Source organism: Phoxinus phoxinus (assembly GCF_949152265.1).
Source record: "Phoxinus phoxinus genome assembly, chromosome: 10".
Taxonomy (NCBI): domain Eukaryota; kingdom Metazoa; phylum Chordata; class Actinopteri; order Cypriniformes; family Leuciscidae; genus Phoxinus; species Phoxinus phoxinus.
This window is the reverse complement of record NC_136885.1, coordinates 19,062,525-19,184,840: the sequence shown is the minus strand read 5'-3', so window position 1 is coordinate 19,184,840 and position 122,316 is coordinate 19,062,525. Positions and strand designations below refer to the sequence as shown.

Here is a 122,316-nt window from a genome sequence, read left to right as displayed (position 1 = left end):
TCAAACGAAGCTTCGTATTTGCAGTAAACAGAGACACACTTATCCTCTCTAAATCTAGTCTTCAGACATCAAAGAATGCCTGATATTTGCAAAATGGTCATTTTTAAAGGAGATACTTTATCCGCAGTACACAGAAACGCTAACAATAATGAAGCCATCTGCAGACAACAACGCATGCAATGGTGCACAAAACCATACTAGACAATGACTGCTCATCTTTATGCTCGGTTGTGAAGCAACAGGATTTTTCAGTATTTCCCTTAAGCCTACAGACACTGACTCATCATCCAGTGTTGTAATATAGTCAACTTCTTGGAGACCGAATAAGTAAACAGCCAGATAAACAGACACACCCTTTCTAATTGACTTAACCAAACATATTTATCATATTTCTTTTATTATTGATCATCACAGAATCTTTTTTATATACATTTGCTGTACATAACCAAGATGGTAACACTAACAGCAAAGTAAATGTCGGTGAATGTAAACCCTGTAGACCCAAGTCTTTGCCTCTAACCTCTGAGAAAGACCTTTAGGCTGTGGAGTATTAAAAAGAAGGGTGTGTGCTTTTAAGTCTGCTCTATTTAATTATCTTTTGTTCAGTGCAGGTTCTTCTACATTGTAAGGCAAGCATAACCTCAGGTGTTTATATTGCACAAACACGCCTAAGCAAATATGCACACAAAAAGGGAGCATTATAGGAGCCATTAAATATGTGTAGGTGCCATGGCCACAAGGATTTGACTCGAGAGATCATGAGCTCTACAGAAAAACTAGGTCACTCTTTATTGTAGTGACCATGTGTAAGTGCGACATTGTTACATGTAGCCTAGTGTAATAACAGTAAATGATGCATACATGAATAACATTAACGTAACATAAACTAACATTTTTATTCCTAACCCTTATAAGTTTAATTACACTGTAACACGTATTAAAAAAGTGTAACCAAAAATTATAATATACTATAGGGGCCTAATAAAGTAAAAAAAAAAGAAAATAACACAAATAAATTGCAAAATTATAATTGGTGTCACTTTATCTGACATAAAAATGTTGGAACAAATGTGTGTATGTTAGCATGTCAGTTTTAAAATAATTCATCAAAGACATTCAGCAAAACAGCGGTCTAAATTTAACCTACAGACATGTTTGATTTTATCTGTGGAGAAAAAAAAGAATTGTTGGGTTACTTGTCTACGAGACAGTGAAATAATAAAGTAGGAGAGAAGAGGAAGAGCGAGGTGATGGAAGAACTCATGCCGTGTGGAATACTGCTGACATCTAGTGATCACAATCCTGAACTATAACTATAGATATTAATAACTGGTGACATGTGACATTTAATTTGACAACATTTTAAGGATGTGTAGTGCAAATATCTTTATATTATATAATTATACTTCCATTTTAGTTAACTTTCTTTCCAGTGCAAAACAATAGTAGGCTACATAAAAAAACAGCTAATAAAGAAAATATAAAATATATATTTTATATATATTACCTGTTTTTTTATGTATTGTTGTTTTGCACTGGAAAGGAAATATTGCACTCAAATAATGCATTCAAGCAATACAACACCTGTATATATGCACAAGGAAAATGGCTAATGTAGTTTTCACCACAAATTCTGCTGTTAAACACAATTAAGTTGAAATGATGCAGGTTGAAGGGTTCAAGAGAAGCAAATATTATATATGCACAAGGAAAATCTCACAGAAACAAATAAACCTCCAGACTAAGCACATTGTGCAGCTATTTCCCATTCAATTCTATATTTTTGTGCTCTTTTTCGCCGGCTGCTTGGAAGTATACTTCGTTATAACGTTAGTCATTTTCACATTTCCCGCTGTTGTCACTTGTCATCATCGTTGCTACGATACATGACTCACAATGACTGAAACGACCAATTAAAAGGGCATTCTCTGATGATGTTCCAAGATGTTAAAAACGCGACGCTGATAGACAAACGGGGAGAAATTAGTATCTACCGCACGCACCGTCTGTTTTTTTTTCTTATCATAGCCTACAAATGTCTTCGTTCATAGTCTGACATATATTAGAAGCTATGTGTGTGTCTGTCACGGATTTGCACTGAATTGATTCTCAAAAATACGGAACAAAGTGCGTTCCGGATCAGTTCAATACGGAACAAGACTTTTATGTGTCAAATACGGGACGATTCCGTATAATGGTAATAATAATTTAAATTGTATTGATATACTGATTATAATTATGTTCTAGATCTAAGGTAGGGAAAAAAATACTTATATAATTATATTCTAGATCTAAAAAAAAATATTTATTTTAAGTATAGACAAATCATACGCAGTAGGGAAAAAACACACAGCAAAAAAAAAAAAAAACATGTTAGCACCGTCTATGCTTAGCACTGGCTCTCATGACCTGATGTGTCTGACACACCCTAGAGTCATTATGGTTGCAAGGCAACGCGACTGTTTACACGGATTTCAAACACGCCCAGACACTGTTCGTGGTTCACAGGTCTATGGTGGTTTCTGTGGGCCAAATGGGGGAGGGGGTACATTTTAAAACCACCAAAATAGTTTGAATCAAAATATCCTAAAAGTATATTTTTTTATGTAAAATTAATTCAGGTACGTGTATCTACAATAAGCTTGCAAGCAACCTGCATGATGTCGAGTAGTAACGTAACGTAACGTAAAAAAAAAAAAAAGCCGAGTAAAGTTAGCCTATTCGCCTTATTCACCTCGAACGTTCCACCGAGCCTGAGGGGTACACTTACCACTTCCGGGAGTTCTCACAACGCGATTTCTCTCAGTGCAATGGCTCCTCACTGCATTTTCATTTTAAAACACAACCTGAACGTATAACACACACACACACACACACACACTACTCCGGAGTTTTCGACCCTCGTAAAGATATTTACACAATATCTAGTCGGTCTTCCAACTGAAATAAACATTTAGGGGGGATGGGGGGAGCCCTTGTCCTTTAATAAAACAAAATGCATTTGATTATAATTAACATGACAATGTGTAAAAAACTAAAGTAGCCTAAATTAACGTTTATTTTTACGTTTTTGTCAGTCTGAGGTGTCGTTGCCATAACGCGTTGCTATGGGTTGCGTCATTGCCGTTTATATACTGTCTATGGTCATTGCGTGTGACTGTCTTGCTTCGGATTTGACTGAACCGAATGATAAAACCTTCGATCCAGTTATATCCCTTAATTAACACAGCCCGGGGGATGTTGCAGTCGGTACTGGTCCACTGCTCCACATTTTGTGTCGTTAATTCGGGCAGACAGGAAAGATTGGTGGTCCACACTGGAGTTTCCATTGCTGGTGCTGCTGAATCGTATGTGTCAGAGTCAAACTTCCGGGTTTGTGTACCCCTCAACGGTGTTCGAGTTTTCAAAATGGCCGCCAGGTGAATAAGGCAAATAATGCTCCACAGATCACACAATAATGATAGACTCAAGGAAAATGAGATTCAGTAATGTCATTACAGGGTTGGATTAAATATTGATATACCTGTGGTTCAAAGTTAAATCTGTGTTTGGTGTTTACTGAATGTGATGTGTACGTTAAACAGAGGATTAAGTGAGGGCCGGGATGATATTCAAAATAGAAAGCATTCAGAAACATTTAATTTTTCCATATTCATATAAAAACTAATTTCAGGGTAATAAAATGTGTTTATTTAAATAGGCTATATCTATATTTTAAAAGTTTATACTTGGCAATGATGTAGGCTATATCATCTGATTGATGTATCAGACTGATGTATCATACTGTAGGCGCAAGTGGATTGGTAGATACCTTTGTGATATCACAAATATCTAGATATTGTTACTGTTAGACAATGAGAATCCCATAATTTATGGGATTTTTAAAGGAAGCGTGGATAGATAATAAAGGCAGTCTGTGAATTGGCTTCTCTTGGAACATTCACAAAGTCACCATTGAAGTCTGTGATTGACCCGTTTATAAAAATGATGTTTCCTCCAGTCTGGTTGCTCTTAAGGATGGACATTTCTGTGTTGTGTTGTTGTTGCTGTTATCATGCCATTTGTGTGTCTATTAGAGTTTCAGTCATTTCTGGGAAAGGAGAAGGTTGTTTTGTAGCTCTTTTGTCACCATGTTAAGCCATCAGAAAACAGAATGCAAAACAGAAACAAAAAACTATAAAAATTTTGAAAAATTATTTCTGGTAGCCTATATAATGTGTTAATAAATTGCATTATCATCTCAAGTTGAATAAATATGCTGTATGTTGGGACATAATAATACAGAAAGGATAACAGAGCTGACAAGTAATTTAATATAACAAGGCTTGTGCTTCTGTAAATATGATTTAATGCTGATATATCTAAGCAAATGTTTAAAATCATGGGGAAATTTGGATATGAAGGACAACAATTTTACAGTAAATATTAATTTAAGCAAAAGTTCTCAGAGGCTTAGTTCTGGAAAATACTCCATGTATTGTATTTGATACTCTCAAACTCAATCTAAGATGCTTTTTGCATTTTCTTTTGAAAATGTCTCCAAGAGTCTCATCAGAATAACGTCTGATATGATATCTTAATAATTTTGCAAAGTATTTTGGAATCCAGCCCTGAACAGTATGGAGGCAATGGAAAAAGAAAAAAACAATCTGGAAAATCATTGAGTGTTTATTTCCATGGTGGATTTTACAGGACTTTTGAAAATATATTTTGTGCCCATTGCTGACACTTATAAAAAACTTAAATGTGAACATCACTGGACAAAAATGACAAAACATCATCTTTTACAAAAACATACATACAGTGTAACTGTAGTAACAACTTCAAGGCATGTGGCTGAAAGTGAAAAACATTAACAAAATGACGAAACAGAAAAACAGACATTCTTTTTTGCCCTCATGTTTGGCTATTTAATTCTTTTTGACAGCAGGAACCTGCGCATGCTTCTGGTAGATCTGTTCGCAGGCAATGGAGAGGCCCACCACAAGAGACACAAACTCTTCAAAATTCACCTCTCCATCTCCATTAGAGTCCAGATCCTTCATAATCCTGTCAACGGCAGCAGGGTCCTTCTGAGTCTGGGAGAAACAAAAGATACATGTTTGCAATATAATAAAATTGGAGGTTTCCACAGATTATGGAAAAATAGTTAAATATGAAGAAGATCTGAATGATTCGGTATGAATTTCAGAGGCCATTGCTCAGGGCCCTCCTCAAGGGCAGTACGACCGCACCAGGCCCCCCACTTAAGGGGAACGGACCAGAGGGGCGCTTCCACTACCTTGCACTGGGTCCCGCCCCATGCTTGGTACGGCCCTGCCCGTGCTATAGCCTACCATTAGAGGGCCATGATCATTACAGGGCCCAGGCCAATGTTTAAAGTTATCACGTCTCGGGTGTATAATATATGGAAATCTGTACCTTCAGAAAGCTAGACAGCTCTTTCTCCATCAGCATTTTGAGCTCTTTGCGACTCAGGGATGCTTTGCTACCCTCTGTGTCGGCATAACGGTGAAACACCACGATCAGAGTCTCCATTGCTCTCTCCAGATCAGACGGCATTTTGACTGTTTACAGTGAGAGATAATGTATTAATTTTTCTGTCTCATCCCTTAATCAAACTTGTTATTATGCAAACAGCCATTATTCTCCTCCCATTGGGCAGATTGGGAAACAGAAGTGGATTTTTCCATTTGGAAATAAGCCAAAGTGTGAGTAATGCCCACCAGATGTCATGCCAAATAGATGCATTAAAAAAGAGGCATATATAAAATATAATAGAAGGCATATATCATGATGAAACTGTTTAAAGTATTTCAGAATTAATAAGTTATTTTGAACTTTTAATCTCTCTATTAAAACGTTAGATTAAGTTAGTGACACTGACGGCCATAAAATCTGTGCATATAGGCTACACACACACACCATTTAAAAAGTGCAGTTCTTATTTCAAAGTTATTTACTATCACTTAACAAGTAGAAACCTTACAATACTAAGGTACAAACTTTTAAAAAGCGCTCTCAGTCGGTAACGTAAACCTATGTTGTAGGCTATATGCCTTTATTTAATTGGCAATTTGTTCCAGAATAGTAAAAGTTTGCTTACTTACGTTGATAAAAGGCAGAGCGTCACTTGAAGATGAAAGAATGTACTGAATGTCCCGTGCAAGAGTTGGTCAAGCAGAGCAGGAATTTATACCGGGGCTCCGCCCGAATGAAGAGTGTGAGGTTGGGTGGGAACTGTAAATGTTAACTGTTTAGGGCTTAAAGTTACAGAAAACGCTGACGGGTTTACAGAACAAACGCGAATGAATGTTAGGATGTGTATGTAAATGAATTTAACAGTGCTCCTGTTACAGATTTATGAACGAGGAATTCCACCCCAATCAAAACACACCTTAAATCAGTCACGCGTGAAACCAGATAGACCATCGTAAACCAGCTACCAGCAAACCACCCTTGTGAAAAAGAAGTGTGCTTACTTGTAGTGTAGCCTATACTTCAAATCATATATTTAAAAAAAGTACTTGAAGATAATATTATATTATTAAAACAAAAGGCCACTTAAATGTACTTAAAGAGAGTAGACTTTCATGACTGTGTACAGTGCACTTTGAAATAATTGAAAATTAAACGTTTTTTTTTAAGGTAACTAGCCTACAGTTTAATTTACTGTTGTAAATCTTTTTTTTTTTTTTTGTAGTGCTTTAAAGAAGTATTCTTAGTTTGATGTGCTGACACCCAGCCCTTTCATTCCTATCCACCATTTCCTAAGTGTGTGACTCAAAACTTTCACAATGCTTCTCGCCTGACACAACACAACATGTCAGACTTTCCACTTTGAACAAATGTTAGGAGAGGAGACTTGGCAGGGCATTATTTTTAAGGGAAGGGCTGGCGTAAGATAAGATTTGGCCTGTTTTAATCTGCACAGTAGACATGATGAAGGGATGGCTCTACCCAGCACACAGGAATTGCCTTTAAAGGGGTAGTTCACCCAAAAAAGAAAATGCAGTCATCATGTACACACCCTTAAGTTGTTCCAAGCCTGTATGAATTTATTTATTCTGCTGAACACAAAAGATATTTTGAAAAATGTCTGCAACCAAACAGTTGATGAGGCCCATTGACTTCCATCATATTGTTTCCCATGGAAGTCACTGGGGTCCATCAACTGTGTGGTAACCCATATTCTTCTAAATATCTTCTTTTGTGTTCAGCAGAAGAAAGAAATTCATACAGGTTTGGAACAAATTGAGGGTGAGTAAATGATGACAGAATTGTCATCTTTTGGGTGAACTATCAGACCCTGTTATCATTTGTATCACTTTGGAAACTAAATGGAATCTTTATTATAGGACACGAGAAAAGGGGAAGAGACAGAACGGTCATGGGTGGATGACACATGGTGTTTTGAGTAAGTGTGATTGTTTTTGTCATAGTAACCATGTTGAATTCTTAGCACATCTCTGGAGGTTTTTGCCACTACAATTCTCTCATTACATTCTTTCAAGCTAGGACATGACGTTTTTTTAAGTGGTCTAACTGGCAGTTTGTTTCCACAAAGGGCTAAAACAGATAAACATCTATGCATTCATGCTATAAAGCAGCAACATGAAGGGGAGAAAACATTAACTTTAACAACTACAGCATTGGTCCATCCAGAAAATGGACGATATGGAAAATAACTATACAGAACAAATGGGCTTCCGCTAGTTTTTTGTCCTTCTGAATATTCAATGCTTATGTTCATATATAGCCTGGGATAACCATTTTGGCAGAGCACAGCAGTTTCACAACTATCTGGATTTAATTTGAAATGCATTACAAATACTTGGGTGAGCTTCAACTGTGGTAAAGTCACATAATTTTAATTCCATGCTAATTTGAAGCTTATCTGCTTATCAACTTTAAGGACTGAGTAGGTTCAATAAAGTCGAAAGATGACAATGATTGAGTTTTTTGTGCGGGGTCAGTAGCAGGACTGACTGAGTCAGCTGAGAGTCCCAGGATGCAATGTGAGGCCTGAGGCAGGAATCCAGCACTGTTTAGCATACCTAAAGGGTGGAGGACACTGAAATCACTTGGCAGGTTAGTCATGTTAAAGCTGGAGTCTAACAACACTGCAATAATAATTATTCCTAAACCAACTGCAGTTTTCATATTGCCTGTTACAGAAAATTCATATTAAAAAGTCACAATGAAACTTTTCTTTCAAATTGGAAATAGGTTTGATCCTTCAGATGTTGATTGAATTAACTGAATGTGAGCTTGACAACAAATTTAAGAAAACGGACGGTTTAAGTGGACTAGATGACCTGAGAAGTCCAGCATACGTCGAAGTCTGCCATTTCACCGGAAAAGAATACAAGTTACATATGCATGAATGAATCGTACAAAATAAGATCAATAAGATGCTTTTAGAAAATAGAAAGAGTGAATTTTCATTTTGTGCCGACTATAACAGGAAAACAAGAGTAGCTCTCTGAAGGGCCATTGATTCTTTTATCAACTTTTAATAACAAACCCCTTAAACAAAAACAATTTTGTAAACAGAACCAAAAACCACACATCTATGGCTGGTATGACAATGCGTTTAGTTATTTGTCAGTGTGGTTGGAATGGATAAAAAAAAAAAGTCTGCTGTTGGCAAACACATCAGATTTTGTAGCTTTAGCATCCTGGTGGCTGATGCCATAAGGGCTTCAGTTCTTCCTTTTGCCCTTGCTGGTGAGTTTGGCAGGAGCTGGAGCAGGTGCTGCCTGGTAAAGAGCAGCTGACACTTTGTTGATGTAGTACAGTGCGATGACAGAGAAGATAAGGCTATATTGGAGAGAACAGAGAAAGAAAGAAAGAACAAATTAACAGTGTTGAATGAGGTATATTTGACCAATTCGACAGGTAGCCTATAAAAGTCAAGAGGGTGGTTAAGTTTTTGGTTTGTTTTTAAAAACTGTGGGATGAGTCTGGTTTTTTATGTGGTAAACGATTACCACAACAACAAGAGGAGCTCGCACACATAATAGTCGAAGACTTCTTACAAAAAATACTTTATTTAGAGGCCAAATGCAAAGTCCAAACGTTTTAGATTCACATGAATGAATGAATGAATGAATGAATGAGGCATTTATATAGCGCTCTCATATGTACTACTGTACACCCAAAGCGCTTTACAATCATATCAGGGGATCACTCCTCAACCACCAGTGTGTAGCATCCACTTGGATGATGCGACGGCAGCCACAGTACAACAGCACCAGTGTGCTCACACACACACACCAGATACAGGTTGAGAGAGAGAGAGAGTGATAGAGCCAATTCAGTGGATGGGGATTATTAGGAGGCCATGAGGCCACATCATCAGTGGCATAATGGACAATAGTGCACTTGATATATATATATATATATATCAGGTGTATTCAATATTCAGTATTCAATCCCCTTCATTTTTTTTTTTATATTTTGTTGTTGTCGACTTGTTAAACTACTTTAAATTACTTTTTTTCACATGAATCTACACACCATATACCATAATGACAAGGCAAAAAAATGATTTGTGTCAACTTTAGTAAAAATAAACAGATAATTACATTGCATAAGTGTTCATACCCTTTTCTGGGACACTTGAAATTTAGCTCAGGAGCATTCCAATTGCGCTTGCAGATGTTAACCTATGGCAAATTTAATTGCATGGGTATGATTTGGAAAGGCACACACCTTTCAAATAAAGGTCTAACAGCTGAAAATGCATATCGGAACAAAAACCGACCCATGAGGTCAAAAGAACTGCCTGTAGAGCTCAGAGACAGGATTGTGTCAAAACATAGATCTGGGGAAGGAAGACTAAAAAAAAATCTGCTCCATTGAAGGTTCACAAAAGCATGTAACCTCCATAATCCTTAATAGAAGAACTTAGCTGGCCTCTTTGCCAAACTGAGCGATTAATGAATAAGGGCCTTGGTAAGAGTGGTGACCATAGCTTCATGATCATATATGGAGATGGGAGAAATTTACAAAAGGACAAACATCACTGCAACACTCCACCGATCATGAGAAAACACCTTTTTCTCAGACTGTGAGAAACAATATTCTCTGGTCTAATGAACCTCAGTTTCAGGCCTCATTTATGGAGGAAAACAGGCACTGCTCATCAACTGCACAATACCATCCCAACCATAAAGTGTGGTGGTAGCAGCATCATGATGTGTTTTTTTTTTTCAGTGACAAGGACTGAAAACCTGAAAATGTCTGTCCCCCAACAGCCACCATCCTACCTGACAGAGCTTGAGAGGATCTGAATGGCAGAACATTGCCAAATGCAGTAGTGAAAAGCTTGTCACATCTTACCCAAAAAGACTTGAGGCTGTAAAGGTGCTTTAAGTACTGAGTTAGGGTTTAAGTACGTATGCAATGTACTTATTTTCAGTTTAAATTATGCAGAAATTATACAAAGAAAATTATATAATTATATAAATATATAAACAAAGACATGATTCAATTAATTAAAAAAAAAATTTATTACACGAAATAATAATACAATAGTTTTCATAATCATCAATAATATAGTGCTACATTATCCAAAACAACATATCAAACATCATATGATTATCATATTTATGAGGAATAAACCCAGCAAAAGAGAAAAAGAAAACCGAAGGAGAAAATCTAAAACTTTAAAAACGTTTTAAAAGTAACTCACCACGTTGTCACGCACACACGATGCACCAAACCAGACGCAAACAGAGAGAGGCACAGGCACACGAGAACTAAGACAGAGATTCAATATTTTTCAGGTCAGTACATATATTAGATCTTCATTAAAATCATTCAGATTTTAATTCAATCTGATTACATTTGTCTACCAAAATGTGTATTTGTACATTATTAAGTTTGAGATTTAGATTTTTTTTCCCATTTATTTGATCGTAAAAGCAGTAATATTGCTAAAAATTATTAGCCTACAGTTTCAAAATAACTGTTTTGTTAATTTCATATATTTTAAGATGTAATTTATTCCTGTGATGGCAAAGCAGGAATCATTACTCCAGTTTTCAGTGTCACAAGATCCTTCAGAAATCATTCTAATATACTGATTTGCTTCTCAATACAAATTTCTTATTATTATCAATGTTGATAGGAGTTGTGCTTTTGTATTTTTGTGGTAACCGTGACTTTTCAGTATTCTTTGATGAATAGAAAGTTAAAAAAAAAGAAGTATTTACGGTCTTTACTGTAAATAAGTATTTACTGTCACTTTTAAATAATGTAATGCATCCTTACTTTTTAATGGTTAGTGTTTCTTCATTCATTTGAACTTTTTGCAAACAAGGAGGAGGATACACCAGACAATAGCAGTATTTAACATAAGGTTTACTTCAGTCATTCACTTACTCTCTGGGAAGATTTTGGCTTGGAAGCCTTTCCCGAAAACAAGGTTCTCCAGGTTATTGAAAGCCTGTAATTGCAGGTTAAGAACTAACACCGAAAACAGATAAGCCAACTGAGCAAAAACTTATTAACTACTAATACAATACAAAAAATACAATAATACAAACTACTACTGTATGCATGACAAAGCAGAAGAAGGATACTGTAAGAGAGCAGAGAAACAGCACAGACCCCAGGAAGCCCCCCAGGATGGTCAGCCACTCTGAAGAGCCCAGCTGCCGACTGAACATCTGCATTCCTGCAAACACCAGCACGGACAGCAGACTGGACAACACCAGGGATGTACTTGTGTTCGCCGCTATAGCAACAGAGAGAGAGAGAGAGAGAGAGAGAGAGAGAGAGAGAGAGAGAGAGAGAGAGAGAGAGAGAGAGAGAGAGAGAGAGAGAGAGAGAGAGAGAGAGAGAGAGAGAGAGAGAGAGAGAGAGAGAGAGAGAGAGAGAGAGAGAGAGAGAGAGAGAGAGAGAGAGAGAGAGAGAGAAAATGACAAAGTGTGAGTGTGTGGACACATCGGTCTAAAAATCAAGGAATATGACCAGTAATAGTACTAATACTATTACTTTATTACTTGTATTCTGTATTATACTGATAAATAATATTTAAATACTATTTAAAATTGTGTAATATTTAAAAAAAAGCTTTCAAATTCACGCAAGCGAAAATAATCCTTCTCTGAAATGAATTTTAATTGAATATATTAAGAAAGAATTAAGAACATGTAAGCCTACAGTTCTTGATAGATTAGTCTATTTGGTTCCGCGACGGGCTAGTGTTCATTACGGAAGAATTAATTTGGGAACGAGGGAAGACTCAGATTAATAAACATTTAGTCATCTACTGATTTGCATACAAGAAACGTTAAATTGCGTAGAGAAAGTCAAAAAAGCATAAACGTAAAGGAAAAGCGTACTAGGCCTCTATTATGAAGCAGGTAAATGTGCAAGAATTTGGACACGTCAGTGTACGCTCTTTAAAACGTTCCGTGTGGAAACAATCAGAGAGGCTACAATTTCCATCTAACGTTACTGTTTTGCTTTTTAAAAATAGTAAGCGCAGACTGAATTAAGTTATTGTTCTTCTTACGTATTTTCTAAGAATACTATGCCAATGACAAATGAAAAAGTATGAGATGTTTAGCAATGGTTAGCGGTGAGCTAAGTTAAACACCATTCATACTGTACATTTTTTTCGAAACACAAAGGGATGAAACAACCCAATTCAACATATTGTCAATGTTTACAAAGTGATTTAACGTTAAATGAGGAGCTGCAGTAGGCTCCTATTTTGCGTTTAAAGCCTAACAACGTTTAACGAGACCACCCGTTGTAACTTACTATCTGTCCCTTTTTATGATCATGCGTGCAAAATAACAGACAGAACAGCTCAAATCTCAACGTTTTAAATAGTTAATGTAAAAGCTAAGCTCACCCATATTGAACAGCAATAAGGTAAAGACACAGGTTGAACTCCTCTCTGTTCAGACTCTCGGGGCCAGCAGAGCAAAGATGACGCGCTGCTAACGTCTAAAACCTGTGCCAAGTGCAAATTCCCCTGCACTAACCCTACAGCTCCATCTAGTGGACAGAAGCGTGCAGCACATTCACCAGCATATTTTATATATATATATATATATATATATATATATATATATATATATATATATATATATATATATATATATATATATATATATTTTGTACTTTTTTAAATTATTATATTATTATATTATATCGATTAATTGTATTTATACCATAGACTGTAAGCCACCCAAGCGGCTCTCATGCATGTTCAGCTCAGCATCCATGCGCATGCTCTTTGATGATCTCCCCCTAAACACCTCATAACATCCATCGGATGGCTCAACATCCGTCAGAATAGACCTCAGCAAGCACTGTTGGAACCCCCCTAAATCAACATGGATTGCGTTAAATTGGACCTCTCTCTTAGAATAATATTATAACGTAAAGGTTTAACAGCCGTCACTTTCAGTTGCATGTTCAACCATTTTGTTTTATTTCGCGGAGTTCTGATCGTATAAACCGTTAGTTGTTTTAATTATTCTATGTAGAAAAAAATCGCTCGATAATAGCGTTTATTTCATTTGCTATTAATCTAACAATCGGCATAGTTTAGCAATGGCAGATGCGGAGTTGCAAACCTTTACATCCATTATGGACGCCCTCGTGCGCATAAGCGTAAGTACATTTGCATGATTAAAACCCACATATTTACACGTTAGCTGTCATTTGCACGCGGCTGTTATTTAACACACGACTGCAATGTTTACGGTCAACTTTAGGCTAAATTGGACATTTGAGTGTTTTCCATGACCGAATCTAACACATATATAAAATAAAACAGTTAAAATAGATAAACCACATTCCTTACTAAGAGCATATTATTTACTAGATTATGAATAACACCTGTAAGCAGAAACCGAGTATATTTGTCATCCTCTTCTGCTAAAGCGCGTGTAGGCCACGGCTGCTTTTCCTCTGTCATGAATGATGTATTTGCTCTTAAGCGTGTAGTAGGCCTATATAATATCAGAATATTTATTTTCCCGTTAATACACGAACGATTGAACAGACTGACGCATTCCGTCTACCATAGAATCATGATTGATGCAGATCAGACGCTGGTGCAACATATTCATGATTACATTGTTAGAGAAGAAGAGGTAAAGGAAAAATAAAGGAGCCTTTAAAATCTATAAGAATCGGAAAGGCCTTATCACTGAGCTGCTGTCGCGCGACTGGAGGTTGCCATAGAGACGGGATGCAAGAGGGCTGAGGTCGCGAGCTGTGGGAAACGTCTGGAAAAAAATAGAGTCAGTGTACAAAAGAGGAACAGAAGACAGCTAGGAGAATTTAATTATCTCAATGGCTTATTGACAGAATAAAATGTATATGCTGTCAGCTCTGGGGAAAATAATTGCTAGACACTGAACATAAAACAGCTTCAAATAGCTTAAATTGATTTGGTCAGGCTTTTAGATTATCCTGCTAACCAGCCAAACAAGCTGAGCACATGCCTGACTGGGACAGCTGTAAAGGTCAGCATTTTCTGTTTCAGTAGGGAAACACTTTTTTTTATTAAATGACGGAGACTAATGGAGTGCAAAAATGGCAGTTTTTGGCAGTCTGATTTTAGAAATATTTTTCACATTTATTTTTCCCATAGAGATTTTTTAAAAAGTTTTTGTTGAGTTATAAGCCATGGACCATACTGATCACAAGCTGAATAACAACATTACAAAGTTGAATGTAAAGCAAATATTTTTTAAAAGCAAATATGCGAAAGACATAATTTATTTAAAACACTGGCGAAATATAAAACTATTGGTTTAATATAATATATAATATAATTTAGATATAATGTGGATGTACAGTATTGTCTGATGTATTATTATTTTTTAATGCCAGTGTTAAAGATGAATTTCTGTCCAGGAAATCTGAACAGATAATAAAGTCAAACAAACAACACACAGATGTTGATTATGTATAGAAACATAATTTAAGTTTAAGTTAGTTTGAGAGTGTAAGACTAAATTCATTCGCAGTGCTTCGTGGGATTTGTGATTTATGTAGATTTCTCTGCGAGATCAAGAGTAATGTAGTTTTTCAGCAGGAATTCCACTGTTAAACATGATTATTTAAAGAATAAGTTGAAATAATATGGACTAACCGGTTTGTCAAAAGCATATCAATTAACAACCTCAAAGATCACAGTAGGTCTGTCTTGAAAGATGTATAAGATAGCCTATCCTTTAAAATCAATTTCCCTGTGTAGAAAATTAATGGGATTTTTACTTCTGGAAACCGACTTAAATTTAGATTCCAGTGGTGTAGAATGAACGGTTGTTTATGAGTATGATCAAATACAAAAAAAGCTATTAAAATGTTAACTTCCTTATGTCAGATATTAAACTTGGGTGGCAGGAATGTAAATAAACAAGATGTCCGTGAACTTAGTCTGTATTACAGAAGCCAACATCAAGTTTTTCGAGTTTGAGAAATTATTTTCTTGTACTTCCAGCCAAGTTAATCGTTCGAGTTGCATTTATGCACTCCTTTTGGGAAGATCAAAGATGACTAACACATTTGAACAGATTTGTAACACAGAAACAAGTTCAACTCCTAATCTCAATTCTCGATAAAATGTAGCTACTACCGATATCAGTCATTTGTGTGAATACATGGCAGACTTCATGATTTGAATGTTGCATAAAAGTATTTCCATTACTGGGGAAGTTTGTAAGCAGAACTAGAAAGAAGGGAGTATTGACTACACTTTTGATAAACAACATGACTGTTTGTTTGTGTTGTTTTTGGCATTTACATAAATGTCCTGATATGCAAATATTCTGACTTTTATTACACGTTCATACTGACCAACCTATGCCCATAATGTTTACCTTAGAAAAAAACTCAGTCCATAGCACAATCCATAATCAATTTCAGTCATTGAAATGAATAAAAAATAATAATAATGAAAAAACACGCCAAATACACTTAAGAAAAAAACTGGTGTAAAAATGTCTGGTAAATTTCACAAACACTTACAAAGAAACTGCAAGTAACACATTGAATTAAACATAAAATTATAAAGTAGAAAAACTGAAATAGTATTTTCCTGTGAATTATTATATATTTTTCTGTTATTATTTTTACAGTGTCTAGGCTAAAATAAAAATAAAGCCTACAGTTTTGCTTCAAAAATGAAACTGCACATGTAACATCAGGAATGATGTATATTATATTATATTATATTATATTATATTATATTATGTTATGTTATGTTATGTTATGTTGTTATGTTATGTTATGTTATGTTATATTATATTATATTGTATATTATATTATATAGGCCATGTTAAAGCCTGTACCTCTGAAACAGGATATATGGTTATGATCTGTCTAGGGCTAGGCTATATCAACATAATCTATAATGTATAGAGACTGTGTTGTCTGTGCTTGCATGTCTGATCGCGTGTTTTAAATATTGTTAAAACTGTCCCTTTCTCTGTCTAGTCTAATATGAAGAGTATAGAGAGAGAGCTGCACTGTCCCGTGTGTGAGGAGATGGTGAAGCAGCCGATAGTGTTGCCATGTATGCACAGCGTGTGTGTGCTGTGTGCGGCAGAAGTCTTGGTTCAGAGAGGATACCCTCCCCCCGAGCTCCCCCCAGAGCCCAACACACCCACCTCAAGCCCCAACACACGCTCTCCCCGACAGACACGCCGACCTCCACCCAAAACAGACCGCCTAGACCGGGTGATCAGAACAGGTTTGTGTGTTCCTTAATAGACAGCGAGATCAAAATTGTGCTGTCATCTTATCACACGGCTCTCTGAGATGCTCGATTCTGGTTTGTCAATCATTCGGTCAGTTCTGCAGTCAAGTATTTTTTTATACTGTAAAATGTAAAAGTTTGGGGTTGGTGTTATTTTTTTATGTATTGCTCACCAGGCTACATTTATTTGATTCAAAATACAGTAAAAACTGCAATATTGTGAAATATTATAGACATTTCCAATAACTGTTTTCTATTTTAATATATGTAAAATGTAATTTGTCCCTGTGATGGTAAAGCTGAATTTTCAGCATCATTGCTCCAGTCTTCAGGGTCACATGATCCGTCAGAAATCATTCTAATATGCTGATTTGCTGCTCAACAAACATTTCTTATTATTATCAATGTTAAAAACAGTTGTTGAAAGATATTTATGAAAGCAGTCACATTGTTTCAGGATTCTTAAAATAGAAATCTTTGTAATATTATAAAACTGTCACTTTTGATCAATTTAATGCATCCTTCCTAAACAAAACTATTAATTTCTTTAAAAAAATATCTTACTTACCCAAACTTTTGGATTTTAGTTTATATTACCATTTTACCTTATAGCCTAACTGATATTACATGTATATTTTTCTGGTTGTGTATTTCATTTTTAATCCCATAATTAAGTAATTTCAGCTTAATTCAATGAATCATTGATTATTTATTTGATTATCATTTAATAATTATAATTTATTCGTTATTTTAGGCATTTAAATTAATTATATAGAATATTATTAATGAATATTATTATTAATATTATTTAAATTAATTTAAATAAAATAAGGCATGCCAGTTTAATCATTTATTTGGTTGTATTTTCATAAAATTTATTTTTAATTAATTAATTCAATTCAATTACTTATTTAAAATGCATTTATTTATTTAATTTCCCCTGGTTTTACAGACAAGGTTTAAATCTAGTCCCAGACTAAAATGCATATTTGAGCTGTTTTAACTGAAATCAACTTGTGACATATATGAAAATATGTCAGTGCCATTGTTTTGTCTCAAGATGCACACCAGTAATATTTTTTTTTATAAGGCACATTTATAAAAGCTACTTAAATGTCTTAATTGATCTAAAGACTAATCCTAGTTCAATCTAAGACCTGTCTGTGAAACCAGGCCCAGATTGAATAACATTGACATCATGATGTGACTTTAGCATAGTTAGCAACATTTTTATAGATGCTACTGTATCATTCAGATGTATTGCGTCTTTGCAGCACTTTGCAGGTGTGTGTGTGTTTAAATGTAGCAGCCGTCGTGATGGGCTGATTCTGAATGTGTCAGCACACACAGGGCCTCTGGATTCTGTTCTCCTTCTGGATTGATTAGCTTTTCCTTTCTTCTTCCTGCCTTAGATTTATAGTGGCTTAAAGAAGCTTTAATGTGGAAGCAGCTTTTTCTATCAGCATCTCTCCCTCTTTTTGTGCAGTGTGTGGAACACATCCAGGACGGAGGCGTAAAGACACCCCTCCTGTGATCATGCTGTTCCCCTGTCCCACCTGCGGAAAAGATGTGGAGCTGGGAGAGAGAGGACTTGCAGATTGTCTGAGAAACCTCACGCTGGAGCGCATAGTGGAGAGGTCTCACACACACACACACACACACACACACACACGCACGCACGCACGCACGCACACACACACACACACACACACACGCACACACACACACACACACACACACACACACACACACGCGCACACACACACACACACACACACACACACACACACACACACACACACACACACACACACACACTCACACACACACACACACACACACACACACACACACACACACACACACACACACACACACACACACACACACACACACTCACACACACACACACACACACACACACACACACACACACACACACACACAGAATTCCTGCTTTTATTAACTTGAGCTACATTGAAATTTAATTTTAGTAACTGTACTGTAATGTTGTTCTACTGGTTTAGAACAATACATCAGGTGTTCTGAACTTGACAGATCACCATAGGGGTTGATGATAGTTGTTGAAATATTCTCACGCAGTCTCACTACGTGGACCAATCAAATCACCTTACTGGCATAGCAAAATGAGGTCAGGAAAAGGCGGAGACAGAAAATATGTAGTTTCTTCCTTCCAGTAAACAGCTTGCATGGCTCCATTCCATATAGTAAGAATGTGCACCAGCAAATCTGGCCCTAAAACACCGCAAGACTCAATTATAACTTAAGAGAAGCAAGAGAAGAAATATTTGACTCAAAATTAAAAAAGGTTATTTAAAACCTAAATGACTTTCTCACAAAAGGAGAAGAATGTTCTAGCCACTAATCCATATAATGAAAGGGAATTAATAATGTTGAGCATGCATATTAGGATATTTGCTGTTTATTAGTACTTATAAAGCACACATTAATGCCTTATTCTGCATCCCTTAATCCTACCCACTACATAAACGTAACTACCTTACTAACTATTAATAATCAGTAATTAGGAGTTTATTGAGATAAAAGTCATAGTTACTGTAATAGTTAGGTAATAGTGAGAATTAGACCTTAATCTAAAGTTTGACCATGAATTCGTACAATATCGCCACTATTTAAATAAAATGAGGGTGCTAAATTGTACAACATGGAAACAAGTTCTTAATATTTTTTTGACATGAGATCCATTTTTCCTTCCGCATGTCATGTGCAGTTTGACAAACATCTTGGGGCACAATGTAGTGGCACAATGTAAAAAAAAAAAACATTAAAAAGACATTTAAAATAGATATGTTAAATCATATATATACAGTATATATATATATATATATATATATATATATATATATATATATATATATATATATATATATATATATATATATATATATATAAACATTAAGATAAAAAAAATGTAAATCAACATATTAAATTAGTAAAATAATGTTGTTTAAATTTATGTTTAAACATTAAACATGATGTTCTTTTTAACATCTATAATAAAATAAAAGATTTAATTCTAAAGGTAATACAACATTCTCTCTTAGGTGTGTAGTAAAAAAGACAGTGAGGGTGAACATTTGCTGGTTGAACTTTACCTTTAAAAGAAAAGTTGTGAGAGGGAGCTGAATGTAAGTGAAGTGCTGATGCTTTGTTTTTATGCAGTCTTTGGACAGCTGAGCTACATTTACACCACGCAAACAAACACACACTATAATTGATGTACATGTGGCGAGCAGGACGAGGCCGAGGGCCGTGGGAGAACGAGACCGGTGCGTCGGTGCAAATTCTTATCTCTCACGGAGGTGCGGAAGCATAAAAGGAGGAGCGACGACAGTGCAGATCGAGAGAGGACCAGGCCTGGACAGTTTTATTTGATGTTATTTGATGATCACGCCTCGTCCTGTTCGCCACAGTACACATATATAATGCAATTAAACAATCATGCGTAGATGTTACCCAAGCCACACGTGTGAACTTTTCAGATTAGCCTCAATGCACAATAGATGACCGATGTCTCTCTTTCTCCATGTGTGTAGGTACAGGCGGACAGTAAGTCTTGGCAGCATGGCAGTCATGTGCCAGTTCTGTAAACCTCCTCAGGCTCTGGACGCCACCAAAGGCTGCGCTGACTGCAGGTCCAACTTCTGTAACGAGTGCTTCAAACTGTACCACCCCTGGGGCACACCACGAGCCCAACACGAACACATCATGCCCACACACAGCTTCAGACCCAAGGTAAGAGCACACAGGACCCTGAGACAGGATCACCACAAACACAACGAAAGGAGAGTCATTGAGTCAAACATTTAACCCCAGGTCGGACCGTTTACATCCAGGGTCCAAAATATATATATAATTTTTTTCAGTGTTTTGAAGAAACCATACAGCAATCAACTCTGAGTCAACATGCACCACTAACAAATGTTCTATATATTGTAATCATTATGTTCACAACTTGTAATAATTACTCTGAGTTTATAGTTTCTGCCTAAAATTAATACATGATGTTAGCTAACTGCGTGATTTGTATTATATTATAACTGTACATTTCTGAAATATGGACATTAATTGGACACAGTCACCTCTGATAACAGATCACTCTAAAATGTAATGTAGATGCATGTTTTTTCTAGAAAGCTGAAAAATTTGAAAAATGTTATATAAATAAATGTGAATTGAATTGAACAGAATATATACCATTCAAAATCAATATATACCATTTTGTTGTTGTTGTTGTAAGACATTAATACTTTGATTTAGCTAGGATGCTTTAAATTGATCAAAAGTGACAGTAAAGATATTTTTAATGTTACAAAAGATTTATATTCCAAAGAAATGCCGTTCTTTTGAACTTTCTATTCATCAAAGAATCCTGGGGGAAAAAAAGTATGTGTCTGCTTAAAATATTAAGCAGCACATTTGGTTTCAACATTGAGAAGAAATGTTTCTTGAGCAGCAAATCAGAATATTAGAATGATTTCTGAAGGATCATGTGACACTGAAGACTGGATTAATGGTGCTAAAAATTCCAGATTTGCCATCAAAGGAATAAATTACATTTGAAAATATATTAAAATAAAACAATATAACAATAAATGAAACACATTTTATTATTACAAAACAATAAAACAATATTTTGCATTATTCATATTTATGTAGACCATATATTTTTGTCCATTATATAGGCCTAGTCTGTCACAAAAACATGAAGACATACAAGTTTGTTTTGACATAAATGTCCACTAAATAGCGCAAAACACTGAATAACATATTGACCTTACACTTTGTAGAAAAGAAATCAACAACATGCAAATATTATTCAAATATTGTCCTTTTCCACAGCAGTCGACACAGAGGATTTTTGACAAATATATTAGTCACAAAAGTTCCCCTTAATCTCATTCCCCCCCTCTCGGGCTTTTCCCCTGTCCATGTATCTTCTCTCTCTCTCTCACTCACTTGCAGGTATTAGTTTGTGTGGAACATGAGCAGGAGAGGTTGCAGTTTTACTGCAGGTCATGTCAGCATCTGTTGTGTCCGCTTTGTAAACTCCGTCGGGCCCACAGTGGACACAAGATCATTCCTATTGCGTTGGCTTTCCAAACTCTAAAGGTATCCGTTCCTTGTATGCTCTATAGAGCTGAATCTTTAGACTATAAACAAACGTATTAATGCCCAACATGCCCTTCTTTCCTGTACAAAATGGTTATTTGGGCTAATCTTTCTAAGCTCTAGCCCTGCACATCTCTAAGTGATCAAGGGTAGAAGGGAAAGGATTTCCTCAATGACTAGGCAGCTAGCAGAAGCTCTACAGTGTTGTCGGTGTTTAACGCTACTCATCTTTCTCCATGTTGTGAAATCACAGGAGAAGATCACCAAGGAAATGAACTACGTCTTGGGCAATCAGGATTCTATACAGGCACAGATCACCCAAGTAGAAAGTGGCATTGCTCAGACTGAGGTACACAGCATTGGTGTTTTAATTATACTTTCAATGTTTATGAGACAAATACTTCACCATAGAGTATATGAATGGTGTGAAACCGGAAAATATGATACATTTTATATTTAATTAAAATGTAATTATTATTATTTATATTAATACTTTATTTTTAACTATTATTTATGTAAATGTAATATTTTAAATATAAAATATAAATTAAATATTTAGATATTATTAAAATATTTCTTACATTTAATAAGACATAGGCTGCGTCCGAAATCACATACTCTCTTGAGTAGGTACTTATTTTGATTAATAATTACTTCACTATCGCTAAAAAAGTGTGTTCTATATAGTATGAATGTGTATAGTATGAATATACTCTGGACGTACTACATTCGCCATGTTGTCATTATCATGTGACCTACCAGCGTCAGTTACGTCGCTTCACTGCGATGTAATCCTTTCCCGTGGCCTCATGGGATAGTAAAGTGTCCACCGTATGCACACTTGAGAATCCCGCCAGAAGTAGTAGGTGATCCGGGTGCTTTTTGCCTACTCTTTTATGAGTACTGTGAATTCTGACATACTTCTTTTGTCACATACAGTTTTTCACCTACTATATATTCACGAGTTCACACTTACATATAATTTGAGGGGGTAAAGTTTAATGCGTATTTGGCGTGCTGTCCGGAGGGAGGGCTCCGAGCTCGGAGTTCGGCCCGAACCCAGAGTACTCCCCCCTATGTAAGTGCTTAGGACTAGAAGTGTGGAGAAGGGGTGGTGGAGGGATGCTGCAAAACTGTCAATGGGATGAGGTGAGACTGCTGAGTGTATATATACCTCTTACCATTGATTGCTGAGTGCTCTCGACTTGCGTTAATTATCTGAACGTGCTCCTACCGAACTTTGTTAATAAAACATCATTTAGGGAAGTATACGATTTCGGATGCAGCTTTCATGTTTCTTTTATATATGGAAATTAAATGTAAATATGGATAATAGATCACTGTCTGTCCAGTTTTTTCAGTCGTGTTATAGTGTACATTTTTTTTGTGAAAAATGATGACCAAATGTGATAGTGGGACGATCAAGATTCATTGTGAAAAATAAGAAAAGGTTTAAAATATCTAAATTAAATTGATAATAATTTATTAAAATTAAATTATTTGATGTTATATTTATATTATTTTATGTAAACATTTAAAAATATAATATATTAATTATAAAATAAATGTATATTTTTATATATATATTTATGATGTTTAAAAAGATATGTCAAGCTTCGCTCTTCGCTTTTTCTGTCCTGCTCAATCTCTTTCCTTCTGTGCTCAGGTGAACAGCGTAGTGGCTAAGGAGCAGTTGAATCAGTGTGTGAGTGAGTTGCGTGGTGTGCTGGCGGAGCGTCAGGGGGCTTTGTCCATGTTGATGGAGGGGGCTCGTGTGCAGCGGGCAGGGGCTCTGAATGCACAACTCTCCGAAAAACAGAGTCTTTTGGAAAATGCAGGGCTGCTCACATACACTCAGGAGCTTCTTAAAGAAACCGACCAGCCGTGCTTTGTGCAGGCCGCCAGAGTCACGCACAACAGGTTAGACTGTGTTTGTTGCTGGGATTGCGTGAATCTGTTCATTTATGAAATACGAAACCCACAATAGCCTATTGTGTGTTTCCATTGAAGGCACACAAACGTTTGATGATTATGTTACACATAGTCAATTGGTTTACAGAGAGCTTCTTTATATTCATTTCAGTTTTACTTGATTTTTTATCTTTCTTCTTCTCAGACTGGTAAAAGCAATAGAACATCTTCAGCATTTCTCTCTATCTGCTGATCCCTCGTTTCGACACTTTCAAATAGACGTCTCTAGAGAACTCACAGCACTCAGCAGCATGGACTTTATACAAGGTTTTCATTAAACTCCATTTTCAAAATCCGTAAATACCTCGAGTTGGTTTTCTAGGTTAATAAGGTAACCATTTGAATTCACATACTTACATGACCCCGTGTTTTCCTTCTGCAGCCCCATTGGCTCCTGTGATTGACACTCAAAAGACCCTGGCCTATAACGAGCTCTATTTGTGCTGGCGCCTCCCACAGGACTCCGCCCCCGCCTGGCACTACTCAGTGGAGTATCAGAGGAAAGTGGGCGGAGCTGGAGCATTATGGGGCAGAGTCTGGTCTGACGGAAGCTCAGGAAGTAATGGCACACACGGTCCATGGCAGCGTCTTGATGATGTGGGCGGGACCAGTGCAGTGATTGACAAGCTAGAGATGGACAGTGTGTATGTCCTGAGAGTTCGAGGCTGTAATAAGGCAGGGTTTGGAGAGTACAGTGAGGAGGTGTATCTACACACACCTCCTGCACCCGGTAAGACACATCCACTCACAAATATACAAACACACTTGCATTTGAGCCACTTCAAAATATCAGTTACCGTATACAGAGACATTTATTTTTCTTCAAGCTCCCCAGTTGCTCACATATTGGATGCTTCGTTTCTGTTTAGCATCTTTTCCAGTCATTCTACTTCGTTGACTTGGAATTTACATCCTGTATTTATCCATCCATTTATTAATTCTTCCATTTATTCATCTACTTTCGTTTTTTTTGTTTATCTCTCTATTCATTGAATTATTCAATAATTGACTGATTGATTAATTTATATCAATTCATCCATCCTCCATTTATCTATCCATCCATTCATTCACTGATTAATTTATTCATCTATCTATCTATCTATCTATCTATCTATCTATCTATCTATCTATCTATCTATCTATCTATCATTAATTGATCCATTCATATCACAGTTCTATTACATCAAACTGAACCTGTTCTTGTTTTGTGGTATTTTATGCATATCATATTCTCTCTTTTGTTCTCTCATAGTTAATTCTGTTGCTTATCACTAGTATATTTCTCCGTGCTTATCCACAACTCTTTGACACATCTTTTTTTTGCTCTTCTCTCTGTATTATTTCTCCTTGTGCTTCCTGTTATTCTCCACCTTCCTTTGTTCCTATTATCTCTGCTGTTTCTTTGACTCGTATTCCTATTTAACTGGAATATCAGCTGCTCAATCTCCTCTGAATCCTAGAGTCCTGGAATATGTACAATGTTCCTGCTATCCTCTCTGTTTCCCCTCTTTTCTCCAAATTTCATATCCCATTTCTTCCTTTTTATGCTTATCCATATATATCCTCCTCTCTGTTTCTTTCTATCTTCTATTTATATGTTGTTTCATTCCCTCATCCTCTTTTCGCTTTGTGTTCTGCCCTAACCTATGACCTGACCTTTCCAACCCTATCCTCCACTCCTCTCCTCCTAAATACCTCAATCTCAGTGTTGTCGTTCTGCCTGGATTCGCGCTGGGGTCTGCATGCAGAGCGGGTGGCGCTGGGGAAAGGGCAGACGTATGCCCGGAGTGTTCCTGGGATGACCCTGTTGCAGGCAGCTGATCGGGCCCTTACCTCATGTCACCTCACCTCTGACCTCCTTGTGGCTGACGTTTCTATCACACAGGGACGACACTACTGGGCATGCTCAGTGGAGCCTGGATCCTACCTGGTTAAGGTGAACATACACTACCATTCAGCAGTTTGCAGTCTAAAAACATTCTATTTCAAATCAATTCTTTCTATTTATCAAAGAATCCCGAAATGTATCACATCACAAAAATATTAAGCAGCACAAGTGTTTTTAACATTGATAATAAGAACCATTTTTCTTGAGAGGCAAATCAGCATATTATAATTATTTCTAAAGGATCATGTGACACTGAGTAATAAGTAGTGTACTGGAGTAATGATGCAAAAAAAAATAAAGCTTTCCCATCACAGGAATACATTACTTTTTATAACAGTAATTTACTGTCTATGACTGTTTTACTGTATTTCTTTAGCAAATAAATGCAGCTTTGGTGAGCATAAAAGACTTTAACAACCATTAACATTCTTACCAACCCCAAATGTTTGAGCAGTGTACAGCTAATTTTGCAAACAGTTGTAATATTTAAATATTAAATTAGTTTTTGTTATGTGAAATAATAAGATTTACTAACTTTTTTTTCAAGAATCAAGTTTTTAATGAGGCATTTTTTTCCATTATATCACCTTTGAAAATCATCATAGATGTGTATTCATATATTAGTATAATAAAATATTGTCATTGTCGGATGGAAACCTAGAAACTCCATATTTTGTCTTTTTTATTTTTTATAAATCATTACTATTGGTCACCCTTTACACCTGTCTGTGTTTTGTGCAAATATTTAACTAATGAAAATCATTAAAAAAAGAACTTGCGACCAAACCTCGTATATGTCTGACCATACATAAGTCCACAATATCAACTCTGACAACACAGTGTTTTATTAATTTAAGAAAATACAGTGTTTTTATTTTCATTTGCTGAAAAGTTTTTGGAGATACAAGGTATCCACCCGACAGTGGCATATATATATATATATTCATACAAAAAAATTAAAATAAAAAACTTTAAAATGTCTATTGCTTAAGGGTTATTTCACCCAAAAATGAAAATTATCCCATAATTTATTCACCTTCAAGCCATCCTAGGTGTACGTATGTGAAAAATAACGGGCGTACACGAGTCAAATTCTGGTGGAAGAGTGAAGACAACAATGTACACCTAGGATGGCTTGAGGGTGAGGAAATTGTGGGAGAATATTTATTTTTGGGTGAACTAACCCTTTAAAGTATTGTTGTCTATGTGTGTAGGTGGGAGTGGGTGTTGAAGCAAAACTGCAGGAGTGGTTCCATCTTCCACAAGACATGGCAAGTCCACGGTGAGGAGAAACAGATCATTTTTAAACGTTTTAGAGCTGACTGCGGTCTGCGGAAGGCAATGTTATTGATGTTTATTGATTTTTATCCCCCCCCACCCCATTTCACTTTAGGTACGATCCAGACAGTGGTCATGACAGCGGTGCAGAGGACGCCCAGGACTGCCCTCATCCATTCTGTTTCCTCACAATGGGCATGGGCAAGATTTTACTACCCAAGTCATCTAACACCTCTACTGGCCCCCTCACTGCCCCCCTACCACCTCGCCTCGGACTGTGTCTGGACTTTGAGAAGGGGCGGCTCACTTTCTACGACGCACACTCTCTGCGAGTGTTGTGGGAGGGGACTGTCGATTGCTCCGCCCCTGTTTGCCCAGCCTTCTGTTTCATTGGCGGAGGGGCTCTGCAGCTACAGGAGCTAATAGCCAATCGCAGTACAGAGCAGAACCCGCCAAGAAGAGTGACCATCCAAACACGTGCCACCGACGCCGGTCACTGAAACATCTGATTGCTTTAAAACTAGTCAAATCAGCACCTTTAGGCAAATATTCTTTTATCGTTTTCTATCGACTTTGTTTACGAGCTTATTTCATAGCTAATGATGAGGATATTTTATATTAAGATTTAATTTAATTTCAAAGTATACACATTAAAAAAAGGTTATGGATGCTAACAACATGTAGCATGCTAACAACATGTGGGTCAGCATTAAATAATGAGGAATCATTCATTTTTATGGCTACAAAATAAAAAAACAATGGAAATATAGTCCATGTATGATTCAGGTTCACTCATGACAGAACGTTCTTATGAAAACAAATGATTCCTTGCTATTTACAAACTCCTTTTCCAGCATTGTTAGCATGCAAACCGCCCAAAATGGGTGTGCTAATAGTTAGTAATACACCTTGATTTATTCATTAACAATGTATGTGCTCTTTACAGGAATGTTAAAACGTCTCTTGACATGTGATCATGTTGCAGTTCTTATCCATTTGAGACTGTGTCATGTTTCTTAGTAGTTCCCGATGTCTTTGAATTGTGTTGCTACTTTGAGGCTCAACCAAGATGTCAAACCTTGGTTGGACATGTTGTATTGGTATCAGTCCACGTTCTGTGCATAGAGACCTTGTCTGTTTGGTTTGTTTGGGCCAAAACAGGGTTGACAGTTAAAGTGAAATGAAAAGAACCTGCTTTTGTGAGATCCCTACAGGTGCCTGCTCAAATGTTATACAACCGACTCCCATTTGAATGTCCTAAATAATAATATTCAAACACAACAGTCTTGACACATCTCATACTTTTTTTTAGGCTTTTTTCATAATCTTTTTTTTTTTTTTTTTTTTGCAGAATGGGTATGGCAACAACGATTTAGCGGGTAAAGTTACTTTTCAGAAGTGTGTGCTGCTTATGACCGTGCAACTGTCAGTTGTGAGTCAGTGTGTGTCGATGTGAGAGGGCATTTTTTGAATTGTATGCTGGACGTCAAATGTATTTATTGCGCGTGTGTGTGAGTGCGTGATATGTTATTGCAATAAAGAAAGACAGTTGCTGAAAGCTCTGGTTTTGGCCATGTTTTCCACTACTTGAGTGCATTGTTGCAGATTCAGGTCTCGTTGTGTGAATTTATATTGATGTTGATGATATTATGTAGCATTTCTTAAAATGGCCCTTTGAAAACAGGCAAAATGTTTGTAAAATACACTAATGGCAGAAGTGAAATAAAGCATCAATGTTTCTCACTTGTATTATTTTCATGCCCCCTGATTTTTATTCTGAATAAGGGGACGTTCACACAGAACACATTTCTGCATTCCACTGTGCTGCTTTTCCATAGTCTTTCTAAGCAAACAAGCTAGATTTATTGTGTTTGACTGTTGCGCTTGCATATGACAAAGTTTAGCAAAAAAAAAAAAAAAAAAAAAACACGTCTAGAGATCTTGCCTTTTCCCCATTCCATGCATGTTTTTAAATGCAAAAAATGCATTCTGTGTGAATCTGTCCTATAGAAGTTTACAGCAAAATTGAATTATATATAGCCTATATATATATACTGTATGTATAAATATATAGTTTAAAGTTAAAATTGCTTAACCTATTTATTGATGAGTTACATCAATGTCAAAACATATGTTGTCAACTTATTGATAAATAGTTTTTCCTCACCTAAAACTGTGATCTTTACAACCCATTGCACACAAACCTGACAAATATTTCAAATTGTTCTCAGATATTCAGTCATACTCAGGTCCAGTCAATTGTGTGCTATATATCTGGGCAATTGCAAACTGTAAAACAAATTAAATAGTGGTAAAATCACTAAATGAACACATTTCTGTAGTTTCTCATTTATTAATAGGTTGTTTCGTATGATGTGAATTTTTGACACCCAGAAAGTCCCACATAGACAGTGGCTGTTGTCAGTTATTAAAGTGAAAGTAAAAGAATGCTTCTTACAACAACAACAACAAAAAGCTGCTTGTTAGTCCAGTTTTTGTTTAATCCACAGGCGTTCAAAAGCTACATGCACAACTCACCCATTTTAATGCACTACAGTAGTGGAAACTTACATGTGAGAGTGTGTCTGCCAGTATGAGAACATAAAACATACAGCATACAATAACATTATTTATGAATGTTGTAGTTCTCAAACATTGCCTTCACACTGGCACCAAATGTGAATATATATATAGCATTATATTGCATGACATTCAGCAGGAACAAACAAGAACATATCAACAAACCGGTAAGTCACACCTCCATAACTTGTTTTTTTTTTTCTTCCCTCCCACTCAGGCTATTTTTTTCTATATGAAATGTGGAGAAAAAGGTGGTCATATGTAAATCACACATGCCTAGTTTTTTATAACTTCCTTGTTCAGAGAGCTGGCAGTATCTCTTCAGACTTGGTACAGGTAAGAAGCGCCTGCACTCTTCTACTTTTCTCTACACCAACTGTTGCTTTACTTTCTCTCTTTCCATTTTCAGCGATCAGATTGTTGTCTGCAAGCCATAACTTTTAACAATCTCCTGAAAGAATTTAAATCAGAAATTTACCAAATTATTTTTTATTTATCGTAAGCTTATTATCTCATGCTTGTCGTTTTTGAAAATTATTTGTGACGTTATTGCTTTTTTTTTTTTCAACTCTAACATAAAATATATTTACTCTTTAACATTTACATTCTGGTTTAAGATATTAATAACATATCACTGCACAATATCATAATATTAGATCAGTTTGCAGATATAGAATCACAACATACCAGGTATTGTGTTAAACTGTAACACTTTCTAAGAATTTGTCATCGGCGTTGTTTTATAAATAAACAACAATGAACATCATCATCACTGACTAGTTTAAGATTTCTTTTTTTAAATAAGTAAATTTATGAATATCTACATATTGACAGGTGATGAACTTTAAAAAAATAAACATTCAACCCCAAAATGTTATAATTTACTCGCCTTCATGCGGTTTCAGACATGTATGACTTTTCTTCTTCTGTGGAACACAAAGGATGTTAGGAAGAATGACAGAATCTTTTTCCATACAGAAAGAGAATGGAGACTGAGATTGTCATTCTGCCAAACTTCTCCTTTCATGTTCCACTGAAGAAAGAAATTCACATGGGTTAGAAACGATAAGTGATGACAGAAATTGTACTTTTGAGGTGAACTATTTTTTTTAATGTTCAACTTCCCCACTATTTACATACAAACACAAGCTCCGTCAATGCGGTCTGCATTTTTAGTTTAACAAAAGCTTACACAACCGGATCGACAGCTTCAGTAACTCACTTCGGGGAGAGTTTAAAAGAAATCACATTGCATTCTTTTCAAAATGATCGCATTACACTGATGGAAAGATTAGTGGAATGAGTCACTGATAACCAATGAGAAAGCAAGAATGTTTTCCTGACGTGTATCTTTTTAATTAAATTGTCATATTAAATTCTGCCAATATTCAGGGCTATTTAACTTTCTTAACTTAAAATTTGGTTTTATTTACTAAAATATAAAGCTAGCTGTAGCCTATATTTTCATGACTATAAGACCCATTTATACTATGTGAAATAAATTCACATAAAGGCATTAGGTGTTACAAATGGTGAATTTCTGTAAAGCTGCTTTGAAACAATGTGTATTGTGAAAAGCACTATGATAAAAAAAATAGACATGAATTAAAGACCCCAAATTAGTACAATATTGTCTGGACTGGAGAACATTTAATTTTATGTAGGCCTATCTTTTTTCTACACACTTTTAAAGTTAGATGTATATGATGCAAAAAACAAAAAAAATCAGTTAAATTTATTTATTTATTTACAAATTATTTATTTAGAAAGCAGAATTACACTGCAATATCAAATTAATAAATAAAACAAGGGATTATTTAACTAATACCGTAAATTAACAGATTTGGCAGCCATAGGCTACAATAAATGTTTCATAAAATTCTCTAAAATTTGTCATGGACCAATGTACTAGCAATAGTAATGTACTAACATTTTCACATATAATGACTTGCTGGTCTCAATTATTCCTCATTTTCTTTTACTGCCTCTCTTCATCTGACAGACTTGTTCTTGTAAAACATCTGAAGCAATGGCAAATTTTGTCCAGCTGGTGGCAGTGTTGAGCCTGTGTGTGCTGGCTGTTGTGGTCCACGCTCAGGGTGAGTATCACAGTTTTTCTCTCATAGTTGATCATACTGAACTAGTACTTTCTAGTCTTAATCACAATTATCAGCATCATGTGTGTTTTTTTTTTTTTTCAGTGCTTTGCCTTGTCATTTAGTCATGTTATCTCTTTTTCCTATGGATCTAAAACATTTTTATTTGCTTTCTCTTTCTGATATAGGAGGCAACGGAGACGCACCTCCTCCACCTCCTGCTAGCATTGGAAATGAGATCTGCACATTCTACACTCAGGGTGGGACCCTCCTTCTGGACGGGCCGAAGGTCTTTGAAATGATGCTGATCGAGTTTGGAAGGGCAATCCAGGTCTGTATACGTTTTCTCAAATCATAGATAAATAAGCAGACATTATTATGATGTTTATGTAAATAGGGAGAGCTAAGGGGTTCATAGAAAATTCTCTCTCACTCTCTTGGTAGACCTTGACCCCAATGGTGACTCAGCAATGGATGGACGATGTAGATGAGGATCATGACAAACGTCTCAACCTGGCCGAGTGTGCCAAACTCGTCCAGAGAATCTCTGACTCCATTCAGAGGCCTCCTCAGCAGTAAACAAGCAACATCGACTGATTGAAGTTGCTTATACATGTACAGAAGTATATGTAATAATAATAAAAAAAGAAGTTCTCACTTATTTAGTATGTAGGCTAATCTTTAATAAACGCTGTGACGTAACACTCAACATTTAAATAATGCAATTTATTGTTTAAGGAATAACTTTAAAACCAGGAATAAATGCATCTTTGGAAAATTAAGAAATAAAATCTGGTCAGAAACACTGTTGTGATCTATGACGTTCAACTGGTAAAGACATTTTTTACTTTTTTACACAGGTTTGGCTTTTGATAGCAATGAAAACAGGCAAAATAATGAATTAATTTGCCATTGAGATTTCTGAGTTTTATGTAACTTACACTGATACTAGTAAATAGGCTAAGTGAATAATTAATTCACTTACCGGCCCAATGAAAAAACAAGCAACTTGGGCATCAGTTGCTCTTCCCATCACCAATCAACACTACGCTACTAGTGTATCTACAGAGGCGGGAGCCAATGAGTGCGAAGATTCTCTCTTGAATGCTCAGTGAAACATCGGGGCCAAATTCCACATACAACGGCTCACCACTTGGTGGCAGTAGGAGGATGCACTAGTGTCCACTGTAGCGGTTGATGTGCAACTATGCAATCAGCACCCATGCATACGCAAGAAAATGGCTTTTTGAATAACTGTACCCTGTAGTGACCTCTATGCGTGAAAGGGTTAAAACACTAAAACAAACAAACAAAAAACATTATGACAAGGGCCTACTGTCTTCAGTGGGGAAATGTTCATTCGCAAGAGATCGCAGGGATTCCTATTGAAATTACTGCATTTGACCTGCAGAATTTCGCTATACAAAGGTGTAAAACCCTTAACGTGTACAACTTTTAAAATTAGAACCAAACTACTGAATTCACGCTTAAAGGCTCCAATGAAGGCCGAAGTGGGGAGGTTTGGCTGGTTAACGTAACCTAAATCAGGCCCTGGATGTCATAACACCATCTGGCTGCAAAATGCATCCATTCTCCATTCAAATGTAGGCCCATCTGTAAAAGACAGAATATTTTTTTTCTGCAAGCAACATATACCCTAAATCATAATATAGTAGATATGTTACTGGTGCCCAATTATTTTTGGAGAGGACGCTAACTCTTTCCCAGCCAGCATTTTTCTAAAAAAGTTGCCAGCCGCACCAGCTCCAACATTTTCACAAAATTTTCATGGCCCCCCAAATATTTTGCTGTAAGAATATCCAAACATGCAATACATCAAAAGAAAGAGGGAAGCCTCTGCTTAATATAAATAAATAATAATAGCCTATATATATATATTTATTTTTTTATTTTTTTAAGCAGACTTAATTATATATATATACACACACACACATATATATAGCCTATATATATATATTCCAGAAATCTAGATAATGCATTTTTATCAACACTTGAATATGGGTATGTTTCATAATAATAATAAAAATTAGCAAAAAGCTGAAAATCGCGTTTTTGTCAAGGACTAGGCCTAGGCTACATCCAAATCGGATTCAGTACGATGATCAAAACATACCGTAGATATATGGAGTAGATCGAGTCCATCAACACTCCCGAAGCTTGCACAGTCCTATAGCTCGTCCTGGGTCCACATTTCATTCGGTAACATTAGGCAGTTTTGATTTATGCTGTTTAATGTTGAATCTCGCATTATGCATCTGCAGAACTCGGCAACTCTAGTAATTTCTTCGCTGATTTTCACTTTTGTTGTCGCATGTTTTCCCCACGAGCTCCCCCTACAGCTGTGGGGCGTATATTTCACAACACTTCCGTAAAAAACTACCTTGCGGCACCCTACTCCCGCTTTCAACCGCTGCTCATGTGCATTTGTTAGGATCGGATTCGGAGCAAGCCAATTTTATGTGTGGAGCTATACCGAGGTGTGGGTAGGCTAATACATCATACATATCATAGAGAACATGTACATTTTGTATTCTGTTATTATCAACCATAAAGCAGTTTGTGTTTCTCATATCGTTCTCGTTTCTCACAAGACTTCCAATTTCAATCTTGCCGGGACTACTAGTTGTAGTCCCCAAGTTGCAAGGTTGGTTTTCCACCTGGGAACACTGGGGGGAGCGGGGAAAGACACCAATATCACCAAAACAGGTTGTTTAACCATTCAAATAATTTCTAGACAGTTTTAAGTTAAAAGTTGCCAAGTTCTCCTTTAAGATCGCTCGTTTCTGCTTCTTCTTTACCTGTGTTTTGATGATCTAGGTATACTGTAGGCTACTCTTTCAGAAGATGTGTAATAGCGCCCCCTACCGTATAACAGTGGAAACATGGAAAGCAGGAAATTTCAGTCAATGGCGAGTTAAAAGTGTATTTTCACTCCGTTTCCTACTTTTAGACATCACAGCTCACAACAGTGGCTAATAAAGGACAAGTTGAGCAACTGCCGTTGAAATGAATGGGAATGCTATATTAAGTAGGCTATATAGGCCTAGACATTCTTGGTCTCAGAAACCAAATGAAGCATTGGGAGAAACACCTCAAACGATCTGAAGTGAGGTTGGATGAGAGAGATGAGTCGGTTTGAGAGGGAAATTCAGGCGATGGAGTGCTAAAGCTTGAAATAGCAGCTTGAATGCCTTGAGTCTGCATCCTGTTGATCATAAATGCCAGCCTAAAGCAACTGCACATGAAACAGAGAGACAGAGAAGATGGTGAGACAGTTGGACAAGAGAAAAACAAGGTCACCATTACAGTCTGTGACCTTTGACCTAACCTGTTTTACTAGCAGACTTTCAGTTTAAGCTGAAATCTGTGACAGAGGTCAGCAGGTGCCCGGAGGGGTGTTGCCTGTCTGTGCCTGTGTCTTCTGCTCTCTGTCTCATGTTTATTAAGATTTGATGAATTGAGTCTATCTATTAAAAACATGTTGGTACAACTTGTGGTGCTTTTGGCATCTTTGTTAACTCAGTGCAGGATTAAAGACAGAAGCAGACAAATGCAAACAAGCACGAGGAGACAAATAATTAAGGCTGTTAGGAAAAAAAGATGTGAATGAGATGAAACAACAGGGCTGAAGGAAAAAAGGGGTGAGCAGCACATTCCTCTTCCTCTGTCTCTGCTTCCCTTGTTCAGGCTCTTCAAAACAACAGCTGGAGCTCTCACAGGTGTGTCTTACTTGCTGAAAGCTGAAACATATGAGCTGACTTTGCGCGCACACACACACACACACACACGCTGATGCAGCAAACACACACTACTGTTTTTCAAGAGTTCAGCAAACAAAAGTGGAAAGTGCTCCTTCTGCACATTTATAACATTTATTTGTATCATCACTGAGATGCACAGACGACAAGACGTATCTTAAGTCACACTTCAAAACGTTTTACAAAATTCTGCAAACACATGATGCTGGAACTATCTTCACTTCTCTGAGCCTTTTCTTTTTGTTGCAATGCAATGTGATGTAATATAATATGATTAAAAATAATGCCAAAATAATATTACTCAAGAAAATGTGATTAAATGCAACTCTTTCAAAAGGTTTAATCTGTTTTTGGTTTACACCATCATTTTTTTCTGAAAACATTGGTTAATTTAGTATCAAATTCATTCAGCCTTTTATCACAAGCTCAGCAAGATCACATAGTTTTATCATTATTATTAAATATTTATTTAATAATTGTAATTATATTGTCTGCATTACTGCCATGATTCCTCGAATCCATCCAAATTGTAAAAAAAAAATGTTTTGAGAATCTTAATCATTTTATACTACCTATTTTTAAGACCTTTAAAATTACATTTAATATTTATATTATAATATATTACTAATATTTTAAATTTAATAAAATAATATTTTCAATATAATTTATTATGACTAAACCTAAAAATGTCCCGTTTATGGTTATAGATCAAGTAGACGCATGCTTAAGGTAACAGTGTTGAAACACCAGGAAAATCAAATAGTTTGGATCTTTTTGTAGTTCTATAGTCTCTGTTGAGAATCAGACAGTCTCCAACAAAACAAAGACATTCATGAGCAGAATTTATGATGCATAAAAGCAAAAAACTAATAATTGATCATGTGTTCATTTGAATGACTGAAAAAGTCAGAGAAAATGCATAGTTAGCAAACTGGACAGGTTTAAAGTGATGTGTATGTTTGTGTGTGTATCCCAGAGACAGTCTCTGCTGCAGGAAACAGTGGTATCCTGTTTTGCAGTAGACTCCCATTGTTGCGCTGATTAAACATACACTAATACACACTCCCACACGTACACACCACACCACACCACAGCTACTGCGCTGAGAACAGAGCGAAGTGTCCGAGATCAATCAGATGTGATTCATAATAAACACATTTGCCCGGATGCCTTCACACAAGTGTCCCATCAAGAAACACTGGACAACACACACACACACACACACACACAATCTTGAGCATTGTGAGTGTTGTCTAGTCTTTCTGTCTCCACATGGCCATCCATTACTCCTGACCGTCCAGCCCCCGTCTGTTTATTTATCTGTCTATTGTGTAACAGAGCCGGTTTACACTGTAATTACACTAAATGGCTTCCTAGTTTCAGTCCGAGGAGCTTGTCATGGTGTGGGAGCCATTTTTCATATAGGGAAATGACAACGGTCTCTGGCCAAATCATTGTAAATTATTTTTATGATATTTATTTTCTTGCTAATTATGGACTTCTCCTTTATAAATTAACTTCTTGATATAAGGAAATGTATTATTTCAACAGGTTCTTGCATGAAAGTTGCTTTCTGTTTTTAACTCAAGTAAGATTTTATTTTTATTTTCAAGTTTGTTTCAATTATTGGTATAATTAAAAAAATATTTTTTTGATGTGCACACACACACGGTTTTGCTTCAGGACCCATATTACATTAGAGCATCAAAAACGTAAAGAAGAAAACAAAAATGCCCCTTAAATCAATAGTTTAATCTGTATAGGCCACATAATATGCAGCAATTTTAACATGTCATCGGTTGAATAGAAAAAATTATCATACCATTCAAAAGGTCAGTAAGATCTTTTTAAACGGTTCACCCAAAAATGAAAATGAATTCACTCACCCTCAAGTTGTTCCAAACATATATCATATTCATATAAATATAAGTTTCTGCGGAAAGAAGATATTATGAAGAATGTTTGTAACCTAACAGTTTCCAGTCCCCAATGACTTCCATAGTTTTTTTTTTCATACAATGGAAGTCAATACATGTTTAGAAGAGGGTAATGAAGACAGAATATTAATTTTTGGGTGAACTATCCCTTTAAAGTCAAGTCTCTTATCATAACCCGGTCTATTTATTTATTTTGAAACAAATAAATACAGTAAAAACAGTAATCATGTGAAATATGATTATATAAAACTCAGTTGTAATGGTTTTAAAAAATGCAACTTCTCCATTCCTAAAATATATACATTATATACTATATACAGTAACCTACCAGTCAAAAGTTTGGACACATTAAGTTTTTTTTTTTTTTTTTTTGTGAGCAATTTTTTTTAAATTTAGTTTCATACTAACAAACAGAAAATAGAACTAGAATGTACATTTCCAGAAGAAAATGTGAATGGTGCTTGCAGTGGCAAAACTCGACACTCGGATGCTAGAGTGTGGTACATGATTGCATACGAGCCAACAACCATGTCTGTACGATGTTCTGCTGCTGAGATATGGCTTATTCATGTTGTTCGGGTGGTTGCTAGTGTGTTCTGGGTGGTTGCTAGGGTGTTCTGAGTGGTTGTTAGGCAGTTGCTAGGGTGTTTTGGGTGGTTGCTAGGCGGTTGCTAGGCAGTTGCTAGGGTGTTCTGGGTGGTTGCTAGGGTTGTGCTAGGCGGTTGCTAGGGTGTTCTGGGAGGTTGCTAGGCGGTTGCTAGGGTATTCTGAATGGTTGCTAGGCGGTTGCTAGGGTCTTCTGGGCGGTTGCTAGGGTGTTGCTAGGCAGTTGCTAGGGTCTTCTGGGCGGTTGCTAGTGTGTTGCTAGGCGGTTGCTAGAGTCTTCTGGGTGGTTGCTAGGGTGTTGCTAGGCAGTTGCTAGGGTGTTCTGGGTGGTTGCTAGGTGGTTGCTAGGGTGTTCTGGGTGGTTGCTAGGCGGTTGCTAGGGTGTTCTGGGTGGTTGCTAGGCGGTTGCTAGGTGGTTGCTAGGCGGTTGCTAGGGTGTTCTGGGTGGTTGCTAGGCGGTTGCTAGGTGGTTGCTAGGGTGTTCTGGGTGGTTGCTAGGCGGTTGTTAGGTGGTTGCTAGGGTGTTCTGGGTGGTTGCTAGGTGGTTGCTAGGGTGTTCTGGGTGGTTGCTAGGCGGTTGCTAGGGTGTTCTGGGTGGTTGCTAGGCGGTTGCTAGGTGGTTGCTAGGCGGTTGCTAGGGTGTTCTGGGTGGTTGCTAGGGTGTTGCTAGGCGGTTGCTATGGTGTTCTGGGTGGTTGCTAGGGTGTTATGGATGGTTGAAATAAAATATAGGGTGTTATGGATGGTTGCTATGGTGTTGCTAGGGAGTTCTTAGGTATTTTGGGTGTTTGCTAAGGTGTTGCTAGGGAGTTCTAAGGTATTTTGGGTGGTTGCTAGGGTGTTATGTGTGGTTCCTAGGGTGTTCTAAGGTGTTTTGGGTGGTTGCTATGGTGTTGCTAGGGAGTTCTAAGGTATTTTGGGTGGTTGCTAGGGTGTTGCTAGGGAGTTCTAAGGTATTTTGAGTGGTTGCTATGGTGTTGCTAGGGAGTTCTGAGGTATTTTGGGTGGTTGTTAGGGTGTTATGGGTGTTTGCTAGGGTGTTCTAAGGTGTTTTGGGTGGTTGCTATGGTGTTGCTAGGGAGTTCTAAGGTGTTTTGGGTGGTTCCTATGGTGTTGCTAGGGAGTTCTAAGGTATTTTGGGTGGTTGCTAGGGAGTTCTAAGGTATTCTGGGTGGTTGCTATGGTGTTTCTAGGGTGTTCTGGGTGGTTTCTAGGCAATTGCTAAGGTATTCTGGGTTGTTGTTAGGGTATTTGGGTGATTGCTAGGGCATTTCTAGGCGGTTGCTAGGGTGTTCAGGGCGGTTGCTAAGGTATTTTTAGTGGTTGCTATGGTGTTACTAGGTGGTTGGTAGTTTTCACAGATGGTTACTATGGGGTTAGGGCTAAGTTAACGAGTGCATTATAATGAGTGCCTATAGCTTATGGTTGCTAGGGTGCTGTAACTGGTTGCTATGGTGTGGCTATGAAGATTTTAGGCCATTCTGGGTGGTTGCTAGGCAGTTGCTAGGGTGTTCTGGGTGGTTTCTAGGGTGTTCTGGGTGGTTGCTAGGGTGTTCTGGGTGGTTGCTAGGGCACCACAGATGGTTACTATGGGGTTAGGGCTAAGGTTAGGCACGAGGCCTGCGGCCTCGTGCCTATGAGTGAGTTTTTATAGAGTATTTAAAATCTCTATTAAACGAGTGCATTATAATGAGTGCACGAGGCCTGCGGCCTCGTGCCTATAGCCTATGGTTGCTAGGGTGCTGTAACTGGTTGCTATGGTGTGGCTATGAAGATTTTAGGCCATTACTTATTGGCTGCTGGATAATATAAATCCTCTGAGGGAGAGAGAGGGGGAGACATGCAGGGGTGTCAGGCCCTTTGTGTCTGTGTGTGTGAAAAATGACAGTTGGGATTTGAATTTCTGAAAATTCCGCAATGTTAAGTCAATGGGACTTTTTTGGCCGCTTTTTCGTCCGCTGCGCGAACATCGTACACCCGATCGCTTAGAAAAGATATAGCACACCTCTCCTCAATGGGCCGGTCGATTTGACACCTCACTCAGGGGTCTGTGACAAACGGTGCGGGGCAAGTTTCGCGCCAAACTTTTGTCCAGAATTATAAAAAGAAGAATAATAAGTATGCAAGAGAACACTAATGTTGCTTTGCCTATAGGCAAGCACCATTAATAAACAAGGCATATACATGTACAAAAAATACATTATACACACCCTCATTCCCTCACTCGCTCAACCCAAAATCTACGAACGCACACCCACCCACACATACATACACAAACAATACAACAAAACTAACATAATTCTACATTTACCGACCCCCCCCCCCCTCCCCCCCTGAGTGATCTACCATGTCTCCCTCCCCCTCCCAGCAAGAGATTTAGTAACTCGAAGACTTTCTGACCAAGATCTTATGGTCTTTTCCTTAGCACCGTGAGACCGTGCCACAGAGAGCTCTAAAGTGAGAATATAACAGCAAGTTCCACCAATGATGTAGTGAAAGAGTATGTGGTGGTTTCCACCGTATAACCAGAATATAGCCTATTAATTTAATAAATGCCTTTACTGTATTTTTGAACCAATTTAAATTGCCTTTGCTAAATATAAAAGTATTAATTTATTTCCCCCCCTTTCTTACTCCTAACTTTTGAATGATAAAAAAAGCAGCTAAAACTGTTTTTAACATTGATAATAAGAGATGTAGCCTGACAAGCCAGACCCAAGATCTTGAAATTACATTTGCTGCCGCTAGGGTGTGCGCGTATAGATTTCTAGGATAAACAATGATCTTAGAATGATTTCTGAAGGATCATGTGACACTGAAGACTAAAAATGCTGACAATTCATGCTTTGATAACAAGAATAAATTGCCTTTTACATATATTACAACAGAAACCAATGGACTTTATGCATAGCTTCACTTCTTCCTGAACTTTAGCCAGCTCCGTTGTTTTCTGTCTGCCATTACTGGACAAACTGATTAATCCAGGTGTGTCTGATTATTGTTGTTGGTCAGGCACACCTGGATTAATCAGTTTGTCTAATAATGGCAGACAGCAAACAAAGGAGCTGGCTAAAGTTCAGGAAATATGCCGCTGTGCATAAAGTCCATTAAATTAAATTGTAATATTTCACAGTATTACCGTACCATTCTTACTGTATTTTTGATCAAATAAATGCAGCCTTGGTGAAATTAAGAGACTGCTTTCAAAAACATTAAAAACCTTTTGACCGGTAGACCTACTTTAAAGTTTGACAAACTTATTTATATTTACAATCAAAACTATGCATGATTACATGGTTTGTTGCTTTTTCGCTGCTGTCTGTGACCCTCTCACTGTCACAGCAGAATGGACCTGTGACCCATTTTGGTTTGAGAACCACTAATCTTCTTACATGTTTACATTTACACAAAAAGCATTAAGACAAACATGGCTGAAGACTAAAAAGTGCTTTTGTCTTCATGCGCGAGACTGCCATAGTCATCATTGTTTCTCTCACAAAAGAGGTTTTGCCAATCACTAATTCTTTCAAAAACACACTCTCCTGATGAACAATCGCCAGCCACAATCCTTTCCCCCTTTCATGTCTTTCTCTGGGAGGCAGGCAGGAAAAGCATGTAAAGACTCCATAGGCACTGAGAAACAGCAAACACATGGTTCCCACTCGCTCACGTTAACCAAAGCAAACAACAAACAAGCAAACAACACACACACACACACGCAAACAACACACACTCAAAAACACAGAGAGCTCTACAAAATCAAACACCTAATAGCGGGAGATAAAAGTGCTGTTATTTCCCACAGAAATTAAAATGTCTGTCAGTACGTGTTACGCCTCGGCTTTTCAGCGTATTTTAGTTTTCATTGCTCACAATCAGTGCTGATCCTCTTTGAGACCAGAACAAAATCCTCTCACATTCCCCCGCTAAGCTCTCATAACTTCTTCTCTCAGTCTCAGCCAAACATTGAAGGCTATGTTATATAAAAATTTATTTGAGCCATTTTTCCCCCCAGAAACTCCAGAAAGAACATCCCCCTAAATCCCCTCTGATATAATATACACTGTTGCATAGGATATAAAATAGTACAAAGAAACAAAGACATTTAAGCTTAATGTAAAACACAAAACATAATCAATCATAAACAATACAACCATAAAACAAAGTTTAAATGTTTTAAATCTACATAATGACCATTTTTATTCACAAAGCGGTTTTGAAGTCTTGGAGACTTGAAAAGACTTCTGTGAATAAAGTACCGAATGACAGTAAGACCCAGAGTTATTGCCAGTCACAGATCAAATCTGTTTAGCATACGCAAAACAACATTAACAGCCAACGACTGCTTAAGATTTTCATATCACCATCTTATGGGTCATGAATATGTAATTTGGTGAATTTGACAATTCTTCTTCTCCATATCCTGCATGTCACCGCAACTCACATGATTAAAGCCATCAGATTTTGTGCGACTTTGGTGTTCTCTGAGGGAGGGGAATGTGTTAAAGTTATTGTTTATTTAAATACTTATTTTCATCGGCTTCTTGTGTAGTATATGGTGTTCTGACAGTGAGAACGATTGGAGCTTTCAACTACAAAATAAGAACTGTGAACAGATGTGCGCAAGATTTCCCATTTCCTGTAATCTCAGAGACAGATATTCTTAATCCAACGACATTCAGTCAAACTAATTTTCTGTTTCTACACATAAAAGTTTCATTTGGAGTTGGACGCAATTAAATAGCTGCCAAACTGCCATTTGGACACCATTAAGAATGATATTATAATAAGGTAGTCTATGATTAATGAGCGATTCTGTAAACACTACATAAGTAACAGAATGTGACACTTTCCTAAAGGCCACTCAGAACTGAATGTAGCCTACCCAAGATAAAAAAACACCTGCTTATTAATATTACACATCGTTTCAAAAGAAAGGGCAGTAACAGGAAATGTTTGAGCTCTTGGTTTGGGGAGTGTCATGTTTGCAGATTTCAACACTTATTAACTAATAAATACCTGCCAAACATACTTAGAGAATACTCATCCCAATAAGGATCAACCAAGAGGAAAAAAAAAATGAGTATTTAAATGAGTATTTAAAAATGTACCAGAAATGAATGTACTGCATGTCATTATTTACTCATTATCATGTTGTTCCAAACCTATATGACTTTTTTTCTTTCTTTCAAAGTCTGAGGACTCTTCCACTCTTTTCCATGTAACTACAAAGCATAGGTACAGGAACTTTCAAGCCATAAAAGTATCATAAAATAGATCTAAAATACATAAGATAGTCTGATAATCTTCCCCTCCAGTGAGCTCAAGAACAAGATCCATCATATTTGAGGATGACTCGTTCAGACGATTCATTAAAAGTTCACTCAAAAGAACATTCTGTTCAAGAAACAGGTCCAAAAAAGAGCTAAGATTAATATTTTTTAGGTAACAATGTCTTAAAATGTCACACAAAACGTATTGCTTCAGAAAACCTTGAACATAGTGTGTGATCATATGATGACTAATATAGTATGATCCTTAGATGGTGCTTTTTAAAAACTAAAAGCTCCAGTCCCAATTCTTTGAAATTGCATGGGAAAAACATTGTCCTCTTTTGTGAGCAGAAATAAAGTCATACAGGATTGGGATAATAGATACATTCAGATTTTTGTTTTGGGGTGGGGAGTAACATTCCTTTAATTAAAGAGATATTTCACTTTATATATCATTTAAAAAAATAAAGTTCTCATCATCATTTACTTACTTACTTAATTTCATCAGTGGAACACAAAAGAATATATTCTGAAGAATGTTGGTAGCCAGACAGTTTTGGTTACCATTGACTTCCAATGTCTATATCTTCTTTTATGTTCCACTAATGAAAGAAAGATTTGGAACAACATGAGAGTAAATGGTAACAGCAATATCATTTTTGGGCAAACTATCCCCTTTAAAGACAAAGATAAAGTGAAAATAGTCTGACTTCACAGAATTTACAGAGGCAGTTTCACTAGATGTTTGAGTTCAGAAGGTATGATAGTCTGATGCCAAAAACAACAAGAAGCTGTTCTGGCTTGGGTAACAGAAATTGGCCAAGGCACTTAATTAGATTCAATGTAAATCCCCTCTCAGATTTGGATGAGTTTATAGGAGGGCTTGTTTGGAATGACAGCTCCGGACCACCAGAAAAGGAAGAAGCGGATGAGGCTAGTGAAGATGCCAGGGGTGTTGGGTACCTGAAAAACAAACACAAAATATGACACTTTTTTCTTTACCTCAAACCACTGTCTCAGGGCAGTCTCTTCATCGTCTTACCATGATATAATAGTCTTGGAGCTGAAGGCCATACAGCGTCCATGATGTCGATGTGAAGAACGTAGCGACAGTCAGGGAAAAAGACAAGCGCTCCACAGACCTCGTTCGCACGATATCCATCTAGTGGAAATGAAGAACACAAATGTTTTTTTTGTTTTTTTTTTACATTGAGAGGAAAAAGATGCTTTTGCTACTTCTTATTGATAGAAAGTACAGAGAATTGAAACATGATGCAGGCAGGACTCAAACTGGTGTCTTCCACTTCAGCACCAAGGATCAGTAAATCTGGAGCACATGTGCTCACCACTGCGTCACAGCTCCAACTAGAGCTTGTTATTTACACTCACGCATTGTCTCTACTATAACAAGCTGCTATTGACACTCGCAGACAGGAGGGAATGATGGAGGGGAAAAACAGGAAGCAACAAAAGGAGGTACGAGAATGACAGGAAATACACCACAGGGCACAGGACAGATAGACAGAGCTGGACTGATAAATATGGAAGAGGGAAAGATCCAAAACAGGAAGATGGAGACTGCGAGAGGGCACAGAAAAGAAGGATGGATGGAGTGATAAACAAAAGATGGAATGCTGGAATGTTACTACAAGATTTCAAACCATTTTACTGAAAAAAAAAGAAAAGAAAAAAAGATACCGGTTAGGACAAATGTACAATTATTTTAGAGTTGATGTATGCTTTATGCAATATGTAATGGTGTCACAGATAACTTTTAATATGTAATATTTGTTGATGCATGCAATTAAATAAGTTTAAAAATGTTTTATTATTCGCCATTATCACAATGCTGTGTGGATTGTGGGATGGTGGGGGACGACGTGCATATATTCTGGGAATGCCCCATAGTACAAGTGTATTGGCAGGGGATTAAAAAGGAAATTAGTAAAGGTTTAGGAAGAGATATCTCAATGCACCCAATATTTTTTTTGCTTGATGGTTTCCCCTTGGATCAGTTTAGTAAATCCCTCTTATTTGTATTACATATATTATTAATGGCAGCCAGGAAGATAATCACTGTGAACTGGATGAAGGTGCATGAATGGACACAAAGACTGAAACAGATATAGATATATATTTGAGAAAATGACTGCATTTGCATTTGAAATCAGAGGTTTTTCGACAGAAGTGGGCACTTATTGAAACATATTTGCTTGAAGGAAGATAATGTACTGGTATGTGGTGTGTTTATTTACTGGAGTGCTGTCAGGGACTTTTGTATTTATTTTAACTTTGGTATTTTCTTTAATTTTCTTATTCATTGTTGTTTTTGTTTTGTATTTTTTATTAACTTTTTTGTTTCTTTCTTTCTTTTACTTTTCATTATTAAAGGGGAACTTGGCAACTATTTCAACTTAATACAACCGTTTAGAAAACATTTGGATGGTTAAATAACCTGTTCTGGTTGAAAATGGTGGGTTCCCCTTTAATATTATAAGTAAATGTTATGTAACAGTATTTTGTTTAAAAAAAAAGTTCAATAAATACACAGTAAAAAAAGAAAAAGAAAGTGCTTTACGACAATGTATTTCTACGTGCACTGGACATTTTATATTTTTTATCTTTCATCTTGCACTGTCCCTGTTTGCACTGTTTTGCCCTGAATGTCTCTTTGGCTCTGACTTCTGTACCACTGCACTACGTACCGTTTCATGTGTAAATCCAAAATTATGTTTAAAGTTTTATGTAAAGTATAAAGTATAGTCAGTACATACATTGTAAATACAGAAAATAAATACATTGACAGACAGGTAGGACATCCTATTATTGCCGAACATGTTTGGGTCCTGAGACTTCCTCAGAAAATAGATGTAATTTTTTAAATATTTAGACCACTTCTATTATTGAATACAATCAGGATGTGAAGAAGGTTTCAACCAGTTTACTAAAAAGTACAGTGCTATGCATAAGTTTAGACACCCATGCTAAAGTTGACTAAAAAGAGGAATAAAAAATCATCTTTTGGAAATTGAACTTAATGCCTTAATTTAAAAAAATAGGAAAAATCCAACCTTTAAGGACACCAATTTTCTTTGTGAATGAATAATGTATCGTAAATAAATAAATGTTCTTCCTTAAAATACAGGGTGCATAAGTTTGGACACCCCTATGTTAAATTCCCATAGAGGCAGGCAGATTTTTATTTTTAAAGGCCAGTTACTTCATGGATCCAGGATACTATGCATCCTGATAAAGTTCCCTTGGCCTTTGGGATTAAAATATCCCCACCTCATCACACACTCTTCACCGTACCTAGAGATTGGCATGGTTTTATTTCAGTTAGCCTAACAGCTGGTTTGATTTGCATTGAGAGATGATCTTATGAAAAGTACTCCATGCCAATCTCCAGGTATGGTGAAGGGTGTGTGATGATGTGGGGCTATTTTAATTCCAAAGGCCAAGGGAACTTTATCAGGATGCATAGTATCCTGGATCCATGAAGTAACTGGCCTTTAAAAATAAAAATCTGCCTGCCTCTATGGGAATTTAACATAGGGGTGTCCAAACTTATGCACCCTGTATTTTAAGGAAGAACATTTATTTATTTACGATACATTATTCATTCACAAAGAAAATTGGTGTCCTTAAAGGTTGGATTTTTCCTATTTTTTTTAATTAAGGCATTAAGTTCAATTTCCAAAAGATGATTTTTTATTCCTCTTTTTAGTCAACTTTAGCATGGGTGTCTAAACTTATGCATAGCACTGTATATATAAAAAAACATTCCCTACCCTATCTTTAAATGCATGCAGGTACATGCTGACTGTGGTTTAAACATGATTAATGCTGGTTATAGGTATAGGTGTGTGTGTGTGTGTGTGTGTGTGTGTGTGTGTGTGTGTGTGTGTGTGTGTGTGTGTGTGTGTGTGTGTGTGTGTGTGTGTGTGTGTACTCACAAGATCAGTGAGCGGAGACAGGTACATGCTGATGGTGAACACACTGCAGGCGAGGCCCAGCTGAGAGAGTTGAGCTTCTCCAGGAGGAATCACCATAGTAAAATACACCCAGCCCACACACAGCACTATCACCATCACCAGCATCTGTGGGAACACTCGCCTCTGAAACACACACAGGTACAGCACACCTTTGAAAAATATTCAGCATATTTGTTGCATATACATTGGGTTTCAAACATCTGGGTCCTAATAAAATAAAAAAAAAAAAAAAAAATTAAACCTGAAAATAGACTATGAAGATACTTTACATAATTGTTATGCGGATAATGTAACCTGTACCGGTAATTAAATTTTATTATTTTATTAATCATTATTTTGATTTTTATAAAATTTTCAATGTTTTACATTTTTTAACAGATTGGTATTCTAATAACATAACTTGTAATTAAAAATACTGAATTCACTTTTAAATTAAACTTTGCACTCAAGTTGTTAAATTGACGATATCATGTGCAATTAAAAATATGAAATAAAGTCAAACCATTACTCTGCTAATGTAATAGACGATACAAATATTGTATTTATGTTTTCCATTTCACCTTTTTATTCAAACTGTTATGCTGGTAATTTAATTTGTAATTAAAATATTGTATTAAATTAGAAAAAAACTAAAAAGCAGCTAGAGGTTTTAAATTCCAGACCCCACTGTATAATCCATGACAATGACAAACCTTCTCTTTGGTATAATGACAGTAGGTGATGATGTATAAGGTCTGTAAAGCTGCCCCAATGACGTTTACAATAATCAACGTTCCATCTCCCTTCAGTAATCCATAGTAAAGCCAACCTAGATTACTAAACACACACAAAACGATCATTCAGACTGAATGGACTTGCATATGGATTTCAATGCATGATGACTAACTTATGCAATAACTAGCAAGAACTGCAGGTGACAGGTGTCAAATAGCAAATACATACTTTAAGCATGTGGTAAGGAAGGGCAGAAACTGAACGTTATCTGAACACTGGGTGGCCTTCATTTTCTTCAAGTCTGTCCTGCAAACACAGAAACGGTATGGGAGAAATATTTCCTTGCATAACTTACTGGCATAGCAGATACAACAGGTTATGCAAATGCAATTCAAATCATTCATATTTTACACTGTCATTTTATACAGATAGTAAAATTCATTAGCCCCGCACAGCATCCAAATGTTTATGCTCAACTTACTAACATATACAGAATAAAGATGTTAAAAATGCACTATAGTTTCAGACAAAATACTATAATTTCTAGTTATTGTTAATATTGTGAGCTCTTCTTGCTAACAGTATTGGCTAATATAAAGGTTTGCTGTTGTACCAATAATTATAGTATGTTCGCAGAATATTTTTAAGGGCGTTTATTGAACTTGAGTGAAGCTGCAACCACTACAGTTGATAAATTAAAGTTAAATATAGAACTTTGTTTATTCAAAGTATTTTAATTAATTTACAGAAAACTCAAGGAAGGCACGAAATGCCACTAGACACGAACATTATTAAATCTGTATACGTGCAAATTTTCGCTCAGCTACATGGTAACTGTCAAATATGATTTGTCATATCAGGTAACTTAGCAGCTAACGTTAGTAGAAATTGAACTTACAATCCCGTCGTGAACATCCCGACGGTGAATATGATACACGCACATGATAGCAGCTGCAGAAAATCCATAGACTGAAAAATCGAAAATTGAGTTGTGCTTCTGTACCGCTGTGGAATCAAGCCAAAAAATGTATATTTACAAAACCTATAATCCAGCACTCATGCAACGCTGACGTCCACTTTCTCTGTTTCCGTGTTTGTAACCAGTGTGAACAACTTCCTTCACTCTGATTGGTTATTCACAGAAGGATGCTCCTATCGTCATTTTGTAGTCCGGTTGTGTAGTTTTTTATTTTTATTTTATTTTTTTATTATTATTATTAAACAGAATTTATGGCATACATTTATTGCATACTTCAATGATCATATGTTTTTCGTGTTGATACAAAATTCTGAAGAAAAAACAGAACAGAACAACACACACACACACACACAAGGTAAGGGTAAGGGTAAGGGCATTTTCGTCTGTCATCCATTGAAGAGATTTTTCAAATAGCTTCAAATCATTCTTCCAGAGTCCGGTTGTGTTGTAAAATGAGAGTCATTTTAAGATGGTTGCCACCTATTGTAATCATATTGAGATTTAGAACTCTGTAGTTTTTAAAAGTAGGCTATGCGAGCTCTATCCAAAGCACAACCGCTTTGTGAAATAAATTAGTTTCAGCTCTCCTGGGCTTCGAAAAGTGTTGTAGCAGTAGGTAGTTTAGTTGCCTGCGGTTGATTTGAATTAAAATGGATTTCAAAGGTTCCATTTTGTTGTAGCCTACCGTATGCTAAATGTATCAATATAGGCTACTGTCTTGGAAACCATGCACATTATGAAAATAAATATAAAATATTATAGGAACTATATAATTATTGCATATTTATGATAACCCATACAAAGTGATCTAAACATAAACAAATTTCATATCATTTTTAATAATAAAATAATGATTTAGGCTATATCACAATTTCATCCCCTATGAAAATGTTTTGTCAGCAAAGAGCATACTTGAGATTAAATGAGACATACTGTATATAAAGTCAAATAAATAAAAAATATTTTTTATGTATTAGCTATGTAATTTATTCAAAATGTGCAAAAAGTGTGAAAATATGAATTGTATTTAGGATGACAAACTATGAAAAAGACCAAAGAGTAATACAAAACAAGACAAAGAAGACTGTTCTTTTATTTCAGACAAAATTCTCCTCTCAAAATTATAAAAAAGTGTTGCATCAGGGGTGCAAAAAATGGCCAAAGCTGAGAAAGACCTAGCGAGTCCAATGTATCTTGTGTTGAATGTTCTTAAATGTCAAAAAAAAAGAGTTGAGAGTGCCAAGAAAAATGCGCAAGTTACGTCCTGGCACCCAAGTGCCACTTTTCTTTCATTCATCTCAACCCCATCTGAATGTTTGGTTTAAAGCTGTGAAGTCCTGGCCAAGAAAAAAAGAGACGAAAAGGGAATGAAAGAGGACAGGAAGAAAGTTTGATGGTGGTGTTTTGACAGTGTTAAACTTTACTCTGAGGCCTCAACAAATTGCACAGAAAATATGTCTGTGCTGCTCCAAAACTTTGTTTTCTTTGAATCAATTGAACAATATTTATTTTTAAAAAAACATTCCACACAATTGCATAATTAACAAATGTCTTTATTTTATATAACTCTTAATATGTACATTTTTTACACAGCTATTTACAAGTTTATAAACCAATACAGTACAAAATAACTTTTTACAAAAGAAATTGTTCTTTTAACTTATTTGAAAGAATTCATTGAACCGTTTTAAATTGTTTGTGCATGTCGTGCTCTCTGTCAGAAGGCCAGCTTCTCTCTCTCTCTCTCTCTCTCGCTCACTCACAAACAGCACAACCGATCATTCCTGATCAAAACCAAATGTTGTGTTATGAAAAAAAACAAATCTGATCTCATCTATAACATAATTCCAGTACATTTTGTAGGGTGTGTTCACATTACGTCACAGAAACCAACTGAAACTACAGCAACACGAGATCCAAAACACAGTTCGATAGCTGTTCTAGATTTTCAAACACTGTTATATGCACGAACATCAATTCTTTATAAGGTGCAAGGTCAGGGTCAGCTTTAAGATAAATCCTGTGATCTTTGGCTCAAATCAGTACAGTAGAGCAAAGGTCTCTATCAAACACAATATCTAGCCTATTGTTCTCCCTTGTGATCACAATTCCAGTTCTGCAACTGATAGTTACAAGACAAGTTCTCCTGACTTTAAGGTTTGTTCTGAATCACATTGGTAAATAGATTTGTGAAGAATTTTCAGGAAAAATGAGCACATACGGTCTACAAAAGTAAAATGAAAAGAGCTGATGGGGGAACAGAATTATAGAACGGTAAATACTCTTAAAAAAAAAGAAGGTTCTTCAAAAACACCTTTCTCTGGTCACATCACTCTCACGAACACAAATGCAAACACGTCACTCAGCAACTTGCACGCCAGCACCAAAACTTCAGTTTGTATAAAAATTCTTCATAGAAAATCTATTTTCAGAGCCGGTAACCAGCACCGGCATTAAAGTCTGTTGTGTCCCAGCGGACCAGCGTCCATAAAGTCTTCTTATATCAGGCTCAGTGGAGGAGCAGAAAGAGGAGTATAGAGATCAACGTGACGAAACTCGAGACGGGAGACACACGAACACCCGAACTGCCCACGCTCCTCTGCACGACTGGGATCATGGCAATAGGGTCATCTGAAAGTAGAGGAGAAGCATGATGAGTACATTTCGTGGCCGTGTAACTTGCGTAAAGTCACTCTAACACCTCGGCTTGAAAAGTCTAAAAATTCCACATCTTTTTCTAAAGCAAATGGACACGCTGCCAAAAGCGAGGAAAAGAAGTTCTCACCTGCTGGAAGCCTGTTTGATGGGTTGTGTACTCCTCCAGCAGCCTTTACTTCCATTTCATCATCCTTCTCAATGATCTTTTTCTTGTTCTTGGAACCTAGAACATTAAATGATATAGTTGGACTGTTAGTAAGGCTTTGGTTGTCCTTGTAATTCAGTAATTGCAGAAATGTCTAGTTAGTAATGCGAAGAACTGATTTGACTTACCATGAGGTCCAACAACATCCACCTTCAGTCTCAAACACTCCTGTCCATGATGGTGAAGAGGTTTGGCTGTGGAAAACAGAGTGGACATTTAGAATTGGAATCTGTAGCACTATAATTGAAATAATAATAAATAATTGAATGTGTTATTGAATGCTAAAACATTCATTTTGTATTTACGTTGGTTTTAAAATGAATTTTCAAGGAAAAGTTCAAATTGAATGAAAAGTAATAGCTTATATAATAAATATTTTAAAAAATGTAAATAATAAAATCGAATAATTGAAATATGTTTTAAAAAAGTTACAAATATTGTTTCCCAAATATCCTGAATTATTCATGCATAAATATCTTTTAGTTTTTGGGGAGTCACACCACATGACATGATGATGAAGGTCTTCCTGTTTTTTTTGTTTTTTGTTTTTTCAGCACATTATGTATTTTTAATATTATTTCCGACTTGTTGGTCAAGTAAAGTAAAATTTACTTTGTGTGTGTTGATACACAGCATTTTTATTGTTTAATTTTAACACACAAACTTCAAATTTTTAGTTTTGCATACTCTCACAAATACAAACGAAGATACTTACAAATATAGTAGTAACTCTCTCCCAGGCGGAACTCCTTGCCCAGAGTGAAGGGAGTGAAGCGCTGGAACTTCTCCGAGAACTTCTCCGGAGCGTGAGGAGCGAAAGGTCTGGAGCACTCCCAGCGCAGCTGGTCGAAGGACTGCGGCTTGCAGTTCTCATAGTCCTCCAGCTCCACCATATAGAGCACGTACCGCTCGGCCTCCTGGGATGGGATCTCGCCCCGTGCGTAGTGAGGGCAGATGATGTCTAGGTAGTCATTAATGCGGACATCCACGGTGTAATCATCCCATAGGAAGCTGGAAGAAATAAGAAAAAAAAATCCATGAATGGCTGTCAACCTTCAAAACACAGACACACCTCAGGAATAAAATGGCTCAAAAAAGAAACTTGATGTTCACAAACAAACAGAAACAGTGACACGAAACGAGAGCTACACCCTGATGCACGTGTGCGAGTGACGTGTGCTCACCCTTCACCTGCTGCTTTTATTTGGGTGAAACACCCTGTGCAATCCCTCTTTTCTTTTTCTTTTCTTTCCACTCTGCATTTTTGTGTCATGTTGGGTAAAGGAGTGTTAAGGGAAATTGCCCAACTGTGTTTTTCTAAAAGTCCTCAATGAAAAGATTTCCCTTTAATCAATTCGTCTTATTTGATTTCCATATACATTTTGCTTTGTTTTGAAGTATTTGACTTTACATTTTAGAATGAACTTAAATCTCCCTTTTTCATTGTGTCACCAAAATATGATTGAGAGGGTTATATATATATATAAATATATATATTTTTCCAACATATTTTATGATCACATGTTTATTTTGACAGTTTTTTTTGTTGGTGAAAATCTTGAAATCCCTTGACTTTGTGTGATCCATCACAACCTCTTCCTTGTTCTCTTGGTAACAGAGATGGAGCCGCTAAGACTGACTGGCTCTTTGAGTTGGCTCTACATGTTTTCACAGCCTCCTCTCTGTCTGTCTCTCCTTTTATTGTCGTCTCATTTGCTTTTCTCATTTTCGTCTGATCTGAGCTTCCCTGCTGCTGTTACCAGATGTACAAATGACAAATCCACAGGCCTTTCAGTATGTTGTGCTTTCCGTGTCTCTGCTTTCATGTTGTCATTGATTTATTATTGTGAATTTTGTCTCACATTTCTGAATAATGCAACATATCTGAATAAATCACAATGTTCTCCCCTTAATACACTCACCCCCGCTTTGACCATACAATGCCCCTGTTCAAACCACATAAAGTATCTGATTGGCTGCTTAGCTTTGTGACTGTTATAAATGATACGACTTCACATTTCCATATACCCAATATCATCAAACCCAATCACATTACCATAACATTTACTCACACGGCCCTCACGTGAACCGCCATCAAAACACAAGGCGGCCTCTTTCCCCCAGCTTGCCCTTTGCTCTATTACTTTCTCCCTTTTGGCACATGTATTTGTTGTTGTTGCCATCGGGAGCCGTGGTTAAATGACGGACAGACACACAGGCTCCTGACGGGCCCCCTGTTGTCCACTTCAACCCCCTTCATCTCTCTCTCTTTCCCACTGTGCCTCTGCAGTAAGCATTAGCCGACCTGTCTAAACAGCCTGGCGGTCTATTCAGACGTGGGGTAAACATACACATCACTGCGCTCATTAGCCCCGCTTAATGCAGAGATTAGAGTCAGTCTCGCACGGCTTCTAATCAGCAGTGTGTTCAAAAGACAGGGTGTACGCCTTGCTAAGCCAGCTGACTTTTCTGCGTGTGGGAAAGCTGTGTTTTTTTTATGTGTATTCAATATGCCAATCAACACATCAGAGCTGATGAGACCAAGGGTGGATGAGATGCTAAATGGTCAAAGTGATTCTAAAACAGGAATCAGTGTGAACGGTTTTGGCGGTTTTAGTTTCGGGAACTTGGGAACTAGACTGTGTGGTTGATTGCCCCGTCTCACTTCCTCTGAAGTCCCTTTGAAGCAGCTGATCTGGAGCTGTTTGAAACCTGGTGGCAAGATCAAGACGACACCACAAATTGGGTGTCATTAACTCATCCCCCATACATCAGCTTAAGGCACGAGTCTAATCTCTTTTTTTTTGGGTCACCAAGGTGTTTGCCTTGAGATGCACAATATATTGGTACCATATCGGTTATTGGCTATTATAAAACATTGATATATTGGCTAATAAACATAAATATTCCTGATGAATGAAACATCATTATATTTATGTATGGGGAAAATAATTAAATTACTAAACAAGGTCTATTATTGTTACATTTTATTATGACAATTATAGAAAGGTTAAATGTAATATTTAACAAATTCAGCTAATTTTATATACTGTACGCCATATATTTTCTTTAAATATAAATTACTTTAGTTTGTAGTGTTTTATTTTTAATTTATTTTGACAAAATAGTATAGAACATTAATTGGCCATTTATCAGAATATAATTGGATTATCTGTACATCTCTAAATTTGATTTCATATTGAAAGGGTCTGGTGGGCCCTCACTATGATTCCCGTTCCTGTCTAATCTCTCTGAGCTGATCCAAGGCCAGCCGCCGATAGCTCTGCAATCTCAGAGCAGCTCTGTGATGGGCCGAGCGTGAGAGTGACGCTGTTGTAAGAGGGCCACGGATCCATGTAAACAGCACACATTTCAGGGGACTGTCTGTACCTGCGGCCCCTGGGGGCCACATTACTCATCTGTTTATCACAAGACACAGAGGAGCCTGTGTTTAAATGTTTGCGTGTGGGCTTAAAGAGTTTGAGTTTAAAGTTGCACTCGGTAATTTGTTTACGCAGACTAATTACGTTGGTCGAATGAGCCGACCTCCACTATGTAGAGCATGTTTAGGCTACTAATGACTAATATGAGTCTTCATCTTACACAAGTGTCAGACTTTAAAAAAAAAAAACAGTAAAGACTTTTACACTATTACACAAAAAAAATCTGTTTCAAATAAATTATGTTCTTTTGAACTTCACTTAAAAGAATCCTGTGAAAATGCAAGAGTTCCACAAAAATATTAAGCAGCACAACTGTTTCCTATATTGATAATAATACGATTTTTTTCTTGTTCACCAAATCCGCATATTAGAATGATTTCTGAAGGGTCATGGGACTCTGAAGACTTGAGTAATGATGCAGAAAATATATTAAAATTGAAAACAGTTCTTTTAAAATGTAATTACTCACAACATTGCTGTTGTACTGCATTTGTGGTCAAATAAATGCAGCCATGATGAGCAAAATAGACATTCAAATACATTAAAAAAACTACTTTATATGTAAAACTAAAGCTTAACTTGCTCTCAGATACGTGTTTGTCCCCTTTCCCCTCAATAGTTTGTCTGCGCTCCCCCTCTTTCACTTTTGGCTGAATGTTTCAAGCTGTCAGGCGGGTCAGTAATGTCAAAGTTCAGGGTCATATTTTTCAGACACACCCTTACACAGTCAGCAGGACGGACACACACACACACACACACACACACACACTGAGAGACGGTCAGAGATGTGTGCTTCTGAGCAGATGTACTCGCTTCCAACTGCACAATGCTCGCTGTCAACAGTTGACACACACACACACACACACACACACACACACACACACACACACACACACACACACACACACACACACACACACACACACACACACACACACACACACACACACACACACACACACACACACACACACACACACACACACACACACACACACACACACACAGAGTTGAGGGCTCGGTTACTGAAAACCTTTAAGACCTGCTGCTTGTCATGACAAGTATTATGATCCTATTTTAGTGGCTTGTTCTCACACTATCAAGTAATAAAACCTGTCTGTTCAAGCGCGTACACGAAGCTTTCACGCTATTTTTGTCTGTCTGGCTTTCTTTCTCCACTACAAGTACAGAGACGTCTCAGTCTTACGCCTTCGTCCCGTTAAAGTCTGACAGGTTCAAGGTGCTAAGTCACCACTAAGTCCTTCTAACCTCACCGGTCTCTCACTTTCTTTCCGAGCAGTATGTTCTCGTATTGTCCTTCTCGTCGATTACATGCTGGTAATTACCCCAGCCGTAGCGGAACGGGTTGGAATGCCAGCCAGCTAATCCGCTCTTCCAAACCAGGGATTATCACACTGAGCACACGGATCACACCGCTGCTATTCAAAAGCACCAGACTTATCCAATACGGCCCGTTTGCAGGGGTTAAAGTGGGGCTAGGGGGGTTACAGATACATGTTTCAAATCAAGATGGAGAAGGTGTAGGGCTGCACAATATATTTATTGAAATATCGCAAATGTGCAAATCATGGTATGCATATGACAAAGTCTTGAGTTTACAATGTTTTCATACTTAGAGGAGTTATGAAAAAATAAAGTTTTAGGTCAACAGAGAATAATGATGGTCTCACATACACTCGAAGTCTTAGGGTCCATTTGATTGTGTTAATAATATGAAGGAATTGTCCATACTGTTTTATCACAGTTGTATTTTGAATTACGCTCTGCTGTTGTGTTTTAGGATTAAAGGAAATGTCTGTAAATTTAACAGATAACGTCCAAATTACCAGTACTTTTTCCATTTTCTAGTGATTTTTTAAATGATTCTACCCACATCGCATTATTTTTTAAGTTATTGCATTTCACATTTTTCTTCAGTATCATTCATGCAGAAGTGAAGGTTGTGTGATTATACGGATATGAGCCTATTTCAGTGAAATTTTGTGTGAGTTTAGAGCAGACAACCAAAATTTCACCCTATCCATCACTGTCCTTTTGCTCCACCCCTATCTTTTTATATTTAATATATATCTTTCTACCTCCCCCTTCCTCCGTCTTCTCCACCCTCTTTCTTTTCCTATTCTGTTTAAAAACGCATTATAAACCTGGGCCTCTTCATTCAGGCTAATTTTTGGGAGAAACAACCCTTTCTTTCTATCTGACCTCTAACCTGTCACCCATCCCCCGTCCTATCTTTCTCAGTCCGTTCCTTACAAATGCCTGATTTCCCCCTCCTCCCTTTGTCTTTCACTTTTAAATTGATGCTAATTGCCTGTTGATACACTAGCTTGTTGTTTGGTAGCATACTGTGAGTTTTATTCAAAGTCAGCACCTTTATCACAAAAAAGTACCTGTGAAGTAATAAACTGAAAGCAATATAGAGAAATATACATATATAGAGAGAAATACAAATGATCATCAAGTGATGGAAGCATTCTGTAGGTGGCGACAGTGAGCTGCTGAAGACGCTGAAGGCAAACGCTTGACTTGAGGTAAATAAGTAACACCAGGAAACAAGTTTCTGGTTCTTTTGTTTACATTTGTGAGGTCACACACTTTACTACACCGACAATTACACAATCTAGCACACTACAGACAGAAAAACAGGAAAGCTCCAACTCAACAGGGCAGTGAGAATCAAAATAGTAATCAGGGACTGAAGAAAATAGACAAAGGGGGCAGTGTGGGAAAAAAAGTGGACGGAAAGATGGAGCAGGGAGGGTATAAGGACATATAAAGAGAAATAGTAAGGAAGTCTGGGCTGGAGATAAGGAGAAGAGAGGAAGAGCTCAGAATAAGGGGCTTTAAGGGTTAAAATGATTGGAAAACACAGCAAGAAATGTAAAAACAGGCCCAGGGTCATTTATATACATAAAAACTTTAACTGGAACATCAGATTATTTCTGCCGATTATTAATCATCATTACTTAACCAGTTGAAAACCCTAAAATGGAACTCTAATCTGTGAAAAAACACAACAGATATGAGCCGGAAAGAGCTGCGGTTTCGTAATCAATCAACCCCGTCGATGGTAGAACATTCTATAATGCTTTGTGGAATTATGGATTATATTTCCATACACATCCATTTCTGTGTAAATCGGGATTATACAGCACTGGATTACACTGGTGTCTATAAATATATACAGTGATTTCTGTGTGAATGGGTCATTCAGCCAGATTACCAACATCTACGTATAATCTGAGGCTGAACCGTCCGTTTTACAGATTACAGCCCTGCCTACGTAGCCGGCTGTTTTTGCGTGCATCTATGAGCCAGAAACAAAGAACAGGGGTGTGTGTGTGTGTGTGTGTGTGTGTGTGTGTGTGTGTGTGTGTGTGTGTGTGTGTGTGTGTGTGTGTAGAAGATAGATTTACAGCCTGTCTGTGGAATCTGTCTGGATATGAATGCTGATCTGTCTGCTCCCCTCCTCCTCCTCAAGACAACACAGCACTAAATGCTCAGATACATGTAAAAGATCAAACAAAGTGAATCTGGCGAGGAAGGGATGGACAAAGAGGAAATGGAGTGGACAATGAGTGGACAGCTGAAAGTTCAAGTATAGCAACATGTTTGTTGGAAGGAATCCCAGTCTACTAAATATACCCTAATCGCACATTCCCCCTGCATGCGAGCCAGCAAAACTTTGACGAGGGAACACAAATGCATATGACAACACGTTTGCGAAAATGAACAAATGATTCAGGTCGAGAGTAATGATTTGATGATGCTAACATGACGAGACTGTACACTTCCCCTTCAGCGCGCAAGCGTAGGCATGCGTCGAGCACAAAAACAGATCGTCGAAAACAACATCCATATGTCAATCCGGACCTGAAAATCCAGTCTCCTCTGGGCGCAGACTCACGCACATACCCGTCAAACCAGAGCATCAGCTCGCCAAAGGCCATGTGCAGAAGATTAAATCATTACTGTTCACTCACACCCATTCAGGTACAAAAACAGTCTAGTGTGCGTTTGTGTTTGTTTGCAACAGTCAACAGGCAGATCTAGATGATCACGCCAATTAATATTTAACACCTATCTGGCATTGATTAGTCGAGCCTGACTAGTGTACTTACATACTAACTGATTGAGTTTCACAGACTGATTGAACAATCACTGGCTTTGATGGAAGTCGTTCAAAGGAAAGAAAAGCAAAAGGAGAAACCCGAAAACCTGATTAATGGCAATTGTTTCTTTTTTCTTAGAATGTAAGATTAATGAGAAAGATTTAACTTGGAGAAAGACGTAGTGAAAACACAGTTCCCACCACACCTGCCAGATTATGACTAGATCAAGAAGGGATTGTATTTACAATTCTAGTTTTGATGTGTGGGTGTTTGTTTCTAACATTTTCAATGTTAGTAGAGCAAACATTGCCATGGTCTCTTGTGTGCAAGAATGAGAGCTTTAAAAGTAGGGATCCGCACAGATTTTTAATGTAGAGATTTTCTGAGGGCTTAGCGTTTCGTTATTACAAATTTTCTTGTTGTGCTTACGCAACCCTTTCCGTGGATGTGGTCCATGTCGGGATTAGGGGCCGGACAACGCACCAGACTGCTGCCACATAATCCCCTCCACCTCTTTTTCTCCATCTCCATAGAAGCCTCTAACTCAAATTACCAATCCTTCTTTTTTATACCCAGATCCAAGCAGCTCCTATTACTCCATCCCTGTCTCTTCCACCTCATTCTTTTCACAGCAGGTCCTAAAAAGAGTTTGGTCTCTATTACATGATTTCTTGAAGCTATCCCTCCTTGTGTCTGTCTTTAGGAACAGCTGCTGCTTCTCTCTCGATCTCTCTCTCTCTGCTGGCTGATATTGAGCCAGGCTCTTCTGAGACCGTGTCTGGTTAAGGCTGGTACACTCATGTTGCGCAACTACGACATAACTCACTGAAACCCGACTGAATCACAACAGACGGTGTGAATCACCTGTGACATCATGAAAGCTTCCAATCGGGTCATGACCATGAGCACGGATTCAGTCCAGTTATCACCAGTTAACTTTTATGACAACAGGCTTATCATGGTGTACGTGAAAAATCCAGGTGAAACAAGTCAATGTTAATGAGAAGCGGGAAAAAAAAATGCCAGCACACGGTCAAAGGTTCTGTTTTACGGTCAACAAGCTTCTGATTTTCTTCACCAAAAAACCCATTTTCTTGTTCTTGAGTTCTTGCTAAAAGCCTAATAAATCGCTCTGATTGCTGTCATTCGTATTGATCTCTGGAAAGTGCCTGATGAACTGTCCTTCCTCACTACGAGGAGAGATTACAAATGCAATCATTTGATGAAACACACATCAAAGTGCTGTAACGGTGTAATCTGTAACAGTAACATATTAATATCATACTAAGAGTAACAAGATACCTCCCATAAAAAGTGCAAGCTACTACTATATATTAGTCCAGTGTGCTCATGCCTGTTTGTTTACATGCTTTGTGTATGTGTCTGTACAAATTTGGCTAGATTTGCTAAAAAAAAAAAATGTTTTGCTGTACATTACAGTTTTGTGTGAAGGATAAAGTATGGTAAATATCATCTAGTAAGACACCCTGTCAATAAAACGCCCCCACACAAATAGTAAAACTAACATGTGTGCATGTATATTTAGGCTGATCTGTCTGTCCATCTGTCTGGTTTCTTTCCATGTAGGCTATACTTCTGTGCCCAGCTGCTGTCTCTTATACAGTAATTATCATGTCATTCACTAACGCATGTTAAAGGTTAGACTAGAGGCAGAGATAATAATCAAAGCAATGAAGTGTGTGATAACTAACCTGAAAGCGTAAACAACTTGAGCTAACATAACCTGCAAGCCAGGGTGTAATGATTTGCCAAGTTAAAAGTTAGTTATGCGTTTCATTAATCTAAACACAGAATGAAAACCGTAGGAACGAGAAACTGCAACAAAACATTCATTGCATACACCACATAGCCTATAAACCGCTAACGGCTCGTGGATTTAGACTGTTAATTCAGTATATAACGTTATAGCCTACGTAATTAATTTAATAATACTGCGTACTTTATGGCTATAGTTTACATAGGCTCCAAGCTTTTACAACTTGTGATAGCTGAGATTTTAGATATCACAGAAGAATACTAACAAGAGCTACATCATATAAAGAGGAAAATTATTTACATAAAGGTGGAAAACAACGCAGAGGTTTCAAACAAATAAAGGAGCATGCAGTAAAATACTTACTTTGCGTTCGAGCTGTTCCAGTAAACACTGTGTCGCTCCGCAGACGCGTACCAGGCGCTGACGCTCACCGCAACACACACCAGACACAGAAAATCCATTGGGTCCGGGATTTAATGCTCTTCAAAGGAATATGCAAAGGATTGTTTTGCACGCTGAAGATGAAAATAAATGTGCAAGAATAGTTGAAACACTAGTGATTCGGTTTACTTGAATAACAGGTTTGTATACGAGTCTCTAGTAGCAACCACTGTCGCGGTAAAGCCTGAAGAAATGTGCGCTCAGTCCTCTTTATCAACAAGCTACGTAAGCCACGCCTTCAAGCCAATGAAAACAAGGTCGACACGCCTCTACGCACAGACTGTCAATTGAAGTGAACAGATTATGACAATTACTGTAAATCAGTGCTATTTTAGTATTATTTATACACTATAGTTTTTATAGACAGACTATTTTGATTAAATTTTTAGTCATAGTGCTTTGTCTTTTTCGTTATTTTTGTATTACCAGTTTTGTAGTTAATTTATTTCCAGTTAGTAATTTTGAGCTTTGAATGATTGCCAAGGAAACATTATATAGCCTATATATATATATATGTGTGTGTGTGTGTTGTGTATTATTTCAGCTTTATTTAAGTTGACCAAAATGTTTCTAATAATAATATTAATGATAACTGTATAATAACAATAATAACCCTGAAATAAATCTATTTTAGATTATAAGTAAATATAAAATATTTGTTTTTATTATAAAGTAACCCAATTTCTTATTTTGTTCATTGTTTTATAATTGGTAATTTTACATTTATTTATGTTTTAATAATAAGATTTTTAATATGCCTTTTTCAGGTTTTCCTGAATACAAGACTGACATGGCTATAGTGTACCTGTTTACTGGTTCATGTTACCCTGTTACGCAATCAGTATGACAGCAAGTTGAGTAATTTACCGTGGGCAGTCTTTTTCAGTTATGAAATATTACATTTGGAAACATTGCAGTGCATTGTGTAGAATAAAAAACAAAGCAGGCTTTTCCTGGGTAGGCTATCAATCAAAAAAACTGTAATCCCCAAAAAATCCCCTTTTGCACCTGATAACCTTAATATGACATCAGCACTACAGTCATCAGGGCTTTCCCCCCTCGTCCCACCTCAAGAGGGTCCCTCTAATCCAGGCCTTGATACTCATCCTAGGGTCACAGTGGAAAGCAATTATCCTCTCTTTTGTCCAGGTCTTTTTGACTTGAGGGTATAAGGTGAGCCGAGTGGAAAGCGTGTCTACCTGCCGACTATTTTGGGCTGGGCTAGGCAGGGCTGGGCAGGCTCATACATGCTCCATGTTGTTGAAGCCTTCAGTTTGGGACGATTAGTCAAAGCTGTATTTCTGAGTGAGGGTGCTTTTCCGTCTGCTTTGAGAGCAATGCGTCACCTTCGCCCAGGTGAACAGGGACATATCCCATTTTTATTCAGTCTGAGCGTTACAGAATAAAGTATGCTTATGAGCTCCATCGGCGTAGGAGGTAGAGCTCGGAGCAAATGTTCAGGAACAGATCTACCCACAGCAGGCTTTCCTTTACAGTCGGGCTTGGCATCGAGCACTGAGCCCTATCACAGTCTAGGACACAAGCTGAAATTCCTCTCAGTCTTATTCTCTCTTTTCTTTGCTCTAGTACACACTGTCTTTTTTGTTCTCTCACTTACCTCCTACACAGTAGCCGATGTTGTCTATAAAGTGTGGATAGATCTGTGTAAGACTGTTTAGCATTTGTTGGGCCATACTGTCCACTTGTGTGTGTGTGTGTGTATGAATATGAATGGGCAGTTGTCCAGCGTTCAGAGCGTTGGCTGAACAAAGGCTGCATTTGAATAACAGACCGCAGCTTTACAAAGCGACCAAGGTGTAAACGACTTCACCATTCAGCCTGGAAACCCTGCATCCACAACACAAATTCTCTAATGTCCTGTTAATGTTATAGTATGTAAAAGTGCTCCTTCATTGTTATTGCAGCATTCAGCCAAAGTGACCATTTCAATGGCCCTCGGGGTGATTTAGCGAGGGCAACTTTGAGATAACTGCTTGCAGGATATCCCAACAAAGCATTCATGATGAAAAACGAGAAGGAGGATAATTTAATAACAACACGTATGAAGTGCTGTTTAGAGTTAATTTAGCGTTTAAGCTGTCAAGTTGCTAATGCATATCCTCATGGGCTCAGGAGATCTCGGCTGCGCAACGAAGACATTTATTCCCAGCTTTGATTAGCTTCTAACTTCAGATGGGAATGATGAAATATCTCATGAAAAATGGATTTATTCCTCATTGTGAAACAAGCCCATAGCTGTTATCCTGAGCTGAATGTGTCTCCATGGAACAATTACTTTGTTTGTTAGTTGCCTGACATGCAAAGTTACCTCCATAATTATGCAACAAAAGAACATTAATACAACAATAACATTGACAAACTTTGGTCAACCTTTACATGCTTCAAGCGGTGTCTGCCCTTTGGGCACCAGCAGAAACTATTTATATGTATAATGTTTCGGTTTTTATGCCTCACCGTCAATAATTACTAAGATATAATTACTTGTTTTTGTTAATAGCATGTAACACTTGCTCCTAAAATGGAGAAATGGTTGGAAGTGGGTGGGTTAATGATCAAATATGGAAAAGATGGTCATGTGGTTAATATGATAAAAGGTGAATGGGTGTAAAAGCCGTTTAGGGTTTGGTTGGAAATGGGAGTGTATCTCTGTTTCGTTGCGTTAAGATACACCCAGAGGCATACAGAGAACCTGCTATTGCGAAACACTGAGAGGGAGAGATGGAAAGATGGAAAGAGAAAGACAGAGAGAGATGGAGAGAAAAATAGATTTACTTTGGAAGTTGCATAATATAAATGAACAAAAGTGATGGATGACCTGGAGAACGGAGTAGGTGTTCATGTAGGAGAAAATCAACAGAGAACTAAATAATCCGAGAGCAAAAATAGAGAAAAGGGAAAAGCCTGGCACTCTCCATAGGGTCATCAAGCAATACTAACAGTACTATATTAAATATTATTACAATTTCAAATATTTTCATTTATTGTAAAGTGTGACTTATTCTGTAATTGCAAAGCAGAATTTTCAGCATCATTACTGTCTTCAGTGTCACATGATCCTTCAGAAATCATTCTAATATGTTTTGGTGCTCAACAAACTTTCCTTATTGTTATTTATCATTGTTGAAAACAGTAGTGCTGCTAAATATTTTTGTGATAACCGACATTTTTAAGGATTTTTTTAATGAATATAAACAGAACAGAATCTATTTCAAATCTTAACTGTCACTTTTGATCAATTTAGACTTACTGAATCTTTAAGAACACTTTTGAATATATTCCTTTTTTGAATAAAAAAAATCTAATTAAATACTTTTGCATTTTAATTTAACATATTAATTTTGTACAATTGCATATATATATTCTCTCTATTTCTGTCTTTGTATTTACATTTTGCATTTGTATTAATCCTGCAATTAAATCATTTTGCACTTTATTTTCTAGAATTTTCTATTTTTTTTTAATCCAACAAATTTTCAACGTTATCTCAGACTTTTGGTCTTTACTGAATGTATGATAATATTTCTTCATTGTTTCATGCATGTGGACACATGTACTGAGAAACTATTTTAAAATGAATCTGGCAAGCTGTATTGAAATCAAAGCCTGTTTTCTATGACCTTCATCTGAGGTCATCAATTAGAAACGCAGCAGTCTGACCCCATGGCACACACACACACTTCTGTCGCCCTATTTAACTCCCTGCTTGGTCTCATTGCGGCACACTCCAACAAGCTGTTCTCTTTTTGCGGAGACAATGGGATGATCCCTCATTAACATACAGGTGGTCTGCATTGTGGACCCGGCTCTGGTTGAAGGCACACTCCTACACAATGGAGCTCCTGTTACTCCACAGGGGGCAAATGAAGGACCACGAATGCGTTCAAAAGCTGATGTTCACACATACTCGCACACTTCTGTTTCAACTCTTAAACACAGGCCAATTATTAACTGAACTATTCTCTGCACAGACGTTCAGTCATTTTCTCTGCCTCTTCCTAATCATTTCTCTCTGTCTTTTCTCCATGTGTCCATTCTTTGGTTCTTGAAGCACTCTTAATGTTTTCCACCTCATTCCTTTCATGACCCTTACTGTCCTCAAGCTTGTTTAAGCTATTGCTCATCTTCTTTTTGACCATATCATTTTATCTCACTTGAACCTTTCTTCTCTTCTAATGAAAATAAAGTTTTGTTTTTGATCTAATTTTACCCTTTTCATTTTATATACTTATTTATTTATATAAAGTTGCACAATTATTGTAGGTAAAAGTGTTTTACATTTACAGACTTTCACATCCACCTTTATGTCATTTGCAACTCATATGAAGAAATGCATGGAGATTACAAAAATGATCTGGAGCCATCACATTTTACATTTATATCATGAACCGTTCGTGTCATATTTGATCTTATTTTGAAAAAAAGTGCCATGTGACATTTTTTAAGGGGGCAACAATGGCAGTCCTGCCTCACATGGTGCCCGATCAAAAAAGGCACAACACAATTTGCTTATTAATTCAAAGCCTGCTTTGGTGTTTTAACACCTGATCTCTATTTTTCTGGCACATTCTTGTCTAGTTAAGCATGTTTCTCTTGCTCACTCTCAGTTTGCACAAAGCCTCTCTAAATTTAGAGGTGGTCAGTAGGCTTAGTGTTATGATTATGAATTTTCTTGTTTTGGTTATGCAAGCTCAAGCTTTATCATGAATGTGGACCATGTCAGGATTAAAAGCAGCAGATAAAAGACTGGTCTATATGCAAGACGGCTGCCACAGTTTCTCTTTATTTCGCTCTCTTTCTTCTTCAGAACCTCCTCCTCCAACACACACACACACACACACACACACACACACACACACACACGTACACACACACACACACACGTACACACACACGTACACACACACGTACACACACACACACGCACACGCACACGCACGCACACACACACACACACACACACACACACACACACACACACACACACACACACACACACACACACACACACACACACACACACACACACACACACACACACACACACACACACACACACACACACACACACACACACACACACACACACAACCAATTATCATCCATATAATCTCTGTTGTTTTCCCCCCCTTGCTTCATCAGGTGTCATCTGTCTTTCCTCATTCTGTTCTTGTGAGCAGTTATTTTGCTTCTGTTTCCTGTATTTCTTCAATTACACTTGTTTTTGTTTTTTTTAAAGCTGAAGAGTTGATTCGTAAATGTTAGACTGTAAAGTTGTAAAAAAACAAACAAAAACAAAAAACACCCCAACTGTTTAAACAAGAATATTCCATGTCCAGTCTCTACATTTCTTCCCAGCAAAAGTCTGAACAACAACAACTTACACAGTTTTAGGAGCCAATACAATGATAAGAATAAAAAAAGCAATGTTCAAAAAAGGACAATTCATTGTAAATGTTCTAAATTTAAGCTATAACACTTTATAAGGAATAACATCTCCTTAATAGACAAAATACTCATTGACTGCTGCTCTGTTCAGTATTGCAGCACATAGTAAAAATCTTTCTCTGACTGACCGATTTGTGAAACTGGGTGACTAGAGAAACACAGATCACTGGCTGTGCTGTTGTCATGACATTCTTGTTTCTGTCGGCTGCGCATGAGAATAAACAAGCGGCAGATACACTGAACTGAGTATTGTTCATGTGGTTGTGATTCCTGTCTAAACAGATGGTGTATATATATATATATATATATATATATATATATATATATATATATATATATATATATATATATATATATATATATATATATATATCCCTCTCCTCTTCATTTGTTTACACAACTGAACTAACCATGACACTTTTTTCAGGATTCTTTTATGAACAGAAGGTTCAGTAGAACAGCATTTATATAAAAAAAATAACATTGTAAATGTAGTCAATGTAACTTTTGAAAAGAAACCTTTTGAACAGCGGTGTATAGGCCTGTCCTTTCAAAGCTTAAAGGGTTAGTTCATCCCAAAATTAATTCATGTCATTTACTACTCATCCTCATGTCCTTCCAAACCCGTAAGACCTACAACGTTAGACAGCAACGTTATTGCCACTTTCAAGGCCCATGAAGAGAGTAGACATCGCTAAAGTCCATGTGATTACTTTGGTTCAACCTTAATGTTATGAAGCGACGAGAATACTTTTTGTGTGAAAAAAAAAACTTTATTTTACAATTTCTCTTCTCTTCTGCATCAGTCTCTGTTCACGTAAGCACCACGACGCATGTGGAACCTGGAAGCGCTGCACTGTTCATTCAAAATCCATTCAGGAAATGCAATCAGGTGGCCAGATACGTGAAAATGTCTGCTACATTACACCACCAAGACTCACTAAAACTCAACATTTCCTTTCAGTCTTCTGTCCTCAGGTCTCTTTGTCTCAGCAACTCAACAGGTGTTTGCGCTCAATTCATCAGCAGCGAAAGACACATATTCAAGGATCCCAGATGGGCTGATTTTATTGTGGAGGCGAGACACGACGGGTGACAATTTACACACACTCATGATCACACATCACTGTATGTGTATATTTGGCTTTCTGAGATGTTCAAACACAAGAACAGAGGATATAACAGGAACAAAAAGGCAGACAGAGGGATGCTGGATCATCCTCGGAGCTGAACTGTAGTCATTGTTTAGAGAATCGTCACCATGACACAACTGCACACACTGACACACTTTTTTTTTTTAAAACCATAAATGCTTTTTATTGTGTATCTGCATTAAAATAGAAGTAGCACTGTCATACGGTCAGCATTACTGGAAAGCATGCTGAATAGAAATGTGAATCAGAAATGATCATGTTTTGTTTTTCATGGCACAACTGATGCTTAGTAGCTTTGTGTATTCAGGCATCACAAATCTTCCTTAAAACTTGAATTAATAATTATTTACATTACATTTATGCATTTAGCAGATGGCTTTAAGCGACATTAAGGATACATTGGTATCACATGGAGCTTGCATCACCAATGCCGAAAGTTTCATTCTCACAATACAATTACTTTTAAATACACTAAGCATCTGCCAAATGCAAACATCTCAATGTACTTCCTGCTTTAAGTGCAGTTGCAGATGCTGAACTGTAAGCGAGGTGTTAAATGACGAAGGATGATTTAAATTCATGAGGTCGTGACCTGGTGGAGCTTTACACTTCAAACATGCTGTAGTGGCTTACATGTCTGTGTGACTGGTGTGTTCATGCACATGTGATCATAAAAATACACACATCCCTTAACAGTTGTAACATGAGAGTATATTCTGTAAATACATGCTCCAGAATGTTTGTGCGTATGCTGCACAAATCATTCCACTTTAATCCGTTGAATTTAAAAAGACCTATAGGCTTATTTAGGACTGGCAAAATGTTGAATCGCGATTAGTCATTTTAAAAGGAAAACATTCAGTTCCTTTTAAATAAAAGAAAACAAAATAATGGGCCTTTGCGTAATTATTAGGTTCGGGAATTTGTGTGGGTGAAAAAATTATGCGTGAATTTATGCAGTGCTCTGATCTCACAACATTCTCTGCATTTGTCAAAGCCCAACTTTATGCCCTTTTAGGCGTTTTAGGGCACATTTTACAGGAACGCTTAAGGGTTAATGATATGTAGGTGAAATTTTACAAGTAGAACTATGACAATTCATGTTCATTATTCAAGAATGCAAACTTTTTGAATGGTGCCATTTACATGGATCACAGTGACCCCCCCCCCCCCCACACACACACACACACACACACACCCACCCACCAGCAATATCAAGAAACACTTCTCTTTTTTTTTTAAAGCAGAACTTATTTCTAAATAAGTGCAGCATGACCGAAATGCTGCAAAAAGACGCTGTTCAAACACCGACTAGGGCTCTCGAGATCCAATTTCCTGAGAGCTTAGTTCCAACCCTGATCAAACTCACCTGCCTGAAGCTTTCTAGTAATCCTGAAGACCTTGATTAGCTTGTTCAGATGTGTTTGATTAGAGTTGGAGCAAAACTTTGCAAGAAAATGGATCTCAAGGGTCAGAGTTGCCCACCCCTAGGGCAAAAGCAGTGCAGTGTGTTCTGTGTGAACAGCCAAAGGTTTTGATCCGTTTTGAATACGCCTATGCACAGAACAGAAAGTTAAGGTGAAAGTTAGGTGAGTAAGCAGTTAACCCTATGGTGCTTTTTGCATGTCGGTCAAAAATGATAATTTCAATGAAATTATTCTACTATTTAGTTCGATAATAATTTATTTTATATTTTTAGGTTTTTATGGTACTAAATTATATTTATGCAGTAGTTATAATTCATTTATTCACTTTTTGAGCATTATTAAATTTGAACAAAATTAAATTAGCAACTTAAACTGTCATAGATATTGAATGCTTTGGAGCACAGACACAGAAGTTTGTTCTCCTTTTAAAGACGACACTTGGCAGATTAATGCTGAAGTGAAAAAAGTTTAAAAAAAAAGTGAACATGAAAAAAGTTATAGAATTTTACATTTATTGTTATAAAAATATTTACATTTTTTATATGAAATATATATTTTCCAAAACACCTTTTACTTTAAAACTGATAAGCCATAAATGAGGTTGAAATCTCAAAAAAAGAGCTTTCAGTAAGAATTTGCTTGTGCGCAGTACCAAGCGTTTACCAATAGATAAAATTCCTCTCCCATTCATTTCCAATGTGAACAGTACAAGTGTGACTATTTTTTTCAGAACCATTAGACCCTTTGAATCATGAACTTTAATTTTTTTGTGTTCACACAGCAAGTGCCAAAACCTTTACCAAGTTTCGTACCATTCCGATAATGTAAAGAATTCTTACAAAATAAATAAATACTGGGTTAATCGAAATCGAAAGTCTGCACAAAATGCACAAAAACCTGAAAAGAATGATACAGTCTAAGTGCAAAAGAATTTGGCAAATTTCTAATCATTTTTTTTTTGCACTGTAGGAATTGAATGCCATGTGTCGTTCCAAACACAAGCGATATTAATCCCTTCAGCTCATGCAATAATGTAACTATGCTGCATATATGAGTATGGGAGAATTGAATGCAGAAATAATCAGATTTTTTTATATAGGCTATATATATATTACATGAATTTTCTTTATGTATGAAAATATGTAGGCTATACATTATAAGGGCGAATTCCAAATGGCGGTTTTGCAGGTCAGGAAGGGGATGCCGTTTGTAGGGGCGTTCCAAACGAAATGTTCTGTTTACACCTGGTCACTTAATGCGTTTTTTCTGATCCGATAGCTAACCGATCGTGAAAAGACCAGGTGTAAATGCCCTCTGAAACGCATTCAAAAGCGGATATAAATCTGATCAATCAAACCACTTAAAGAGTTGTTCTGAGACGTATTCCAGGTGAAACTAGACAAGTTTAAATGCATGTGGTTGTTGAAGCCACATTTGTAAATTTCACTCCTCCCAAAATGGTAAAAAAATAAACACATGAGAGCATTATATAGACTTATGGTAGTCAAATATGACAGTGCTACTGAAACTTGCATCGCCACAAATGAGTAGCTGAGCATCTCTTTAGCAAAATGCTGCAAATGAAGCTGAAAGTTTGGCGTCGCATCCTGAAGCTCAACGCATAATCTTTTAAAGTAGTGAGACTAAATGATCTTACCAGTGCTCATGCCGCTCTCTCACATATTGCAGTCTTGATATAAGCTTATGATGAATACAATTTAACTCATATCTGTTGCTTTTGTTGATGTGAATATTCGTTTTGTGGAGACACATATATGTAAACATGTAAATGGACCAGTTTTAACAAATCGTATAGCTATTTGATCGGCAAAAGTGAAGTGCACACAATTAAGTGACCAGGTGTAAACAGGCCCAAAGTGAACACCTGAATCCCTTCACGAAGCGCCCTTCCACAAGTTTGTTAACGAAGGGTACATGTGATGTTTACTATAAAGTAATGGCCATGTGACCTAGGGTGGAAAGTGCCGCCATTTATTTTGAAGCTAGATGGCAAGAGAGTTTGAATTAACGTATAAATAGAATAATTAATATTGTTTGTTATGTATATTACACATATATTACATGATTTATTACACATGCACTTCATATTAAGTTTTGATATTACGAATGCTACTCGGCTGACAAAGTAAAGTTTTCAAACTATTCATTTTTATAATATCAAATTGAATAAATTCATTATTAAAAAAAATACATCTGTAAACATATTTATTTGACCGTATGCGTTGACATTGAAAACCATTTTTTCTTTGCACTTTCACACTCACTTTTTCCTTCATGTTCAAAAAAGTACACAAAATGTATATTTTAATCCAAGGTGTATAAGTAACTGTCAGAGTAATTGATTCACTCTGTGTGTGTGTGTGTGTGTGTGTATGTATGTATGTGTGGAAGAGAGGTAAAGAATAAGTGTGTATTGCACACCAGGCTCTGACCACACTATTCTCTGTGGTCATGATTTCTCATGTCCTCTCTCCCTCCTTCTCTTTCACCTTTTCACCCGTGTCTCTCTCTCTCCTCTGGCCTTTTCTTCATTTCAGAGTATTTCAATGTCTCATTGTGTACAGTAATTGTTAGATACCGTTGTTGCAACACAGCATTTTCTCTTTTTTTATTCTTTGGTGTGATTTATGCAGTTTCCTTGAATGTGAATCAGTCTGTGATTCTACATGGGAAAAAAAAAGCAGTAGCACTCTACAATAAGATTCAATCTGCAGATTAACATTAGTTAATGCATTAAAGGCGGCATGAAACGGAAGTTGCGATAGTGTTTTCTTGCCAATTGTGACATATATCTGAGTGAGACGGCTTCCCGAACAAAATATTAAATTCCAAGCGGTGGTTTTGCACTTTGGGAAGAGGACGCCATTTGTAGAGGCGTTCCAAACGAAAGGGCCTGTTTACACCTGGTCACTTAATGCGTTTTCTCTGATCCGATAGCTATCCAATCGTGAAACGAAAAGACCAGGAGTAAAATGTGAAAATGTAGGGCGGGACTTGATTTTGTCCATCAGGAATTGATTGGATTGTTGGATCGTTGTCATTTGCTCTTGCTGTAATCTCAGTACACTCTAAAAAATGCTGGGTTGTTTCAACCCAATTTTGGGTAAAATATGGACAAATCCAGCCTTTGGGTTAAATTTTTACATTACATTTTTAACCCAACGTTTGGGTTTGTCCATATTTTACCCAAAATTGGGTTGAAACAACCCAGCATTTTTTAGAGTGTAAACACATCATCAGTGAAGAGATGTCGCTGCAAGAGTAAGGCGAGGGGAAGTTACTTTGATTAAAGATTATGAGGGCACATGAATTAAAATAATAATATGCACAGATAAATCATGTACAATAAACACCACATAATACCATTAAAAAAAACATTGTCAATTTTGATTTCAAGGTGACATTAACTATCGTGATGAACTAAGATTTTTATTGTATGGTTGTGCAGTTATTGTGCTAGGATGTGCTATGTGATTGTGTCGTGTTGTTTGTTTGGCGGGGTGTTAGGGACAGCCTGTGTTATTGGCAGCAAGAAGTGTGTGAAACTTGTTGCATAAGTGACACATAATTAACAAGAACTCAGCGTCTAACACTTACTCTGCCCGTGAAGGGCTCTCCCTCTGGCCATAAACACACACACATGCACCTGGTGCTGGATATTTGGGACGGTCTGTTCTGTATTATGGATCTTCCCACAGGACATAAACCAGAAACACAGACGATTGATATTATGAGCTCATGTAAGAGTGTGTGTGTTGCTGCAAATATGAGTACAAATATACGTGTGGTTTTGTGAGAGCAAATAGTTGCAAGGGCGTAATTAAACTAAGAGCCGACTTGATCACTTGTCAGTATTTTGTCATCTCAAGGGTATTTTTTCTAATCATAATTTACATTTTTATTAGGACTATTAAATAACGTGTTAAAGTGCCCATATTATGCTTTTCAGATATTACTTTTAATGCAGTGTTTAATATAGCAGTTTGTGAATGTAAAAAGTGCACAATAAATAGTAATTGTCTCCCAAAAGAAGGACCAATTGTGAACTGCCTGAGTCGCCAGTAATTTCAGTCATTAACTTATACGTAGGTTTGTAAAAAGGTTGTATAATGCCAGTCTATGGTCTTCATTGGCTGCCCGCAAACAACATCCACTGTGACCCACTCTCAAACACAGTAGGTGTAGCTGAGGCCTAGAAGAGTTTGGTTCATGTTGTTGAACATATGTTTTCTGCGCTGTAAAAGCAAATCCACTTTGCATGCACTCCCAAAGAATGATGATAAATAAAACCAAAGTTCACATTACTGTGTATACAAGTGCTGAGGAAGCCTCCGGAGCCGAAATTTAGATATGGTAATGAGTGTTTCATTTCCGACACGCCCTGTAAGTGGGCGACCAATCACAACAGACTGGGCTGTCTGACCAATCAGAGCAGAGTAGGCTCTCGGAAAGGAGGGGTTTATTGAGACTGAATCCTTAATCTAACCGTTTCAGACACTGTGAGAAATGAGGTGATGCTGCAGTGTATGAGGAAATAAAGTGTTCTTTTACCTTAGACTTACCAAAAGGGGTAAAAAAAACCCCATTTTTAATAAGTTTAAAGGGCATTTTAATAATCCAAGGAACCATTTTCCACTATAATCACCTTTTGTGGAATGGAAAGGTTCCATGGATCTTAAAGGTTCTTAATGGAACCATCTATGCCAATAAAGAACCATTATTTTTAAGTGTAAGATGCATGTAACTATTACTATTACTATTACTATCAACTATTACTTCCAAAACATAATTAGGAACCTTTCATTTAATTAAATTTTTTCATTGATTTTCCAAACATTGAAGCATTTCAAGTCTGAAGTTCTACTTTGTTTTTATGGCAGCAGTTAAGGCAGTGCACAACTCAATGGATCAGAATGCACATTTTCATTAAGGATATGAATTTAACATTGGATCTGGAGTCTCAACATATTCAAAGTGGAAAGTTTTTTAAATTGATGAATTGGTGCAGTGATGATTGGTGCAACTTAATGCATGAACATATTGAATGAAATTGACATATTCATTGACAGTTTATATCCCTAGGTAATGGCCGCTAATTTAAAGGACCAATTGCAACCACATACAGTCCACTCCACAGTATGAACTTGGGCAGGACTATTTTAAGCAGGATTCCAGCATGTAGTGTTCAGAACACAAAGTGCATGTGAAGAATTGTTCTGTTTAAAGGGGATTATTGTTCTAATCTGATGCTTACTGATGATTGTCATGTTTTATACAAGGAGTCACAGAACACTATGTACTAGCAAACATGTGTTACGTGGAAATAAGCATTTAAATGACAAAACATGAATCACAAAACCAGTAATAAAATCTCTTCCAAATCCGTGTTCCTTGTCTGATATTGTCAAATTAGGTGGGTGGCTCTTTTTTGAGGGTCAAAGTTCAAAGCTAGCACTGCAAAACATTTGTTTTTATTTAAAAAAATGTTATCTGGTGAAAATATATTCAACATCCTTAAAAAGTTTTATTGCAATTTTTAAACTCTTTCTTGATTCATGATGTCACACGCATCACACACATGACCAGCGTCGGACAATACGGAGCCTACGAGGTGACATGCAAAAAAGAAGCGCTGCGCTGTTACACTACGTGAAAGTCGTTATTTTTGTTTGTTTTTTGCGCACTTTAAAATATGTTTTATTTTAAAGACATAAAATAAATTGTCCATCGTTGTTTTTTACGATGACTTTAATAACTATTCTGGGCCGGCAAGTTTCAATCCCATTGAAGCCTATGGAGGAGTGAGACAGCTCTCAGATTTCATCAAAAATATCTTAATTTGTGGTCCGAAGATGAACGAAAGTCCTTCGGGGTTGGAACAACATGAGGGCGAGTAATTACTGACAGAATTTTCATTTTTGGGTGAATTAAGGTGGAACTGTCATTGGAGAAAGTGATTCGTCTTAAAATCATAAACAATTTTGCCTCTCAGTTTAAAGTCTTGTTTTCAGGATGTTATTTTCATCGGACATAACTAAAAGTACTGACTTCATATTTTCTAAGGCAATGGCTAAATTGGCCAGTGTTATGGAAGCATGTGTGCGTGTGTTTGTGGGTCGATGTGATTGAGTAGATTAGGATCTCCATTACAGAACACACGGTGTGACGTTTGCCTGGGGGGATTGCTGTTTATTTAACCCAATTAAAGGATTAGCTTGTCTACGCACTAGCCATCGATAACGCTCACACCGGAAACCAGGGAGTAATTATGGGTTTAGAACAAAGAGAATGTCCAGTGACCAGAGCCTCTCTGACTGGCCACATCAATGGCTACATATGTGTGAGCCAGTGTGATCTGGATTTGTTTATTTTTCACAATACATTTAGTTTAGTTTGTTTACAAATGTACTTTATTATCAAAATATTAAAGAATGTTTAGCTAACGTTCCCATTAAGTTATAAAAATTGTATTTATTAAAGTTCTCAGAATTTCAATATGTATGATTTTTGGATCAAAATATCCCAAAACCACTAGAACAATGTTATATATTTTGTTGATTTGTGTAATTATATTATCCCACATGTTTCCAAGAATGTATAAATCCAGAGAAATAAGCTATTTTAACCAGGACACGGACCGCGTCCTTGCGTCACCTATCAATGACACCATACCCGCGTTACCCTTGATTCGGTTTAATTATGTGAAAACCATGAAAACACCAAAGACGCTTTACTATATTCTGTGTTTTATTAGACAGGTGAGCAACTGTTTGGATACATTCATCAACAGAAAACTAATCATTGTTGTATAGCTTAACACAGTTAGTCTTATTGTTTAAATCTTGTTTTTTTGATTTCCCGCGAGTACCATGTTTCACCATACCTAATATCAATCTAGCTTACTGCAGTGTGTAACAAGTGTTTCATAGTAGCCGCATAATAGCAAACGCACATTAATGTAGCATTATAACATAACTTTCAACACACTCAAATGTATCTAAACTGTTATACCCCACATATATGACCGGAAGAAGCGGAAGAGGTCGTCTGCAGCATAATAAAAGCTCCACTGCTCTTGAGCCGAAATCACGGCGTCATCAAGCTACGCCTTTGTTTTGAATAAGCGACCTCTAGCGGCAAAAAATTACATTGTGTGCCTTTAATATAACATTCTGATTTACAATTTTGTAAATATTATGGGAATGTTATATTTGCATGTTCTGTGAACATTCTGAAATTAGTAACATTTAAACGAACGTTCAGCTAAAAATTTCTAGGAAAAAACATTCCATGAATAATGTATAAATAATGTTTTTGTGCTAACGTTTTGAGAACATTATTAAAGACCAGATAATTTTGAGCCCATATTCTATTAACATAACTGGAAAATAGTTTGTTTCTTACTTTGAGAGAACCTTGCCAGAATGTTAGCTATTAGCTATAAGTGTTCCCCGTTAGCTGGGGATAAACCTATGAGACCGGTCCTACTCGCTCCCGCTTCGGGTAGATTCAAACCAGTGCCACCGGCATGGGAGGCGGGCACGCTAACAAGGACGCTAAAGACCATAGCCTGTAACGCCGCGGTCACTAGTGCGCCTCTTGAGGGCAGGGGAGTGAGGTTTACCTGCACAGCTCTTTACTAGATGGCCTCTGTTACACTCACAAACCCCACACCCATTCGGGTCACGGCACCAATGTAACTGGTCCTACTCACACCGCTCAAAGTGGGATTTGAACCAGCGTCACTGGCATGGGAGGCGGGCGTACTAACAAGGATGCTAAGACCACAACCTTAAGCATCAGTCACTACTGTGCCCCTTGAGGCGAGGGGATTGAGGTTTACCTGCACAGCTCTTTACTAGATGGCTTCCGTTACACTCAGCACACTAAACCTCACTCCCATTGGGTTCATGGCACCAATGTAACTGGTCCTACTCACATCGGTCAAAGTAAGATTCGAACCAGACTCTAAAGACCACAAACCGTAACGTCAGTAACTAGTAAGCCTTTTCAGGACAGACGAGTTATGTTTACCTGTATAGCTCTTTACTAGCTCTGTTACACATATGGAATGTTTTTAACTTTTCAGGTTTTCAACTTTTACTTTGTAGTGATGCTCTGCAGGCCTAAAGAAAGCCAGATTGCAGTTTTCTGCTGTATCCTCCACAACCGAGCACTCAGAACTTACTTAAAAGATAGAATTGGGCTTATTTGATTTGCATAATTTTTTCTGTAAAACAGATGCCAAATTAATGCAGACAGCATGTGCAAATAAACAAGACTTTCAGTGGGCACAGTTTGTTCTTAGTAATTTCCCCCCTTAGTCTTTAAATACGGAACATGTACTGAGCAAATGTAACAAACATCTGGATGCATTTACTTGACAAACAAAGTTTCACTCTTCATATTTTGCTTGTGAGTGAACCACACGGAAAAGTAAACATAATTCGATGTAATTTTCGTATACAAAACTGAAGTGTTGTCATAAACTAATGATCCAGTTTGACTCCATTGTGTTCTTATGTCACATCATCCGGATTTTACTTGGGTAGTTTTCTATTATTCTAATATTCAACATCAAGATTTGAAATTGGTCTTTTAAATGACCACCAATTCTTTGCCCTCACTGTTTTTAAAATTGATTTGTGGTGATTTTAAAAAAAAAACTATTCCATAAAGCAAAATGCTGTTTAAAATTATTTTAGATGGACCACATGTTACATTGCAGGACATGTCAACTATCTAACTAAATTATATTAACTACCCATTTGCATGAGGAATATATTTAGTACAGTATATGGCACACAATGCAAAATATATTTTTCAAAAGTTTCTTGCTTGTTTTCCAGGTTGTAGTTTTGTGTGCTGCTGGAGATGTACTGTGACATGTTTTTGCTTTCATTTGCCTCCCTTTTCTTCATTTCCAGTGTTTCCTCTATTCTGGGATGGTCCTAATTACAGTCCTCTTATGTGTGGCTGGACTTTGTGGCAGTAGCAAGAGGCCTCTCACTCGCTCTCACTGACTCATACACTCCTTCAACCTTTCATTATGTCACTCCTCTGCATTTCTGATTTACATCCATTCACATCCTATTACTCTTCCACTACCAAGGCTGATTTCTCTCCACTTTCTCTCTTTCTATTGAGTTTGTTCAGCCCTTCCACCCACATTATATGATCATATAACACCAATTTTATCTACACTGGTTACCTATTAAGTTCCGTATCAATTACAAAGTATTGCTACTGACCTATAAAGCCCTAAATGGTTTAGCTCCTGTGTTTTTAAGGGATCTTCTATCGCCCTACAATCCATCGCGCTCTTTAAGATCGCTAAATTTTAGGCTTCTGGTCGTACCTAACTAAGTCCACTAAAGGAGGGAGGGCGTTTTCACATCTAGCTCCTAAACTCTGGAATAGCCTTCCTGATATTGTCCGAGGCTCAGACTCGCTCTCCCAGTTTAAAACTAGATTAAAGACGCATCTCTTTAGCCAAGCATTCACATAATGCATCTCATACCTTTTATACAGTTAAATCAGATCAAATACATTAATATTATAAACAGCAGCTACGCTAATTATTTCCCATCTGCCTTTTTTGTTGTTGTTATGATAACTCAAATAGAGTTCGTCAGCTCCAGTTATGTATCCAGCCTCTCATGGAGACTTCAGATGCCCCAACGCCTGTGAAGAGACGACTCGACTGAAGAGACGACTCGACGTCTGTGAAGAGACGACCCAACGCCGGCGATGTTATGCCCTAAATTTATACATGATTAACTAACTGTATTTTTCTTTGTACATTTCTGAAATGCATTTTCTGTAAAGCTGCTTTGAAACAATATGTATTGTGAAAAGCGCAATAAAATAAATTTGAATTGAATTGAACATAAACCAAGACATTAACAGGCATTTACTGCTCCTGTATCTCATGTTTATTCTGCATTACAGGAGTAAATCTGTTAATGAGAACCAGCGATCCCTGCATAACTGACCACTGGATCTGCAATGAGTTGAGCATTTTGTTACATTAATTGGTAACACTTTAGTTTAGGGTCCAATTCTCACTATTAACTAGTTGCTTATTGTCATGCATATTATTAGGATATTGGCTGTTTATTAGAACTTATAAAGCACATAATAATGTGTTATTCTGCATGACCTTATTCTACATCCCTTAATCCTACCCAATACCTAAACTTTACAACTAACTTACTAACTATTAATAAGCAGTAATTAGGAGTTTATTGAGGCAAAAGTCAGAGTTAATTGTTAGTTCATGAGAATTGGATCCTAATCTAAAGTGTGACCCATGATAATATAGCGATACATTACAAACTACACCTTAACAATCACTTAGCAATGCCCTGGCAACCATCAAAAACACCATAGCAACTTATTTGTATCTGTTAATTCTCTTTAACCTTTATTTAACTGACAAAAGTACAAAGAAAATATTTCCAATGTTTTCACTGACTTAAGTGTATTATGTAAATATAAATAAAATTTGATAGCTACAACACACTCCAAGAAAGTTGGGACAGAGACATGTTGAACACTGTCATATCACCTTTCCTTTTAATTACACTTTTTAATAATTTGGGAATTGAGGATACTAATAGTTGCAGGCAGGCAGGCACATCCCTATGGTGTAGAGTGTCTAAGAAACCACTCTGTTGTAGCACATTCAGCATGAGGCCAGGCATTGTCTTGCTTCCCATGAAAGATGTCATCTTAATGGCAGTTTATGTCTCTACAATCCCAATATACGCCTCCACATTAATGGTACCTTATATGCAAGTCCCCCATGCCGTTTGCACTGATGCATCCCCATACCATGACAGATGTTTGCTTTTGCACTTGAAAATCTGGATGGGACTGAAAACTCAAACATACTGAAACGTGAAATCTGACCACAGAACACATTTCCACTGTCTTCTTCTGAGATGAGCTCGTGTCAGAGAACTCGGCAGCATCTCTGCATTGAACAGATGTATAGCTGTCTCCTTATGTACAGAGATTCAAGTTGCATTTCTTGATGTAGTGGCAGACTGTGTTAAGTGACAATGGTTTTTCAAAGTACTCCCAAACCAATGTGGCTATTTTTTAACACAGTATAGCATGATGCTTTCTCATGCAATGCCATCTGAGGGCTCGAAGGTCACGCACATTCAATAGAGGTTTCCTGCCATGCCCTACACAGACTGAGAATTCTCTGGATTCCCTGGATATTTTACCAATATTATGTATAGTAGATGGTAAAAGATCTATACTTTGCAATCTTGCATTAGCAAAAGTAAATTTTTTGACAATTCTGTTTTTACGTCTTTATTTTGATGGTCCCTTTAACACATTCTTTTGACTATAAGTGACGTTGCAGCTACATGTCAACCAACTCTCATTAGAGTGTAAGTAGAGTATTAGTAGACTGGTAGGGTTAGGGTTAGAATAAGTTGATGACATGTAGTTGCAAAGTTACTTATAGTCAGTATAATTTCTGTTGGAGGACCATCACAATAAAGAGATATAAAGCAGAGAGTCTTCTACTTCTCTAATGAGTAAGCGGACATGTAGTTGCAAAGTTACATAGTCAACCGAATGTTAAAAAGGGACCTTCAAAATAAAGTGTTACCGACAATTCTCTCATGAAATGTGGCATAAAGGGGTGAGCTATGACCCTTCTTTGCTTGCAAAGACTGGATACTCCTTTTATACCCAAACACGATACAATCACCTATTACAAAATTCAACTGCTAATTGTGGATTGTTTCAAAAGAGTTGGATATTCTCTAATCTTTTCACTTTTATTTATCCTCTGTCCCAACTGTTTTGGAGTGTCAAAATCAAAATTTGTTTATATTTACAAAATACAATTCATTTGGTCAATAAAATGTTTTGTCGTTCAAGAGAATGAACAAATAACAGATTCTTGATTTTATTGCATTATTGCGTTTTACAAAATGTCCGAACATGTCTGGAAATGGGGTTGTAGATGACGGCATCACAGATTCATTTGTGGGTTCAGTTCAGGTCTTTGGGCTCAGTCATACATGCACACTCACAAGCCAAACTAAAGCTATGAGAGAATAATATGATAAGAACAGAATGAAATATGTTCCATGGACAGAGACCAGGGATGTTTACTCCGGTATATTTCCAGATTATGCACGGAATAAGTCATCAGAGATCACTGCTGAGTGTGACCTAGTTGAGTTGCTCCAGGCATGTTAAGCTGCAATGATTGAACCCACCACACAACTGAATCACACACATGGATAACACTTCTGTAGAAACTTAATCAAGATCACATGACCCAACTCTTTTCAGACTCACATATTGATTTTAGCTCATGGCAAATCTGTGACCACACACAGACCCAAACATACCCTCTCCTGACCGCACAGACAGACTTTATCTGTGACCACACACACATCCAAACATACCCTCTCCATGACCTGCCTGACCCTACACAGCGAACACTTAGCCGTGCCACGTTTTATCCCAAACACGCGACATGAGATTATCATTCAGAAATGCTTCGATTCTCTGTGCGTAATAATCTGTCTGGCCTGCCAAATGTCCAGCACACCCTTTTCTGGCCTGAATATACAAATCAGATCACCATCACTGGACCTGATTTCATAGTCCTGCCCAGTAATGAATCAGTGTCTCCTCCTGCCAGTCCAACCCACCCAATCCCTACAGAATTATAACTCAGTCTAAAAGCATCTTTAACACAACCACGTAGATTAGTTAGAAAAACAATATACATGAAACAATCAGCTTTAGTGCATACATTAATCAGAACCATTAGTTCCATTAAAAAAAAGTTCAGCGATGTGTGCATTCTTCAACGGATGGACTATCATACTAAAATAGTTTAATCCTGCAATACTAAATACTAAATGAGAGGTCACAATAAACTTTTCCTTTCATTCACTTCCATGCATGTGAATGCTGGAGACCGAAACGCAAGCTTGTGCAAAGAAGTTTCGGATTTCGCTGCGTTCAAGTTTGGTGAACTCTGACCTGCGAATTTGTATCATGTGAAGATGTGTTACCAATAGAATACCGGTGTATCAATCAAAAAAACACAAACGTTCAAGCTGCAGGTTTGCAATGTTGCAGGAAAGTGGAGTAGTATTTTTACATATTGGATTATTATTCTTTCTTATATGTTGAATTATTGTTCAACAAAAAAGACGACTTGGAGCATGATGTCACATCACCACCGTTACAGTGTCCGAAGAAAATTTGTCTGCTCAAAGTGATCGAGTGTGTCCTGTCCTTCCCTTAAATCTACAGCGCAAAGCACACAGTGTGACCAATGTGGGCTGATTACAGAACAAATGCTTCTTTTGAGTCAGTTCTTTTCAGTAAATTAAACACAAAACACAACCAGTGTAGTCTGACTCCTAAACGAATGATTCTTTTGAGCCGGATGTTTTTAAATCAAAAACACATAGGCCTACAGCGCAGCTATTGTAGCTTACAACTAACTAGGAGATTTAAATCAGTGTAGTTACTAACTTTTATACACAGTATGCATGAGTCAGTATAGCATCAGTAGTATTTTTATAAAAATACATGAATGAATGTGTTGTCAAAATGTTCTTTAGTTTAGTCGGTGACTCTTTGTTAACATCCTCAGAGAGAATTACGGTAGTTACATTTTTTATATTAAAATGATCCCATTTTCCCAAATATTTATTCCTTAAAAGTTATTTTCCCTCTCATTTTTGAATAATGTTTTTTGTTTTTGTTTAATTATTTTAAAACTTTCAGTATATTTCCCAGTTAGAATTTTAAATCCCCAAATTTCCTTGTAGACCGTTGGCTTCCACTGCGTTTAGCAGCAGGATTTGTGAAGATGATTTGCAGCAGGGTTTCCAAAGATCATTTGTGCGCAGAGTTCCTCATTTAAAGATTCGCATTAAAAGCTCTATCGCTCTCATTTTCGCATTCATTATTTCACTGCATGTGGAGACTGCTCAGCAGGAGAGAGAATGAAAGAGGGAACGTGCAGGTCGAGGTTCAGGCCACGGGGGTGTTGGGTATTAATTAAGTCCAGCTCGTTACCGGCTCCTGGCAGTCTGGTTTGCTGCGACAAATCTAGAACAGCTGGGTCACATTATGGAAAACCAAACCCCCTTTTATTACAAGTCAACAGGAGCACAAATGCAAATATGTAAAGGTATTCATTCATGTGTATGTGTGCACCACTGCATGCTCACTGACCACTTTCTTATTCACCCAATCAAGAAGGAGAATCCAAAGGTCATGATCAAATCCAAATGCCTACGTGCATCTAGGTGAACCTAATGTGTGTGTTTGTGAGCACGCTCTCAACTGCGATAAGGGTGGTTGACTGAGAAGAAAATACCAGTGTGATTCCTTATCTCAATCGAATGATGTATTCCATGTGTTTATGGCCTGAGGTGGGCTTCACTATTTACACAGGAAGGACTTTTACCCCACTGTAAAACACTTGAGAGCACCTGCAGAGAGCCGAGAGGCAAAACGTAACCATAAACGGCCATGTTGCATCAGATTGAGCTGGATTTGAACTTGAGTTGAGATCACGTATCAAACGTAGTTTCTTACACATGTTGGATGATGTGGCCAATAAGACAAACCTTCATGCTTCGGGTCCCCCTTTTAATCTGAAACCATAGTGCAGTCATGGCCCCTGTTCAAAGACCTGGGGTGACATTCCTGCCCTGTTGGTGCCCCTGATGTATTCAGACTTTCATTTATTAATCCAGGGATCGGCAAAGAGCACTTCAGGCATTAATGTGAAGTCGTTTCAGAAATGTTTTAGCATGTTGCCCTTTAATGATTCAGTTATACAAGAGCACAGAGTGTTACACTTCGAAAACTATAAACTCCAGGATGGGTGTTACGATGTCTCATAAATCCATGCTCATTCTTGCATAGTTCCTCTTTTCCTCAGCGGGCTACTGTTTATTGTTCTTTTTATTTTTTTGGTAAACAGTTTGCTAGCATAAATTTTTACCACAGGATAAAAGTCATTAGCGTTTGTGTGACTGTTAATGTTCACAATGTTCTCATTTATCACACATAACTTTTGTTTAGCAGCGGCATTTGGGTAAGAATGATGATTTCCAGAGAAATGATTTTTATTTGATTCAGTGTGATATTCGAAGACAAATTAGTTTCTGGAAATGTATGCAAATAGCTGCATGTGGGATTGTAAGTTACTTCACTGCATGCAAGGAAATGACTTCTGTGAAAGATTTGCCAGCCGGTGGGACTTCAGAGGGTTATGAATATCTTTTGATGGAGAATTAGAGAGAAAGTCTGAAATGATATACATGAGGAGGTGGGTGATGTGACCGTTGAACTGCTTCATAGCATCTCATTCATGGCAATTCATTATACAAATTCAAAAAGGCATACACTCGAAGTTCGTTGTTCTCTACAACAAAGATTCTGTGCAAATGTATGTTTATAGAATAAATACAGTGTTTGGTTTCGCATGTCTCTGTTTTTGCGTGTGTGTTTACATGGCCGGTGATGTCACTGAATTTGTATTGTGGGTTTTGGTCGTGGTCTTGAGCGATATAAAACAATAGGACTCTCAAATTAAAACCAGACAGAAAAAATATTAACTTCAGCATGTCATTGAGGATCAGTTAAACACAAGTGGAAAAACTGAGAGGACGTACAGAGAGATGACAAGGGCTGAAGAAATGTACAAAAAGAAAGAGGAAAGCAGTAGTTTTTTAATGCACATTTCTATATTAAAAAAATAATTTATTCAAGTAAGCTAACTAAAATAGATATATATTTTTTAAATTTTCGTCACAATTTAATTTGATTGAGTGGTATTTAATTTTGTAAAAATGGAACTGGGATAAATCATTTGTTGACCTTATTCTGGACATTCAGCAGTCCATATCCTGAATTTTTTGTTTGTTTGTTGTTATTTTGGTTTAAAAAACACATGACATAATCTGTTTTGTAATTTTATTTGTTGTATGCAAAGAAAAAAAACATCAATTCAATATTTGGTAAAAAGTTGTAACTTTTTTTCTTCATTTAATTTTCAAAAAATGTTTGCAAACATAAATATAAGTGTGAAAAGAAGAATAAACCTAAATAATTATGTCTAATATAAATAATGTTTAATATATTGAAATGATGATAAAATAATTAAACAAGTTAATCAAGACATATTGCAATGTTTATGCATAGAAAATAATCAAAATCTTCCTGCCAAGACCTCATCTTATCAAGTTTGCACACTGTAAATAATCTCCCAAAGGCAATCTTAGGAAAACACTGATGTAAGAATATCAGCTAAAGTAATGACCTCACCTGTAACATTCAACCATACAAGAAAGTCACATATTTTCTATCCATAGCTGCATAAACATTGTCACAACCTCTGTTTACCTAGTGACTAAACGCTGGAATACCCTCCATAAATAGACCATAGCAACTAAAATGCTGTCAAAGGGGAAAGCCCTGCATACAATGCAATGTTAGCAACGTGACAATTTTTTGAGCATGGGGAGCGTCATATCTCAGTCTCTGCTTAAGCAACAAGTCCATTGATTTCTACACGTCTTTTGTTTATGGGCTATTCATCGGTCACATGATGGACCTTTTAAAATCCTCTAATCATTTGTGTGTTTGAATTGTTTTTATGAGCAATATAGGGTTGCATCTCTCACATTTCCATCACGCTTTCACGCACACGCATACAAAGAGGTAAACACACATACAAAGCCTTCATGGTTTGTGGGCTGCATGTTTTGTCAAATCCCATAGTGACTCATAATTGATGTTGATTGCAAAGCTTCACAGATTTATATTAAGTAGACAATATTTTATTCTCAGACCTGAGTCAATGTTGCTTGATCATTTTATCTCCTTGCGAGAAGTCAAGTGTGTTTGCGCTTCTAAGGAATCTTGTTAAAAGCAAATAAAACTTTTATTCATGTTACACATCTCTCCGTCCACAGTAGTTCCTCTGTTTCCCAGAGTCTTTTAAAGGGTGGTGTGATGTTTGTGAACTCTTTGCGATCTGACATCACTGACATTGCAAAGGAGTGTGTGTGTGTGTGTGTGTGTGTGTGTGTGTGTGTGTGTGTGTGTGTGTGTGTGTGTGTGTGTGTGTGCTTGCGTGTGTGATTAACAATCAGACAATCAGCCCCTGTGACTGTAAGAACTCAAGGGCAAAAACACAGAGATGTATGGATGAATGAAAGGGGGCTGGTTGGGAGGAAAAACAACTGTCAGAGTGAACAAGTGTGTCTGTTCCTTTGAGGAAATGTAAAGAAAAGGAAATAACTCTGCCCTATTTTGAATATGCTGTACGAGGGGGGTCTGATGGTTGAGATTATGAAGAATGTCCCGAATGTAGCAGGGTGACTGAAACCACTTATGATGATTCCATTCACCTGTGCTTAGTTTAAGCCCCCGCCCCTTTCTTGTATGATATATGGGAGGTGTGGTTGCTACATGGTATGCGTCTTGGTATTGTCCTTGTGACGTCATCCGTGGTTGCCGCAAGCTTGGACTGTAAGCTGGCTTCCTCGTTTGCTGTGTGCTTGCTGCCCACACCTCGCAGCATGTCATTGATAGCATGTGTTCCTGACTGAGCTGCTGTATTGCAATATGATGCGCGACTGCGAACCGGTTTGCGCGCCGGGATCACCCCGTGGCTCCCCCTGCATAATTGACGGCCTCTTGGGCTATTCGTGAGAATCGAGTATCAATGCTGAACTGGGATCGCTTATAATTGCGACTGCGTCGCTGTTTTGCCTCAACGTCATCAGGATAGTAACTTTTCGTATGTTTCTGTTGCACGTACATTACTTGTAAGTATTGTGCGACTCGTCTGACTGTGTGGGCGGGCTGTCTTCTCTGGCTGCCGCCTATGGAACTCCATTGATTTATAAATCTATATGATTAATTGTTTGTTTTATTTCTTTGTTTATTTCTCTTTGTATTTTTGATCACTGAAACCGAGTGGACTTTGGTTTCATGTGGTATTTTGAGTCCTAATTTTAGGTCAAGGGTTTGAATCCTTGAGGTATTTGACATCTTATCTTCCCTGAGCTGTATTTGTTCGTTGTGTGTTTCTTATTGTTTCCTTTGTTGCAGGAGCTGGGGGTTTCTGGAGGGTGAAGGCGAAACTGCCATCTGTGTGGTGTGCTCACACCTAGTGCTGTGTCTTCTGGTATCTAACCTTCACGTGTGTGTGTGGCTGGGTATTTGTAGTGGACTATTGGGGGGGTATTTTCCAAATTGGCAGCCGGCCCTGACCTCCAGATACCTCTGCTCCTGGTTGAGTTTCTTTAAATTTAGTGTTATGTATGTGAGTGGATTCTGATCGATGGTGTTCCTTATATTTTAATGCCAGTGTAAGAGTTTTTAACTGTGAATTTCAATAATATTTATTCAACAATTATGGAGAAAATAAAGCTTTTCTACTTATATGACTCTGTCTTTTCACCCATCCAACCAAACGAACCTGTGTGCCATTAGGGCGATTTCCCTGGTTTTCCGGGGTGGCGTAGTCGATCATATTTTGCCGTTTCTGTTAAAAGTGGGGTAACCCTCACTCCATTCCTTTATACTCGCAACGCTACATTTGGCGTAGTGTCGGCAGGGTTTCCATATTTTGGTGTGTTGGGTGAGGACGTAGTTATGTATATTTAGAAAAAAAAGAAAAAAAGATTTTTGCACAATTCTGTGTGTTTGTTGGTATCTTGTGTTTTTTTTTGTTGAGGCAAAACAGCGGCGTAGCTGGTGTGAACCGGATCTCCCCTGTCAGTTGGCTTCCCCGATTGGTGAGTGCATTATTATGGAGGAAAAGATTCGGCACCGTTCGACGGTGAAAAAGGAACAAAGGGGACCCAGATAAAATTATTTCTGCATTTCGAGAGTTGTATGATTGTTCTCAATCATATAGAGTACTTGTAACCAGTATCTCTCGTGTTTCTCGTCATGTAGCCGTTATGGCAGAGAACTTGTGTATCACTCGTTTCTCGTTGTGTAGCCGTCATGGCAAGAGTATTTTTAACCAGTATCTCTCGTGTTTCTCGTCATGTAGCCGTTATGGCAGAGAACTTGTGTATCACTCGTTTCTCGTTGTGTAGCCGTCATGGCAAGAGTATTTTTAACCAGTATCTCTCGTGTTTCCCGTTGTGTAGCCGTTATGGCAGAGAACTTGTGTATCACTCGTTTCTCGTTGTATAGCCGTCATGGCCAGAGGACTAGTAATGGGGGTCTCCCTCGGTGGTTGCTAGGTCCCACAGCAGAGGTGAGTCTCTTGGGGCTCGGGACTAATCGTCGGGGCGACGATTCATAATGTGGGGGTGGAATGTAGCAGGGTGACTGAAACCACTTATGATGATTCCATTCACCTGTGCTTAGTTTAAGCCCCCGCCCCTTTCTTGTATGATATATGGGAGGTGTGGTTGCTACATGGTATGCGTCTTGGTATTGTCCTTGTGACGTCATCCGTGGTTGCCGCAAGCTTGGACTGTAAGCTGGCTTCCTCGTTTGCTGTGTGCTTGCTGCCCACACCTCGCAGCATGTCATTGATAGCATGTGTTCCTGACTGAGCTGCTGTATTGCAATATGATGCGCGACTGCGAACCGGTTTGCGCGCCGGGATCACCCCGTGGCTCCCCCTGCATAATTGACGGCCTCTTGGGCTATTCGTGAGAATCGAGTATCAATGCTGAACTGGGATCGCTTATAATTGCGACTGCGTCGCTGTTTTGCCTCAACGTCATCAGGATAGTAACTTTTCGTATGTTTCTGTTGCACGTACATTACTTGTAAGTATTGTGCGACTCGTCTGACTGTGTGGGCGGGCTGTCTTCTCTGGCTGCCGCCTATGGAACTCCATTGATTTATAAATCTATATGATTAATTGTTTGTTTTATTTCTTTGTTTATTTCTCTTTGTATTTTTGATCACTGAAACCGAGTGGACTTTGGTTTCATGTGGTATTTTGAGTCCTAATTTTAGGTCAAGGGTTTGAATCCTTGAGGTATTTGACATCTTATCTTCCCTGAGCTGTATTTGTTCGTTGTGTGTTTCTTATTGTTTCCTTTGTTGCAGGAGCTGGGGGTTTCTGGAGGGTGAAGGCGAAACTGCCATCTGTGTGGTGTGCTCACACCTAGTGCTGTGTCTTCTGGTATCTAACCTTCACGTGTGTGTGTGGCTGGGTATTTGTAGTGGACTATTGGGGGGGTATTTTCCAAATTGGCAGCCGGCCCTGACCTCCAGATACCTCTGCTCCTGGTTGAGTTTCTTTAAATTTAGTGTTATGTATGTGAGTGGATTCTGATCGATGGTGTTCCTTATATTTTAATGCCAGTGTAAGAGTTTTTAACTGTGAATTTCCAAATATTTATTCAACAATTATGGAGAAAATAAAGCTTTTCTACTTATATGACTCTGTCTTTTCACCCATCCAACCAAACGAACCTGTGTGCCATTAGGGCGATTTCCCTGGTTTTCCGGGGTGGCGTAGTCGATCATATTTTGCCGTTTCTGTTAAAAGTGGGGTAACCCTCACTCCATTCCTTTTTACTCGCAACGCTACACATATGAGCATTTTTTAAGCTGTTATCTGCTCTTCTTTATTTTGTATGCGACCCTGTTCTGTCATTTTAATATCTGTGCTATATATAAAATGCAATGCAAAAACCGACTAAGAAGTAAACTTACAAAGTAAAACAATACAAAATATTAAGAACCCTGTGATCCGAACCTTGACCTTAACTCCCTCCCCCTCTGTTTTTGTGTTCATCAGTCCATCTCTGTAACTCACTGAATGGATTGAATATGCTCTTTTAAAGCAAGGTTATATAAGTGCTGTGTTTTTTAGTCGGTTCGGCTGGTTGGGTCACGGTGAAGGATTGAACTCTTCAAACTCTTTGACCATGTAACTATATAAGTTCTAATTAAATTATGAAAGGTTTAAAATGTATATCTGTGGGATTTGCGGGGACATTTAAGGTCTTGGTTTGGAATATGTTTGTTTGTCAGTGTGTGTGTGTGAGAGAGAGAAAAAGACTGCAATTGTGTGTGTGAGTTTTTGCTTTTCATTACCTCCAGTTTCGTCAGTCTTTAAAGGGCAGAGGGGTTTTATGAGACCCCATTATGAATCCTCTGATACATGTTTTTATCATAGTAAATCCCTAATTGGCAAATCTAATGTCCACTTTCCCTTTATTCGTGGTGGAAGGAGTTCAGACTGAAGATAATTAGGTGTTTCTTCAACTATGGGAACTTCTGGCCCTGTGGACTAGAAAATAAACTAATAAAATGCACTTTTCACTCTCACTATTTAAATGGTCCATTATGTCTATAGGCTATACATGCAGATGCAGGTCATTTTTGTCAACACATTTCACCATATAAACTACAGCACGATTAAAAATGATGCGCAAAAAATATTCTGCTCACATAGCATTTATAATTTTTTTTTACTTTCCTTCACACATCACATGCCTGCTGTGTTTTTGGTAAACTAGCAACTTTTAAACTTTATAAGTGGCAAAATTGTTGTTTAATGGAAATCAGAACTGTCGGTCATAATTTGTGTAAAATGTATATACCGGTAAATGATTTTGTGGCCACACAATAAAAAAAAATGGTCTATGATAATTAAACTTTTTGATCAGCATTATTTAAAATAATTAATTCTTACTGTTAATATCGAGTGTTATTAATAGAAGAAAACACAAATAATCAACACTAATCTCTGCTTTTCTGGCTTATTTCACAGAAGCCATGTTTGGTGATTTAATTGTTATTCTAATCTTTCGATAATGCGTTGGTAGGTGTGAGACAGCGCAGTTGTTGTTCTTGTGCTGTCCTACATGACTCAGTGCTTCAGATGGAGAGTAAACAGACTCTTAATTCACACCCACTATAGGCTGGGTTTGAGCCATGAAGGCCATGTTTACTAATGTGAAGGAACGGTTTCAATCAGTCTTTAATTCCAAAGACGCATCTGAGGGTCAGCTGGGGACAAGCCTGCAATGCATGTCATCGTTGTCAATGCAGTCATGGGATTGACATTCTGCCCACAAAATGCCCAAATCTTAAAATCTCTCCGCAAAACCCTTCAGAGGGTCATTTCGGTTTGTGGCGGCTCATCCAGACCTTATTTAGCCCCAATCATGCAAACCTGCATGTGCATCACTCATCATTGGTCATTCAGTGTCACATAAGGACAGACTGACCACTACATTGAGCTGATTTACTGACCTTCAGGAGATTACTGGGCAAATCAGATACAAGAGTTTACTAAATGAATTAGCAGGGAACATTGATGGACTAAAAGTGCATAAATACACACACACACACACACACACACACACACACACACACACACACACACACACACACACACACACACACACACACACACACACACACACACACACACACACACACACACACACACACACACACACACACACACACACACACACACACACTCTCACATTCATCTGCTAAAGAGACACAAGAGATGTGCCAACTTTAAATCTGTACAAAGTTGTTCTTGTTTTGGGGCTTTAATGGTTGTGCAATGGAGTGATCTTTTATTTTCAGCAGAGCTATAGGGCATCACATTCGTCCCGAACTGACCCAAAGATATATAGTGATCGAATAAACTTTAGCCCCTGAAAACCTTAGCAATCAAAATCATACTTTACTGTTCCTTACAAAAGCTGGGTAGATCAAACGGTCATTCATTTTTTTGCGCAATGGTCTTTTTGGGGAAAAAAGTGCAATTTTGAACATGTGCATCCTTCTGAAGAAAGGGAAAATCAGGAGAAGAGAGGGCGCAGTTGGATATTTATTGTGGTCTTTTGTTGGAATCCACAGCAATCTCACAGATCTGAATAATAGACTGTGTAATTATTTCCAGATGGCCACAATGCGTCGCTTAAAGTGAAGAGAAACCTGTTGAAAAACTGTCAGGGAGGAGAAGAAATATGTTCAGCATCTTGAACACTAATCAGAGGACATGTTTCATGGCTGAAAGAACCAGAAATATGTTCCTGTAACTTGAAGCAATACAACTGATATTGAGTGTTTTTAGGCCTACTTGTTAAAAACGTTTGAAATGTGCCATAAATCCCATGTTGACAGTAGAACCAACCAATACTCTGAATCAGTATTCAGATGCAGGATTCCAAGACGCTGACGCACGCTATTGTTTTCTCGCTAGAAGAGTTGCAATACATGTTGATTGGATTACTTTTAACAGAGAAGAAACACACCTAGAAAACGATTGTTTAAGATGCTTTTGTCAACACAAGAATGAGTGGCCATGATGACTACAAATGATCTTTGGTAAATAACAAGAAAAGTGCTGCACTACGTTTTTTTTTAGTCCACATAAATGGAAGTCATGTTGAGAATTGAGATTCAGTGATAACTGTATTTCATTCCATTGAAAATGATTATATTACAGTACATTTTATATAATTCTGAAATACACACTATACCGTAATGTTTTTGAAACAAGTCTAATGCTCACCAAGTTTCCATTACTTTGATCCAAAATACAGTAAAAAACAGTAACATTGTGAAATATTATTACAATTAACCCGTTTAACAATTTACAAAATAACTTTTCTATTTTAATATCTATTTTAAAATGGAATTTATTCCTGTGATGCATGGCAAAGCTACATTGTCAGCATTCATTACTCTAGTCTTCAGTGTTAGACTTTTTCTTGACTTTTTTTGATGAACAAAAAAAATATATATATTATTGTTGGTCAATTTTATCCATAGCGTATTCAAGGGAATGCAAGACCGTTATTTAAAGAATAGAGGCATTCTCATGGGCACCACGGCTCGACACATCAGAACAAGCATGCTAACCGCTAGCCAGGCCACAAAAAAAGATCATTTTCTTACTTGTGTACTGTAATTCTGATTGTCCTGAGGCGGTTTTTGCTTTCAAGAATTTTGATACTAGATCAGTATCACATAAGTTGAGGTCACATTTGTCTCTGCCAAATTAAAATGACCTCAGTGTAATGAAATAAGCCATGTCATTCATGCGCTTGAGATTTGGTTGTCTGGCCTATCAAACATGTACTGCAAACCTGTAATGGCACTGTAATGCTATTATGATTCAAGAGGACATATTGATCAAAGCAGATATAGATCTCTGGCTGTATTAGCTATAGTGGTTTTAAGCTCTGTTCTTAAAGGTTGTGTAGGTAATAATTGTCTAAATAACTTTTTTTTCAAATTGGCTTAAACTGTCTTTATATACCAATACATAATTAAAATGTAAGTACTTTGAAAAAGAGAGTATAAAAATTGAGTGACTATTGTGTATTTAATCTTCAAAAAACACAGCTCATTAATTCCATTCGGGACGAAACAAGTGATTGGCTTGCGCGACTGTCACTCTCCGTCGCCATGACTACCGCCGCTATTATTGGCTCTCACCCGTTTTTAGGTGGGAGTGAATGGAATTAATGAGCTGTGTTTATTGCAGATTAAATACACTAGAGACACTCAGTTTTTTATACTCTCTATTTCAGAGTACTTGCATTTTAATTATGTATTGGTATATAAAGACAGTTTAAACAAATTTGAATAAAAGTTTTTTTTAGACAAGCTGAAGTTTAGTCGGTCAGTCCTGATCTTGAGAGGATTCCTTACTGGGACTTTCCTACTATACAATCAAATATATCCAATTGGATAACATGAATGGAGAATATTTAATGCACCTTGTAGGGATTTAAAAATGCAGTGCTCAATTGGAAAGGCCATTAGAAAATCCACTGCTTATGCTAAGATGAATGTTGAGGTTGTGTATGTGCTCACATGCGTAAAGTAGCAATGTAGCAATACTCCTGATTCCTGAAAGCAACATTTGACAAACATACTTACTTGGTTTGCAGTCATGCATACTGTGTGACGCAAATAGGAGTTGTGAAAAATGTTTTTTCAGATCCGATCAGTTGAACTTTAACCTTGACCTTTGGAATAAGTACCTTCTTTGATATGGACACATTGGGTCATCAGTCACATCATGGGTCACATTGGGATCAAAGTAATGGTCATACAGTATTGTTCAAACATTTGTGGTAAGTATGATTTTTTATATTTTATCTTATTTTTTATTATTTATTTTAAATAAAAATTTAACTTATTTATTTTTTATTTGTTATGCCCATCTTATATATTTTTTATTCAGCAAGGATGTATTAAATTGATCAAACGTTACAGTAATGTAATTTATAATCTCACAAAATATATATTTATATTTCAAATAAATGCTTTCTATTAAAAAGAATCATGAATTTTTTTTCCACATTAAACAGCACAGCTGTTCAACTGTGATAATAATAAATGTTTCTTGAGCACCAAATCAGAATGATAAATCATGCGAGGATTATGTAACACTGAAGATTGAAGTAATGGCTGGCGAAAATTCAGCTTTGCCATCAAATAATTTAATTACCGGTACATTTTAAAATAGAAAAGTGTTATTTTAAATTGCATTAATATCATTATTACTGTTTACAGTATTTTTTATAAAATAAATGAAGCCTTGATCAGCATGAGCAAGACAAATCTTTTAAAAACATTAAAAAATTGTACCGAGCCCAAACTTTTGAAAGGTAATAGTTTGGCAGTACATATGATTAAATAGATACTAAAAACATAACAATAAAAGATGATAAAGAGGAAGAATGTATATATGTGCTAGCAAAATTTGATCATACTGCAACTGCATGGCATTTCTTTCTAGTAACGAAACAGACGTCATGATTCAGTGAAAGTCTAATTAAGTTTCGTAGTTGTTCTGTGGCAGGGGTGACGTTAATGGACGGGGTGCTGTTATCATCCAGTCAAAGGACAGTGTAATGCAATTAGTTTAAAAAGTCTTAAGAGCTCAGGTAGACCTCAGCTTTTATCCCAGCCCAGCTGCTCATCTACACATACATTACAGTAAACATACTGTAGCTAACAAATAATAATGTGTACAGCTCAATTCCCACATACAATCACCTGGCAGGAAAAAAAGAGGATATCTAACTAAATCTGTAAAAAATATTTGTCATTTATTTCGTACCTTTTATGGACTGAAGATTAAGTAATGGAGTTTGTTTAATAGTATGCTATCTTGTGTGTATGTGCCCTGGGTTGTTTAAGGACAAGGTCTGGCCTTAGTAACAAATAATCCATGTCCCTGGGTTCATCTAATTATTCAATTAGGTCAAGAAATCCGATATCTATAGCAACCCAACCCAGTGACCCAAGCTGAAGGACTCAAATAAAACCAAAGCAACTTCCAAACGAAAACGGCATTTCATGAGAATTGTTCAAAATTACAGTTAATTACAAATTTACAGTGCTCAACGCTAAGGATTTTTTTCAACTGGTTGGGGCAGCAATTCAAATTTTGACCTGCCCTGCCAAAAGGTTTACTGGCCCCACCAGAAAAAAGTACGTTTGACAATTCTGTGTGAATTTGTCCGTTCAAGCACAAGAAGACGAGAAAGAGACCTCAATTCAGTATCTTTAGCATTCAGACGCGGCTTTCTGGGATGTGCGCAGACAAAACAGTGCGCAAGTAGAGTTTTCTTTCGCTTCTTCTTTGACTTAAATATTTGAATGGCCAAGGCTTAAAAACACGTGTAAATGATAGACTTTCAGGTCGATGCAGAACTGTCCTGAGCTTTATTAACACTCTTATTGTCTAGCCTTAGCATTACTGTCTAATAGCTCTAATAGAGTCTAGGGACATTTTTGTTCATTCAAATCCCAATAAATGAAATTGGCTCCAGAAAAGAAAATGTCCAATTTTGTATAAACTCATCCAAGATTTAAATAGGAAATGTGTCAGTATTTTATTGGTCACTGTGCTTAATTGAAATCCCGTGTCAAACTGTATAAAGCTTACAGTTTGAGGGTTTTGCTCAGATTACCTTTGTTTTGTTTTTTTCTCACTGTCACTTTTAGTAACTGGACTATAGAAGTAACAGGAAATGGAGAGTGATGAGTGTTGATCTTTTTTGTGCGTGCACACACACACACACACACACACACACACACACACACACACACACACACACACACACACACACACACACACACACACACACACACACACACACACACACACACACACACACACACACACACACACACACACAGAACAGACTGATATTTCCATTTCAAAATATGTTCCAAAAATATATTTATATATTATTGTATAATGCTTTTCAGTTATAACAGTAAAAGAACATGATTGGAAATCACATTAACATATTTCTCAGAGGACTGATTTTGGACCGTTAATGGTATTAGTCTGGGGATCATATTTGTGCTTGCATAATGTGCTAATGCTTAAGCTTCATATACTGCACTGCTGTACTTTATTTCATACATGACAAACAAATACAAACTGAGTGATGGGCAGAAATTCAGGGTCTATATATAACATTCATCTGTTGAGAGCTGTATGGATGCAGCCTTAAAAAAGGATTATGCATAAAGAGAGAGGGGATGGCGAAGAGAGAGAGGGAGATGAGATGCCTAGAGGGTTAAAAGCGGAAAAGGATGCAAATCAGAGGGTGACAAAAATCCTCAGCAGTTGGCAAGCGAAACATTTCAGTCATTTTTGCCTCGATACACACACTAACTGACTAATGAAACACCCTTTGCCATATATAGACCGGCCGTATGACTGACAGCTCACATGCTTGCCACATTTAGCCTGCAATAGAGGGGACAAGAATGGTGATGATGTCGCTCAGAAATATGAAGTGGCCGTTGGCGATACGATTGGACAGTTATTAATATCATTAGTGCTGGATTAGCTCTTTGGTTTTTCCCCACTTCAGTTCTTCCCCTGCCAGCGCTGAGCATTACACTGCTAATCTCATCTCCCTCCAGTAATGACACTTTCACTGTCTAGTGTTTACGGTCATTTTGGAAAATTACAGAGAAAAACAAAATCATCTGAAGCAGGGTGCGAAGGCAAGGTTAATTCTCTGTGTGAAAAATGCCGCGATTTGGGCTTCCGGGGAAGCGCTTACACAGAGTAATGAGGTTGCTGAAGGCACTAATGAGTATGTGGGAATCATTCTGCTTTGAGGAGAATCAAGTAATCGTTTTTCTGAGAAGTATTTTAAGTCGCGCGCAGCATGTCGCCTACATGACTAATCATTATGGGTATGCTAATGGCTGCTAATTTATGCTAACATAGTTACACTGGAAGATTATTTCTGATTGGGCCATATGGGGTGAGTGGGTGGGCCTTATTCACACATTAAATTCTCATAACAGATTCCCCTCATTTCACTGAGTCAAGATGGAAACCACAGCAAACCTGGTACCACGGAAAGCAACAGTTATAGCACTGAGCAATAGGAAGTGGGTGGAGAGGCTTCCTCTGAAAGTTCAGCAAAGATCAGGAAGTATCTTGTGGAATAAAAAAAGACAGACGTGCACCTTGTTCTGTCCTCTTTGCATCAGATTTGGTCTAGATTTAGACAGACACCCCCCCCCCCCCCATCCAAGATATTCATGTCTTTTTTTTCTTCAGTCGAAAAGAAATTAATGTTTTTGAGGAAAACATTCCAGGATTTGTTTCCATATACTTCAACGAGAACCAATGGGTTGAAGGTCCAAAATGCAGTTTTAGTGCAGCTTCAACGGGCTCTACATGATCCCAGCCGAGGTATAAGGGTCTTATCTAGTGAAATTATCTGTAATTTTCGGGAAACAATAAACATTTATATACTTTTTCACCACAAATGCTCATCTTGCACAAGCTGTGATGCGCCACACGTTACGTAATCACGTTGAAAGGTCATGCGTGACGTAGGCGGAAGTACAAACCTAGTGTTTACAAAGCGAACGTGCAAAGACTAAGTCAAACGCCCTATACAAAAAAAATACAAAAAATAAAAGGTAAAAGAACAATGTCTGACGATTTTAAAGTTGGATATTGAAGAAGTTTTTCGCACTACCCTACATTTTCCACCTACGTCAGGTTACCGCCAGACCATTCCAACGTGATTACGTAATGCGTGAAGTCCTGAATGCAAGACGAGCATTTGTGGTTAATAAGTATATAAATTTTTTTGTTTTTCAGAAAATAACCAATTGTCTCCCCTATTCCACGGCTGGGATCGTGTAGAGCCATTTGAGGCTGAATTGAAACGGAAATTTAGACCTTCAACCCATTAGTTCCCGTTGAAGTCCACTATATGGAGAAAAATCCTGGAATTTTTCCCTCAAAAACCTTTGACATTAAAGAAAAAAAGAAAGACATTAATATCTTGGATGACACGGGGTGAGTAAATTATCAGGACGTTTTAATTCTGAAGTGAACTACTCCTTTAACCACTGTGACTGGATCGTTGAATCATTGAATTGAGTTGAACTGGATCAGTTGAATCATTCAGAATTAATATTTTTGTGTTCCATGGAACAAATAGCTCTTACATACAAGTAAACTATTTGATAAATTTCTCCAGAGGTACAGCATCTGTGTTTGCAAATGCAGTTTGAGTAGGCTAAATGTTTTGAAATATGGAATCTTTACAATACATTTATAAGAATGAATTGATTAATTCGGCAAACAATCTGTACACAGAAGAACAACTGTAAATGTCTACTATTAATGGAAATATAAAAACATTGATGCACCTGGCACATATAGTCAATAGCTCTGTTAAAATGTGTCTGTGTGCAATCACTGTGCTTGTTTCACATGGATATTATATCATAACCTGCTAGACTCAATCCAGATGGTGTAATCCCAGACCCCTAAACCCGCTCTTATACAACAGAAACAGTGGGATTAATTTATGGATAAGGAAAAACTATCTACACTATTACTTTTCTAAATGTACAACAGATGAAACAGAGACATCTGGTGGTGACCTTATAGTTAAACTGCACCCGAATGTGTGAGAAGTCACTTCGCGTTTTTGGGGCCTATGATAAAAAAGATTGGCAAATATTAAGGGCCAGAATTTATTAATTATAAAATTATTGTTTTTGTTGTATAGTGAGGTAGAACACACTGATCCCGCTGTTCTCACTCTTGTCCTGCTGATTAAATTATGTAACGGTATTAAACAACCAGAGCTCAGTACATGATCAGTGAAGACCGTTCTAATCCAATCCAATCTTTTAGATCTTGATGAGGCAAATAAATGTATCTGTAACACCTGTGGACTACTATATTTCAATGTGCTATATTTGCAGTGAGATGCTTGGTGTACAACCGCAATAATTTTTTTAAATTATTTTATAATTTACCCACACACGTAATTGCAAACCTGCATGAATACATTGGATCCCTTTCAGTTTTAGGGTATGGACAAAAAAAAAAAAAAAACTATTTTAAAAAAACTTATTAAAAAATTATTTTAGTTTATGTTCACAGAGGAAATTCATACGTAGGATGCCATGAGCATGAGTAGCTATGACGACAAGATTTTTCATTTTTGGGTGAACCATTATTTTAAAAGCTAAAAAGAAGAAACCAGAAACCGTGGCTGAGCTAATTATTGACTAAGTGCCAATGCGATGTTGTCAAGCCATGCTAGGATGCATTTTGCTTATCCTCTCTGTTGCTCTAAACCACAGAGAACCCAGTTGATCGTGAGACTTTCGAGGACTGGCACAGCCTTTTAAAGGGCAATCCTTGTTTCCTAAAAATTGAGGTGTCAATTACAGACTTTTTCGCAACTCTGGTGGCCAGCGACAAAGATTCTGGAAGTATCGGCATTTCTGATTACACACTAATGACCAGCCTGGAGGTGCAACCCTTTTCACTTAGCAAGTGGTACAAGACTCGGATTACAAATTGCTAGGGCTGGGCGATATGGACCAAAAGTCATATCCCGATATATTTACCGGTAGGCTGAATATCGATATACGATATATATCCCAATATTTTTTTCCGCAAAGTGAGAGCAATTGTTCAGTCAAAGTCAAAGCCAAATATGGACTTCACTGTATAAATTATACATTAATTCTTATTAAAGTTACTATTAAAGTTCTCAGTCAAGAGCAGTGTGTGATTTCCTCTGTTTTGTTGTTTTATTAACATTAAATGGATAGTCCTCCCCAAATTTTTAATTGTCATCATTTACTCTCTCAAGTTGTTTTAAACCTGAATAAGTTTCTTTCTTCTGTTTAAGTTATTTGGAAGAATGTGGGTAACCAAACAGTTGATGTACCCCAGTGACTTCTATATTTATTTCCTATGGAAGTCAATGCGGGACCAGCTACTGGTTACCCATTCTTCAAAATATCTTCTTTTGTGTTCAGCACAAACTATCCCTTTAAGGACAAGCGGCTGCATTTACTATTAGGGCTACTGTCTCTTTAAGACCTGCACGCGACGCGTCTAATATGTACGCATGCATATGACAAGCAGATTTCTCTCAATTTTCTCGGTTTGCTTTCAGTTTAGACATAACCAACTTTTTATGTAAACCTTGAGTGTATTTGACAGTATTAGCTCAAAAAGACTCGAAAGATAACTTAGTCCAGTATCCAGGCACTGTTAGACAGGCTTTTAGTGCATGTGCACGTCGGGTGTTTCTGCTTAGATAAGCGCATGTTAGAACAGCGCATCAGCAGCGAATGACATGTTTAACCGGCAAGGCTTTAAAGCACATGCAAATAATTCACTTTTGAGAACTGCAGTCAGTGTCCCGTTCCTCTGTGTAAACATTTAATGTGAGTATTTGCCGCGTTGTACACTAGGCTGTTGAGACGCAGACTGCTTCAAAAGCAGTCAGCAACTTGCTTGTAGCAAGGATCACAGCGCAAATTTTAAAGCTGCCGTCGGCAAGTCTGGCAGATTGAGTGGACTTAGACAAAATTTTGAATGTTTACAACTCTCATGCCCCTCCCCCACTACAAACGAGCACCCGCCCATCGTCAGTGCGTGTGTACCTGATTTTCTGTGAACGCGTCCGTCTTCAGCATCGATCAACACCATAGACTCGGAGGTAGGCTGCCCTGGCTAATCTATCCATAGATAGCAATAACCGAGGAATTGGAAGCTTGTTATTAGATTTTCTCTCTGCCATCATGCTTCGTACAATTTTCAGGCGAACTTCAGGCGTGTCGTGTGCATGTGATATTGTAACGTCCGCGTCTGCGCAAGGGAGGGGGATCTGTAATTTGTGCACGACCTGTGATTGACAGTCAGATCTCACACACCCCTGCGCTGATTAGACCCGATGATCCGGGAGCGGTGGATTTTTGCAAAACAAAATAACACGCTCCAGGTGGAGTTAGAAGCTCGGAGTTTTTTCTAAAACCACCTTATTTATGTTGTTCTATCGGATTATAGTGTCAATTTCACTGAATTTGATCAAAAAAATGTTGCCGACGGCAGCTTTAACTATATAGATATATGCGATATGGTCTAATTCCATATCCCATTTAAAAATATATCGATATATTTTTTATATTGATATATCGCCCAGCCCTACAAATACATAATACATAAGCCCTTCATACATAAAAGTGGTTGATGGTGGCCCTCCACCCCACTAGAGTTATGTGCTGCTCAGGATCACCATTACAGATGCCAATGAACCTAAATTTGAGGAGTCACACTATGATGGTGAACTGCCAAAAAACAGCTTTGGGGGTCGTTCTGTTCTACAAAGTAAGGCCGGTGACTCTGACATGGGGCCCAATGGAATTACCAGTAGTCCAAGTCCTTTTAAGCTTTAACCACAACACAGGCACAATTTTTGTCAAAGCCTCTGTTGATCATGTAGAAATCAGCATTCTCGAGTTTTACGTCCAAGCTAAAGACAACAGTCCCCAATCGGAAAGCTCCAAAGTCCTTGTATCAGAGTGAAAAATCAGAATGACAACACATCCTTTATCAGGATCCAGGGCATGAAGCATGAAGATGGCGTCGCTAAAATATCGGGGAACATGCCTGTGGGCACAGCTGTGGCTCTGGTGGATGTATCCGATTGTGATGAGAGTGAAAATGCAGTTGTGACCTGTGTGGTCACGGGGGGACATCCCATTCCACCTGTGTTTAGTTTGTGAAAACAGTAATGACCACGGGTCTGCGCGAGATGAATACTTTCTCCAGTACACTAATGGACTATGAGGGGACCAAAGACTACAGGATTGGAATTGTGGCAGTGGATTCTGGCAACCCTGTACGGTCAAGCACAAACTCCCTGAAGGTGCAAGTGACACACATGAATGACAACTCCCCGGTCTTCTCAGCCACTTTGTATGTAATATACTTTGCTGAAGAGAATCAGCCAGGTGACAAGGTTTTGGATATAGCCACAGATGCAGACAGTGGGGCTAACTATTTTTTATTCTTAATTTTCTTTTCTAACATACTCCAGTTCTTGTTAAAACACACCAGACATGCTTATTCTGTGTACATTTTAGTACTTTTTGTGGGAAATAATTGTTATTTTGTCCATCAAAAGTGTGCTTTCACTTTAATTGAGCATGAGCAGTGCAGCAAAAATAGACTCGGCGCCAAAACCCTTGCTTTACTGCTGCTGACGCAACACTCCTGCTTGAGGAGATACCAGACTGTGCTGGGCCTGCCAACCACCAACACCAAAACTAGGTACAACAACTTCAGCTACAAGGCCAACCCTCCAAAGTGTAGCAGCAAACAGGTAGGAGGCAACTTCCAAAGAATGGCATGGTACGTGCACAGAAACATGGTGTGTGGACTGAGGGGATGTATTATGGGCTGGAAGTGAAACGGAATAAATGTCAAACCAAAACTGCACTAATCCCAAAGCAATCATGACATCACATCGTGACATGCTTTATTTGTCAGCTTTTTATATTTGCAGTTCTACAATATGATTTATGCACTGAAGGAACCATACAACTTATCATAATCATGCAAATGAGGACAATATTACATTGTCTTAATTTACATTTTATCTCAAAATATAGAGCTACTTTTAATATACCCTTTGAAATACATTTGTAGAGTAGCCTACTAACCTTCAGGTCAGAGATTTTTTGTTGTTGTTGTTGAATGGCAAACCGAAGCTGCACTGATCACAAAGCATGTGCTTGATTAAAAGAAATTTGTTTTATTTGCCTTTTTTCCCCTCTAATTTTTAAAGTATAATTTATGCTCTGAAGAAACCATATGACTTATTTTAATTATATATCATGTAAATGGAGACATTGTTACCGTTACATTGTCTTATTTTACATTTTATTTCATTAGAGGGATTTTTTTACATTGTTTATTTGCTGCCCCTTAAAATATAGAGCTACGTTCAATATACCATTTGAAACACATTTGTGGAGTACTAACTTTCAGGCTGGAGAGATATACCTTGTTTTTATGCTTTGAAAGAATATTTTCTAAAGTTTTTTTTTTTTTTTTTTATGGAATAAAAAAGGTGTGTTGAATAGGTTAAAACACACAGGAAGGACATTTAAATGTGTTTTGTGTTTTTTTTTGTGTGTGTGTCTTTTGTTATGTTGTCATACAAAGGATTCATTGAAAGCCAACTTGCATTGTTTGTAAATTTAATTTTGGAATATATATTAGGCCTATATATTTTTTTTTTACATTGCCCTTGCTATAGTTCAATCACATTTCACCAATAAAAATGGAAAATGGAAATCCTGAAATGGATACATCACATCACATAACAAAGCTAAGAGTGTCACCATTTACTTCCTGTTTTCAGTTAGCCTTTGATTGGTGAGGTACAGCGATCTGCTCTTTTCATTCGTAGAACACGATAGGTTTTTGATCAGGCATCGAGGAGGGGGGATATATCTCGTCTGATACCAGAACTGACCTTTCTTATAGGCTACTGTCTATGAAACTGACTGACCTATGAGCAAAGATAGTTAGGCCTATACCTCAAGGTTGTGTATCGGCTACTTCTGCTAGTTCATGCGGCAGATGAGCTGATCGCGATTAAAGTCGGCATGAAACAAAAACTGTGATGGTCTTTTCTTCCCTATTGTGATATATCGGCGTGAAACGTCTTCTCGAACAAGAAAGAAATGTGGGCGGGATTTTGTCCATCGGGAATTGATTGTATCATTGTTGTGGTTTGCTATTGCTGTGATATCATGACGTGAGTGACAAATTGTCCTGCTCTTGCGCCGATCAACGGTTGATTAATTAATTTTAATCAAATTAATTAAACAAATATATAATAAATGCTGATGTGCATGGATAAATAATTTATAATAGGCTAAGTAGGCAACTGCAATATTTAATTTAAAAAAACATCATGCTGATAGACTCCCTTTACTAAACTGTGCAATTATTTATTTGTTTGAACTTTTTTGTTACTGTGGTTCTCTTACGTAGAGTTCTCTCGTACTGCGTCGAAGAACGCTACGGGAAAGATATTTCTTTGTCGAGATTGAAGCCTAAAATTAATCCTTAATTTTGTAATAATGTAAAACGCTTTTCTGAAGCATACAACCTAGGCGGAGCAATACAGCTCACCCATTGGCTGCTCTGCCAGAAAAGCACAGCCTATGCGAGGCCAGGACGCTGACCAATGAGGGCGCTTCGCGCCCTTCTGCGTCACCTCCCGCCCAAACAGGCGTGGCCTAGGCCTATAAATACGAGCATAGCTGTCTAACACGCCGATTTTCTTAAATTCACGAAGCTGCACGCATCGCTGGATTGGATTCGAGCCGCCACAGCCGTTTGGAACAAGCACCTCAGCAGGACGAGCCCTTACCTGAAGCCGCTGGTCATCGCCGCCTTCAGCCGCCGTTCCCTGCTGCGCTTCTCCGGCGTGGAATATCCTGTACATTATGTGTGTGTGTTTTGTGTGTGTGTTCGCCGTCGCGTCACACAGTTTTTCCACACTAAAAGAGCCGAGCGTCTTTTTCAAGATGTCTCGCACCTCCTGTGGCTCGTGTAGAGCCCCGCTCAGCGACGGGGACCACGTGCTTGTGTTTCCTGCCTGGGTGATGATCACGCAGCTTCAGCTCTCGTCGATGGCGGCTGCCATCACTGTAATTTGATGCCTACGGTGACTCTGCGGACTCGCCTGGCGTTCATTTACTGAAGCTGCATCTTTTCCGCCCGCTGTAGTGCCGCGCCGTGAAAAGCGCCGTGCTCAGCGGAGCCCGGAACCTCCCTCCACCACGAGGTGCTCGCCGCTGCTGCCGCTAGCTTCTCCGCCCGCTTCGCTGGACTCTCTGACCGACGGACAAGGGCCGCTGTGTGCCGCCGCGTCCGTCATGGATCGCGGAGTCCCGGAAAGCCCCGTTTTCAGCCAGGATGCGCACTTCTGCTTCGAGGAAAGCTACAGCGTTAAAATCCCGCCGCGGCCGGATTTCACTAAAATGTCTCGCTCGCACAGTCCCAACATTCGCGACCGTGCCAGTGTATTTTGCAGTCACCAAATCGGCATCAATGCCCGTTTGCCTGCACACAGACGCCGTTTTCACGACGCCCCAGGTAAATCTGAAAATGTATTTACTGGTGTCCCGGCCACGGCCGATGGTGTAATGTGTGTATCCGTAATGCCCACGACCTAGTGCCCATTCATACACACAAGCACAGCCCTACACAATACAGGGCTTGCACACATAAAATCGACTCCTGTCGGTTGTGCTTCACATGTAAGTTAGTGAACGTGCCCGCTTTTCAGTGCCCACAATCACTACACACTGCATGTCCCGTGGTTTCTGTAAAAACGAAACGAATGTACGGTCAGTCGGTTCTGATAGACAGTACTCTCTGTGCTACACGGTGTCCCGGCCATGGCCGATGATGTAATGTGTGTAACTGTATGCCCACGACCCAGTGCCCATTTGTACACACAAGCACAGCCCCGCACAATACAGGGCTTGCACACATAAATCGACTCATTTCGATTGTGCATTATATGTAGTGAGCGTGCCCGTTTTCAAGCGCCCACAATCACTACAAGCTACATGTCACACGGTTTCTTTGAAACGAAACCAATGCACGGTCAGTCAGTTCTAATAGACAGTACTTCCCAGTGCTATAAATGTACCCGCGTTCACGCACCCACATTTATTCTCAAACATGCCGAGCCGTACGGGGCTCGCACCGCACGCTCTCTCGTTCAGCTGAGAGAGCTGAGAGCGCGCGCGGGCTGCCCGCTCGATTAAGCGCGCCCCCGCATCACGCTGCAATGGCGCCCATGTTACAGCACACGACTGCTCTCGTGTCGCCGCCATTTCGCGACCAGAGCCCGGTTTTTCAACCCGTGCAAGCACAGCCCTGAACAACACAGGGTCTGCACACATAAAATCGGCTCATGCCGATTGTGTTTTACATGTAGTGAGCGTGACCCACTGCCAAGTGCCCACAACCACTACACACTGCACGTTCCGCGGTTTTCTGTAAAAACGAAACTAACGAACGGTCAGTCAGTACACAAACACAGTGTCCCCGGTGTTATAAATGTGCCCGCCACCAAGCGCCCACGTTTATTCACAAGCATAACGAGCCCTACGGGACTCGTCCCGCGCGCTCTCTCTCGACACAGAGAGCCGAGCGCGCGCGGGATGCATACTGTGTTAAACATGCCCCCCGCCTCACACGCCACGGCGTCCATGTCACAGCACACGGTTGCTCTCGTGTCGCCGCCATTTCGCGACCAGGGCCCAGATTACATTCAACCCCTAGTCACACGTGCAGATGCATGGGAAAGACTTCCCGGGGTCTCAGAATGGGTGCTAGAGACTATAAAAAGAGGCTATTCGCTACAGTTTCATCGACGCCCTCCCCGTTTCACGGAGAAAGTCGAAACCACGGTGAAAACAGAAGTAGCACATCTACTTCGAGACGAAATAGCGAAGCTATTGAGCAAAGGGGCCATAGAGCCTTTATCTCAGAGCGAAGGGGGTCTGTACAGCAGATATTTCCTGGTACCGAAAAAAGACGGGGGTCTCAGACCCATTTTAGATCTAAGGCGTCTGAACAAAACGCTAACAAAGCGGAAGTTCAGAATGCTCACGACCAGAAGTTTCCTCGCGCAAATCCGCCGAGGAGACTGGTTTATGGCGATAGATCTGAAAGACGCGTATTTTCACATACAAATTGCGTCACGTCACAGGCGATTTTTGAGATTCGCCTTCGAGGGCCGGGCATATCAGTACACAGTCCTGCCATTCGGCCTGTCTCTAGCACCTCGTACATTTACAGTGTGCATGGACGCGGCGCTGGCACCCCTGAGACTCCGAGGCGTTCGAATTCTGAACTATTTGGACGATTGGCTGATTCTAGCTCAGTCGCCGTCAGAACTCGCTCACCACAAGACACTAATACTCGATCACCTCGAGTGCTTAGGTCTGAGAGTCAATTGGGAGAAAAGTTCACGGTTTCCCAGTCAAAGGATCTCCTTTTTAGGACTGGATCTGAACTCACTGTCTATGACAGCACGCCTGTCATCACAGCGCAGGCGAAATACCCTGCAAATGGCGAAATCCTTCCGCAGCGGCCACATAGTGCCGCTCAGGAGATTTCAGAAAATGCTGGGCCTCATGGCCTCAGCCTCTACAGTGCTGCAGTTGGGCCTGCTGCGCATGCGCCCACTACAGTTCTGGTTGAGAACGCGCGTACCGCGCCGAGCATGGTTACACGGTCGTTATCGCCTCAAGGTCACTCAGGAATGCATTTCAGCCCTGACACCATGGAGAGCGTCAGACTGGTACCGGTCAGGTGTAAGCCTGGGGACTTCCTCGAGCCTGAAGGTGGTGTCCACGGACGCGTCCACCTCAGGTTGGGGAGCACTGCTCGACGGCAGACCGCTCTTTAGCCAATGGGCAGAGCGAGCCAAACTACCGCACATGAACTGCCTGGAAATGATGGCGGTGGACTTTGCGCTGAGGCGCTTCTGTCCCCGGATAAAAGGACACCACGTCCTGGTCCGCTCGGACAACGTGTCGGTAGTAGCCTACATAAACCACCAGGGTGGCCTGAGGTCCCGAAACCTATTCAGGTTAGCGGAACGCATACTGGTGTGGGCCCAGCACAACCTGCGCTCGTTAAGAGCAATACACGTGCCAGGCCACTTGAACGTAGGCCCGGACAGACTCTCACGGAACAATGTTCCTACGGGAGAGTGGTCCCTACACACACAGACAGTGCGTCTGCTGTGGAAAACGTTCGGCAGAGCGGAAATAGACCTGTTTGCAAACCAGGAAAACGCTCACTGCCCAGAATTCTTTTCGAAGAGCACGAACGCGCTGGCCAGAGTCTGGCCCCGCCGTCCGCTCTATGCTTTTCCTCCTGTCTCACTCCTGCCTCAAGTGCTGGAGCGTATCAAGGAGAGCGGATGCTCAGTACTACTTAGGGGTGTGCATTGGCACTGCCCTCACAATTCGATTCGATTACGATTCACCAGGTAACGATTCGATTCAATTCGATTCTACGATGCATTGCGATGCATCAAAATTCTACTGCACACAACAAGGCAACTTTTTCATCAGTCATGAGGCAATACAAGCAGTCATATATTGAACAACAGATTTTATTGGCTGCTATATGTGTGTATTATCACTACCATTATCACTGCTGTATCTTTGACATAAATGTCATTAAACAAAATAAAATTGAATGGTACAGGGTATTGTATATGGCATTTTCAAACCTGAAAAAGAAAACATAAATCACTGCTTTCTAGGGCTGTAATCTCCCAATCGATTAGTCGATTGTTGGTCGATACGTTCTGGCTTGACCAAAATTCTGATTGGTCGATTTTTTGCCGCGTTCATTTCATCAGTTTTGCCGCGTTCATTTCATTCGTTTTGCGCGTTCATTTCATCAGTTTTGCCGCGTTCATTTCATCAGTTTTGCCGCGTTCATTTCATTCATTTTGCGCGTTCATTTCATCAGGTGGAAAGCACTAATTGCTAATGGGGGTGTTTTCAGAGCACCCCTGTTTCACAGGTAACAGTCTGTCTTCAGAACACCCCCCTTGTTTTCACTTCTTTTGGATTATCCCAACCCACTGAGAAGAGAGGCAGTCAGATTGAAGAAAGTAGGCTACTAAGGTTTGCTGAATATTATTTATTTAATTGAGAGACCGTTTAATTCATAGTCAGTCCTCTTCTACCATGTCAACAAAGACATCGGCAGCATTTTTTTTTAGAAGACGGGAACATATTATTGGAGCCCAATGCGCGCACTCGCGCTGTGCCACTGTTTGTATTAGTTTTGAGCCTATGCTTTATTTTTCAGTTATTCACTTTATTTCGTTTTTGCTCTTGATCTGGTTTGTTTAATAAATATCATTTTTTTATTAAAATGGACGTGCCTTTTGTGTTTAAGAGTAAAGCTTTAATAATAGTCTATTCGTGTCTCAGCCGCGAAGCTGCGCTCCTGTGTTCAGCCTCGTCTTGTTAAGTTTCCCATTAACTTCGTAGAATCCGAAATGTGCCCAGATGTCCGCTTTTCCAAGCTTTGGGTGCGTTTTTAATTACTCGTCTATCGCGGTCATCTCCCTCCGCCTCAGCCGTCTTGATTGTTGTTGTTGTTATGCCCACGGAAGTAATAAACTTCACAACTTTATTGTCCAACTCAAGGCCAGAAAATAAACAGTGACATAATCGATTATGGCACTTTGCCGCATCGATGCTGAATCGTGCATATCCCGCATTGCGATGCATCGCCGAATCGATTATTGTTGACACCACTAGTACTACTGGTTGCTCCATACTGGACGAATCAGACCTGGTTCCCAGCTTTGATGCGACTGAAAAGTACTGCCCCGTGGCCGATTCCAGTGAGGAGAGACCTCCTCTCACAGGCCAAGGGCGCGATTCTGCATCCTCACCCCGAGCTTTGGTCCCTACACGTATGGGCCATAAACGGGTACCCGCTAACCTCCCAAGAGGAGTGTTAGACACGATCGAGCAAGCTAGGGCTCCGTCTACTAGACGGCTCTACGCTTCCAAATGGTCGGTGTTCTCTGGATGGTGTTCAGATCAAGGTCTGTCACCACTTCAGTGTGGAGAACCGGAGATTCTCTCCTTCTTGCAAGAGCTATTGGATAAGGGAAGAACCCCATCCACGCTCAAAGTCTATGTGGCTGCCATATCAGCGTTCGTTAATCCAACGCTTGGCCGTTCACTAGGCAGGAACGACCTGGTGGTCCGCTTCCTTAGAGGCGCCAGGAGGTTAAACCCTCCAAGGCCCCCCTCAGTCCCCGTTTGGGACCTTTCTACAGTGTTGAACGCTATGAAAGGGGCCCCTTTCGAGCCTATTCACTCAGTTGACATGAAACACCTGTCTTTCAAGACCGTGTTTCTTTTGGCTCTCGCTTCAGTGAAGCGTGTGGGAGACTTGCAAGCGCTCTCAGTGAGAGCTTCTTGTATGGAGTTCGGGCCAAACGACTCTGTAGTCGTATTGAAACCGAAGCATGGGTACGTGCCTAAGTCCCTCAACACACCGTTCAGGGCTCAGGTCATCTCCCTGTCGGCCCTGCCGGCCTCAGAGGACGGAAATAGCTCCCTTTGCCCGGTCAGGGCATTAAGAGCTTACGTGTCCCGCTCCGCTGTTTTTCGACAGACGGAGCAGCTCTTTGTTTCGTTCAGCGGACGCTCCAAGGGGCGAGCCGCGACGAAACAGAGTCTGTCTCGATGGGTAGTGGACGCCATTGCGCTAGCCTACGCATCTAGAGGTTTGGAATGCCCTTTGGGCATCAGAGCACATTCCACGAGAGGCATGGCCTCTTCATGGGCTTGGTATAGCGGAATCTCGTTACAAGATATCTGTATGGCGGCAGGCTGGGCCTCCCCGTCTACATTTATTAGGTTCTATAACCTAGAGGTTCCTGCGTTGCAGGCTAAACTGCTCTCGGTCTAGAAGACTATGTATTAGTGTCCTGCCCCGCGCTGCGGCCCAGGTCACTTCAATGTTAATATGTATAAGTGTTCCTGCCCCGCGATGCGGCCCAGGTCACTTCAATGTTTAATGTGTATAAGTGTTCCTGCCCCGCGCTGCGGCCCAGGTCACTTCAATGTTTAAGCATCACTCACTGACAATGTGTCCCTTGAGCATGCTATTACCCCTCATATATATCTATATTTACATATATATGCTGTTATGCCTTAAGAGGCACTACTATAAAGGGATGATGCTAATTTAGCCGCTCTCCCTATACTTCTTGGGGTAGGCACTTGTATACCAGGGCGCGCGCGCCCTTAGGTGTCTGTGTCGGTCCAAGAGCACGCACGGCGTTTTACATGGGGTTCCCGTAGCGTTCTTCGACGCAGTACGAGAGAACTCTACGTAAGAGAACGTACTCGGTTACTAACGTAACCTCGGTTCTCTCTAGAAGAGGGAACGAGTACTGCGTCTCATGGCCGTGCGTGTCCGCGCTGCGTCGCTTCATTGACGAAAATCGGCGTGTTAGACAGCTATGCTCGTATTTATAGGCCTAGGCCACGCCTGTTTGGGCGGGAGGTGACGCAGAAGGGCGCGAAGCGCCCTCATTGGTCAGCGTCCTGGCCTCGCATAGGCTGTGCTTTTCTGGCAGAGCAGCCAATGGGTGAGCTGTATTGCTCCGCCTAGGTTGTATGCTTCAGAAAAGCGTTTTACATTATTACAAAATTAAGGATTAATTTTAGGCTTCAATCTCGACAAAGAAATATCTTTCCCGTAGCGTTCTTCGACGCAGTACTCGTTCCCTCTTCTAGAGAGAACCGAGGTTACGTTAGTAACCGAGTACGTTTTCCCACATGCACTAATAATCTCTTCACATACAGATGTTCAGTTGTTGGGTCTGTCTACGCCATTATACTGGTCTACTTTGTAACATGGGAAATTTTACTCACTGCCCCATCATTTGATTTAACGAGGCGTCTTTGTCCTGTTCCCACAGCAGATGAAGTCAGCGTCTGCTCGGTATGGCCGGTAGCAGAAAGCAGCGGGTGTCTGGAGGATCAATCGCCGTTATTGTTCCAGTGTGTTCAGACGGTTTACTCACGCGCCAAGCCACAGAGAGTCATTAACGGAACGTCAGTCATCATAGGCTACAAGTTTGTGTCTCAACACGTCGCGCTGAATCAAGCGCCATTAAGATGAGAGAAATCTAATTATTGAAATTCAATTCAGCAACATTTAGGCCTATATTCTGTAAGGCCCGTCCACATCCCGATCGATAATATTATTAGCGTCCACACAGGGCCGATATAGGCTATGTTTGTTGAGACGATATGCTGCAGTTATTATTAATATTTTATATTGTAGTAGCCTGTTTTATAAAATTAATTTTTAGTGCAGTCTAAATTAATGTTAGAAATAAAGGAAATTACTATAACTCAACTAAATAACTAGAAAATACATAAAAATAAATAAACACTTATTGAATTGATTATTGATATAGCCTAGCCTACTGTTTCAGTTTTCATTCTGCTTTCAAAAGGCTGGTTGGAATTTATGAGATTAATTGCAATTATTACATTTTTTATTGTATTGTTTTAAAAATAAAAACCCAATTTGCACATCATTTTGTATAATTAAACTGGCTAATCTTGCGCATAATTATGTTATCTGTGTAAGTTGGCCCAAGAAATATTGTACTGGATAAAATCGCTTGGATGGGTCTTATTTTTAAAAAGTGACATGCCAAGCCCCGCAATGTCGATTGATATGTAGAAATATCTTCATGAAGAAGTGATTAGATAAGAGTATCTCAGCATCAGGTCGGCCTCTGATAGTAATCCTTTCATCTTCGGGCTGCTTGCTTCTCTCACACACTGCGCAGAGATAACCAACACTATGATAATAGATTCAAAAGAGATGATAGAGTGGACAAAATACAAGAGATTACAAGATTGGGAAAGTATGGCTTGTGTTTGATGACAGCAGTGGGAAACCTGAACTACATTTTATTTGCAGATGGGAAATCCGAGTGAGGGGGAGATAATGTTTGTGTAGGCTTCTCTTATTAGATTTAGTCCTTTGGTTTCATCTGACAGTGATCAAATTCAGAAGGACATTTCAATACCCAAAACAGACGAGTTCATAAACTGTGTTGTTGTGTAACAAATATGAATCAAAGGCTTGGTGTTTTTCTTTTTAGCATGATTATTATTATTATAAGCTTTGTTATGGTTTGTTCAGTTTACAGTTTCTTTTTTCAAGTTCTTTAAATTCATTCCAGTTGAAGGTAAACATGATTGTAATTGGTTGTTTCCAACACTAATAAATGCTTTTGTTGTTTCCTCCAAAACAATACAGTTTCTTTGACTCGCACCCACTCACACAGAAAATTCCTAGACTAAACAATGGAAAACAACTTGCATAAACACACACATTCACACCGTCCTCTAGCTTTATTACCTTTTGATCTCTCATTCTCTCGTGTGTACACACACACACACACACACACACACACACATTTCTCGTGTCCAAGTTTTTGTAAGTGCAACATTTGAAGAGTGATACTTTGCCTGATCCACTCTTCTGAAATATTACATTTTTCCATCTGAAAAAAAGCCCCCCCCCCCCCCCCCCGAAACCCAAATGCACAAAAAACTACTTATCCTCAACCCAACGACTTTGAAAGACAACATGAAACAAATTAAATGTAGATTCAAGTCTGTAAATGATCATTCCGAGCATTCAAATTAGTGTTCAGTTTGTTCTGAAGTTGCTCTAAATCGGTGAAACCACAGCAGCCGTAGTAATGGAATATAAAGCAGACGTAATGTTCCACATAAACTGAAATGATTTTTCAGAGCAATAGCAGAATGATACAATAAACGGCTTTATCAATTGTTTAAAGACAGCCTGTAGGTGTGAGAGAAGGTGTCCATTATGAATCTAAGTTAGAAAACCTCTACCACACATCATTTCTCCTACACCACATGCCATTGCTAGTTTAAGCAGTATTTGCATGTCTCTAGAGCGAGAAGCAGCGCTGGTTGCTATTATCATGAGCCATATGATGTCGTTACCATCGTGATAAGGTCCTAGTCTATGTAAGAAGAGTTAGAACCTTAATTTTGAACCTTGTTGTAAAATGATTGATGCATACACTGCCATTTATCCCTTGAAAAGCTTGTAAGAACGCAATAACTAGCCCAGTAGCATTTGTGTGCTTGTATTACTCTTGGCAAAAGTGTCACCAGAAATGTTGCCAGTAATTGCTGTTATTTCTTTTCATGTGTTTTGTTCTGATTTCCTGCTGGACTCTAGTGTCTTTAGGTGTGTGTATAGCTGAATAACTGTTGCCGTAGAAACGGATTATAGCCACCAGACCCCTCAATTTCCATTTGGTCTTGCTGATCACCACCGAAAGAAGTCAAGTAGCAAGCAGTGACAACCGGTTCGAACTGGAACAATCCCGCTGAGATGGTTTGGAGTTCTTCAGAATCCAGCGGGTATCAGTGTGGTGAGCGGAGATCGTCCACAATGTTCACACATAAATAAATGCATGTGTTTTATGTACAGTGTCTGTGTAGGTGTCCATCTCCGGTTCAAGTCCATAAAGTCTCGAGGAGATTATTCCAGCATTACTGAGCTAATGCACTCACACACATAAACTCTATCTCTCTCACACACACTCTCACTCACCCATTCATTCACCCTCCCACCCACTCACTCACCCATTCACTCACTCACTCACTCACTCACTCACTCACTCACTCACTCACTCACTCACTCACTCACTCACTCACTCACCCATTCACTCACTCACCCATTCACTCACTCACTCACTCACTCACTCACTCACTCACTCACTCACTCACCCATTCACTCACTCACTCACTCACTCACTCACTCACTCACTCACTCACTCACTCACTCACTCACTCACTCACTCACTCACTCACTCTCACTCACTCTCACTCACTCACTCTCACTCACTCACTCACTCACTCACTCACTCACTCACTCACTCACTCACTCACTCACTCACTCACTCACTCACTCACTCACTCACTCACTTACTCACCCACCCACTCACTCACTCACTCACTCACCCACCCACTCACTCACTCTTAAAGCACCTTTTATCAAAAGGAAGAAGGAAAGAAAACAACAACAAAAAGCTATTTGGCTTCTGTTTGTCTCATTGTGTTTAATGCGTTTGTGCAGGCGCTCGTGCGAAATCACTTCTTTCTCAATTTTCTGCATCACAGAACAACCATATCGGCCCCTGCTTTCATGTGCGGCTATGATACGTTCAAATAAGAATCAGATGTAATTGGATTTTTTTTAACGCTTTATAAATTGTCGCCTCGTCAATAAAAAAAGTAAAAAATGAACTGATTTCGAGTCTTAGAGATTTCTATTATAGACTTGTTGAAACTCATCAAATGAATATTGCTGTTCATCCCTGACGGCAATTACATGATCATCCAGCGGTTTGTACGTCTCTCTGGCAACAGAAACACACAGAGAGAAACAAACACTTTTGGAATCGGATTAAACGGTGGTTCAGATATTTCGCCGGGTTCGAGCGGAGAGTAACCTGAGCTCCTCGACGGTTTCATTTTCAGATCTCATCAAACAGAATCTGAGACGCTTTTAAACTCTTAACCTGCCAATTCACAGATAATGGAGCCATCAAACCTTCAGAGCGAAGGAAAGATCCACTCCGCCCCCAAGCACCGAAGGCGCCACACAAACACATAAACACACACACACACACACACACACACACACACATATACAATCTGCACTATTGAAACCGAAATGGCATAGTTCTCATTATGGTGTTCAAATCTGTATTAGTATCGTCTGCACGACATGAAAAGTATGTCGCTGTTTTAAGACATGAAAACAACTGTTGAATTGTGGGCTGGTGCTTGACACTTCCACATCCTGTAAGCTGTTCCCAAAGTGTCCCGTTCCCTTCCTGTTCCTTTCCCAGTTTTACTTATCGGCCCTGGATCCTTCCCCCCCCCTCCCCTCCCCCCCAAGGCCTCGTTGGTGTGGTGACGGATAAAAGGTGGATGCTAGGAGACAGAGAGGGCGATGAAGAAAAGCGATGCCACTGTTAGGAGAAGGCGATCTCTGGATGGACTGCTACCGCTGATGCTCTTCTCCAATTTAGGGACCTCGGGATTATCATAGTCATCTAGAGAGAGACAGACAGATCAAAATTACCAGCTGGTCTAGACACCATTGTTGCGTGACTCACTAAGGTATAGAAAAGCAGCTGAGGCCTAAGGGAAGGAGTTCAAAATAAAACGTGTTGACTCAGCCAGGTCTGTGTTTGTGTGGAGTAGACAAGCTTCATTGTGAACACAACAGAGACTAAAATGTAACTATTATCAGCTACGAGAGGAATGTCCGATGTGCCCAAATGATCTATGGAATTTTGCAACATCATCATCACCGGAGACGAACGTCTAACATAACCGGTTTGTTGGTGTCTGCGACTCCAGCTCAGGGACTCTGTGATAGATAGACAAGTTTATAAACACACGCCTTCACTTACAGGTGAAAAGGAACAGTGTGTGACGCAAATTGGCTGCCAAAAATTAAAAAAACATCTCCAGACACGCACACATTACGTGTTTTTGACAGATTGATATGAGGTTACACCACTCAGACAAAGGATGTGACAGTTTTTCCAGAGACATCGGAGGTGCTAATTTTCCTTTTATCACCTTTTTACGCAGAGAGCAATACATGAACATTTGAATCACAACAGTATTTAACTATGAGACTTAATATTATTATCATTCTTGTTTAAACCTGTTTCTATAGTCTGTATTGTTTGCTTTTTATATTCCTTTTAAAACAGTTTTGTGTTAAATAATACCCGTCAGATTAAAAGTGTACAAGTTACTGTGCAAATAAAGTGCATTATAACTATTATGGCAGGGCACTGTTTGATTGACAGGAGTCCTTGGATGCCAGGCGGGAGAGAAGAGCTGTGTGGGATGTTCTGGAACATGTTTACCTGCTGGAATTCAACACTCTGTGCCAATATGCACAACTCAGGCCAGATACAATCACATGACCTGGAAGAGGAGATGTCTCCAGCTTGTTAGTTTGCTTGAATTTGTACTTTGTTGTGTCATCCGACTTTGCGAAGTTGTTTTTCGTTTGGAGAATGGATTACAGAGATGTTTGATGACCTTGTCCTATCAGTGACCTGAACGGTCGAATCTCACATTACGGAACACTAAGAACTTTGCATCAGATATAATAGTGTAGTAACACTGTACAATAAGGTTCAAATGGTTAACAAAAGTTCAAAGACACATTAAACTGATCAAAAGATACAGAACAGATTTTTATATTGTTACAAAAAATTATATTTCACATAAATGCGGTTCTTTTGAACTTTATATTCATCAAAGAATCCTGAAAAAAATTATCATGTTTCCACAAAAATATTAAGCAGAACAACTGTTTTTAACAGTAATAATTAATTAATAAATAAACAAATGAAAAAAATAATAAATATTTCTTGAGCACCAAATCAGCATATTTATTAGCTTTGCCATTACATGCTTAAATTGCATTTTAAAATGAAAAAGTTTTTTTCAACAGCTATTTTAAATTGTATTCATTTCATAATATTACCGTTTTTATTGTATTTTTGATCAAATAAAAGCAGCCTTGGTGAGCATAAGAGACTGAAAAAAACATTTAATAAAAATGTACATAGACATCAAACTTTTGAAAGGTGGTGTATATATACAAACTAATACTGTTTTAGATTAATAAATGCTGTAAAGGTATTTTCCATTGTTAGTGCAGGATGTCTATTGCATTAACTGATAAATTAACCAATATTCCTTAATACAAGCAGGAAATGGTTTGTTTTGTTAGAAAAAGCATATAAAGAGAATGGTATGAGCACATCTTCTTCTTGTTCTCTATTATTCCCCAAAGGCCAAATAAAAGTTGCCTCTGTGTTCCTTGCATCTGTATTTGTGATTGCCTGCGTGTTTGTGCGAGTCGCTCTGTACTAATATCATGAATTCCTTTCGTACCGTAAAACACACTGCCATTAATGGGACTAACTGCTCCAGCAGATTTACAGAACTGACATTAAGAATCCTGCAAATGAGAATTTATGTTTCTAACGACTTCAGAATCCAATTTTATTTAAATTAGTAAGTGCTTATGTATTTTTTTCTTTTATTTGAAAAGCACTTGGAGCATTCTAGAGTTTCAGAGGTAGTTTTGTGAGTAACTTTTGATTTGTTTGTAGAAGTGCACTTTAGAAATGTATAATTTCCATTGTTTTTTTTAAAGTTTGGTCAATACTAATAGGAGTGAGAGGGTTTCTTTTGTCTGTTGGACACAGATGTATGGAGCAGTCCTGAGATGTGTGGCTTCCTGAGACCCGGCTGGCCTCTTGCGGTTGTTCTCTTCCCCTCTCTGGCCTGTTTGAAAACTGAACCCCTGATCGGAGCAAGCGGGAGAGAGCCGGTACTCAGATTCCAGTTATTGGAAATCGTTGGGTGGCTCTGACCCAGAGACGACCCAAAACACATCCACATCCATCTGTCTCAAAACACACTCTCAGAAAAAAAACCAAGAACGGATCGATGCCTCTTTATTCCTTAAAAACACTTGAAGTCAAATCAATTTATTTTCTCTCATTTAAATGGTGCGGTCGTCGCTGTCCTTGAGTCAGGTTACCGCGGTGGTGAGGAAGTGCAGGATGTGACTGTACGGCTGGGAACTGGAGGGCTAGTTCTGCCACTGCTAATCAGCGCTAACACTAGCCTCAGCGCTAATCAAGCTAACTATAGCCAGGCAGCTCACGCTTCGTTTGCCTTTTAGCTTGTGGCTTCATTAGTGTCAGTCACTGCCCATAAGATGTGTGTTAGCAGATATAGGCCACTGTGTTTGTTTGGTGTACGCCGTGTGTGCAGGAAAAGCAAATTAGAGTTGATCTCATATGCATTTTTATTGCACATTCAAATGACATGAAGTGGATTTAGCTTCTTAACTTCACACCCGATTTGATTTATAACAATAAATCCGCTCTTACACGCACACGCATGATTTATGAGCTTGCCGTGTAACTACGAAAGAGGCGTGTGGATGCCACAGATCCGGGCGTAGAAACCTTGGGTGTAAATGTCAACTTAGTCAGTGATTTATATGCATATGTATAAGTGTCAGTGTGGTCCGTCTGGTGTGTGCGTAACTCACCGAGGTCATCGATTTTGATGTTAGGTCTCAGAGTGTAGTCTGGCTCTGTGGGCTGGGGCTCATCATCTGAATCAGATGCTGGGAAGACATGAAAGGAGAATCAGAACACACACTCTCCCCTCTCTCTGAAGGATCTCATACATGCTCTCAAAGGCCTTGGGAATTTATTTGTAAGCTCCTCCTGGTCATACAGCACTGAGTGGAGGCTACTTACATCAAAGGGATGTGTTATAAATCACGAAACAATGGTCTACTAGTCGGCAACTTGTCTAACAATTTACAATCAACAGTCAAGGGATTAATAGGGTCCCACCAGTGAGCACTAGGGGACCCAAGGGAAATTTGATAGAACTTTTTAGGCCTATCAAAATTATGACAATATCAATTTTAATTTGTGTTTTTATTTCATTTGTTGGTATATACATTTATTTAATTTGACATGTTCTACACTTTTACAGAAATGATTCATTAATATTTGTATTATTTTGACTGCCATTCATTTTAACAGTATAATAATAATCTGCATAATATAGTTTTGTGAAAAAAAGAAAACCCTAAAATATTTATTTCAAGAATAGTTTGGGTTATTCTCTGTTAATATGCTTTTAAACTATATTATTTTAATATTTATTTTAGGTATTTATTGTAAAATGCTTAGTGGGTAGACAAAAATACATTCTGCATAACAGAAAGAAAAAAATGGTCAGATAATATTTTAATAAATTGTTTTGCCTTCAGAACAAATGTACTGTAAAAATCCAATTAATATTCTGAATATTTTATTATTATTGTTTTAGCTTTGGTATTTAACGTTGCTTTAATTTAGCAACAATAAAAAAAAACTTAAGGAAAAGTTGCATGGCCAACTTTGTGTCCCATTACAAGCGTTGTGTTTTTTAAGACTTTAAGAGTCCAACTTTTAAAAATGTATTGGAAAAGTACTGCATTTTGTTTTGCTCAGTGGACCCAATCTTGGTTTTAGAGTCATCATGAATTTAGATTTTTAGTTATTTGGCTTATAGCATTAATATGTTAGCCTTAAGGTAATCTATAAGCTAGTATGCTACAAAATGACAAAATTCGCATTTAGAAGATATAAGCATTCAAAACTTACAGTTTTTCATTTCCGCCAATATTGATCAACGATTTTGATGACATCATTCTGCATTTCAGCTGCTCATCAGATTTTCTTATGAGCGATCATATGTGCAAATCGGTGCATACCAGAAAACATTTAGGACCCATTTGAATTCTGCACAGAATGCTATATTTTAAAGCGGCGTGGAAGAGATTAGGAGGAGAAACGGTTGGAGATTAGGAGGAAACCGCGGCTTTCGCTATCTCAACGGCTCTAGCCGAGCTGTGATATAAACGAAACGCTATTGGCTATTTTAAAAAAGGGAGGAACTGTTCGATATGTCCCGCCCTGTCTTCCTGTTTCAGTGAAAATTACGTCAACAGATGTCATTGAATAATGCTGCGAGTTTCAAGGGGCCTTTAAATGCCCCCCATCACTGCACACGTTACCTCTCTAATCTAACACACCTGACTCAACTCATCAGCTCATTAGTAGTTTTCCACATCCTGATAAATACATCAGCCCTGCTTCAGCCGTTTGATCTCAAGGCAATGGAGTTCAGACCTGACTGAGCAAGACTAACAGATTCATCTTGACACGAGAACTCAGAGACTCCAAGATAGAGGGCAGAGGTTAAGACAGCACACAGTATGCTCTCTCTTTCTTTCTCTCTTTCTCTCACATACATACACTGAGCTGGAATATTATTAATGAACATGAGCACTGACAGAAAGAGAGGGTGAGGGGTTAAAATAACACTCAGTGCCAGCAAACTGACTTCGAGAGAACATGAATCCTGACAGGACCTGGAAACAAGAGAGAAGAGGGAGAGAGAGAGGGAAGAAATAACAGAGGTGGAGCAATAGAATGGTTTATAGCACTGTTTCCCAATCTTTATTTTTGTCTTATCTTATAAGTTTTTAACTGCATTTAGCTTGATATTGTTTCAATTGGCCAATACATTTTAAATAAAAAGAAATTATAATTTATAGACACCCACACATGACATGCAAGAGAAAAAAATATATGTTGCAGCCACAAATGAAGAATTCGTTCCCTCATTTTAGTTAAATCATGGCCACGATATAAATTAAAATGGGGGAATGAATTACGGTAGTACAATGTGGCCACAATTTACTAAAACGAGGGAATATATGAATAAGTGTGCAACAAAATTCTTAATTCATGGCCACGATTGAGCTAAAACAATTAAACAAAGTCGTAATTTGTTATATTTTATTATTAAAAAAATTCCCCCATGTCGTGCATGACTCAATAATATTTAAAAATATATATATATTTTAATAAGTGACGACTTCTGTTACAGTATATACACTACTTCATAAATTTAGGGTTGGTACATTTTGTTAATGTTTTCGAAGCAA

General features: G+C 38.3%; 7 protein-coding genes and 1 long non-coding RNA gene across 9 annotated transcripts in view; 3 read left to right on the top strand and 5 right to left on the bottom strand.

Annotated features, from left to right (window-relative positions):
* Positions 1–4,650: 4,650 nt before the first annotated feature.
* On the bottom strand, positions 4,651–6,476 carry s100a10b (S100 calcium binding protein A10b). 2 transcript variants are annotated; one of them, XM_079625689.1, is made up of 3 exons: positions 6,111–6,476; positions 5,422–5,567; positions 4,651–5,078 (listed from the first exon to the last, which is right to left on the bottom strand). In XM_079625689.1, the coding sequence occupies exons 2-3, from the start codon at positions 5,560–5,562 to the stop codon at positions 4,911–4,913; spliced, it is 309 nt and encodes a 102-aa protein (XP_079481815.1). In that variant the 5' UTR covers positions 5,563–5,567; positions 6,111–6,476; the 3' UTR covers positions 4,651–4,910. The 2 variants fall into 2 exon arrangements, with proteins under 2 accessions (XP_079481815.1, XP_079481816.1); XM_079625690.1 differs by having other exon boundaries at positions 6,107–6,334.
* Positions 6,477–8,500: 2,024 nt separating this feature from the next.
* Positions 8,501–13,042, bottom strand: krtcap2 (keratinocyte associated protein 2). Its single transcript, XM_079625688.1, has 5 exons — positions 12,875–13,042; positions 11,592–11,746; positions 11,392–11,455; positions 10,700–10,766; positions 8,501–8,823 (listed from the first exon to the last, which is right to left on the bottom strand). Exons 1-5 carry the CDS (start codon positions 12,876–12,878, stop codon positions 8,706–8,708), a joined length of 408 nt encoding a protein of 135 aa, XP_079481814.1. The 5' UTR covers positions 12,879–13,042; the 3' UTR covers positions 8,501–8,705.
* A 177-nt stretch (positions 13,043–13,219) lies between these two features.
* trim46a (tripartite motif containing 46a) lies at positions 13,220–28,783 on the top strand. Its single transcript, XM_079625694.1, has 12 exons — positions 13,220–13,641; positions 16,480–16,735; positions 18,228–18,378; positions 20,320–20,518; positions 21,749–21,895; positions 22,149–22,244; positions 23,562–23,815; positions 24,012–24,133; positions 24,249–24,596; positions 25,573–25,802; positions 26,969–27,036; positions 27,148–28,783. The coding sequence occupies exons 1-12, from the start codon at positions 13,582–13,584 to the stop codon at positions 27,530–27,532; spliced, it is 2,316 nt and encodes a 771-aa protein (XP_079481820.1). The 5' UTR covers positions 13,220–13,581; the 3' UTR covers positions 27,533–28,783.
* A 1,051-nt stretch (positions 28,784–29,834) lies between these two features.
* LOC307006033 (uncharacterized protein) lies at positions 29,835–32,535 on the top strand. Its single transcript, XM_079626625.1, has 4 exons — positions 29,835–29,948; positions 31,615–31,711; positions 31,897–32,039; positions 32,153–32,535. Exons 1-4 carry the CDS (start codon positions 29,850–29,852, stop codon positions 32,285–32,287), a joined length of 474 nt encoding a protein of 157 aa, XP_079482751.1. The 5' UTR covers positions 29,835–29,849; the 3' UTR covers positions 32,288–32,535.
* A 1,571-nt stretch (positions 32,536–34,106) lies between these two features.
* On the top strand, positions 34,107–35,116 carry LOC307006034. Its single transcript, XR_013799388.1, has 3 exons — positions 34,107–34,206; positions 34,321–34,435; positions 34,571–35,116. It is a non-coding gene; the product is annotated as an uncharacterized lncRNA (long non-coding RNA).
* Positions 35,117–42,003: 6,887 nt separating this feature from the next.
* Positions 42,004–49,150, bottom strand: slc50a1 (solute carrier family 50 member 1). The gene is made up of 6 exons (XM_079625069.1): positions 48,911–49,150; positions 48,241–48,318; positions 47,991–48,114; positions 47,260–47,421; positions 44,346–44,465; positions 42,004–44,266 (listed from the first exon to the last, which is right to left on the bottom strand). The coding sequence occupies exons 1-6, from the start codon at positions 48,976–48,978 to the stop codon at positions 44,159–44,161; spliced, it is 660 nt and encodes a 219-aa protein (XP_079481195.1). The 5' UTR covers positions 48,979–49,150; the 3' UTR covers positions 42,004–44,158.
* A 1,378-nt stretch (positions 49,151–50,528) lies between these two features.
* On the bottom strand, positions 50,529–61,875 carry efna1b (ephrin-A1b). Its single transcript, XM_079625248.1, has 5 exons — positions 61,571–61,875; positions 52,570–52,865; positions 51,983–52,048; positions 51,777–51,872; positions 50,529–51,622 (listed from the first exon to the last, which is right to left on the bottom strand). Exons 1-5 carry the CDS (start codon positions 61,666–61,668, stop codon positions 51,501–51,503), a joined length of 678 nt encoding a protein of 225 aa, XP_079481374.1. The 5' UTR covers positions 61,669–61,875; the 3' UTR covers positions 50,529–51,500.
* A 53,740-nt stretch (positions 61,876–115,615) lies between these two features.
* The window catches only part of efna3b (ephrin-A3b), a 57,662-nt gene continuing 50,961 nt past the window's right edge, over positions 115,616–122,316 (bottom strand). Inside the window, exons 4-5 of the mRNA XM_079627036.1 lie at positions 119,854–119,931; positions 115,616–116,806 (exon numbers count right to left, since the gene is read on the bottom strand). Of these exons, the coding sequence (XP_079483162.1) occupies positions 116,685–116,806; positions 119,854–119,931 (200 nt within the window). The 3' untranslated portion in view covers positions 115,616–116,684. The remainder of the gene's footprint in view (positions 116,807–119,853; positions 119,932–122,316) is intronic.

Bases quoted from the DNA above. Each gene is read 5' to 3' on its own strand.
- krtcap2 (XM_079625688.1), bottom strand. The intron at 11,456-11,591 runs GTATCCTTCTTC...CTGCAATTACAG, and splicing joins TGTTTCTCTGCTCTCTTACA to GCTTTCAATAACCTGGAGAA. The intron at 8,824-10,699 runs GTGAGTTACTTT...TCTCCAATATAG, and splicing joins CGTGTGTGCGTGACAACGTG to CCTTATCTTCTCTGTCATCG.
- LOC307006033 (XM_079626625.1), top strand. From the start codon at position 29,850: ATGTGGAGAAAAAGGTGGTCATATGTAAATCACACATGCCTAGTTTTT. The intron at 31,712-31,896 runs GTGAGTATCACA...TTTCTGATATAG, and splicing joins TGTTGTGGTCCACGCTCAGG to GAGGCAACGGAGACGCACCT. The intron at 32,040-32,152 runs GTCTGTATACGT...CTCTCTTGGTAG, and splicing joins AGTTTGGAAGGGCAATCCAG to ACCTTGACCCCAATGGTGAC.
- efna1b (XM_079625248.1), bottom strand. From the start codon at position 61,668: ATGGATTTTCTGTGTCTGGTGTGTGTTGCGGTGAGCGTCAGCGCCTGG. The intron at 52,049-52,569 runs GTAAGTATCTTC...TGTTTTCCACAG, and splicing joins AGAGAGTTACTACTATATTT to CCAAACCTCTTCACCATCAT. The intron at 51,873-51,982 runs GTAAGTCAAATC...TTAATGTTCTAG, and splicing joins GGATGTTGTTGGACCTCATG to GTTCCAAGAACAAGAAAAAG.
- slc50a1 (XM_079625069.1), bottom strand. From the start codon at position 48,978: ATGGATTTTCTGCAGCTGCTATCATGTGCGTGTATCATATTCACCGTC. The intron at 48,319-48,910 runs GTAAGTTCAATT...CTGTGTTTGCAG, and splicing joins GGGATGTTCACGACGGGATT to GACAGACTTGAAGAAAATGA. The intron at 44,267-44,345 runs GTAAGACGATGA...TTTGTTTTTCAG, and splicing joins TCCAAGACTATTATATCATG to GTACCCAACACCCCTGGCAT.
- s100a10b (XM_079625689.1), bottom strand. From the start codon at position 5,562: ATGCCGTCTGATCTGGAGAGAGCAATGGAGACTCTGATCGTGGTGTTT. The intron at 5,079-5,421 runs GTACAGATTTCC...TGTTTCTCCCAG, and splicing joins AGCTGTCTAGCTTTCTGAAG to ACTCAGAAGGACCCTGCTGC.
- trim46a (XM_079625694.1), top strand. From the start codon at position 13,582: ATGGCAGATGCGGAGTTGCAAACCTTTACATCCATTATGGACGCCCTC. The intron at 21,896-22,148 runs GTATCCGTTCCT...GTGAAATCACAG, and splicing joins TGGCTTTCCAAACTCTAAAG to GAGAAGATCACCAAGGAAAT. The intron at 22,245-23,561 runs GTACACAGCATT...TTCTGTGCTCAG, and splicing joins GTGGCATTGCTCAGACTGAG to GTGAACAGCGTAGTGGCTAA.